Genomic DNA, 144179 nt, shown 5'->3' with positions numbered 1-144179 from the left:
GTGACGGGACGGTGTGGAGGGAGATTCACTCTGTGTCTGACCCCGGGAGTGTGTGATAGGACGGTGAGGGGGGAGATTCACTCTGAGTCTGACTCCGGGGACCCTGTGATGGGACGGTTTGGATGCAGATTCACTCTGTGTCTGACCCCGGGAGTGTGTGATGGGACCGTGAGGAGGGAGATTTTCTCTTTGTCTGACCCCGGGAGTTTGTCATGGAAAGGTGTGGATGCAGATTCTCTCTATGTCTGACCCCTGGAATTTTTGATGGGATGGGGTGGAAGGAGATTCACTCTGTGTCTGACCCCGGGCAATGTGCGATGGGACGGTGTGGATGCAGGTTCACTCAGTGTCTGACCCAGGGCTTTTGTGATGGGACGGTGTGGAGGGAGATTCACTCTGTGTCTGACCACGGGCTTTTGTGATGGGACGGTGAGGAGGGAGATTCACTCTCTGTCTGACACCGGCAATGTGTGATGGGACGGTTTGGATGGAGGTTCACTCAGTGTCTGACCCCGGGAGTTTAAGATCTGACGGTGTGGATGGAGATTCACTCTGTGTATTACCCCGGGAATGTGTGATGGGACGGTTTGGATGGAGATTCACTCTGTGACTGACCCCGGGCTTCTGTGATGGGACAGTGAAGAGGGAGATTCACTCTGTGTCTGACACCGGGATCGTGTGATGTAACGGTTTGGATGGAGGTTCGCTCTGAGTCTGAACCCGGGAGTGTGTGATGGGACGGTGAATAGGTTGATTCACTCTGTGTCTGAAGCCGGGCTTTTGTGATGGGACGGTGAGGAGGGAGATTCACTCTGTGTCTGAACCCGGAAGTTTGTGATGGGACGGTGTGGATGGAGATTCACTCTGTGTCTGACCCCGGGAGTGTTTGATAGGACGGTGAGGAGGGAGATTCACTCTTTGTCTGACCCCGGGAGTTTGTCATGGAAAGGTGTGGATGCAGATTCTCTCTATGTCTGACCCCTGGAATTTTTGAATGGATGGTGTGGAATGAGATTCACTCTGTGTCTGACCCCGGGCAATGTGTGATGGGACTTTTTGGATGCAGGTTCACTTAGTGTCTGACCCAGGGCTTTTGTGACGGGACGGTGTGGAGGGAGATTCACTCTGTGTCTGACCCCGGGCTTTTGTGATGGGACGGTGAGGAGGGTGATTCAATCTCTGTCTGACCCCGGGAACGTGTGATGGGACGGTTGGATTGAGATTTACTCTGTATCTGACCCCGAGAGTGTATGTTGGGACTGTTAGGATGGAGATTCACTCTGTCGCTGAAACCGGGCTTTTGTGATGGGACGGTGAAGAGGGGGATTCACTCTGTATCTGACCCCGGGAACGTGTGATGGAACGGTTTGGATGGTGGTTCACTCTGAGTCTTATCCCGGGAGTGTGTGATGGGACGGTGAAGAGGGAGATTCACTTTGTGTCTGACCCCGGGCATTTGTGATGGGACGGTGAGGAGGGAGATTCACTCTGTGTCTGACCCCGGGAACGTGTGATGGAACGGTTTGGATGGAGGTTCAGTCTGTGTCTGACCGCGGAAGTTTGTGATGGGACGGTGTGGATGGAGATTCACTCTGTGTCTGACCCCGGGTGTGTGTGATAGGACGGTGAGGAGGGAGATTCACTCTGTGTCTGACCCCGGGAGTGTGTGATGGGACGGTGAGGAGGGAGATTCACTCTGTGTCTGACCCCGGGAACGTGTGATGGAACGGTTTGGATTGAGGTTCACTCTGTGTCTGACCCCGGAAGTTTGTGATGGGACGGTGTGGATGGAGATTCACTCTGTGTCTGACCCCGGGAGTGTGTGATAGGACGGTGAGGAGGGAGATTCACTCTGTGTCTAACCCCGGGGACGTGTGATGGGACGGATTGGATGCAGATTCACTCTGTGTCTGACCCCGGGAGTGTGTGATGGGACCGTGAGGAGGGAGATTTACTCTTTGTCTGACTCCGGGAGTTTGTCATGGAAAGGTGTGGATGCAGATTCTCTCTATGTCTGACCCCTGGAATTTTTGAATGGATGGTGTGGAAGGAGATTCACTCTGTGTCTGACCCCGGGCAACGTGTGATGGGACGGTTTGGATGCAGGTTCACTCAGTGTCTGACCCAGGGCTTTTGTGATGGGACGGTGTGGAGGGAGATTCACTCTGTGTCTGACCCCGGGCTTTTGTGATGAGACGGTGTGGAGGGAGATTCACTCTGTGTCTGACCCCGGGCTTTTGTGATGAGACGGTGTGGAGGGAGATTCACTCTCTGTCTGACCCCGGGAACGTGTGATGGGACGGTTTGGATGGAGATTCGCTCTGTGTCAGACCGCGGGAGTGTGTGATGGGACGGTGAGGAGGGAGTTTCACTCTGTTTCACACCCCTGGAGTTTGTGATGGATAGGTGTGGATGCAGATTCACTCTAAGTCTGAACCCGGGAGTGTGTGATGGGACGGTGAAGAGTGAGATTCACTCAGTATCTGACCCAGGGCTTTTGTGATGGGACGGTGTGGAGGGAGATTCACTCTGTGTCTGACCCCGGGCTTTTGTGATGGGACGGTGAGGAGGGAGGTTCACTCAGTGTCTGACCCCGGGAGTTTAAGATGTGACGGTGTGGATGGAGATTCACGCTGTGTATTACCCCGGGAATGTGTGATGGGACGGTCTGGATGTAGATTCACTCTGTGACTGACCCCGGGCTTTTGTGATGGGACGGTGAAGAGGGAGATTCACTCTGTGTCTGACCCCGGGATCGTGTGATGGAACGGTTTGGATGGAGGTTCACTCTGAGTCTGAACCCGGGAGTGTGTGATGGGACGGTGAATAGGGAGATACACTCTGTGTCTGACGCCGGGCTTTTGTGATGGGACGGTGAGGAGGGAGATTCACTCTGTGTCTGACCCCGGAAGTTTGTGATGGGACGGTGTGGATGGAGATTCACTCTGTGTCTGACCCCGGGAATTTGTGATGGGACGGTGAAGAGGGAGATTCACTCTGTGTCTGAGCCCGGGCTTTTGTGATGGGACGGTGAGGAGGGAGATTTACTCTATGTCTGACCCCTGGAATTTGTGATGGGATGGTGTGGAAGGAGATTCACTCTGTTTCTGACCCCGGCAATGTGTGATGGGACGGTTTGGATGGATGTTCACTCAGTGTCTGACCCAGGTCTTTTGTGATGGGACGGTGTGGAGGGAGGTTCACTCAGTGTCTGACCCCTGGAGTTTATGATGTGACGGTGTGGAGGGAGATTCAATCTGTGTCTGACCACGGCAATGTGAGATGGGACGGTTTGGATGGAGATTCTCTCTGTGTCTGACCCCGGGCTTTTGTGATGGGACGGTGAGGAGGGAGATTCAATCTGTTTCTGACCGCGGGAACGTGTGATGGGACGGTTGGATGGAGATTCACTTTGTGTCTGACCCCTGGCTTTTGTGATGGGACGGTGTGGAGGGAGATTCAATCTGTGTCTGACCACGGCAATGTGAGATGGGACGGTTTGGATGGAGATTCACTCTGTGTCTGACCCCGGGCTTTTGTGATGGGACGGTGAGGAGGGAGATTCAATCTGATTCTGACCGCGGGAACGTGTGATGGAACGGTTTGGATGGAGGTTCACTCTGTGTCTGACGCCGGAAGTTTGTGATGGGACGGTGTGGATGGAGATTCACTCTGTGTCTGACCCCGGGAGTGTGTGATAGGACGGTGAGGGGGGAGATTCACTCTGTGTCTGACTCCGGGGACGTGTGATGGGACGGTTTGGATGCAGATTCACTCTGTGTCTGACCCCGGGAGTGTGTGATGGGACCGTGAGGAGGGAGATTTGCTCTTTGTCTGACCCCGGGAGTTTGTCATGGAAAGGTGTGGATGCAGATTCTCTCTATGTCTGAGCCCTGGAATTTTTGATGGGATGGTGTGGAAGGAGATTCACTCTGTGTCTGACCCCGGGCAATGTGCGATGGGACGGTGTGGATGCAGGTTCACTCAGTGTCTGACCCAGGGCTTTTGTGATGGGACGGTGTGGAGGGAGATTCACTCTGTGTCTGACCACGGGCTTTTGTGATGGGACGGTGAGGAGGGAGATTCACTCTCTGTCTGACACCGGCAATGTGTGATGGGACGGTTTGGATGGAGGTTCACTCAGTGTCTGACCCCGGGAGTTTAAGATGTGACGGTGTGGATGGAGATTCACGCTGTGTATTACCTCGGGAATGTGTGATGGGACGGTTTGGATGGAGATTCACTCTGTGACTGACCCCGGGCTTTTGTGATGGGACGGTGAAGAGGGAGATTCACTCTGTGTCTGACCCCGGGATCGTGTGATGGAACGGTTTGGATGGAGGTTCACTCTGAGTCTGAACCCGGGAGTGTGTGATGGGACGGTGAATAGGGAGATACACTCTGTGTCTGACGCCGGGCTTTTGTGATGGGACGGTGAGGAGGGAGATTCACTCTGTGTCTGACCCCGGAAGTTTGTGATGGGACGGTGTGGATGGAGATTCACTCTGTGTCTGACCCCGGGAGTGTGTGATAGGACGGTGAGGAGGGAGATTCACTCTGTGTCTGACCCCGGGAACGTGTGATGGGACGGTTTGGATGCAGATTCACTCTGTGTCTGACCCCGGGAGTGTGTGATGGGACCGTGAGGAGTGAGATTTACTCTTTGTCTGACCCCGTGAGTTTGTCATGGAAAGGTGTGGATGCAGATTCTCTCTATGTCTGACCCCTGGAATTTTTGATGGAACGGTGTGGAAGGAGATTCACTCTGTGTCTGACCCCGGGCAATGAGTGATGGGACTGTCTGGATGCAGGTTCACTCAGTGTCTGACCCAGGTCTTTTGTGATGGGACGGTGTTGAGGGAGATTCACTCTGTGTCAGACACCGGAAGTTTGTGATGGGACGGTGTGGATGGAGATTCACTCTGTGTCTGACCCCGGGAGTGTGTGATGGGACGGTGAGGACGGAGTTTCACTCTGTTTCACACCCCGGGAGTTTGTGATGGATAGGTGTGGATGGAGATTCACTCTCTGTCTGACCCCGGGAATTTGTGATGGGACGGTGAAGAGGGAGATTCACTCTGTGTCTGACCCCGGGCTTTTGTGATGGGACGGTGAGGAGGGAGATTTACTCTATGTCTGACCCCTGGAATTTGTGATGGGATGGTGTGGAAGGAGATTCACTCTGTTTCTGACCCCGGCAATGTGTGATGGGACGGTTTGGATGGAGGTTCACTCAGTGTCTGACCCAGGTCTTTTGTGATGGGACGGTGTTGAGGGAGATTTACTCTGTGTCAGACACCGGAAGTTTGTGATGGGACGGTTTGGATGGAGATTCACTCTGTGGCTGACCCCGGGCTTTTGTGATGGGACGGTGAAGAGGGAGATTCACTCTCTGTCTGACCCCGGGAACGTCTGATGGGACGGTTGGATGGAGATTCTCTCTGTATCTGACACCTGGCTTTTGTGATGGGACGGTGAGGAGGGCGATTCACTCTGTGTCTGACCCCGAGAGTGTATGTTGGGACTGTGAGGATGGAGATTCCCTCTGCGTCTGACCCCGGGACCCTGTGATGGGACGGTTTGGATGGAGATTCACTCTGTGTCTGACGCCGGGAGTGTGTGATGGGACGGTGAGGAGGGAGTTTCACTCTGTTTCACACCCCGGGAGTTTGTGATGTATAGGTGTGGATGCAGATAGACTCTAAGTCTGACCCCGGGTGTGTGTGATGGGACGGTGAATAGGGAGATTCACTCAGTGTCTGACCCAGGGCTTTTGAGATGGGACGGTGTGGAGGGAGATTCACTCTGTGTCTGACCCCGGGCTTTTGTGATGGGACGGTGAGGAGGGAGATTCACTCTCTGTCTGACCCCGGCAATGTGTGATGGGACGGTTTGGATGGAGGTTCACTCAGTGTCTGACCCCGGGAGTTTAAGATCTGACGGTGTGGATGGAGATTCACTCTGTGTATTACCCCGGGAATGTGTGATGGGACGGTTTGGATGGAGATTCACTCTGTGACTGACCCCGGGCTTCTGTGATGGGACAGTGAAGTTGGAGATTCACTCTGTGTCTGACACCGGGATCGTGTGATGGAACGGTTTGGATGGAGGTTCGCTCTGAGTCTGAACCCGGGAGTGTGTGATGGGACGGTGAATAGGGAGATTCACTCTGTGTCTGACGCCGGGCTTTTGTGATGGGACCGTGAGGAGTGAGATTTACTCTTTGTCTGACCCCGGGAGTTTGTCATGGAAAGGTGTGGATGCAGATTCTCTCTATGTCTGAGCCCTGGAATTTTTGATGGGATGGTGTGGAATGAGATTCACTCTGTGTCTGACCCCGGGCAATGTGTGATGGGACTTTTTGGATGCAGGTTCACTTAGTGTCTGACCCAGGGCTTTTGTGACGGGACGGTGTGGAGGGAGATTCACTCTGTGTCTGACCCCGGGAGTGTGTGATAGGACGGTGAGGGGGGAGATTCACTCTGTGTCTGACTCTGGGGACCCTGTGATGGGACGGTTTGGATGCAGATTCACTCTGTGTCTGACCCCGGGAATGTGTGATGGGACCGTGAGGAGGGAGATTTGCTCTTTGTCTGACCCCGGGAGTTTGTCATGGAAAGGTGTGGATGCAGATTCTCTCTATGTCTGACCCCTGGAATTTTTGATGGGATGGTGTGGAAGGAGATTCACTCTGTGTCTGACCCCGGGCAATGTGCGATGGGACGGTGTGGATGCAGGTTCACTCAGTGTCTGACCCAGGGCTTTTGTGATGGGACGGTGTGGAGGGAGATTCACTCTGTGTCTGACCACGGGCTTTTGTGATGGGACGGTGAGGAGGGAGATTCACTCTCTGTCTGACACCGGCAATGTGTGATGGGACGGTTTGGATGGAGGTTCACTCAGTGTCTGACCCCGGGAGTTTAAGATCTGACGGTGTGGATGGAGATTCACTCTGTGTATTACCCCGGGAATGTGTGATGGGACGGTTTGGATGGAGATTCACTCTGTGACTGACCCCGGGCTTCTGTGATGGGACAGTGAAGAGGGAGATTCACTCTGTGTCTGACACCGGGATCGTGTGATGTAACGGTTTGGATGGAGGTTCGCTCTGAGTCTGAACCCGGGAGTGTGTGATGGGACGGTGAATAGGGAGATTCACTCTGTGTCTGACGCCGGGCTTTTTTGATGGGACGGTGAGGAGGGTGATTCAATCTCTGTCTGACCCCGGGAACGTGTGATGGGACGGTTGGATTGAGATTTACTCTGTATCTGACCCCGAGAGTGTATGTTGGGACTGTTAGGATGGAGATTCACTCTGTCGCTGAAACCGGGCTTTTGTGATGGGACGGTGAAGAGGGGGATTCACTCTGTATCTGACCCCGGGAACGTGTGATGGAACGGTTTGGATGGTGGTTCACTCTGAGTCTTATCCCGGGAGTGTGTGATGGGACGGTGAAGAGGGAGATTCACTTTGTGTCTGACCCCGGGCATTTGTGATGGGACGGTGAGCAGGGAGATTCACTCTGTGTCTGACCCCGGGAACGTGTGATGGAACGGTTTGGATGGAGGTTCAGTCTGTGTCTGACCGCGGAAGTTTGTGATGGGACGGTGTGGATGGAGATTCACTCTGTGTCTGACCCCGGGTGTGTGTGATAGGACGGTGAGGAGGGAGATTCACTCTGTGTCTGACCCCGGGAGTGTGTGATGGGACGGTGAGGAGGGAGATTCACTCTGTGTCTGACCCCGGGAACGTGTGATGGAACGGTTTGGATTGAGGTTCACTCTGTGTCTGACCCCGGAAGTTTGTGATGGGACGGTGTGGATGGAGATTCACTCTGTGTATGACCCCGGGAGTGTGTGATAGGACGGTGAGGAGGGAGATTCACTCTGTGTCTGACCCCGGGGACGTGTGATGGGACGGATTGGATGCAGATTCACTCTGTGTCTGACCCCGGGAGTGTGTGATGGGACCGTGAGGAGGGAGATTTACTCTTTGTCTGACTCCGGGAGTTTGTCATGGAAAGGTGTGGATGCAGATTCTCTCTATGTCTGACCCCTGGAATTTTTGAATGGATGGTGTGGAAGGAGATTCACTCTGTGTCTGACCCCGGGCAATGTGTGATGGGACGGTTTGGATGCAGGTTCACTCAGTGTCTGACCCAGGGCTTTTGTGATGGGACGGTGTGGAGGGAGATTCACTCTGTGTCTGACCCCTGGCTTTTGTGATGAGACGGTGTGGAGGGAGATTCACTCTGTGTCTGACCCCGGGCTTTTGTGATGAGACGGTGTGGAGGGAGATTCACTCTCTGTCTGACCCCGGGAACGTGTGATGGGACGGTTTGGATGGAGATTCACTCTGTGTCAGACCGCGGGAGTGTGTGATGGGACGGTGAGGAGGGAGTTTCACTCTGTTTCACACCCCTGGAGTTTGTGATGGATAGGTGTGGATGCAGATTCACTCTAAGTCTGACCCCGGGAGTGTGTGATGGGACGGTGAAGAGTGAGATTCACTCAGTATCTGACCCAGGGCTTTTGTGATGGGACGGTGTGGAGGGTGATTCACTCTGTGTCTGACCCCGGGCTTTTGTGATGGGACGGTTTGGATGGAGGTTCACTCAGTGTCTGACCCAGGTCTTTTGTGATGGGACGGTGTGGAGGGAGGTTCACTCAGTGTCTGACCCCTGGAGTTTATGATGTGACGGTGTGGAGGGAGATTCAATCTGTGTCTGACCACGGCAATGTGAGATGGGACGGTTTGGATGGAGATTCTCTCTGTGTCTGACCCCGGGCTTTTGTGATGGGACGGTGAGGAGGGAGATTCAATCTGTTTCTGACCGCGGGAACGTGTGATGGGACGGTTGGATGGAGATTCACTTTGTGTCTGACCCCTGGCTTTTGTGATGGGACGGTGTGGAGGGAGATTCAATCTGTGTCTGACCACGGCAATGTGAGATGGGACGGTTTGGATGGAGATTCACTCTGTGTCTGACCCCGGGCTTTTGTGATGGGACGGTGAGGAGGGAGATTCAATCTGATTCTGACCGCGGGAACGTGTGATGGAACGGTTTGGATGGAGGTTCACTCTGTGTCTGACCCCGGAAGTTTGTGATGGGACGGTGTGGATGGAGATTCACTCTGTGTCTGACCCCGGGAGTGTGTGATAGGACGGTGAGGGGGGAGATTCACTCTGTGTCTGACTCCGGGGACGTGTGATGGGACGGTTTGGATGCAGATTCACTCTGTGTCTGACCCCGGGAGTGTGTGATGGGACCGTGAGGAGGGAGATTTGCTCTTTGTCTGACCCCGGGAGTTTGTCATGGAAAGGTGTGGATGCAGATTCTCTCTATGTCTGAGCCCTGGAATTTTTGATGGGATGGTGTGGAAGGAGATTCACTCTGTGTCTGACCCCGGGCAATGTGCGATGGGACGGTGTGGATGCAGGTTCACTCAGTGTCTGACCCAGGGCTTTTGTGATGGGACGGTGTGGAGGGAGATTCACTCTGTGTCTGACCACGGGCTTTTGTGATGGGACGGTGAGGAGGGAGATTCACTCTCTGTCTAACACCGGCAATGTGTGATGGGACGGTTTGGATGGAGATTCACTCTGTGACTGACCCCGGGCTTCTGTGATGGGACAGTGAAGTTGGAGATTCACTCTGTGTCTGACACCGGGATCGTGTGATGGAACGGTTTGGATGGAGGTTCGCTCTGAGTCTGAACCCGGGAGTGTGTGATGGGACGGTGAATAGGGAGATTCACTCTGTGTCTGACGCCGGGCTTTTGTGATGGGACCGTGAGGAGTGAGATTTACTCTTTGTCTGACCCCGGGAGTTTGTCATGGAAAGGTGTGGATGCAGATTCTCTCTATGTCTGAGCCCTGGAATTTTTGATGGGATGGTGTGGAATGAGATTCACTCTGTGTCTGACCCCGGGCAATGTGTGATGGGACTTTTTGGATGCAGGTTCACTTAGTGTCTGACCCAGGGCTTTTGTGACGGGACGGTGTGGAGGGAGATTCACTCTGTGTCTGACCCCGGGAGTGTGTGTTAGGACGGTGAGGGGGGAGATTCACTCTGTGTCTGACTCTGGGGACCCTGTGATGGGACGGTTTGGATGCAGATTCACTCTGTGTCTGACCCCGGGAATGTGTGATGGGACCGTGAGGAGGGAGATTTGCTCTTTGTCTGACCCCGGGAGTTTGTCATGGAAAGGTGTGGATGCAGATTCTCTCTATGTCTGACCCCTGGAATTTTTGATGGGATGGTGTGGAAGGAGATTCACTCTGTGTCTGACCCCGGGCAATGTGCGATGGGACGGTGTGGATGCAGGTTCACTCAGTGTCTGACCCAGGGCTTTTGTGATGGGACGGTGTGGAGGGAGATTCACTCTGTGTCTGACCACGGGCTTTTGTGATGGGACGGTGAGGAGGGAGATTCACTCTCTGTCTGACACCGGCAATGTGTGATGGGACGGTTTGGATGGAGGTTCACTCAGTGTCTGACCCCGGGAGTTTAAGATCTGACGGTGTGGATGGAGATTCACTCTGTGTATTACCCCGGGAATGTGTGATGGGACGGTTTGGATGGAGATTCACTCTGTGACTGACCCCGGGCTTCTGTGATGGGACAGTGAAGAGGGAGATTCACTCTGTGTCTGACACCGGGATCGTGTGATGTAACGGTTTGGATGGAGGTTCGCTCTGAGTCTGAACCCGGGAGTGTGTGATGGGACGGTGAATAGGGAGATTCACTCTGTGTCTGACGCCGGGCTTTTTTGATGGGACGGTGAGGAGGGAGATTCACTCTGTGTCTGAACCCGGAAGTTTGTGATGGGACGGTGTGGATGGAGATTCACTCTGTGTCTGACCCCGGGAGTGTGTGATAGGACGGTGAGGAGGGAGATTCACTCTTTGTCTGACCCCGGGAGTTTGTCATGGAAAGGTGTGGATGCAGATTCTCTCTATGTCTGACCCCTGGAATTTTTGAATGGATGGTGTGGAATGAGATTCACTCTGTGTCTGACCCCGGGCAATGTGTGATGGGACTTTTTGGATGCAGGTTCACTTAGTGTCTGACCCAGGGCTTTTGTGACGGGACGGTGTGGAGGGAGATTCACTCTGTGTCTGACCCCGGGCTTTTGTGATGGGACGGTGAGGAGGGTGATTCAATCTCTGTCTGACCCCGGGAACGTGTGATGGGACGGTTGGATTGAGATTTACTCTGTATCTGACCCCGAGAGTGTATGTTGGGACTGTTAGGATGGAGATTCACTCTGTCGCTGAAACCGGGCTTTTGTGATGGGACGGTGAAGAGGGGGATTCACTCTGTATCTGACCCCGGGAACGTGTGATGGAACGGTTTGGATGGTGGTTCACTCTGAGTCTTATCCCGGGAGTGTGTGATGGGACGGTGAAGAGGGAGATTCACTTTGTGTCTGACCCCGGGCATTTGTGATGGGACGGTGAGCAGGGAGATTCACTCTGTGTCTGACCCCGGGAACGTGTGATGGAACGGTTTGGATGGAGGTTCAGTCTGTGTCTGACCGCGGAAGTTTGTGATGGGACGGTGTGGATGGAGATTCACTCTGTGTCTGACCCCGGGTGTGTGTGATAGGACGGTGAGGAGGGAGATTCACTCTGTGTCTGACCCCGGGAGTGTGTGATGGGACGGTGAGGAGGGAGATTCACTCTGTGTCTGACCCCGGGAACGTGTGATGGAACGGTTTGGATTGAGGTTCACTCTGTGTCTGACCCCGGAAGTTTGTGTTGGGACGGTGTGGATGGAGATTCACTCTGTGTCTGACCCCGGGAGTGTGTGATAGGACGGTGAGGAGGGAGATTCACTCTGTGTCTGACCCCGGGGACGTGTGATGGGACGGATTGGATGCAGATTCACTCTGTGTCTGACCCCGGGAGTGTGTGATGGGACGGTGAGGAGGGAGATTTACTCTTTGTCTGACTCCGGGAGTTTGTCATGGAAAGGTGTGGATGCAGATTCTCTCTATGTCTGACCCCTGGAATTTTTGAATGGATGGTGTGGAAGGAGATTCACTCTGTGTCTGACCCCGGGCAATGTGTGATGGGACGGTTTGGATGCAGGTTCACTCAGTGTCTGACCCAGGGCTTTTGTGATGGGACGGTGTGGAGGGAGATTCACTCTGTGTCTGACCCCTGGCTTTTGTGATGAGACGGTGTGGAGGGAGATTCACTCTGTGTCTGACCCCGGGCTTTTGTGATGAGACGGTGTGGAGGGAGATTCACTCTCTGTCTGACCCCGGGAACGTGTGATGGGACGGTTTGGATGGAGATTCACTCTGTGTCAGACCGCGGGAGTGTGTGATGGGACGGTGAGGAGGGAGTTTCACTCTGTTTCACACCCCTGGAGTTTGTGATGGATAGGTGTGGATGCAGATTCACTCTAAGTCTGACCCCGGGAGTGTGTGATGGGACGGTGAAGAGTGAGATTCACTCAGTATCTGACCCAGGGCTTTTGTGATGGGACGGTGTGGAGGGTGATTCACTCTGTGTCTGACCCCGGGCTTTTGTGATGGGACGGTTTGGATGGAGGTTCACTCAGTGTCTGACCCAGGTCTTTTGTGATGGGACGGTGTGGAGGGAGGTTCACTCAGTGTCTGACCCCTGGAGTTTATGATGTGACGGTGTGGAGGGAGATTCAATCTGTGTCTGACCACGGCAATGTGAGATGGGACGGTTTGGATGGAGATTCTCTCTGTGTCTGACCCCGGGCTTTTGTGATGGGACGGTGAGGAGGGAGATTCAATCTGTTTCTGACCGCGGGAACGTGTGATGGGACGGTTGGATGGAGATTCACTTTGTGTCTGACCCCTGGCTTTTGTGATGGGACGGTGTGGAGGGAGATTCAATCTGTGTCTGACCACGGCAATGTGAGATGGGACGGTTTGGATGGAGATTCACTCTGTGTCTGACCCCGGGCTTTTGTGATGGGACGGTGAGGAGGGAGATTCAATCTGATTCTGACCGCGGGAACGTGTGGTGGAACGGTTTGGATGGAGGTTCACTCTGTGTCTGACTCCGGAAGTTTGTGATGGGACGGTGTGGATGGAGATTCACTCTGTGTCTGACCCCGGGAGTGTGTGATAGGACGGTGAGGGGGGAGATTCACTCTGTGTCTGACTCCGGGGACGTGTGATGGGACGGTTTGGATGCAGATTCACTCTGTGTCTGACCCCGGGAGTGTGTGATGGGACCGTGAGGAGGGAGATTTGCTCTTTGTCTGACCCCGGGAGTTTGTCATGGAAAGGTGTGGATGCAGATTCTCTCTATGTCTGAGCCCTGGAATTTTTGATGGGATGGTGTGGAAGGAGATTCACTCTGTGTCTGACCCCGGGCAATGTGCGATGGGACGGTGTGGATGCAGGTTCACTCAGTGTCTGACCCAGGGCTTTTGTGATGGGACGGTGTGGAGGGAGATTCACTCTGTGTCTGACCACGGGCTTTTGTGATGGGACGGTGAGGAGGGAGATTCACTCTCTGTCTGACACCGGCAATGTGTGATGGGACGGTTTGGATGGAGGTTCACTCAGTGTCTGACCCCGGGAGTTTAAGATGTGACGGTGTGGATGGAGATTCACGCTGTGTATTACCTCGGGAATGTGTGATGGGACGGTTTGGATGGAGATTCACTCTGTGACTGACCCCGGGCTTTTGTGATGGGACGGTGAAGAGGGAGATTCACTCTGTGTCTGACCCCGGGATCGTGTGATGGAACGGTTTGGATGGAGGTTCACTCTGAGTCTGAACCCGGGAGTGTGTGATGGGACGGTGAATAGGGAGATACACTCTGTGTCTGACGCCGGGCTTTTGTGATGGGACGGTGAGGAGGGAGATTCACTCTGTGTCTGACCCCGGAAGTTTGTGATGGGACGGTGTGGATGGAGATTCACTCTGTGTCTGACCCCGGGAGTGTGTGATAGGACGGTGAGGAGGGAGATTCACTCTGTGTCTGACCCCGGGAACGTGTGATGGGACGGTTTGGATGCAGATTCACTCTGTGTCTGACCCCGGGAGTGTGTGATGGGACCGTGAGGAGTGAGATTTACTCTTTGTCTGACCCCGTGAGTTTGTCATGGAAAGGTGTGGATGCAGATTCTCTCTATGTCTGACCCCTGGAATTTTTGATGGAACGGTGTGGAAGGAGATTCACTCTGTGTCTGACCCCGGGCAATGAGTGATGGGACTGTCTGGATGCAGGTTCACTCAGTGTCTGACCCAGGTCTTTTGTGATGGGACGGTGTTGAGGGAGATTCACTCTGTGTCAGACACCGGAAGTTTGTGATGGGACGGTGTGGATGGAGATTCACTCTGTGTCTGACCCCGGGAGTGTGTGATGGGACGGTGAGGACGGAGTTTCACTCTGTTTCACACCCCGGGAGTTTGTGATGGATAGGTGTGGATGGAGATTCACTCTCTGTCTGACCCCGGGAATTTGTGATGGGACGGTGAAGAGGGAGATTCACTCTGTGTCTGACCCCGGGCTTTTGTGATGGGACGGTGAGGAGGGAGATTTACTCTATGTCTGACCCCTGGAATTTGTGATGGGATGGTGTGGAAGGAGATTCACTCTGTTTCTGACCCCGGCAATGTGTGATGGGACGGTTTGGATGGAGGTTCACTCAGTGTCTGACCCAGGTCTTTTGTGATGGGACGGTGTTGAGGGAGATTTACTCTGTGTCAGACACCGGAAGTTTGTGATGGGACGGTTTGGATGGAGATTCACTCTGTGGCTGACCCCGGGCTTTTGTGATGGGACGGTGAAGAGGGAGATTCACTCTCTGTCTGACCCCGGGAACGTCTGATGGGACGGTTGGATGGAGATTCTCTCTGTATCTGACACCTGGCTTTTGTGATGGGACGGTGAGGAGGGCGATTCACTCTGTGTCTGACCCCGAGAGTGTATGTTGGGACTGTGAGGATGGAGATTCCCTCTGCGTCTCACCCCGGGACCCTGTGATGGGACGGTTTGGATGGAGATTCACTCTGTGTCTGACGCCGGGAGTGTGTGATGGGACGGTGAGGAGGGAGTTTCACTCTGTTTCACACCCCGGGAGTTTGTGATGTATAGGTGTGGATGCAGATAGACTCTAAGTCTGACCCCGGGTGTGTGTGATGGGACGGTGAATAGGGAGATTCACTCAGTGTCTGACCCAGGGCTTTTGAGATGGGACGGTGTGGAGGGAGATTCACTCTGTGTCTGACCCCGGGCTTTTGTGATGGGACGGTGAGGAGGGAGATTCACTCTCTGTCTGAACCCGGCAATGTGTGATGGGACGGTTTGGATGGAGGTTCACTCAGTGTCTGACCCCGGGAGTTTAAGATCTGACGGTGTGGATGGAGATTCACTCTGTGTATTACCCCGGGAATGTGTGATGGGACGGTTTGGATGGAGATTCACTCTGTGACTGACCCCGGGCTTCTGTGATGGGACAGTGAAGTTGGAGATTCACTCTGTGTCTGACACCGGGATCGTGTGATGGAACGGTTTGGATGGAGGTTCGCTCTGAGTCTGAACCCGGGAGTGTGTGATGGGACGGTGAATAGGGAGATTCACTCTGTGTCTGACGCCGGGCTTTTGTGATGGGACCGTGAGGAGTGAGATTTACTCTTTGTCTGACCCCGGGAGTTTGTCATGGAAAGGTGTGGATGCAGATTCTCTCTATGTCTGAGCCCTGGAATTTTTGATGGGATGGTGTGGAATGAGATTCACTCTGTGTCTGACCCCGGGCAATGTGTGATGGGACTTTTTGGATGCAGGTTCACTTAGTGTCTGACCCAGGGCTTTTGTGACGGGACGGTGTGGAGGGAGATTCACTCTGTGTCTGACCCCGGGAGTGTGTGATAGGACGGTGAGGGGGGAGATTCACTCTGTGTCTGACTCTGGGGACCCTGTGATGGGACGGTTTGGATGCAGATTCACTCTGTGTCTGACCCCGGGAATGTGTGATGGGACCGTGAGGAGGGAGATTTGCTCTTTGTCTGACCCCGGGAGTTTGTCATGGAAAGGTGTGGATGCAGATTCTCTCTATGTCTGACCCCTGGAATTTTTGATGGGATGGTGTGGAAGGAGATTCACTCTGTGTCTGACCCCGGGCAATGTGCGATGGGACGGTGTGGATGCAGGTTCACTCAGTGTCTGACCCAGGGCTTTTGTGATGGGACGGTGTGGAGGGAGATTCACTCTGTGTCTGACCACGGGCTTTTGTGATGGGACGGTGAGGAGGGAGATTCACTCTCTGTCTGACACCGGCAATGTGTGATGGGACGGTTTGGATGGAGGTTCACTCAGTGTCTGACCCCGGGAGTTTAAGATCTGACGGTGTGGATGGAGATTCACTCTGTGTATTACCCCGGGAATGTGTGATGGGACGGTTTGGATGGAGATTCACTCTGTGACTGACCCCGGGCTTCTGTGATGGGACAGTGAAGAGGGAGATTCACTCTGTGTCTGACACCGGGATCGTGTGATGTAACGGTTTGGATGGAGGTTCGCTCTGAGTCTGAACCCGGGAGTGTGTGATGGGACGGTGAATAGGGAGATTCACTCTGTGTCTGACGCCGGGCTTTTTTGATGGGACGGTGAGGAGGGAGATTCACTCTGTGTCTGAACCCGGAAGTTTGTGATGGGACGGTGTGGATGGAGATTCACTCTGTGTCTGACCCCGGGAGTGTGTGATAGGACGGTGAGGAGGGAGATTCACTCTTTGTCTGACCCCGGGAGTTTGTCATGGAAAGGTGTGGATGCAGATTCTCTCTATGTCTGACCCCTGGAATTTTTGAATGGATGGTGTGGAATGAGATTCACTCTGTGTCTGACCCCGGGCAATGTGTGATGGGACTTTTTGGATGCAGGTTCACTTAGTGTCTGACCCAGGGCTTTTGTGACGGGACGGTGTGGAGGGAGATTCACTCTGTGTCTGACCCCGGGCTTTTGTGATGGGACGGTGAGGAGGGTGATTCAATCTCTGTCTGACCCCGGGAACGTGTGATGGGACGGTTGGATTGAGATTTACTCTGTATCTGACCCCGAGAGTGTATGTTGGGACTGTTAGGATGGAGATTCACTCTGTCGCTGAAACCGGGCTTTTGTGATGGGACGGTGAAGAGGGGGATTCACTCTGTATCTGACCCCGGGAACGTGTGATGGAACGGTTTGGATGGTGGTTCAATCTGAGTCTTATCCCGGGAGTGTGTGATGGGACGGTGAAGAGGGAGATTCACTTTGTGTCTGACCCCGGGCATTTGTGATGGGACGGTGAGCAGGGAGATTCACTCTGTGTCTGACCCCGGGAACGTGTGATGGAACGGTTTGGATGGAGGTTCAGTCTGTGTCTGACCGCGGAAGTTTGTGATGGGACGGTGTGGATGGAGATTCACTCTGTGTCTGACCCCGGGTGTGTGTGATAGGACGGTGAGGAGGGAGATTCACTCTGTGTCTGACCCCGGGAGTGTGTGATGGGACGGTGAGGAGGGAGATTCACTCTGTGTCTGACCCCGGGAACGTGTGATGGAACGGTTTGGATTGAGGTTCACTCTGTGTCTGACCCCGGAAGTTTGTGATGGGACGGTGTGGATGGAGATCCACTCTGTGTCTGACCCCGGGAGTGTGTGATAGGACGGTGAGGAGGGAGATTCACTCTGTGTCTGACCCCGGGGACGTGTGATGGGACGGATTGGATGCAGATTCACTCTGTGTCTGACCCCGGGAGTGTGTGATGGGACCGTGAGGAGGGAGATTTACTCTTTGTCTGACTCCGGGAGTTTGTCATGGAAAGGTGTGGATGCAGATTCTCTCTATGTCTGACCCCTGGAATTTTTGAATGGATGGTGTGGAAGGAGATTCACTCTGTGTCTGACCCCGGGCAATGTGTGATGGGACGGTTTGGATGCAGGTTCACTCAGTGTCTGACCCAGGGCTTTTGTGATGGGACGGTGTGGAGGGAGATTCACTCTGTGTCTGACCCCTGGCTTTTGTGATGAGACGGTGTGGAGGGAGATTCACTCTGTGTCTGACCCCGGACTTTTGTGATGAGACGGTGTGGAGGGAGATTCACTCTCTGTCTGACCCCGGGAACGTGTGATGGGACGGTTTGGATGGAGATTCACTCTGTGTCAGACCGCGGGAGTGTGTGATGGGACGGTGAGGAGGGAGTTTCACTCTGTTTCACACCCCTGGAGTTTTGATGGATAGGTGTGGATGCAGATTCACTCTAAGTCTGACCCCGGGAGTGTGTGATGGGACGGTGAAGAGTGAGATTCACTCAGTATCTGACCCAGGGCTTTTGTGATGGGACGGTGTGGAGGGTGATTCACTCTGTGTCTTACCCCGGGCTTTTGTGATGGGACGGTTTGGATGGAGGTTCACTCAGTGTCTGACCCCGGGAGTTTAAGATCTGACGGTGTGGATGGAGATTCACTCTGTGTATTACCCCGGGAATGTGTGATGGGACGGTTTGGATGGAGATTCACTCTGTGACTGACCCCGGGCTTCTGTGATGGGACGGTGAAGCGGGAGATTCACTCTGCGTCTGACACCGGGATCGTGTGATGGAACGGTTTGGATGGAGGTTCGCTCTGAGTCTGAACCCGGGAGTGTGTGATGGGACGGTGAATAGGGAGATTCACTCTGTGTCTGACGCCGGGCTTTTGTGATGGGACGGTGAGGAGGGGGATTCACTCTGTGTCTGACCCCGGAAGTTTGTGATGGGACCGTGTGGATGGAGCTTCACTCTGTGTCTGACCCCGGGAGTTTGTCATGGAAAGGTGTGGATGCAGATTCTCTCTATGTCTGAGCCCTGGAATTTTTGATGGGATGGTGTGGAAGGAGATTCACTCTGTGTCTGACCCCGGGCAATGTGCGATGGGACGGTGTGGATGCAGGTTCACTCAGTGTCTGACCCAGGGCTTTTGTGATGGGACGGTGTGGAGGGAGATTCACTCTGTGTCTGACCACGGGCTTTTGTGATGGGACGGTGAGGAGGGAGATTCACTCTCTGTCTGACACCGGCAATGTGTGATGGGACGGTTTGGATGGAGGTTCACTCAGTGTCTGACCCCGGGAGTTTAAGATGTGACGGTGTGGATGGAGATTCACGCTGTGTATTACCTCGGGAATGTGTGATGGGACGGTTTGGATGGAGATTCACTCTGTGACTGACCCCGGGCTTTTGTGATGGGACGGTGAAGAGGGAGATTCACTCTGTGTCTGACCCCGGGATCGTGTGATGGAACGGTTTGGATGGAGGTTCACACTGAGTCTGAACCCGGGAGTGTGTGATGGGACGGTGAATAGGGAGATACACTCTGTGTCTGACGCCGGGCTTTTGTGATGGGACGGTGAGGAGGGAGATTCACTCTGTGTCTGACCCCGGAAGTTTGTGATGGGACGGTGTGGATGGAGATTCACTCTGTGTCTGACCCCGGGAGTGTGTGATAGGACGGTGAGGAGGGAGATTCACTCTGTGTCTGACCCCGGGAACGTGTGATGGGACGGTTTGGATGCAGATTCACTCTGTGTCTGACACCGGGAGTGTGTGATGGGACCGTGAGGAGTGAGATTTACTCTTTGTCTGACCCCGTGAGTTTGTCATGGAAAGGTGTGGATGCAGATTCTCTCTATGTCTGACCCCTGGAATTTTTGATGGAACGGTGTGGAAGGAGATTCACTCTGTGTCTGACCCCGGGCAATGAGTGATGGGACTGCCTGGATGCAGGTTCACTCAGTGTCTGACCCAGGTCTTTTGTGATGGGACGGTGTTGAGGGAGATTCCCTCTGTGTCAGACACCGGAAGTTTGTGATGGGACGGTGTGGATGGAGATTCACTCTGTGTCTGACCCCGGGAGTGTGTGATGGGACGGTGAGGACGGAGTTTCACTCTGTTTCACACCCCGGGAGTTTGTGATGGATAGGTGTGGATGGAGATTCACTCTCTGTCTGACCCCGGGAATTTGTGATGGGACGGTGAAGAGGGAGATTCACTCTGTGTCTGACCCCGGGCTTTTGTGATGGGACGGGGAGGAGGGAGATTTACTCTATGTCTGACCCCTGGAATTTGTGATGGGATGGTGTGGAAGGAGATTCACTCTGTGTCTGACCACGGGCTTTTGTGATGGGACGGTGAGGAGGGAGATTCACTCTGTGTCTGACCACGGGCTTTTGTGATGGGACGGTGAGGAGGGAGATTCACTCTCTGTCTGACACCGGCAATGTGTGATGGGACGGTTTGGATGGAGGTTCACTCAGTGTCTGACCCCGGGAGTTTAAGATCTGACGGTGTGGATGGAGATTCACTCTGTGTATTACCCCGGGAATGTGTGATGGGACGGTTTGGATGGAGATTCACTCTGTGACTGACCCCGGGCTTCTGTGATGGGACAGTGAAGAGGGAGATTCACTCTGTGTCTGACACCGGGATCGTGTGATGTAATGGTTTGGATGGAGGTTCGCTCTGAGTCTGAACCCGGGAGTGTGTGATGGGACGGTGAATAGGGAGATTCGCTCTGTGTCTGACGCCGGGAGTGTGTGATGGGACGGTGAGGAGGGAGTTTCACTCTGTTTCACACCCCGGGAGTTTGTGATGTATAGGTGTGGATGCAGATAGACTCTAAGTCTGACCCCGGGTGTGTGTGATGGGACGGTGAATAGGGAGATTCACTCAGTGTCTGACCCAGGGCTTTTGAGATGGGACGGTGTGGAGGGAGATTCACTCTGTGTCTGACCCCGGGCTTTTGTGATGGGACGGTGAGGAGGGAGATTCACTCTCTGTCTGACCCCGGCAATGTGTGATGGGACGGTTTGGATGGAGGTTCACTCAGTGTCTGACCCCGGGAGTTTAAGATCTGACGGTGTGGATGGAGATTCACTCTGTGTATTACCCCGGGAATGTGTGATGGGACGGTTTGGATGGAGATTCACTCTGTGACTGACCCCGGGCTTCTGTGATGGGACTGTGAAGTTGGAGATTCACTCTGTGTCTGAACCCGGGCTTTTGTGATGGGACGGTGAGGAGGGAGATTCACTCTGTGTCTGACGCCGGGAGTGTGTGATAGGAAGGTGAGGAGGGAGATTCACTCTTTGTCTGACCCCGGGAGTTTGTCATGGAAAGGTGTGGATGCAGATTCTCTCTATGTCTGAGCCCTGGAATTTTTGATGGGATGGTGTGGAATGAGATTCACTCTGTGTCTGACCCCGGGCAATGTGTGATGGGACTTTTTGGATGCAGGTTCACTTAGTGTCTGACCAAGGGCTTTTGTGACGGGACGGTGTGGAGGGAGATTCACTCTGTGTCTGCCCCCGGGAGTGTGTGATAGGACGGTGAGGGGGGAGATTCACTCTGTGTCTGACTCCGGGGACCCTGTGATGGGACGGTTTGGATGCAGATTCACTCTGTGTCTGACCCCGGGAGTGTGTGATGGGACCGTGAGGAGGGAGATTTGCTCTTTGTCTGACCCCGGGAGTTTGTCATGGAAAGGTGTGGATGCAGATTCTCTCTATGTCTGACCCCTGGAATTTTTGATGGGATGGTGTGGAAGGAGATTCACTCTGTGTCTGACCCCGGGCAATGTGCGATGGGACGGTGTGGATGCAGGTTCACTCAGTGTCTGACCCAGGGCTTTTGTGATGGGACGGTGTGGAGGGAGATTCACTCTGTGTCTGACCACGGGCTTTTGTGATGGGACGGTGAGGAGGGAGATTCACTCTCTGTCTGACACCGGCAATGTGTGATGGGACAGTTTGGATGGAGGTTCACTCAGTGTCTTACCCCGGGAGTTTAAGAAGTGACGGTGTGGATGGAGATTCACGCTGTGTATTACCCCGGGAATGTGTGATGGGACGGTTTGGATGGAGATTCACTCTGTGACTGACCCCGGGCTTTTGTGATGGGACGGTGAAGAGGGAGATTCACTCTGTGTCTGACCCCGGGATCGTGTGATGGAACGGTTTGGATGGAGGTTCACTCTGAGTCTGAACCCGGGAGTGTGTGATGGGACGGTGAATAGGGAGATACACTCTGTGTCTGACGCCGGGCTTTTGTGATGGGACGGTGTGGATGGAGATTCACTCTGTGTCTGATCCCGGGAATTTGTGATGGGACGGTGAAGAGGGAGATTCACTCTGTGTCTGAGCCCGGGCTTTTGTGATGGGACGGTGAGGAGGGAGATTTACTCTATGTCTGACCCCTGGAATTTGTGATGGGATGGTGTGGAAGGAGATTCACTCTGTTTCTGACCCCGGCAATGTGTGATGGGACGGTTTGGATGGATGTTCACTCAGTGTCTGACCCAGGTCTTTTGTGATGGGACGGTGTGGAGGGAGGTTCACTCAGTGTCTGACCCCTGGCTTTTGTGATGGGACGGTGTGGAGGGAGATTCAATCTGTGTCTGACCACGGCAATGTGAGATGGGACGGTTTGGATGGCTATTCACTCTGTGTCTGACCCCGGGCTTTTGTGATGGGACGGTGAGGAGGGAGATTCAATCTGTTTCTGACCGCGGGAACGTGTGATGGAACGGTTTGGATGGAGGTTCACTCTGTGTCTGACCCCGGAAGTTTGTGATGGGACGGTGTGGATGGAGATTCACTCTGTGTCTGACCCCGGGAGTGTGTGATAGGACGGTGAGGGGGGAGATTCACTCTGTGTCTGACTCCGGGGACGTGTGATGGGACGGTTTGGATGCAGATTCACTCTGTGTCTGACCCCGGGAGTGTGTGATGGGACCGTGAGGAGGGAGATTTGCTCTTTGTCTGACCCCGGGAGTTTGTCATGGAAAGGTGTGGATGCAGATTCTCTCTATGTCTGAGCCCTGGAATTTTTGATGGGATGGTGTGGAAGAAGATTCACTCTGTGTCTGACCCCGGGCAATGTGCGATGGGACGGTGTGGATGCAGGTTCACTCAGTGTCTGACCCAGGGCTTTTGTGATGGGACGGTGTGGAGGGAGATTCACTCTGTGTCTGACCACGGCATTTGTGATGGGACGGTGAGGAGGGAGATTCACTCTCGGTCTGACACAGGCAATGTGTGATGGGACGGTTTGGATGGAGGTTCACTCAGTGTCTGACCCCGGGAGTTTAAGATGTGACGGTGTGGATGGAGATTCACGCTGTGTATTACCCCGGGAATGTGTGATGGGACGGTTTGGATGGAGATTCACTCTGTGACTGACCCCGGGCTTTTGTGATGGGACGGTGAAGAGGGAGATTCACTCTGTGTCTGACCCCGGGATCGTGTGATGGAACGGTTTGGATGGAGGTTCACTCTGAGTCTGAAACCGGGAGTGTGTGATGGGACGGTGAATAGGGAGATACACTCTGTGTCTGACGCCGGGCTTTTGTGATGGGACGGTGAGGAGGGAGATTCACTCTGTGTCTGACCCCGGAAGTTTGTGATGGGACGGTGCGGATGGAGATTCACTCTGTGTCTGACCCCGGGAGTGTGTGATAGGACGGTGAGGAGGGAGATTCACTCTGTGTCTGACCCCGGGAACGTGTGATGGGACGGTTTGGATGCAGATTCACTCTGTGTCTGACCCCGGGAGTGTGTGATGGGACCGTGAGGAGTGAGATTTACTCTTTGTCTGACCCCGTGAGTTTGTCATGGAAAGGTGTGGATGCAGATTCTCTCTATGTCTGACCCCTGGAATTTTTGATGGAACGGTGTGGAAGGAGATTCACTCTGTGTCTGACCCCGGGCAATGTGTGATGGGACGGTTTGGATGCAGGTTCACTCAGTGTCTGACCCCGGGAGTTTAAGATCTGACGGTGTGGATGGAGATTCACTCTGTGTATTACCCCGGGAATGTGTGATGGGACGGTTTGGATGCAGATTCACTCTGTGTCTGACCCCAGGAGTGTGTGATGGGACCGTGAGGAGTGAGATTTACTCTTTGTGTGACCCCGGGAGTTTGTCATGGAAAGGTGTGGATGCAGATTCTCTCTATGTCTGAGCCCTGGAATTTTTGATGGGATGGTGTGGAAGGAGATTCACTCTGTGTCTGACCCCGGGCAATGTGTGATGGGACGGTTTGGATGCAGGTTCACTCAGTGTCTGACCCAGGGCTTTTGTGATGGGACGGTGTGGAGGGAGATTCACTCTGTGTCTGACCCCGGGCTTTTGTGATGAGACGGTGTGGAGGGAGATTCACTCTGTGTCTGACCCCGGGCTTTTGTGATGGGACGGTGAGGAGGGAGATTCACTCTCTGTCTGACCCCGGGAACGTGTGATGGGACGGTTGGATGGAGATTCTCTCTGTGTCTGACACCTGGCTTTTGTGATGGGACGGTGAAGAGGGAGATTCACTCTGTGTCTGACCCCGGGAACGTGTGATGTAACGGTTTGGATGGAGGTTCACTCAGTGTCTGACCCAGGTCTTTTGTGATGGGACGGTGTTGAGGGAGATTTACTCTGTGTCAGACATCGGAAGTTTGTGATGGGACGGTTTGGATGGAGATTCACGCTGTGGCTGACCCCGTGCTTTTGTGATGGGACGGTGAAGAGGGAGATTCACTCTGTGTCTGACCCCGGGAACGTGTGATGGAACGGTTTGGATGGTGGTTCACTCTGAGTCTGATCCAGGGAGTGTGTGATGGGACGGTGTTGAGGGAGATTTACTCTGTGTCAGACACCGGAAGTTTGTGATGGGACGGTTTGGATGGAGATTCACTTTGTGTCTGACCCCGGGCTTTTGTGATGGGACGGTGAGGAGGGAGATTCACTCTCTGTCTGACCCCGGGAACGTGTGATGGGACGGTTGGACGGAGATTCTATCTGTGTCTGACACCTGGCTTTTGTGATGGGACGGTGAGGAGGGTGATTCACTCTGTGTCTGACCCCGAGAGTGTATGTTGGGACTGTGAGGATGGAGATTCACTCTGCGTCTGACCCCGGGACCCTGTGATGGGACGGTTTGGATGGAGATTCATTCTGTGTCAGACCCCGGGAGTGTGTGATGGGACGGTGAGGAGGGAGCTTCACTCTGTTTCACACCCCGGGAGTTTGTGATGGATAGGTGTGGATGCAGATTCACTCTAAGTCTGACCCCGGGAGTGTGTGATGGGACGGTAAAGAAGGAGATTCACTCAGTATCTGACCCAGGGCTTTTGTGATGGGACGGTGTGGAGGGAGATTCACTCTGTGTCTGACCCCGGGCTTTTGTGATGGGACGGTGAGGAGGGAGATTCACTCTCTGTCTGACCCCGGCAATGTGTGATGGGACGGTTTGGATGGAGGTTCACTCAGTGTCTGACCCCGGGAGTTTAAGATCTGACGGTGTGGATGGAGATTCACTCTGTGTATTACCCCGGGAATGTGTGATGGGACGGTTTGGATGGAGATTCACTCTGTGACTGACCCCGGGCTTCTGTGATGGGACGGTGAAGAGGGAGATTCACTCTGTGTCTGACACCGGGATCGTGTGATGGAACGGTTTGGATGGAGGTTCGCTCTGAGTCTGAACCCGGGAGTGTGTGATGGGACGGTGAATAGGGAGATTCACTCTGTGTCTGACGCCGGGCTTTTGTGATGGGACGGTGAGGAGGGAGATTCACTCTGTGTCTGACCCCGGAAGTTTGTGATGGGACGGTGTGGATGGAGCTTCACTCTGTGTCTGACCCCGGGAGTGTGTGATAGGACGGTGAGGAGGGAGATTCACTCTGTGTCTGATCCCGGGAACGTGTGATGGGACGGTTTGGATGCAGATTCACTCTGTGTCTGAACCCAGGAGTGTGTGATGGGACCGTGAGGAGTGAGATTTACTCTTTGTCTGACCCCGGGAGTTTGTCATGGAAAGGTGTGGATGCAGATTCTCTCTATGTCTGAGCCCTGGAATTTTTGATGGGATGGTGTGGAAGGAGATTCACTCTGTGTCTGACCCCGGGCAATGTGTGATGGGACTGTTTGGATGCAGGTTCACTTAGTGTCTGACCCAGGGCTTTTGTGACGGGACGGTGTGGACGGAGATTCACTCTGTGTCTGACCCCGGGCTTTTGTGATGGGACGGTGAGGAGGGAGATTCAATCTCTGTCTGACACCGGGAACGTGTGATGGGACGGTTGGATTGAGATTTACTCTGTATCTGACCCCGAGAGTGTATGTTGGGACTGTTAGGATGGAGATTCACTCTGCGTCTGACCCCGGGACCCTGTGATGGGACGGTTTGGATGGAGATTCACTCTGTGTCAGACCCCGGGAGTGTGTGATGGGACGGTGAGGAGGGAGTTTCACTCTGTTTCACACCCCGGGAGTTTGTGATGGATAGGTGTGGATGCAGATGCACTCTGTGTCTGACCCCGGGCTTTTGTGATGAGACGGTGTGGAGGGAGATTCACTCTGTGTCTGACCCCGGGCTTTTGTGATGGGACGGTGAGGAGGGAGATTCACTCTCTGTCTGACCCAGGCAATGTGTGATGGGACGGTTTGGATGGAGGTTCACTCAGTGTCTGACCCCGGGAGTTTAAGATCTGACGGTGTGGATGGAGATACACTCTGTGTATTACCCCGGGAATGTGTGATGGGACGGTTTGGATGGAGATTCACTCTGTGACTGACCCCGGGCTTCTGTGATGGGACGGTGAAGAGGGAGATTCACTCTGTGTCTGACACCGGGATCGTGTGATGGAACGGTTTGGATGGAGGTTCGCTCTGAGTCTGAACCCGGGAGTGTGTGATGGGACGGTGAATAGGGAGATTCACTCTGTGTCTGACGCCGGGCTTTTGTGATGGGACGGTGAGGAGGGAGATTCACTCTGTGTCTGACCCCGGAAGTTTGTGATGGGACGGTGTGGATGGAGATTCACTCTGTGTCTGATCCCGGGAATTTGTGATGGGACGGTGAAGAGGGAGATTCACTCTGTGTCTGAGCCCGGGCTTTTGTGATGGGACGGTGAGGAGGGAGATTTACTCTATGTCTGACCCCTGGAATTTGTGATGGGATGGTGTGGAAGGAGATTCACTCTGTTTCTGACCCCGGCAATGTGTGATGGGACGGTTTGGATGGATGTTCACTCAGTGTCTGACCCAGGTCTTTTGTGATGGGACGGTGTGGAGGGAGGTTCACTCAGTGTCTGACCCCTGGCTTTTGTGATGGGACGGTGTGGAGGGAGATTCAATCTGTGTCTGACCACGGCAATGTGAGATGGGACGGTTTGGATGGAGATTCACTCTGTGTCTGACCCCGGGCTTTTGTGATGGGACGGTGAGGAGGGAGATTCAATCTGTTTCTGACCGCGGGAACGTGTGATGGAACGGTTTGGATGGAGGTTCACTCTGTGTCTGACCCCGGAAGTTTGTGATGGGACGGTGTGGATGGAGATTCACTCTGTGTCTGACCCCGGGAGTGTGTGATAGGACGGTGAGGGGGGAGATTCACTCTGTGTCTGACTCCGGGGACGTGTGATGGGACGGTTTGGATGCAGATTCACTCTGTGTCTGACCCCGGGAGTGTGTGATGGGACCGTGAGGAGGGAGATTTGCTCTTTGTCTGACCCCGGGAGTTTGTCATGGAAAGGTGTGGATGCAGATTCTCTCTATGTCTGAGCCCTGGAATTTTTGATGGGATGGTGTGGAAGAAGATTCACTCTGTGTCTGACCCCGGGCAATGTGCGATGGGACGGTGTGGATGCAGGTTCACTCAGTGTCTGACCCAGGGCTTTTGTGATGGGACGGTGTGGAGGGAGATTCACTCTGTGTCTGACCACGGCATTTGTGATGGGACGGTGAGGAGGGAGATTCACTCTCGGTCTGACACAGGCAATGTGTGATGGGACGGTTTGAATGGAGGTTCACTCAGTGTCTGACCCCGGGAGTTTAAGATGTGACGGTGTGGATGGAGATTCACGCTGTGTATTACCCCGGGAATGTGTGATGGGACGGTTTGGATGGAGATTCACTCTGTGACTGACCCCGGGCTTTTGTGATGGGACGGTGAAGAGGGAGATTCACTCTGTGTCTGACCCCGGGATCGTGTGATGGAACGGTTTGGATGGAGGTTCACTCTGAGTCTGAAACCGGGAGTGTGTGATGGGACGGTGAATAGGGAGATACACTCTGTGTCTGACGCCGGGCTTTTGTGATGGGACGGTGAGGAGGGAGATTCACTCTGTGTCTGACCCCGGAAGTTTGTGATGGGACGGTGCGGATGGAGATTCACTCTGTGTCTGACCCCGGGAGTGTGTGATAGGACGGTGAGGAGGGAGATTCACTCTGTGTCTGACCCCGGGAACGTGTGATGGGACGGTTTGGATGCAGATTCACTCTGTGTCTGACCCCGGGAGTGTGTGATGGGACCGTGAGGAGTGAGATTTACTCTTTGTCTGACCCCGTGAGTTTGTCATGGAAAGGTGTGGATGCAGATTCTCTCTATGTCTGACCCCTGGAATTTTTGATGGAACGGTGTGGAAGGAGATTCACTCTGTGTCTGACCCCGGGCAATGTGTGATGGGATGGTTTGGATGCAGGTTCACTCAGTGTCTGACCCCGGGAGTTTAAGATCTGACGGTGTGGATGGAGATTCACTCTGTGTATTACCCCGGGAATGTGTGATGGGACGGTTTGGATGCAGATTCACTCTGTGTCTGACCCCAGGAGTGTGTGATGGGACCGTGAGGAGTGAGATTTACTCTTTGTGTGACCCCGGGAGTTTGTCATGGAAAGGTGTGGATGCAGATTCTCTCTATGTCTGAGCCCTGGAATTTTTGATGGGATGGTGTGGAAGGAGATTCACTCTGTGTCTGACCCCGGGCAATGTGTGATGGGACGGTTTGGATGCAGGTTCACTCAGTGTCTGACCCAGGGCTTTTGTGATGGGACGGTGTGGAGGGAGATTCACTCTGTGTCTGACCCCGGGCTTTTGTGATGAGACGGTGTGGAGGGAGATTCACTCTGTGTCTGACCCCGGGCTTTTGTGATGGGACGGTGAGGAGGGAGATTCACTCTCTGTCTGACCCCGGGAACGTGTGATGGGACGGTTGGATGGAGATTCTCTCTGTGTCTGACACCTGGCTTTTGTGATGGGACGGTGAAGAGGGAGATTCACTCTGTGTCTGACCCCGGGAACGTGTGATGGAACGGTTTGGATGGAGGTTCATTCAGTGTCTGACCCAGGTCTTTTGTGATGGGACGGTGTTGAGGGAGATTTACTCTGTGTCAGACATCGGAAGTTTGTGATGGGACGGTTTGGATGGAGATTCACGCTGTGGCTGACCCCGTGCTTTTGTGATGGGACGGTGAAGAGGGAGATTCACTCTGTGTCTGACCCCGGGAACGTGTGATGGAACGGTTTGGATGGTGGTTCACTCTGAGTCTGATCCAGGGAGTGTGTGATGGGACGGTGTTGAGGGAGATTTACTCTGTGTCAGACACCGGAAGTTTGTGATGGGACGGTTTGGATGGAGATTCACTTTGTGTCTGACCCCGGGCTTTTGTGATGGGACGGTGAGGAGGGAGATTCACTCTCTGTCTGACCCCGGGAACGTGTGATGGGACGGTTGGACGGAGATTCTATCTGTGTCTGACACCTGGCTTTTGTGATGGGACGGTGAGGAGGGTGATTCACTCTGTGTCTGACCCCGAGAGTGTATGTTGGGACTGTGAGGATGGAGATTCACTCTGCGTCTGACCCCGGGACCCTGTGATGGGACGGTTTGGATGGAGATTCATTCTGTGTCAGACCCCGGGAGTGTGTGATGGGACGGTGAGGAGGGAGCTTCACTCTGTTTCACACCCCGGGAGTTTGTGATGGATAGGTGTGGATGCAGATTCACTCTAAGTCTGACCCCGGGAGTGTGTGATGGGACGGTAAAGAAGGAGATTCACTCAGTATCTGACCCAGGGCTTTTGTGATGGGACGGTGTGGAGGGAGATTCACTCTGTGTCTGACCCCGGGCTTTTGTGATGGGACGGTGAGGAGGGAGATTCACTCTCTGTCTGACCCCGGCAATGTGTGATGGGACGGTTTGGATGGAGGTTCACTCAGTGTCTGACCCCGGGAGTTTAAGATCTGACGGTGTGGATGGAGATTCACTCTGTGTATTACCCCGGGAATGTGTGATGGGACGGTTTGGATGGAGATTCACTCTGTGACTGACCCCGGGCTTCTGTGATGGGACGGTGAAGAGGGAGATTCACTCTGTGTCTGACACCGGGATCGTGTGATGGAACGGTTTGGATGGAGGTTCGCTCTGAGTCTGAACCCGGGAGTGTGTGATGGGACGGTGAATAGGGAGATTCACTCTGTGTCTGACGCCGGGCTTTTGTGATGGGACGGTGAGGAGGGAGATTCACTCTGTGTCTGACCCCGGAGGTTTGTGATGGGACGGTGTGGATGGAGCTTCACTCTGTGTCTGACCCCGGGAGTGTGTGATAGGACGGTGAGGAGGGAGATTCACTCTGTGTCTGACCCCGGGAACGTGTGATGGGACGGTTTGGATGCAGATTCACTCTGTGTCTGAACCCAGGAGTGTGTGATGGGACCGTGAGGAGTGAGATTTACTCTTTGTCTGACCCCGGGAGTTTGTCATGGAAAGGTGTGGATGCAGATTCTCTCTATGTCTGAGCCCTGGAATTTTTGATGGGATGGTGTGGAAGGAGATTCACTCTGTGTCTGACCCCGGGCAATGTGTGATGGGACTGTTTGGATGCAGGTTCACTTAGTGTCTGACCCAGGGCTTTTGTGACGGGACGGTGTGGACGGAGATTCACTCTGTGTCTGACCCCGGGCTTTTGTGATGGGACGGTGAGGAGGGAGATTCAATCTCTGTCTGACACCGGGAACGTGTGATGGGACGGTTGGATTGAGATTTACTCTGTATCTGACCCCGAGAGTGTATGTTGGGACTGTTAGGATGGAGATTCACTCTGCGTCTGACCCCGGGACCCTGTGATGGGACGGTTTGGATGGAGATTCACTCTGTGTCAGACCCCGGGAGTGTGTGATGGGACGGTGAGGAGGGAGTTTCACTCTGTTTCACACCCCGGGAGTTTGTGATGGATAGGTGTGGATGCAGATGCACTCTGTGTCTGACCCCGGGCTTTTGTGATGAGACGGTGTGGAGGGAGATTCACTCTGTGTCTGACCCCGGGCTTTTGTGATGGGACGGTGAGGAGGGAGATTCACTCTCTGTCTGACCCAGGCAATGTGTGATGGGACGGTTTGGATGGAGGTTCACTCAGTGTCTGACCCCGGGAGTTTAAGATCTGACGGTGTGGATGGAGATACACTCTGTGTATTACCCCGGGAATGTGTGATGGGACGGTTTGGATGGAGATTCACTCTGTGACTGACCCCGGGCTTCTGTGATGGGACGGTGAAGAGGGAGATTCACTCTGTGTCTGACACCGGGATCGTGTGATGGAACGGTTTGGATGGAGGTTCGCTCTGAGTCTGAACCCGGGAGTGTGTGATGGGACGGTGAATAGGGAGATTCACTCTGTGTCTGACGCCGGGCTTTTGTGATGGGACGGTGAGGAGGGAGATTCACTCTGTGTCTGACCCCGGAAGTTTGTGATGGGACGGTGAGGAGGGAGATTCACTCTGTGTCTGAACCCGGAAGTTTGTGATGGGACGGTGTGGATGGAGATTCACTCTGTGTCTGACCCCGGGAGTGTGTGATAGGAAGGTGAGGAGGGAGATTCACTCTTTGTCTGACCCCGGGAGTTTGTCATGGAAAGGTGTGGATGCAGATTCTCTCTATGTCTGAGCCCTGGAATTTTTGATGGGATGGTGTGGAATGAGATTCACTCTGTGTCTGACCCCGGGCAATGTGTGATGGGACTTTTTGGATGCAGGTTCACTTAGTGTCTGACCCAGGGCTTTTGTGACGGGACGGTGTGGAGGGAGATTCACTCTGTGTCTGACCCCGGGCTTTTGTGATGGGACGGTGAGGAGGGTGATTCAATCTCTGTCTGACACCGGTAACGTGTGATGGGACGGTTGGATTGAGATTTACTCTGTATCTGACCCCGAGAGTGTATGTTGGGACTGTTAGGATGGAGATTCACTCTGCGTCTGACCCCGGGACCCTGTGATGGGACGGTTTGGATGGAGATTCACTCAGTGTCAGACCCCGGGAGTGTGTGATGGGACGGTGAGGAGGGAGTTTCACTCTGTTTCACACCCCGGGAGTTTGTGATGGATAGGTGTGGATGCAGATGCACTCTGTGTCTGACCCCGGGCTTTTGTGATGAGACGGTGTGGAGGGAGATTCACTCTGTGTCTGACCCCGGGCTTTTGTGATGGGACGGTGAGGAGGGAGATTCACTCTCTGTCTGACCCCGGCAATGTGTGATGGGACGGTTTGGATGGAGGTTCACTCAGTGTCTGACCCCGGGAGTTTAAGATCTGACGGTGTGGATGGAGATACACTCTGTGTATTACCCCGGGAATGTGTGATGGGACGGTTTGGATGGAGATTCACTCTGTGACTGACCCCGGGCTTCTGTGATGGGACGGTGAAGAGGGAGATTCACTCTGTGTCTGACACCGGGATCGTGTGATGGAACGGTTTGGATGGAGGTTCGCTCTGAGTCTGAACCCGGGAGTGTGTGATGGGACGGTGAATAGGGAGATTCACTCTGTGTCTGACGCCGGGCTTTTGTGATGGGACGGTGAGGAGGGAGATTCACTCTGTGTCTGACCCCGGAAGTTTGTGATGGGTCGGTGAGGAGGGAGATTCACTCTGTGTCTGACCCCGGGCAATGTGTGATGGGACTGTTTGGATGCAGGTTCACTTAGTGTCTGACCCAGGGCTTTTGTGACGGGACGGTGTGGACGGAGATTCACTCTGTGTCTGACCCCGGGCTTTTGTGATGGGACGGTGAGGAGGGAGATTCAATCTCTGTCTGACACCGGGAACGTGTGATGGGACGGTTGGATTGAGATTTACTCTGTATCTGACCCCGAGTGTGTATGTTGGGACTGTTAGGATGGAGATTCACTCTGCGTCTGACCCCGGGACCCTGTGATGGGACGGTTTGGATGGAGATTCACTCTGTGTCAGACCCCGGGAGTGTGTGATGGGACGGTGAGGAGGGAGTTTCACTCTGTTTCACACCCCGGGAGTTTGTGATGGATAGGTGTGGATGCAGATGCACTCTGTGTCTGACCCCGGGCTTTTGTGATGAGACGGTGTGGAGGGAGATTCACTCTGTGTCTGACCCCGGGCTTTTGTGATGGGACGGTGAGGAGGGAGATTCACTCTCTGTCTGACCCCGGCAATGTGTGATGGGACGGTTTGGATGGAGGTTCACTCAGTGTCTGACCCCGGGAGTTTAAGATCTGACGGTGTGGATGGAGATACACTCTGTGTATTACCCCGGGAATGTGTGATGGGACGGTTTGGATGGAGATTCACTCTGTGACTGACCCCGGGCTTCTGTGATGGGACGGTGAAGAGGGAGATTCACTCTGTGTCTGACCCCGGGAACGTGTGATGGAACGGTTTGGATGGAGGTTCACTCAGTGTCTGACCCAGGTCTTTTGTGATGGGACGGTGTTGAGGGAGATTTACTCTGTGTCAGACACCGGAAGTTTGTGATGGGACGGTTTGGATGGAGATTCACTCTGTGGCTGACCCCGGGCTTTTGTGATGGGACGGTGAAGAGGGAGATTCACTCTCTGTCTGACCCCGGGAACGTCTGATGGGACGGTTGGATTGAGATTCTCTCTGTATCTGACACCTGGCTTTTGTGATGGGACGGTGAGGAGGGCGATTCACTCTGTGTCTGACCCCGAGAGTGTATGTTGGGACTGTGAGGATGGAGATTCCCTCTGCGTCTGACCCCGGGACCCTGTGATGGGACGGTTTGGATGGAGATTCACTCTGTGTCTGACGCCGGGAGTGTGTGATGGGACGGTGAGGAGGGAGTTTCACTCTGTTTCACACCCCGGGAGTTTGTGATGTATAGGTGTGGATGCAGATAGACTCTAAGTCTGACCCCGGGTGTGTGTGATGGGACGGTGAATAGGGAGATTCACTCAGTGTCTGACCCAGGGCTTTTGAGATGGGACGGTGTGGAGGGAGATTCACTCTGTGTCTGACCCCGGGCTTTTGTGATGGGACGGTGAGGAGGGAGATTCACTCTCTGTCTGACCCCGGCAATGTGTGATGGGACGGTTTGGATGGAGGTTCACTCAGTGTCTGACCCAGGGAGTTTAAGATCTGACGGTGTGGATGGAGATTCACTCTGTGTATTACCCCGGGAATGTGTGATGGGACGGTTTGGATGGAGATTCACTCTGTGACTGACCCCGGGCTTCCGTGATGGGACAGTGAAGTTGGAGATTCACTCTGTGTCTGACACCGGGATCGTGTGATGGAACGGTTTGGATGGAGGTTCGCTCTGAGTCTGAACCCGGGAGTGTGTGATGGGACGGTGAATAGGGAGATTCACTCTGTGTCTGACGCCGGGCTTTTGTGATGGGACGGTGAGGAGGGAGATTCACTCTGTGTCTGAACCCGGACGTTTGTGATGGGACGGTGTGGATGGAGATTCACTCTGTGTCTGACCCCGGGAGTGTGTGATAGGAAGGTGAGGAGGGAGATTCACTCTTTGTCTGACCCCGGGAGTTTGTCATGGAAAGGTGTGGATGCAGATTCTCTCTATGTCTGAGCCCTGGAATTTTTGATGGGATGGTGTGGAATGAGATTCTCTCTGTGTCTGACCCCGGGCAATGTGTGATGGGACTTTTTGGATGCAGGTTCACTCTGTGTCTGACCCCGGGCTTTTGTGATGGGACGGTGAGGAGCGTGATTCAATCTCTGTCTGACCCCGGGAACGTGTGATGGGACGGTTGGATTGAGATTTACTCTGTATCTGACCCCGAGAGTGGATGTTGGGACTGTTAGGATGGAGATTCACTCTGCGTCTGACCCCGGGACCCTGTGATGGGACGGTTTGGATGGAGATTCACTCTGTGTCAGACCCCGGGAGTGTGTGAAGGGACGGTGAGGAGGGAGTTTCACTCTGTTTCACACCCCGGGAGTTTGTGATGGAAAGGTGTGGATGCAGATTCACTCTAAGTCTGACCCCGGGAATTTGTGATGGGACGGTGAAGAGGGAGATTCACTCTGTGTCTGAGCCCGGGCTTTTGTGATGGGACGGTGAGGAGGGAGATTTACCCTATGTCTGACCCCTGGAATTTGTGATGGGATGGTGTGGAAGGAGATTCACTCTGTTTCTGACCCCGGCAATGTGTGATGGGACGGTTTGGATGGAGGTTCACTCTGTGCCTGACCCCTGGAATTTGTGATGGGATGGTGTGGAAGGAGATTCACTCTGTTTCTGACCCCGGCAATGTGTGATGGGACGGTTTGGATGGAGGTTCACTCAGTGTCTGACCCAGGGATTTTGTGATGGGACGGTGTTGAGGGAGATTCACTCTGTGTCAGACACCGGAAGTTTGTGATGGGACGGTGTGGATGGAGATTCACTCTGTGTCTGACCCCGGGAGTGTGTGATGGGACGGTGAGGACGGAGTTTCACTCTGTTTCACACCCCGGGAGATTGTGATGGATAGGTGTGGATGGAGATTCACTCTCTGTCTGACCCCGGGAATTTGTGATGGGACGGTGAAGAGGGAGATTCACTCTGTGTCTGACCCCGGGCTTTTGTGATGGGACGGTGAGGAGGGAGATTTACTCTATGTCTGACCCCTGGAATTTGTGATGGGATGGTGTGGAAGGAGATTCACTCTGTGTCTGACCACGGGCTTTTGTGATGGGACGGTGAGGAGGGAGATTCACTCTGTGTCTGACCACGGGCTTTTGTGATGGGACGGTGAGGAGGGAGATTCACTCTCTGTCTGACACCGGCAATGTGTGATGGGACGGTTTGGATGGAGGTTCACTCAGTGTCTGACCCCGGGAGTTTAAGATCTGACGGTGTGGATGGAGATTCACTCTGTGTATTACCCCGGGAATGTGTGATGGGACGGTTTGGATGGAGATTCACTCTGTGACTGACCCCGGGCTTCTGTGATGGGACAGTGAAGAGGGAGATTCACTCTGTGTCTGACACCGGGATCGTGTGATGTAATGGTTTGGATGGAGATTCGCTCTGAGTCTGAACCCGGGAGTGTGTGATGGGACGGTGAATAGGGAGATTCACTCTGTGTCTGACGCCGGGAGTGTGTGATGGGACGGTGAGGAGGGAGTTTCACTCTGTTTCACACCCCGGGAGTTTGTGATGTATAGGTGTGGATGCAGATAGACTCTAAGTCTGACCCCGGGTGTGTGTGATGGGACGGTGAATAGGGAGATTCACTCAGTGTCTGACCCAGGGCTTTTGAGATGGGACGGTGTGGAGGGAGATTCACTCTGTGTCTGACCCCGGGCTTTTGTGATGGGACGGTGAGGAGGGAGATTCACTCTCTGTCTGACCCCGGCATTGTGTGATGGGACGGTTTGGATGGAGGTTCACTCAGTGTCTGACCCCGGGAGTTTAAGATCTGACGGTGTGGATGGAGATTCACTCTGTGTATTACCCCGGGAATGTGTGATGGGACGGTTTGGATGGAGATTCACTCTGTGACTGACCCCGGGCTTCTGTGATGGGACTGTGAAGTTGGAGATTCACTCTGTGTCTGACACCGGGATCGTGTGATGGAACGGTTTGGATGGAGGTTCGCTCTGAGTCTGAACCCGGGAGTGTGTGATGGGACGGTGAATAGGGAGATTCACTCTGTGTCTGAACCCGGGCTTTTGTGATGGGACGGTGAGGAGGGAGATTCACTCTGTGTCTGACGCCGGGAGTGTGTGATAGGAAGGTGAGGAGGGAGATTCACTCTTTGTCTGACCCCGGGAGTTTGTCATGGAAAGATGTGGATGCAGATTCTCTCTATGTCTGAGCCCTGGAATTTTTGATGGGATGGTGTGGAATGAGATTCACTCTGTGTCTGACCCCGGGCAATGTGTGATTTGACTTTTTGGATGCAGGTTCACTTAGTGTCTGACCCAGGGCTTTTGTGACGGGACGGTGTGGAGGGAGATTCACTCTGTGTCTGCCCCCGGGAGTGTGTGATAGGACGGTGAGGGGGGAGATTAACTCTGTGTCTGACTCCGGGGACCCTGTGATGGGACGGTTTGGATGCAGATTCACTCTGTGTCTGACCCCGGGAGTGTGTGATGGGACCGTGAGGAGGGAGATTTGCTCTTTGTCTGACCCCGGGAGTTTGTCATGGAAAGGTGTGGATGCAGATTCTCTCTATGTCTGACCCCTGGAATTTTTGATGGGATGGTGTGGAAGGAGATTCACTCTGTGTCTGACCCCGGGCAATGTGCGATGGGACGGTGTGGATGCAGGTTCACTCAGTGTCTGACCCAGGGCTTTTGTGATGGGACGGTGAGGAGGGAGATTCACTCTCTGTCTGACACCGGCAATGTGTGATGGGACAGTTTGGATGGAGGTTCACTCAGTGTCTGACCCCGGGAGTTTAAGATGTGACGGTGTGGATGGAGATTCACGCTGTGTATTACCCCGGGAATGTGTGATGGGACGGTTTGGATGGAGATTCACTCTGTGACTGACCCCGGGCTTTTGTGATGGGACGGTGAAGAGGGAGATTCACTCTGTGTCTGACCCCGGGATCGTGTGATGGAACGGTTTGGATGGAGGTTCACTCTGAGTCTGAAACCGGGAGTGTGTGATGGGACGGTGAATAGGGAGATACACTCTGTGTCTGACGCCGGGCTTTTGTGATGGGACGGTGAGGAGGGAGATTCACTCTGTGTCTGACCCCGGAAGTTTGTGATGGGACGGTGCGGATGGAGATTCACTCTGTGTCTGACCCCGGGAGTGTGTGATAGGACGGTGAGGAGGGAGATTCACTCTGTGTCTGACCCCGGGAACGTGTGATGGGACGGTTTGGATGCAGATTCACTCTGTGTCTGACCCCGGGAGTGTGTGATGGGACCGTGAGGAGTGAGATTTACTCTTTGTCTGACCCCGTGAGTTTGTCATGGAAAGGTGTGGATGCAGATTCTCTCTATGTCTGACCCCTGGAATTTTTGATGGAACGGTGTGGAAGGAGATTCACTCTGTGTCTGACCCCGGGCAATGTGTGATGGGACGGTTTGGATGCAGGTTCACTCAGTGTCTGACCCCGGGAGTTTAAGATCTGACGGTGTGGATGGAGATTCACTCTGTGTATTACCCCGGGAATGTGTGATGGGACGGTTTGGATGCAGATTCACTCTGTGTCTGACCCCAGGAGTGTGTGATGGGACCGTGAGGAGTGAGATTTACTCTTTGTGTGACCCCGGGAGTTTGTCATGGAAAGGTGTGGATGCAGATTCTCTCTATGTCTGAGCCCTGGAATTTTTGATGGGATGGTGTGGAAGGAGATTCACTCTGTGTCTGACCCCGGGCAATGTGTGATGGGACGGTGAAGAGGGAGATTCACTCTGTGTCTGAGCCCGGGCTTTTGTGATGGGACGGTGAGGAGGGAGATTTACTCTATGTCTGACCCCTGGAATTTGTGATGGGATGGTGTGGAAGGAGATTCACTCTGTTTCTGACCCCGGCAATGTGTGATGGGACGGTTTGGATGGATGTTCACTCAGTGTCTGACCCAGGTCTTTTGTGATGGGACGGTGTGGAGGGAGGTTCACTCAGTGTCTGACCCCTGGCTTTTGTGATGGGACGGTGTGGAGGGAGATTCAATCTGTGTCTGACCACGGCAATGTGAGATGGGACGGTTTGGATGGAGATTCACTCTGTGTCTGACCCCGGGCTTTTGTGATGGGACGGTGAGGAGGGAGATTCAATCTGTTTCTGACCGCGGGAACGTGTGATGGAACGGTTTGGATGGAGGTTCACTCTGTGTCTGACCCCGGAAGTTTGTGATGGGACGGTGTGGATGGAGATTCACTCTGTGTCTGACCCCGGGAGTGTGTGATAGGACGGTGAGGGGGGAGATTCACACTGTGTCTGACTCCGGGGACGTGTGATGGGACGGTTTGGATGCAGATTCACTCTGTGTCTGACCCCGGGAGTGTGTGATGGGACCGTGAGGAGGGAGATTTGCTCTTTGTCTGACCCCGGGAGTTTGTCATGGAAAGGTGTGGATGCAGATTCTCTCTATGTCTGAGCCCTGGAATTTTTGATGGGATGGTGTGGAAGAAGATTCACTCTGTGTCTGACCCCGGGCAATGTGCGATGGGACGGTGTGGATGCAGGTTCACTCAGTGTCTGACCCAGGGCTTTTGTGATGGGACGGTGTGGAGGGAGATTCACTCTGTGTCTGACCACGGCATTTGTGATGGGACGGTGAGGAGGGAGATTCACTCTCGGTCTGACACAGGCAATGTGTGATGGGACGGTTTGGATGGAGGTTCACTCAGTGTCTGACCCCGGGAGTTTAAGATGTGACGGTGTGGATGGAGATTCACGCTGTGTATTACCCCGGGAATGTGTGATGGGACGGTTTGGATGGAGATTCACTCTGTGACTGACCCCGGGCTTTTGTGATGGGACGGTGAAGAGGGAGATTCACTCTGTGTCTGACCCCGGGATCGTGTGATGGAACGGTTTGGATGGAGGTTCACTCTGAGTCTGAAACCGGGAGTGTGTGATGGGACGGTGAATAGGGAGATACACTCTGTGTCTGACGCCGGGCTTTTGTGATGGGACGGTGAGGAGGGAGATTCACTCTGTGTCTGACCCCGGAAGTTTGTGATGGGACGGTGCGGATGGAGATTCACTCTGTGTCTGACCCCGGGAGTGTGTGATAGGACGGTGAGGAGGGAGATTCACTCTGTGTCTGACCCCGGGAACGTGTGATGGGACGGTTTGGATGCAGATTCACTCTGTGTCTGACCCCGGGAGTGTGTGATGGGACCGTGAGGAGTGAGATTTACTCTTTGTCTGACCCCGTGAGTTTGTCATGGAAAGGTGTGGATGCAGATTCTCTCTATGTCTGACCCCTGGAATTTTTGATGGAACGGTGTGGAAGGAGATTCACTCTGTGTCTGACCCCGGGCAATGTGTGATGGGACGGTTTGGATGCAGGTTCACTCAGTGTCTGACCCCGGGAGTTTAAGATCTGACGGTGTGGATGGAGATTCACTCTGTGTATTACCCCGGGAATGTGTGATGGGACGGTTTGGATGCAGATTCACTCTGTGTCTGACCCCAGGAGTGTGTGATGGGACCGTGAGGAGTGAGATTTACTCTTTGTGTGACCCCGGGAGTTTGTCATGGAAAGGTGTGGATGCAGATTCTCTCTATGTCTGAGCCCTGGAATTTTTGATGGGATGGTGTGGAAGGAGATTCACTCTGTGTCTGACCCCGGGCAATGTGTGATGGGACGGTTTGGATGCAGGTTCACTCAGTGTCTGACCCAGGGCTTTTGTGATGGGACGGTGTGGAGGGAGATTCACTCTGTGTCTGACCCCGGGCTTTTGTGATGAGACGGTGTGGAGGGAGATTCACTCTGTGTCTGACCCCGGGCTTTTGTGATGGGACGGTGAGGAGGGAGATTCACTCTCTGTCTGACCCCGGGAACGTGTGATGGGACGGTTGGATGGAGATTCTCTCTGTGTCTGACACCTGGCTTTTGTGATGGGACGGTGAAGAGGGAGATTCACTCTGTGTCTGACCCCGGGAACGTGTGATGGAACGGTTTGGATGGAGGTTCACTCAGTGTCTGACCCAGGTCTTTTGTGATGGGACGGTGTTGAGGGAGATTTACTCTGTGTCAGACATCGGCAGTTTGTGATGGGACGGTTTGGATGGAGATTCACGCTGTGGCTGACCCCGTGCTTTTGTGATGGGACGGTGAAGAGGGAGATTCACTCTGTGTCTGACCCCGGGAACGTGTGATGGAACGGTTTGGATGGTGGTTCACTCTGAGTCTGATCCAGGGAGTGTGTGATGGGACGGTGTTGAGGGAGATTTACTCTGTGTCAGACACCGGAAGTTTGTGATGGGACGGTTTGGATGGAGATTCACTTTGTGTCTGACCCCGGGCTTTTGTGATGGGACGGTGAGGAGGGAGATTCACTCTCTGTCTGACCCCGGGAACGTGTGATGGGACGGTTGGACGGAGATTCTATCTGTGTCTGACACCTGGCTTTTGTGATGGGACGGTGAGGAGGGTGATTCACTCTGTGTCTGACCCCGAGAGTGTATGTTGGGACTGTGAGGATGGAGATTCACTCTGCGTCTGACCCCGGGACCCTGTGATGGGACGGTTTGGATGGAGATTCATTCTGTGTCAGACCTTGGGAGTGTGTGATGGGACGGTGAGGAGGGAGCTTCACACTGTTTCACACCCCGGGAGTTTGTGATGGATAGGTGTGGATGCAGATTCACTCTAAGTCTGACCCCGGGAGTGTGTGATGGGACGGTAAAGAAGGAGATTCACTCAGTATCTGACCCAGGGCTTTTGTGATGGGACGGTGTGGAGGGAGATTCACTCTGTGTCTGACCCCGGGCTTTTGTGATGGGACGGTGAGGAGGGAGATTCACTCTCTGTCTGACCCCGGCAATGTGTGATGGGACGGTTTGGATGGAGGTTCACTCAGTGTCTGACCCCGGGAGTTTAAGATCTGACGGTGTGGATGGAGATTCACTCTGTGTATTACCCCGGGAATGTGTGATGGGACGGTTTGGATGGAGATTCACTCTGTGACTGACCCCGGGCTTCTGTGATGGGACGGTGAAGAGGGAGATTCACTCTGTGTCTGACACCGGGATCGTGTGATGGAACGGTTTGGATGGAGGTTCGCTCTGAGTCTGAACCCGGGAGTGTGTGATGGGACGGTGAATAGGGAGATTCACTCTGTGTCTGACGCCGGGCTTTTGTGATGGGACGGTGAGGAGGGAGATTCACTCTGTGTCTGACCCCGGAAGTTTGTGATGGGACGGTGTGGATGGAGCTTCACTCTGTGTCTGACCCCGGGAGTGTGTGATAGGACGGTGAGGAGGGAGATTCACTCTGTGTCTGACCCCGGGAACGTGTGATGGGACGGTTTGGATGCAGATTCACTCTGTGTCTGAACCCAGGAGTGTGTGATGGGACCGTGAGGAGTGAGATTTACTCTTTGTCTGACCCCGGGAGTTTGTCATGGAAAGGTGTGGATGCAGATTCTCTCTATGTCTGAGCCCTGGAATTTTTGATGGGATGGTGTGGAAGGAGATTCACTCTGTGTCTGACCCCGGGCAATGTGTGATGGGACTGTTTGGATGCAGGTTCACTTAGTGTCTGACCCAGGGCTTTTGTGACGGGACGGTGTGGACGGAGATTCACTCTGTGTCTGACCCCGGGCTTTTGTGATGGGACGGTGAGGAGGGAGATTCAATCTCTGTCTGACACCGGGAACGTGTGATGGGACGGTTGGATTGAGATTTACTCTGTATCTGACCCCGAGAGTGTATGTTGGGACTGTTAGGATGGAGATTCACTCTGCGTCTGACCCCGGGACCCTGTGATGGGACGGTTTGGATGGAGATTCACTCTGTGTCAGACCCCGGGAGTGTGTGATGGGACGGTGAGGAGGGAGTTTCACTCTGTTTCACACCCCGGGAGTTTGTGATGGATAGGTGTGGATGCAGATGCACTCTGTGTCTGACCCCGGGCTTTTGTGATGAGACGGTGTGGAGGGAGATTCACTCTGTGTCTGACCCCGGGCTTTTGTGATGGGACGGTGAGGAGGGAGATTCACTCTCTGTCTGACCCAGGCAATGTGTGATGGGACGGTTTGGATGGAGGTTCACTCAGTGTCTGACCCCGGGAGTTTAAGATCTGACGGTGTGGATGGAGATACACTCTGTGTATTACCCCGGGAATGTGTGATGGGACGGTTTGGATGGAGATTCACTCTGTGACTGACCCCGGGCTTCTGTGATGGGACGGTGAAGAGGGAGATTCACTCTGTGTCTGACACCGGGATCGTGTGATGGAACGGTTTGGATGGAGGTTCGCTCTGAGTCTGAACCCGGGAGTGTGTGATGGGACGGTGAATAGGGAGATTCACTCTGTGTCTGACGCCGGGCTTTTGTGATGGGACGGTGCGGAGGGAGATTCACTCTGTGTCTGACCCCGGAAGTTTGTGATGGGACGGTGAGGAGGGAGATTCACTCTGTGTCTGAACCCGGAAGTTTGTGATGGGACGGTGTGGATGGAGATTCACTCTGTGTCTGACCCCGGGAGTGTGTGATAGGAAGGTGAGGAGGGAGATTCACTCTTTGTCTGACCCCGGGAGTTTGTCATGGAAAGGTGTGGATGCAGATTCTCTCTATGTCTGAGCCCTGGAATTTTTGATGGGATGGTGTGGAATGAGATTCACTCTGTGTCTGACCCCGGGCAATGTGTGATGGGACTTTTTGGATGCAGGTTCACTTAGTGTCTGACCCAGGGCTTTTGTGACGGGACGGTGTGGAGGGAGATTCACTCTGTGTCTGACCCCGGGCTTTTGTGATGGGACGGTGAGGAGGGTGATTCAATCTCTGTCTGACACCGGGAACGTGTGATGGGACGGTTGGATTGAGATTTACTCTGTATCTGACCCCGAGAGTGTATGTTGGGACTATTAGGATGGAGATTCACTCTGCGTCTGACCCCGGGACCCTGTGATGGGACGGTTTGGATGGAGATTCACTCTGTGTCAGACCCCGGGAGTGTGTGATGGGACGGTGAGGAGGGAGTTTCACTCTGTTTCACACCCCGGGAGTTTGTGATGGATAGGTGTGGATGCAGATGCACTCTGTGTCTGACCCCGGGCTTTTGTGATGAGACGGTGTGGAGGGAGATTCACTCTGTGTCTGACCCCGGGCTTTTGTGATGGGACGGTGAGGAGGGAGATTCACTCTCTGTCTGACCCCGGCAATGTGTGATGGGACGGTTTGGATGGAGGTTCACTCAGTGTCTGACCCCGGGAGTTTAAGATCTGACGGTGTGGATGGAGATACACTCTGTGTATTACCCCGGGAATGTGTGATGGGACGGTTTGGATGGAGATTCACTCTGTGACTGACCCCGGGCTTCTGTGATGGGACGGTGAATAGGGAGATTCACTCTGTGTCTGACACCGGGATCGTGTGATGGAACGGTTTGGATGGAGGTTCGCTCTGAGTCTGAACCCGGGAGTGTGTGATGGGACGGTGAATAGGGAGATTCACTCTGTGTCTGACGCCGGGCTTTTGTGATGGGACGGTGAGGAGGGAGATTCACTCTGTGTCTGACCCCGGAAGTTTGTGATGGGACGGTGAGGAGGGAGATTCACTCTGTGTCTGACCCCGGGCAATGTGTGATGGGACTGTTTGGATGCAGGTTCACTTAGTGTCTGACCCAGGGCTTTTGTGACGGGACGGTGTGGACGGAGATTCACTCTGTGTCTGACCCCGGGCTTTTGTGATGGGACGGTGAGGAGGGAGATTCAATCTCTGTCTGACACCGGGAACGTGTGATGGGACGGTTGGATTGAGATTTACTCTGTATCTGACCCCGAGTGTGTATGTTGGGACTGTTAGGATGGAGATTCACTCTGCGTCTGACCCCGGGACCCTGTGATGGGACGGTTTGGATGGAGATTCACTCTGTGTCAGACCCCGGGAGTGTGTGATGGGACGGTGAGGAGGGAGTTTCACTCTGTTTCACACCCCGGGAGTTTGTGATGGATAGGTGTGGATGCAGATGCACTCTGTGTCTGACCCCGGGCTTTTGTGATGAGACGGTGTGGAGGGAGATTCACTCTGTGTCTGACCCCGGGCTTTTGTGATGGGACGGTGAGGAGGGAGATTCACTCTCTGTCTGACCCCGGCAATGTGTGATGGGACGGTTTGGATGGAGGTTCACTCAGTGTCTGACCCCGGGAGTTTAAGATCTGACGGTGTGGATGGAGATACACTCTGTGTATTACCCCGGGAATGTGTGATGGGACGGTTTGGATGGAGATTCACTCTGTGACTGACCCCGGGCTTCTGTGATGGGACGGTGAAGAGGGAGATTCACTCTGTGTCTGACCCCGGGAACGTGTGATGGAACGGTTTGGATGGAGGTTCACTCAGTGTCTGACCCAGGTCTTTTGTGATGGGACGGTGTTGAGGGAGATTTACTCTGTGTCAGACACCGGAAGTTTGTGATGGGACGGTTTGGATGGAGATTCACTCTGTGGCTGACCCCGGGCTTTTGTGATGGGACGGTGAAGAGGGAGATTCACTCTCTGTCTGACCCCGGGAACGTCTGATGGGACGGTTGGATTGAGATTCTCTCTGTATCTGACACCTGGCTTTTGTGATGGGACGGTGAGGAGGGCGATTCACTCTGTGTCTGACCCCGAGAGTGTATGTTGGGACTGTGAGGATGGAGATTCCCTCTGCGTCTGACCCCGGGACCCTGTGATGGGACGGTTTGGATGGAGATTCACTCTGTGTCTGACGCCGGGAGTGTGTGATGGGACGGTGAGGAGGGAGTTTCACTCTGTTTCACACCCCGGGAGTTTGTGATGTATAGGTGTGGATGCAGATAGACTCTAAGTCTGACCCCGGGTGTGTGTGATGGGACGGTGAATAGGGAGATTCACTCAGTGTCTGACCCAGGGCTTTTGAGATGGGACGGTGTGGAGGGAGATTCACTCTGTGTCTGACCCCGGGCTTTTGTGATGGGACGGTGAGGAGGGAGATTCACTCTCTGTCTGACCCCGGCAATGTGTGATGGGACGGTTTGGATGGAGGTTCACTCAGTGTCTGACCCAGGGAGTTTAAGATCTGACGGTGTGGATGGAGATTCACTCTGTGTATTACCCCGGGAATGTGTGATGGGACGGTTTGGATGGAGATTCACTCTGTGACTGACCCCGGGCTTCCGTGATGGGACAGTGAAGTTGGAGATTCACTCTGTGTCTGACACCGGGATCGTGTGATGGAACGGTTTGGATGGAGGTTCGCTCTGAGTCTGAACCCGGGAGTGTGTGATGGGACGGTGAATAGGGAGATTCACTCTGTGTCTGACGCCGGGCTTTTGTGATGGGACGGTGAGGAGGGAGATTCACTCTGTGTCTGAACCCGGACGTTTGTGATGGGACGGTGTGGATGGAGATTCACTCTGTGTCTGACCCCGGGAGTGTGTGATAGGAAGGTGAGGAGGGAGATTCACTCTTTGTCTGACCCCGGGAGTTTGTCATGGAAAGGTGTGGATGCAGATTCTCTCTATGTCTGAGCCCTGGAATTTTTGATGGGATGGTGTGGAATGAGATTCACTCTGTGTCTGACCCCGGGCAATGTGTGATGGGACTTTTTGGATGCAGGTTCACTTAGTGTCTGACCCAGGGCTTTTGTGACGGGACGGTGTGGAGGGAGATTCACTCTGTGTCTGACCCCGGGCTTTTGTGATGGGACGGTGAGGAGCGTGATTCAATCTCTGTCTGACCCCGGGAACGTGTGATGGGACGGTTGGATTGAGATTTACTCTGTATCTGACCCCGAGAGTGGATGTTGGGACTGTTAGGATGGAGATTCACTCTGCGTCTGACCCCGGGACCCTGTGCTGGGACGGTTTGGATGGAGATTCACTCTGTGTCAGACCCCGGGAGTGTGTGAAGGGACGGTGAGGAGGGAGTTTCACTCTGTTTCACACCCCGGGAGTTTGTGATGGAAAGGTGTGGATGCAGATTCACTCTAAGTCTGACCCCGGGAATTTGTGATGGGACGGTGAAGAGGGAGATTCACTCTGTGTCTGAGCCCGGGCTTTTGTGATGGGACGGTGAGGAGGGAGATTTACCCTATGTCTGACCCCTGGAATTTGTGATGGGATGGTGTGGAAGGAGATTCACTCTGTTTCTGACCCCGGCAATGTGTGATGGGACGGTTTGGATGGAGGTTCACTCTGTGCCTGACCCCTGGAATTTGTGATGGGATGGTGTGGAAGGAGATTCACTCTGTTTCTGACCCCGGCAATGTGTGATGGGACGGTTTGGATGGATGTTCACTCAGTGTCTGACCCAGGTCTTTTGTGATGGGACGGTGTGGAAGGAGATTCACTCTGTGTCAGACACCGGGAGTTTGTGATGGGACGGTGTGGATGGAGATTCACTCTGTGTCTGACCCCGGGAAAGTGTGATGGGACGGTTTGGATGGAGATTCACTCTGTGGCTGAAACCGGGCTTTTGTGATGGGACGGTGAAGAGGGAGATTCACTCTGTGTCTGACCCCGGGACCGTGTGATGGAACGGTTTGGATGGTGGTTCACTCTGAGTCTGATCCCGGGAGTGTGTGATGGGACGGTGAAGAGGGAGATTCACTTTGTGTCTGACCCCGGGCATTTGTGATGGGACGGTGAGGAGGGAGATTCACTCTGTGTCTGACCCCGGGAACGTGTGATGGAACGGTTTGGATGGAGGTTCACTCTGTGTCTGACCGCGGAAGTTTGTGATGGGACGGTGTGGATGGAGATTCACTCTGAGTCTGACCCCGGGTGTGTGTGATAGGACGGTGAGGAGGGAGATTCACTCTGTGTCTGACCCCGGGAGTGTGTGATGGGACGGTGAGGAGGGAGATTCACTCTGTGTCTGACCCCGGGAATGTGTGATGGAACGGTTTGGATTGAGGTTCACTCTGTGTCTGACCCCGGAAGTTTGTGATGGGACGGTGTGGATGGAGATTCACTCTGTGTCTGACCCCGGGAGTGTGTGATAGGACGGTGAGGAGGGAGATTCACTCTGTGTCTGACCCCGGGGACGTGTGATGGGGCGGATTGGATGCAGATTCACTCTGTGTCTGACCCCGGGAGTGTGTGATGGGACCGTGAGGAGGGAGATTAACTCTTTGTCTGACCACGGGAGTTTGTCATGGAAAGGTGTGGATGCAGATTCTCTCTATGTCTGACCCCTGGAATTTTTGAATGGATTGTGTGGAAGGAGATTCACTCTGTGTCTGACCCCGGGCTATGTGTGATGGGACGGTTTGGATGCAGGTTCACTCAGTGTCTGACCCAGGGCTTTTGAGATGGGACGGTGTGGAGGGAGATTCACTCTGTGTCTGACCCCGGGCTTTTGTGATGAGACGGTGTGGAGGGAGATTCACTCTGTGTCTGACCCCGGGCTTTTGTGATGGGACGGTGAGGAGGGAGATTCACTCTGTGTCTGACCCCGGGAACGTGTGATGGAACGGTTTGGATGGAGGTTCACTCAGTGTCTGACCCAGGTCTTTTGTGATGGGACGGTGTTGAGGGAGATTTACTCTGTGTCAGACATCGGAAGTTTGTGATGGGACGGTTTGGATGGAGATTCACGCTGTGGCTGACCCCGGGCTTTTGTGATGGGACGGTGAAGAGGGAGATTCACTGTGTATCTGACCCCGGGAACGTGTGATGGAACGGTTTGGATGGTGGTTCACTCTGAGTCTGATCCATTGAGGTGTGATGGGACGGTGTTGAGGGAGATTTACTCTGTGTCAGACACCGGAAGTTTGTGATGGGACGGTTTGGATGGAGATTCACTTTGTGTCTGACCCCGGGCTTTTGTGATGGGACGGTGAGGAGGGAGATTCACTCTCTGTCTGACCCCGGGAACGTGTGATGGGACGGTTGGACGGAGATTCTCTCTGTGTCTGACACCTGGCTTTTGTGATGGGACGGTGAGGAGGGCGATTCACTCTGTGTCTGACCCCGAGAGTGTATGTTGGGACTGTGAGGATGGAGAATCACTCTGCGTCTGACCCCGGGACCCTGTGATGGGACGGTTTGGATGGAGTTTCACTCTGTGTCTGACCCCTGGAATTTGTGATGGGATGGTGTGGAAGGAGATTCACTCTGTTTCTGACCCCGGCAATGTGTGATGGGCCGGTTTGGATGGATGTTCACTCAGTGTCTGACCCAGGTCTTTTGTGATGGGACGGTGTGGAAGGAGATTCACTCTGTGTCAGACACCGAGAGTTTGTGATGGGACGGTGTGGATGGAGATTCACTCTGTGTCTGACCCCGGGAAAGTGTGATGGGACGGTTTGGATGGAGATTCACTCTGTGGCTGAAACCGGGCTTTTGTGATGGGACGGTGAAGATGGAGATTCACTCTGTGTCTGACCCCGGGAACGTGTGATGGAACGGTTTGGATGGTGGTTCACTCTGAGTCTGATCCCGGGAGTGTGTGATGGGACGGTGAAGAGGGAGATTCACTTTGTGTCTGACCCCGGGCATTTGTGATGGGACGGAGAGGAGGGAGATTCACTCTGTGTCTGACCCCGGGAACGTGTGATGGAACGGTTTGGATGGAGGTTCACTCTGTGTCTGACCGCGGAAGTTTGTGATGGGACGGTGTGGATGGAGATTCACTCTGTGTCTGACCCCGGGTGTGTGTGATAGGACGGTGAGGAGGGAGATTCACTCTGTGTCTGACCCCGGGAGTGTGTGATGGGACGGTGAGGAGGGAGATTCACTCTGTGTCTGACCCCGGGAACGTGTGATGGGACGGTTGGACGGAGATTCTCTCTGTGTCTGACACCTGGCTTTTGTGATGGGACGGTGAGGAGGGCGATTCACTCTGTGTCTGACCCCGAGAGTGTATGTTGGGACTGTGAGGATGGAGATTCACTCTGCGTCTGACCCCGGGACCCTGTGATGGGACGGTTTGGATGGAGGTTCACTCTGTGTCTGACCCCTGGAATTTGTGATGGGATGGTGTGGAAGGAGATTCACTCTGTTTCTGACCCCGGCAATGTGTGATGGGACGGTTTGGATGGATGTTCACTCAGTGTCTGACCCAGGTCTTTTGTGATGGGACGGTGTGGAAGGAGATTCACTCTGTGTCAGACACCGGGAGTTTGTGATGAGACGGTGTGGATAGAGATTCACTCTGTGTCTGACCCCGGGACCCTGTGATGGGACGGTTGGACGGAGATTCACTCTGTGGCTGAAACCGGGCTTTTGTGATGGGACGGTGAAGAGGGAGATTCACTCTGTGTCTGACCCCGGGAACGTGTGATGGAACGGTTTGGATGGTGGTTCACTCTGAGTCTGATCCCGGGAGTGTGTGATGGGACGGTGAAGAGGGAGATTCACTTTGTGTCTGACCCCGGGCATTTGTGATGGGACGGTGTGGAAGGAGATTTACTCTGTGTCAGACACCGGGAGTTTGTGATGGGACGGTGTGGATGGAGATTCACTCTGTGTCTGACCCCGGGAAAGTGTGATGGGACGGTTTGGATGGAGATTCACTCTGTGGCTGAAACCGCGCTTTTGTGATGGGACGGTGAAGAGGGAGATTCACTCTGTGTCTGACCCCGGGAACGTGTGATGGAACGGTTTGGATGGTGGTTCACTCTGAGTCTGATCCCGGGAGTGTGTGATGGGACGGTGAAGAGGGAGATTCACTTTGTGTCTGACCCCGGGCATTTGTGATGGGACGGTGAGGAGGGAGATTCACTCTGTGTCTGACCCCGGGAACGTGTGATGGAACGGTTTGGATGGAGGTTCACTCTGTGTCTGACCGCGGAAGTTTGTGATGGGACGGTGTGGATGGAGATTCACTCTGTGTCTGACCCCGGGTGTGTGTGATAGGACGGTGAGGAGGGAGATTCACTCTGTGTCTGACCCCGGGAGTGTGTGATGGGACGGTGAGGAGGGAGATTCACTCTGTGTCTGACCCCGGGAACGTGTGATGGAACGGTTTGGATTGAGGTTCACTCTGTGTCTGACCCCGGAAGTTTGTGATGGGACGGTGTGGATGGAGATTCACTCTGTGTCTGACCCCGGGGACGTGTGATGGGTCGGATTGGATGCAGATTCACTCTGTGTCTGACCCCGGGAGTGTGTGATGGGACCGTGAGGAGGGAGATTTACTCTTTGTCTGACCACGGGAGTTTGTCATGGAAAGGTGTGGATGCAGATTCTCTCTATGTCTGACCCCTGGAATTTTTGAATGGATGGTGTGGAAGGAGATTCACTCTGTGTCTGACCCCGGGCAATGTGTGATGGGACGGTTTGGATGCAGGTTCACTCAGTGTCTGACCCAGGGCTTTTGTGATGGGACGGTGTGGAGGGAGATTCACTCTGTGTCTGACCCCGGGAGTTTGTGATTGGACGGTGTGGATGGAGATTCACTCTGTGTCTGACCCCGGGAAAGTGTGATGGGACGGTTTGGATGGAGATTCACTCTGTGGCTGAAACCGGGCTTTTGTGATGGGACGGTGAAGAGGGAGATTCACTCTGTGTCTGACCCCGGGAACGTGTGATGGAACGGTTTGGATGGTGGTTCACTCTGACTCTGATCCCGGGAGTGTGTGATGGGACGGTGAAGAGGGAGATTCACTTTGTGTCTGACCCCGGGCATTTGTGATGGGACGGTGAGGAGGGAGATTCACTCTGTGTCTGACCCCGGGAACGTGTGGTGGAACGGTTTGGATGGAGGTTCACTCTGTGTCTGACCGCGGAAGTTTGTGATGGGACGGTGTGGATGGAGATTCACTCTGTGTCTGACCCCGGGTGTGTGTGATAGGACGGTGAGGAGGGAGATTCACTCTGTGTCTGACCCCGGGAGTGTGTGATGGGACGGTGAGGAGGGAGATTCACTCTGTGTCTGACCCCGGGAACGTGTGATGGAACGGTTTGGATTGAGGTTCACTCTGTGTCTGACCCCGGAAGTTTGTGATGGGACGGTGTGGATGGAGATTCACTCTGTGTCTGACCCCGGGAGTGTGTGATAGGACGGTGAGGAGGGAGATTCACTCTGTGTCTGTCCCCGGGGACGTGTGATGGGACGGATTGGATGCAGATTCACTCTGTGTCTGACCCCGGGAGTGTGTGATGGGACCGTGAGGAGGGAGATTTACTCTTTGTCTGACCACGGGAGTTTGTCATGGAAAGGTGTGGATGCAGATTCTCTCTAAGTCTGACCCCTGGAATTTTTGAATGGATGGTGTGGAAGGAGATTCACTCTGTGTCTGACACCGGGCAATGTGTGATGGGACGGTTTGGATGCAGGTTCACTCAGTGTCTGACCCAGGGCTTTTGTGATGGGACGGTGTGGAGGGAGATTCACTCTGTGTCTGACCCCGGGCTTTTGTGATGAGACGGTGTGGAGGGAGATTCACTCTGTGTCTGACCCCGGGCTTTTGTGATGGGACGGTGAGGAGGGAGATTCACTCTCTGTCTGACCCCGGGAACGTGTGATGGGACGGTTGGATGGAGATTCACTCTGTGTCTGACCCCGGGCTTTTGTGATGGGACGGTGAGGAGGGAGATTCACTCTGTGTCTGACCCCGGGAGTGTGTGATGGGACGGTGAGGAGGGAGATTCACTCTGTGTCTGACCCCGGGAACGTGTGATGGAACGGTTTGGATTGAGGTTCACTCTGTGTCTGACCCCGGAAGTTTGTGATGGGACGGTGTGGATGGAGATTCACTCTGTGTCTGACCCCGGGGACGTGTGATGGGACGGATTGGATGCAGATTCACTCTGTGTCTGACCCCGGGAGTGTGTGATGGCACCGTGAGGAGGGAGATTTACTCTTTGTCTGACCACGGGAGTTTGTCATGGAAAGGTGTGGATGCAGATTCTCTCTATGTCTGACCCCTGGAATTTTTGAATGGATGGTGTGGAAGGAGATTCACTCTGTGTCTGACCCCGGGCAATGTGTGATGGGACGGTTTGGATGCAGGTTCACTCAGTGTCTGACCCAGGGCTTTTGTGATGGGACGGTGTGGAGGGAGATTCACTCTGTGTCTGACCCCGGGAGTTTGTGATTGGACGGTGTGGATGGAGATTCACTCTGTGTCTGACCCCGGGAAAGTGTGATGGGACGGTTTGGATGGAGATTCACTCTGTGGCTGAAACCGGGCTTTTGTGATGGGACGGTGAAGAGGGAGATTCACTCTGTGTCTGACCCCGGGAACGTGTGATGGAACGGTTTGGATGGTGGTTCACTCTGAGTCTGATCCCGGGAGTGTGTGATGGGACGGTGAAGAGGGAGATTCACTTTGTGTCTGACCCCGGGCATTTGTGATGGGACGGTGAGGAGGGAGATTCACTCTGTGTCTGACCCCGGGAACGTGTGGTGGAACGGTTTGGATGGAGGTTCACTCTGTGTCTGACCGCGGAAGTTTGTGATGGGACTGTGTGGATGGAGATTCACTCTGTGTCTGACCCCGGGTGTGTGTGATAGGACGGTGAGGAGGGAGATTCACTCTGTGTCTGACCCCGGGAGTGTGTGATGGGACGGTGAGGAGGGAGATTCACTCTGTGTCTGACCCCGGGAACGTATGATGGAACGGTTTGGATTGAGGTTCACTCTGTGTCTGACCCCGGAAGTTTGTGATGGGACGGTGTGGATGGAGATTCACTCTGTGTCTGACCCCGGGAGTGTGTGATAGGACGGTGAGGAGGGAGATTCACTCTGTGTCTGTCCCCGGGGACGTGTGATGGGACGGATTGGATGCAGATTCACTCTGTGTCTGACCCCGGGAGTGTGTGATGGGACCGTGAGGAGGGAGATTTACTCTTTGTCTGACCACGGGAGTTTGTCATGGAAAGGTGTGGATGCAGATTCTCTCTATGTCTGACCCCTGGAATTTTTGAATGGATGGTGTGGAAGGAGATTCACTCTGTGTCTGACCCCGGGCAATGTGTGATGGGACGGTTTGGATGCAGGTTCACTCAGTGTCTGACCCAGGGCTTTTGTGATGGGACGGTGTGGAGGGAGATTCACTCTGTGTCTGACCCCGGGCTTTTGTGATGAGACGGTGTGGAGGGAGATTCACTCTGTGTCTGACCCCGGGCTTTTGTGATGGGACGGTGAGGAGGGAGATTCACTCTCTGTCTGACCCCGGGATCGTGTGATGGGACGGTTGGATGGAGATTCTCTCTGTGTCTGACACCTGGCTTTTGTGATGGGACGGTGAAGAGGGAGATTCACTCTGTGTCTGACCCCGGGAACGTGTGATGGAACGGTTTGGATGGAGGTTCACTCAGTGTCTGACCCAGGTCTTTTGTGATGGGACGGTGTTGAGGGAGATTTACTCTGTGTCAGACATCGGAAGTTTGTGATGGGACGGTTTGGATGGAGATTCACGCTGTGGCTGACCCCGGGCTTTGGTGATGGGACGGTGAAGAGGGAGATTCACTGTGTGTCTGACCCCGGGAACGTGTGATGGAACGGTTTGGATGGTGGTTCACTCTGAGTCTGATCCAGGGAGTGTGTGATGGGACGGTGTTGAGGGAGATTTACTCTGTGTCAGACACCGGAAGTTTGTGATGGGACGGTTTGGATGGAGATTCACTTTGTGTCTGACCCCGGGCTTTTGTGATGGGACGGTGAGGAGGGAGATTCACTCTCTGTCTGACCCCGGGAACGTGTGATGGGACGGTTGGACGGAGATTCTCTCTGTGTCTGACACCTGGCTTTTGTGATGGGACGGTGAGCAGGGCGATTCACTCTGTGTCTGACCCCGAGAGTGTATGTTGGGACTGTGAGGATGGAGATTCACTCTGCGTCTGACCCCGGGACCCTGTGATGGGACGGTTTGGATGGAGTTTCACTCTGTGTCTGACCCCTGGAATTTGTCATGGGATGGTGTGGAAGGAGATTCACTCTGTTTCTGACCCCGGCAATGTGTGATGGGACGGTTTGGATGGATGTTCACTCAGTGTCTGACCCAGGTCTTTTGTGATGGGACGGTGTGGAAGGAGATTCACTCTGTGTCAGACACCGGGAGTTTGTGATGGGACGGTGTGGATGGAGATTCACTCTATGTCTGACCCCGGGAAAGTGTGATGGGACGGTTTGGATGGAGATTCACTCTGTGGCTGAAACCGGGCTTTTGTGATGGGACGGTGAAGAGGGAGACCCATCTGACCGCGGAAGTTTGTGATGGGACGGTGTGGATGGAGATTCACTCTGTGTCTGACCCCGGGTGTGTGTGATAGGACGGTGAGGAGGGAGATTCTCTCTGTGTCTGACCCCGGGAGTGTGTGATGGGACGGTGAGGAGGGAGATTCACTCTGTGTCTGACCCCGGGAACGTATGATGGAACGGTTTGGATTGGTTCACTCTGTGTCTGACCCCGGAAGTTTGTGATGGGACGGTTGGATGGGTATTCTCTCTGTGTCTGACACCTGGCTTTTGTGATGGGACGGTGAAGAGGGAGATTCACTGTGTGTCTGACCCCGGGAACGTGTGATGGAACGGTTTGGATGGTGGTTCACTCTGAGTCTGATCCAGGGAGTGTGTGATGGGACGGTGTTGAGGGAGATTTACTCTGTGTCAGACACCGGAAGTTTGTGATGGGACGGTTTGAATGGAGATTCACTCTGTGTCTGACCCCGGGAACGTGTGATGGGACGGTTTGGATGGAGGTTCACTCTGTGTCTGACCGCGGAAGTTTGTGATGGGACGGTGTGGATGGAGATTCACTCTGTGTCTGACCCCGGGTGTGTGTGATGGGATGGTGTGGAAGGAGATTCACTCTCTTTCTGACCCCGGCAATGTGTGATGGGACGGTGTGGAAGGAGATTCACTCTGTGTCAGACACCGGGAGTTTGTGATGGGACGGTGTGGATGGAGATTCACTCTGTGTCTGACCCCGGGAAAGTGTGATGGGACGGTTTGGGTGGAGATTCACTCTGTGGCTGAAACCGGGCTTTTGTGATGGGACGGTGAAGAGGGAGATTCACTCTGTGTCTGACCCCGGCAATGTGTGATGGGACGGTTTGGATGGTGGTTCACTCTGAGTCTGATCCCGGGAGTGTGTGATGGGACGGTGAAGAGGGAGATTCACTTTGTGTCTGACCCCGGGCATTTGTGATGGGACGGTGAGGAGGGAGATTCACTCTGTGTCTGACCCCGGGACCGTGTGATGGGACGGTTTGGATGGAGGTTCACTCTGTGTCTGACCGCGGAAGTTTGTGATGGGACGGTGTGGATGGAGATTCACTCTGTGTCTGACCCAGGGTGTGTGTGATAGGACGGTGAGGAGGGAGATTCACTCTGTGTCTGACCCCGGGAGTGTGTGATGGGACGGTGAGGAGGGAGATTCACTCTGCGTCTGACCCCGGGAACGTGTGATGGAACGGTTTGGATTGAGGTTCACTCTGTGTCTGACCCCGGAAGTTTGTGATGGGACGGTGTGGATGGAGATTCACTCTGTGTCTGACCCCGGGAGTGTGTGATAGGACGGTGAGGAGGGAGATTCACTCTGTGTCTGACCCCGGGGACGTGTGATGGGACGGATTGGATGCAGATTCACTCTGTGTCTGACCCCGGGAGTGTGTGATGGGACCGTGAGGAGGGAGATTAACTCTTTGTCTGACCACGGGAGTTTGTCATGGAAAGGTGTGGATGCAGATTCTCTCTATGTCTGACCCCTGGAATTTGTGATGGGATGGTGTGGAAGGAGATTCACTCTGTTTCTGACCCCGGCAATGTGTGATGGGACGGTTTGGATGGATGTTCACTCAGTGTCTGACCCAGGTCTTTTGTGATGGGACGGTGTGGAAGGAGATTCACTCTGTGTCAGACACCGGGAGTTTGTGATGGGACGGTGTGGATGGAGATTCACTCTGTGTCTGACCCCGGGAAAGTGTGATGGGACGGTTTGGATGGAGATTCACTCTGTGGCTGAAACCGGGCTTTTGTGATGGGACGGTGAAGAGGGAGACCCATCTGACCGCGGAAGTTTGTGATGGGACGGTGTGGATGGAGATTCACTCTGTGTCTGACCCCGGGTGTGTGTGATAGGACGGTGAGGAGGGAGATTCTCTCTGTGTCTGACCCCGGGAGTGTGTGATGGGACGGTGAGGAGGGAGATTCACTCTGTGTCTGACCCCGGGAACGTATGATGGAACGGTTTGGATTGAGGTTCACTCTGTGTCTGACCCCGGAAGTTTGTGATGGGACGGTTGGATGGAGATTCTCTCTGTGTCTGACACCTGGCTTTTGTGATGGGACGGTGAAGAGGGAGATTCACTGTGTGTCTGACCCCGGGAACGTGTGATGGAACGGTTTGGATGGTGGTTCACTCTGAGTCTGATCCAGGGAGTGTGTGATGGGACGGTGTTGAGGGAGATTTACTCTGTGTCAGACACCGGATGTTTGTGATGGGACGGTTTGAATGGAGATTCACTCTGTGTCTGACCCCGGGAACGTGTGATGGGACGGTTTGGATGGAGGTTCACTCTGTGTCTGACCGCGGAAGTTTGTGATGGGACGGTGTGGATGGAGATTCACTCTGTGTCTGACCCCGGGTGTGTGTGATGGGATGGTGTGGAAGGAGATTCACTCTCTTTCTGACCCCGGCAATGTGTGATGGGACGGTGTGGAAGGAGATTCACTCTGTGTCAGACACCGGGAGTTTGTGATGGGACGGTGTGGATGGAGATTCACTCTGTGTCTGACCCCGGGAAAGTGTGATGGGACGGTTTGGGTGGAGATTCACTCTGTGGCTGAAACCGGGCTTTTGTGATGGGACGGTGAAGAGGGAGATTCACTCTGTGTCTGACCCCGGCAATGTGTGATGGGACGGTTTGGATGGTGGTTCACTCTGAGTCTGATCCCGGGAGTGTGTGATGGGACGGTGAAGAGGGAGATTCACTTTGTGTCTGACCCCGGGCATTTGTGATGGGACGGTGAGGAGGGAGATTCACTCTGTGTCTGACCCCGGGAACGTGTGATGGGACGGTTTGGATGGAGGTTCACTCTGTGTCTGACCGCGGAAGTTTGTGATGGGACGGTGAGGAGGGAGATTCACTCTGCGTCTGACCCCGGGAACGTGTGATGGAACGGTTTGGATTGAGGTTCACTCTGTGTCTGACCCCGGGAAAGTGTGATGGGACGGTTTGGGTGGAGATTCACTCTGTGGCTGAAACCGGGCTTTTGTGATGGGACGGTGAAGAGGGAGATTCACTCTGTGTCTGACCCCGGCAATGTGTGATGGGACGGTTTGGATGGTGGTTCACTCTGAGTCTGATCCCGGGAGTGTGTGATGGGACGGTGAAGAGGGAGATTCACTTTGTGTCTGACCCCGGGCATTTGTGATGGGACGGTGAGGAGGGAGATTCACTCTGTGTCTGACCCCGGGAACGTGTGATGGGACGGTTTGGATGGAGGTTCACTCTGTGTCTGACCCCGGGAGTGTGTGATGGGACGGTGAGGAGGGAGATTCACTCTGCGTCTGACCCCGGGAACGTGTGATGGAACGGTTTGGATTGAGGTTCACTCTGTGTCTGACCCCGGAAGTTTGTGATGGGACGGTGTGGATGGAGATTCACTCTGTGTCTGACCCCGGGAGTGTGTGATAGGACGGTGAGGAGGGAGATTCACTCTGTGTCTGACCCCGGGGACGTGTGATGGGACGGATTGGATGCAGATTCACTCTGTGTCTGACCCCGGGAGTGTGTGATGGGACCGTGAGGAGGGAGATTTACTCTTTGTCTTGTTACGTACCCGTGACACGTGACAGTGGTACCCTTGTCACGTGACTGGGGTTGAAGTTATACTGGACATGAGGTAATGGTGGAGTGATGTCATTTTCCCGCCAGTAGAGGTCATGTGACAGGTTTTTTCTACAGGGTATAAAAGGAAGACCCACCCTGTCAGGTGGGGCAGTTCGTGGCTGGATTTGTCAAGATGACTTCATATCACTGTGTGATTTAATGTGATGACGCAGTTTAGTTAAAAATGAAGTTTTATATAATGCCTAAAGTTTAAAAGGTCAGAGCCAACGGTTTCTTTGCTAATGGAGAGTGAAGTTTGGAGATCAAGAAAAATCGATTTTCGATGGATTGACTTCGACCTTGTGTGATCCTCATTCGGAAGGATTTCGTTGACTATTCTCGCTGTTGACCCCTGGGATGACCAGAAAGGGTTTGAGAATAGTGTGGAAGAGAGGTCAGTCACTTCAAATTGTTATATTTAATAAAATTCGACGTGGGAGTTCGACGCTGGGAATCGAAGGACATCGACGTGGAAGAGAATTTACATCGCTTTAAAAAGTCTCTCCTTTTAAAAGTACCGTGAGCTTTTGAACTGTCGGCATATCGTTCTTTGAACTGTTTTCATTCGGCAATTCGCTTTGGAGAACTGTTTTTTTCAATACTACTTTAAAGACTGTTTGAGACTGCAAAGCTATTAAGAACTGTCTGACCAGCTGCCAGCAGCTGAGCTCGGACCATTGTTTGGGTTTGTTTACATTTGAAGGGGGTTTGTTATCAGTGTTTAATAAACGTGTTATTCGTTATAAAACCCCTTGCCTAACTCATCTATATTATTGTTGCCCGAATACGTAACATAATTATGGGGGCTACGTTCGGAATTGAATTATTTGATTTTAAAAAGTTTTTTGAATTTTGAATCGGTGTTTTGGTAACGGGGATTGCTCGATTTTTTTTTGTTTGATTGGCTTGTGAGTGGTATTCGGCAACGATGAATATTGATGAGTTTCTGGATTCGCCAGTCGCGGATTTGTTAGCGAAGGCGAAAAAAACTGAAGTCTCTGAACTTGCTAATCGGTTGCATCTTAAAGGGATCTTGCCAACTACGTCAAAAGCTGTAATACAGAGAAAGATCGCATCACATTTTGTGGCTTCGGGTCATTTTGAAGAATCGATTTTAGAATCGTTTCCAATAAGTAATCTGGAGATGCAGTTGCAAATTGAACAAATGATGTTAGAAAGGTGTAAATTGGAAGCTGAACAAAAGCAGAGAGATTTTGAATATGCAATGGCTAAATTAAGGTCTGTAGAACAGTCTGCTGGTTCTAAAAAACCGTTTGTTGCTAGCCAAGAAATTAAATTGGTCCCTCCATTTAGTGAAACAGAAGTGGAGAGATATTTTCAACATTTTGAAACTATTGCTCGGATGTCAGAGTGGCCGAAAGATAAATGGTCAGTGTTATTACAGAGTGTAATCAAAGGCAAGGCACGAGACGTTTACACAGCTTTAACTGCTGCGCAAGCATTAGATTATGATATTGTGAAAGAAAATATTCTCAAATCGTATGAATTGGTCCCAGAAGCGTACAGGGAAAGATTCAGGAGTTTGAAAAAGTCTGTGGAAAAGACTTATGTGGAATTTGCCTATGATAAAGCTATGTGTTTTGAGAGATGGGTTTCTTCTAAAAATGTAGATGAGGACTATGAGACATTGAGAGAGCTGATTTTGATGGAGGAATTTAAAAGAAGCATTCCTGTTGAAGTAAGGACCTACTTAAATGAGAGGGATACTGAGAAATTGCAGGACTGTGCTAGATTAGCTGATGAGTATGTTTTAATCCATAAGAATAAATTTCCTCAGGGTAGAATTTTTAAGAGGAAAAATAATATGGAGACTCCAGGTAAATCAGAAATTAAATTAGAGGTTAATGAGAGAGGTAAGGAGGAAGGAAAACCTGTGAAGGAAAGACAGTTTGGTCTTATTTGTAACTATTGTAAGAAGCCTGGCCATGTAATAGCTAACTGTTTCAAATTGAAAAAGAAAGAGAAGGAAGCAGTTCCGGATGCTTGTGTGCAACATATTGAAGCACCTGTAAAGTTACAGGGTTTGGTAAACACAAATGAGGATTTGTTAGAGTCTGACAAAGTTAGAAAGGGATATGATCATTTTATAACTGAAGGGTTTGTATCCTTGAAAGAAGGATCTACTCTGGTGCCAATAAAAATTCTTAGGGATACTGGAGCTTCTCAATCACTGATGTTAGATAGTGTGTTGAAGTTTAATGAAGAGAGTGATACTGGTGAGGTAAATTACATAAGAGGTGTTGGAAGTGATTTTATGCCTGTACGTTTGCATGAAGTAAATTTAAAGTCAGGGTTAGTTACAGGATTTGTTAAGGTAGGATTACAGCATAGCTTACCTGTGAAGGGTATTTCTTTATTGTTAGGTAATGACTTGGCAGGTGGACAAGTTTTTCCTGAAGTGCATTTGACAATGGAATCAGAGGAACCAGAGGTGAATTCTAACACAGATTTTTCTTGTGTTGTGACTAGAGCTATGGCTAAAAAAATTGATGTGCAGAATGAGGTTGTTACTCATGACTGTTCAACTCAGGATTTGAGTTTTGAGGATGTGTCAGAAACTTTCTTACCTTCGTTGTTTGAACAAGGTTCTGGGAGTAAGTCTGACTATGAAGATTTATCTCTGTCTCGGAAGGAGATGATAGCAGAGCAGAATAGAGATCCTGAGATTGTAAAATTAAGGGAAAAAGCTTTACTAGGTAGTGAAATTGAGAAGGTGTCAGTAGGATATTATTTGGAAAAAGGAGTGTTGATGAGGAAGTGGAGGTCGCCTACAATTCCTGCAAGTGAGGAATGGAATGTTGTTTACCAGGTGGTTGTTCCTAAAGTTTATCGGAATGAGATTTTGACTTTAGCTCATAGTGTGCCTTTAGGTGGACATCAAGGGGTAAGGAAAACTGTGGACAAGATTTTAAAACATTTTTACTGGCCTGGTTTAAGAAAAGATGTGGCGATGTTTTGTAAGACGTGCCATACTTGTCAAATTGTGGGTAAACCAAATCAGGTTACACCAGTAGCTCCATTACAACCTATTCCAGCATTCGGTGAACCGTTTTCTAAAGTTATTGTAGATTGTGTTGGTCCATTACCAAAGACAAAAACTGGTTATCAGTATTTGTTGACTATCATGTGTACTTCGTCTAGGTTTCCAGAGGCAGTACCACTTAGGAATATAAAAGCTAAAACTGTGACGAAGGCTCTTATAAAATTCTTTACTTATTTTGGATTGCCTAAGGAAATACAAACTGATCAAGGTAGTAATTTTATGTCTGGATTGTTTCAACAGATAGTTTATAAATTGGGAGCTAAGCAAATTACTTCGTCTGCATACCATCCAGAATCGCAAGGTGCTTTGGAGAGGTTTCATTCTACTCTCAAGAATATGATTAGGACATATTGTGTGGAGAATGAAAGTGACTGGGATGAGAGTATAAACTTACTTTTATTTGCAGTAAGGGAATCGGTACAGGAATCTTTAGGTTTTAGTCCATTTGAACTTGTGTTTGGACATAGAGTTAGAGGACCTTTAGCTTTATTGAAGGAACAGTGGATTAGTAAGGAAGTGCATACTAATTTGTTGGACTATGTTTTGAAATTTAAGGACAGGTTACATAGAGCTTGTAGCTTAGCCAAGGAAAATTTAAAGTTGGCTCAGGAGAAAATGAAAACTTGGTATGATAAGGAAGCTAGGATGAGGATGTTTAAGCCTGGAGATAAGGTGTTGGTTTTTTTCCCAGTGCAGACAAATCCTTTACAAGCTAGATTTCATGGACCTTATGAAATTGTGTCTAGAATTAATGATGTGGATTATGTAATAAAAACTCCGGATCGTAGAAGGTCAACACAACTTTGCCACATAAATATGATTAAACCATATTTTGAGAAACAATTTGATGCTGTGACTGTTGTGGTTAGTGAGAATGAGTTGGATTTAACTGGGAACATGATAGATGTTTCATCTGACTTTCATTCTAAATCTAACATTGTTTCTGTTAGGTTACCTAATTCGACTATTTTGGAAAATATTGATGAGAAATTAGCACATTTACAGCTAGAGCAGAAACAACAGATGAAGGAATTGATTTTTAAGTATAAGGATTTGTTTCCAGATGTTCCGAGAAGGACTACTATAGCTTCACATGATGTAGATGTTGGAGATGCCAAACCTATTAAACAACATCCATATAGAATGAACATGGAAAAATGTGAACTTGCTGAGAAAGAAATTGAATACATGTTAGAGAATGATATTATTAGACATTCTAACTCGAATTGGAGTTCGCCATGTGTAATGGTGCCAAAACCTGATGGTAGTATTAGGTTTTGTACGGACTATAGGAAGGTGAATGCTGTAACGAAAACAGATGCATATCCAATTCCTAGAGTAGATGATTGTGTAGATAAAGTTGGGAAAGCAAAGTTCCTTACAAAGATTGATTTATTGAAAGGGTATTGGTGTGTTCCACTAACGGACAGAGGTAGAGAGATTTCTGCATTTGTAACTCCGTCTGGGTTATATGAGTATAATGTTCTTCCATTTGGGATGAAGAATGCGCCAGGTACTTTTCAGAGGATGATTAATTCTGTGATTCAGGGATTGAAAGATACTGATGCTTATATTGATGATTTAGTGACAGGAAATGATACTTGGGAAGCACACATTATTGCGGTGGAGAAATTGTTTGAAAAGCTTTCAAGAGCTAACTTGACTATTAATTTAGCCAAGAGTGAATTTGGACATGCTACTGTGACTTCCCTTGGTTATGTTGTAGGTCAAGGTAAGGTAGCTCCTGTTCAGGCAAAAGTTCAGGCAATTTTAGAAATTCCCACTCCAACGGGGAAAAAAACTCTCAGAAGGTTTTTGGGAATGGTAGGATATTATCGAAAAGTTTGTAAGAATTTTGCTAATGTTGCCCTTCCATTAACTAACCTTCTGCAGAAGAATGTAAAGTTTGTATGGACAGTGTTTTGTCAGGAAGCATTTGAAAAATTGAAAACAATGATATGTGAACAACCTGTGCTTAAAGCACCTGACTTTGAAAAACCTTTTTCATTAGCTGTAGATGCTAGTGATGAAGCTGCGGGAGCAGTATTGATGCAAAGGAATGAGGGTGATGAGGTTGATCATCCAGTAGCTTACTTTTCTATGAAATTTAATAAGCATCAAAGAAACTATTCAACAATAGAGAAAGAATTGTTATCTCTTGTTTTGGCTTTGGAATATTTTGAGGTATATGTTGGTACAACTCAAAAACCACTTATTGTTTACACTGATCATAATCCGTTAGTTTTTCTGAGTAAGATGAAAAACAAAAACAGAAGATTGTTAAATTGGAGTTTGATGTTACAAGAGTACAATATTGTGATAACTCATATTAAAGGTAAAGATAATGTGGTTGCTGATTGTCTATCTCGATGTTGAAGGTACAATGTTTTTTTTGGAGTGGTTTTTTTTATTGTAACACTCCTACTGTATTGTATATTGTGTATGTTATATGATTTATACATTTGTTTTTTTTTCTTGTAAGTAATTGTTAAAAATTTTTGTTCTTGACAGACCAAAAATGTTTTTTTTTGGAGGGAGGTGTTACGTACCCGTGACACGTGACAGTGGTACCCTTGTCACGTGACTGGGGTTGAAGTTATACTGGACATGAGGTAATGGTGGAGTGATGTCATTTTCCCGCCAGTAGAGGTCATGTGACAGGTTTTTTCTACAGGGTATAAAAGGAAGACCCACCCTGTCAGGTGGGGCAGTTCGTGGCTGGATTTGCCAAGATGACTTCATATCACTGTGTGATTTAATGTGATGACGCAGTTTAGTTAAAAATGAAGTTTTATATAATGCCTAAAGTTTAAAAGGTCAGAGCCAACGGTTTCTTTGCTAATGGAGAGTGAAGTTTGGAGATCAAGAAAAATCGATTTTCGATGGATTGACTTCGACCTTGTGTGATCCTCATTCGGAAGGATTTCGTTGACTATTCTCGCTGTTGACCCCTGGGATGACCAGAAAGGGTTTGAGAATAGTGTGGAAGAGAGGTCAGTCACTTCAAGTTGTTATATTTAATAAAATTCGACGTGGGAGTTCGACGCTGGGAATCGAAGGACATCGACGTGGAAGAGAATTTACATCGCTTTAAAAAGTCTCTCATTTTAAAAGTACCGTGAGCTTTTGAACTGTCGGCATATCGTTCTTTGAACTGTTTTCATTCGGCAATTCGCTTTGGAGAACTGTTTTTTTCAATACTACTTTAAAGACTGTTTGAGACTGCAAAGCTATTAAGAACTGTCTGACCAGCTGCCAGCAGCTGAGCTCGGACCATTGTTTGGGTTTGTTTACATTTGAAGGGGGTTTGTTATCAGTGTTTAATAAACGTGTTATTCGTTATAAAACCCCTTGCCTAACTCATCTATATTATTGTTGCCCGAATACGTAACAGTCTGACCACGGGAGTTTGTCATGGAAAGGTGTGGATGCAGATTCTCTCTATGTCTGACCCCTGGAATTTTTGAATGGATGGTGTGGAAGGAGATTCACTCTGTGTCTGACCCCGGGCAATGTGTGATGGGACGGTTTGGATGCAGGTTCACTCAGTGTTTGACCCAGGGCTTTTGTGATGGGACGGTGTGGAGGGAGATTCACTCTGTGTCTGACCCCGGGCTTTTGTGATGGGACGGTGTGGAGGGAGATTCACTCTCTGTCTGACCCCGGGCTTTTGTGATGAGACGGTGTGGAGGGAGATTCACTCTCTGTCTGACCCCGGGAACGTGTGATGGGACGGTTGGATGGAGATTCTCTCTGTGTCTGACACCTGGCTTTTGTGATGGGACGGTGAAGAGGGAGATTCACTCTGTGTCTGACCCCGGGAACGTGTGATGGAACGGTTTGGATGGAGGTTCACTCAGTGTCTGACCCAGGTCTTTTGTGATGGGACGGTGTTGAGGGAGATTTACTCTGTGTCAGACATCGGAAGTTTGTGATGGGACGGTTTGGATGGAGATTCACGCTGTGGCTGACCCCGGGCTTTTGTGATGGGACGGTGAAGAGGGAGATTCACTGTGTGTCTGACCCCGGGAACGTGTGATGGAACGGTTTGGATGGTGGTTCACTCTGAGTCTGATCCAGGGAGTGTGTGATGGGACGGTGTTGAGGGAGATTTACTCTGTGTCAGACACCGGAAGTTTGTGATGGGACGGTTTGGATGGAGATTCACTTTGTGTCTGACCCCGGGCTTTTGTGATGGGACGGTGAGGAGGGAGATTCACTCTCTGTCTGACCCCGGGAACGTGTGATGGGACGGTTGGACGGAGATTCTCTCTGTGTCTGACACCTGGCTTTTGTGATGGGACGGTGAGGAGGGCGATTCACTCTGTGTCTGACCACGAGAGTGTATGTTGGGACTGTGAGGATGGAGATTCACTCTGCGTCTGACCCCGGGACCCTGTGATGGGACGGTTTGGATGGAGATTCACTCTGTGTCAGACCCCGGGAGTGTGTGAAGGGACGGTGAGGAGGGAGTTTCACTCTGTTTCACACCCCGGGAGTTTGTGATGGATAGGTGTGGATGCAGATTCACTCTAAGTCTGACCCCGGGAGTGTGTGATGGGACGGTAAAGAAGGAGATTCACTCAGTATCTGACCCAGGGCTTTTGTGATGGGACGGTGTGGAGGGAGATTCACTCTGTGTCTGACCCCGGGCTTTTGTGATGGGACGGTGTGGAAGGAGATTTACTCTGTGTCAGACACCGGGAGTTTGTGATGGGACGGTGTGGATGGAGATTCACTCTGTGTCTGACCCCGGGAAAGTGTGATGGGACGGTTTGGATGGAGATTCACTCTGTGGCTGAAACCGCGCTTTTGTGATGGGACGGTGAAGAGGGAGATTCACTCTGTGTCTGACCCCGGGAACGTGTGATGGAACGGTTTGGATGGTGGTTCACTCTGAGTCTGATCCCGGGAGTGTGTGATGGGACGGTGAAGAGGGAGATTCACTTTGTGTCTGACCCCGGGCATTTGTGATGGGACGGTGAGGAGGGAGATTCACTCTGTGTCTGACCCCGGGAACGTGTGATGGAACGGTTTGGATGGAGGTTCACTCTGTGTCTGACCGCGGAAGTTTGTGATGGGACGGTGTGGATGGAGATTCACTCTGTGTCTGACCCCGGGTGTGTGTGATAGGACGGTGAGGAGGGAGATTCACTCTGTGTCTGACCCCGGGAGTGTGTGATGGGACGGTGAGGAGGGAGATTCACTCTGTGTCTGACCCCGGGAACGTGTGATGGAACGGTTTGGATTGAGGTTCACTCTGTGTCTGACCCCGGAAGTTTGTGATGGGACGGTGTGGATGGAGATTCACTCTGTGTCTGACCCCGGGGACGTGTGATGGGTCGGATTGGATGCAGATTCACTCTGTGTCTGACCCCGGGAGTGTGTGATGGGACCGTGAGGAGGGAGATTTACTCTTTGTCTGACCACGGGAGTTTGTCATGGAAAGGTGTGGATGCAGATTCTCTCTATGTCTGACCCCTGGAATTTTTGAATGGATGGTGTGGAAGGAGATTCACTCTGTGTCTGACCCCGGGCAATGTGTGATGGGACGGTTTGGATGCAGGTTCACTCAGTGTCTGACCCAGGGCTTTTGTGATGGGACGGTGTGGAGGGAGATTCACTCTGTGTCTGACCCAGGGAGTTTGTGATTGGACGGTGTGGATGGAGATTCACTCTGTGTCTGACCCCGGGAAAGTGTGATGGGACGGTTTGGATGGAGATTCACTCTGTGGCTGAAACCGGGCTTTTGTGATGGGACGGTGAAGAGGGAGATTCACTCTGTGTCTGACCCCGGGAACGTGTGATGGAACGGTTTGGATGGTGGTTCACTCTGAGTCTGATCCCGGGAGTGTGTGATGGGACGGTGAAGAGGGAGATTCACTTTGTGTCTGACCCCGGGCATTTGTGATGGGACGGTGAGGAGGGAGATTCACTCTGTGTCTGACCCCGGGAACGTGTGGTGGAACGGTTTGGATGGAGGTTCACTCTGTGTCTGACCGCGGAAGTTTGTGATGGGACGGTGTGGATGGAGATTCACTCTGTGTCTGACCCCGGGTGTGTGTGATAGGACGGTGAGGAGGGAGATTCACTCTGTGTCTGACCCCGGGAGTGTGTGATGGGACGGTGAGGAGGGAGATTCACTCTGTGTCTGACCCCGGGAACGTGTGATGGAACGGTTTGGATTGAGGTTCACTCTGTGTCTGACCCCGGAAGTTTGTGATGGGACGGTGTGGATGGAGATTCACTCTGTGTCTGACCCCGGGAGTGTGTGATAGGACGGTGAGGAGGGAGATTCACTCTGTGTCTGTCCCCGGGGACGTGTGATGGGACGGATTGGATGCAGATTCACTCTGTGTCTGACCCCGGGAGTGTGTGATGGGACCGTGAGGAGGGAGATTTACTCTTTGTCTGACCACGGGAGTTTGTCATGGAAAGGTGTGGATGCAGATTCTCTCTATGTCTGACCCCTGGAATTTTTGAATGGATGGTGTGGAAGGAGATTCACTCTGTGTCTGACCCCGGGCAATGTGTGATGGGACGGTTTGGATGCAGGTTCACTCAGTGTCTGACCCAGGGCTTTTGTGATGGGACGGTGTGGAGGGAGATTCACTCTGTGTCTGACCCCGGGCTTTTGTGATGAGACGGTGTGGAGGGAGATTCACTCTGTGTCTGACCCCGGGCTTTTGTGATGGGACGGTGAGGAGGGAGATTCACTCTCTGTCTGACCCCGGGAACGTGTGATGGGACGGTTGGATGGAGATTCACTCTGTGTCTGACCCCGGGCTTTTGTGATGGGACGGTGAGGAGGGAGATTCACTCTGTGTCTGACCCCGGGAGTGTGTGATGGGACGGTGAGGAGGGAGATTCACTCTGTGTCTGACCCCGGGAACGTGTGATGGAACGGTTTGGATTGAGGTTCACTCTGTGTCTGACCCCGGAAGTTTGTGATGGGACGGTGTGGATGGAGATTCACTCTGTGTCTGACCCCGGGGACGTGTGATGGGACGGATTGGATGCAGATTCACTCTGTGTCTGACCCCGGGAGTGTGTGATGGGACCGTGAGGAGGGAGATTTACTCTTTGTCTGACCACGGGAGTTTGTCATGGAAAGGTGTGGATGCAGATTCTCTCTATGTCTGACCCCTGGAATTTTTGAATGGATGGTGTGGAAGGAGATTCACTCTGTGTCTGACCCCGGGCAATGTGTGATGGGACGGTTTGGATGCAGGTTCACTCAGTGTCTGACCCAGGGCTTTTGTGATGGGACGGTGTGGAGGGAGATTCACTCTGTGTCTGACCCCGGGAGTTTGTGATTGGACGGTGTGGATGGAGATTCACTCTGTGTCTGTCCCCGGGAAAGTGTGATGGGACGGTTTGGATGGAGATTCACTCTGTGGCTGAAACCGGGCTTTTGTGATGGGACGGTGAAGAGGGAGATTCACTCTGTGTCTGACCCCGGGAACGTGTGATGGAACGGTTTGGATGGTGGTTCACTCTGAGTCTGATCCCGGGAGTGTGTGATGGGACGGTGAAGAGGGAGATTCACTTTGTGTCTGACCCCGGGCATTTGTGATGGGACGGTGAGGAGGGAGATTCACTCTGTGTCTGACCCCGGGAACGTGTGGTGGAACGGTTTGGATGGAGGTTCACTCTGTGTCTGACCGCGGAAGTTTGTGATGGGACGGTGTGGATGGAGATTCACTCTGTGTCTGACCCCGGGTGTGTGTGATAGGACGGTGAGGAGGGAGATTCACTCTGTGTCTGACCCCGGGAGTGTGTGATGGGACGGTGAGGAGGGAGATTCACTCTGTGTCTGACCCCGGGAACGTATGATGGAACGGTTTGGATTGAGGTTCACTCCGTGTCTGACCCCGGAAGTTTGTGATGGGACGGTGTGGATGGAGATTCACTCTGTGTGTGACCCCGGGAGTGTGTGATAGGACGGTGAGGAGGGAGATTCACTCTGTGTCTGTCCCCGGGGACGTGTGATGGGACGGATTGGATGCAGATTCACTCTGTGTCTGACCCCGGGAGTGTGTGATGGGACCGTGAGGAGGGAGATTTACTCTTTGTCTGACCACGGGAGTTTGTCATGGAAAGGTGTGGATGCAGATTCTCTCTATGTCTGACCCCTGGAATTTTTGAATGGATGGTGTGGAAGGAGATTCACTCTGTGTCTGACCCCGGGCAATGTGTGATGGGACGGTTTGGATGCAGGTTCACTCAGTGTCTGACCCAGGGCTTTTGTGATGGGACGGTGTGGAGGGAGATTCACTCTGTGTCTGACCCCGGGCTTTTGTGATGAGACGGTGTGGAGGGAGATTCACTCTGTGTCTGACCCCGGGCTTTTGTGATGGGACGGTGAGGAGGGAGATTCACTCTCTGTCTGACCCCGGGATCGTGTGATGGGACGGTTGGATGGAGATTCTCTCTGTGTCTGACACCTGGCTTTTGTGATGGGACGGTGAAGAGGGAGATTCACTCTGTGTCTGACCCCGGGAACGTGTGATGGAACGGTTTGGATGGAGGTTCACTCAGTGTCTGACCCAGGTCTTTTGTGATGGGACGGTGTTGAGGGAGATTTACTCTGTGTCAGACATCGGAAGTTTGTGATGGGACGGTTTGGATGGAGATTCACGCTGTGGCTGACCCCGGGCTTTGGTGATGGGACGGTGAAGAGGGAGATTCACTGTGTGTCTGACCCCGGGAACGTGTGATGGAACGGTTTGGATGGTGGTTCACTCTGAGTCTGATCCAGGGAGTGTGTGATGGGACGGTGTTGAGGGAGATTTACTCTGTGTCAGACACCGGAAGTTTGTGATGGGACGGTTTGGATGGAGATTCACTTTGTGTCTGACCCCGGGCTTTTGTGATGGGACGGTGAGGAGGGAGATTCACTCTCTGTCTGACCCCGGGAACGTGTGATGGGACGGTTGGACGGAGATTCTCTCTGTGTCTGACACCTGGCTTTTGTGATGGGACGGTGAGCAGGGCGATTCACTCTGTGTCTGACCCCGAGAGTGTATGTTGGGACTGTGAGGATGGAGATTCACTCTGCGTCTGACCCCGGGACCCTGTGATGGGACGGTTTGGATGGAGTTTCACTCTGTGTCTGACCCCTGGAATTTGTGATGGGATGGTGTGGAAGGAGATTCACTCTGTTTCTGACCCCGGCAATGTGTGATGGGACGGTTTGGATGGATGTTCACTCAGTGTCTGACCCAGGTCTTTTGTGATGGGACGGTGTGGAAGGAGATTCACTCTGTGTCAGACACCGGGAGTTTGTGATGGGACGGTGTGGATGGAGATTCACTCTATGTCTGACCCCGGGAAAGTGTGATGGGACGGTTTGGATGGAGATTCACTCTGTGGCTGAAACCGGGCTTTTGTGATGGGACGGTGAAGAGGGAGACCCATCTGACCGCGGAAGTTTGTGATGGGACGGTGTGGATGGAGATTCACTCTGTGTCTGACCCCGGGTGTGTGTGATAGGACGGTGAGGAGGGAGATTCTCTCTGTGTCTGACCCCGGGAGTGTGTGATGGGACGGTGAGGAGGGAGATTCACTCTGTGTCTGACCCCGGGAACGTATGATGGAACGGTTTGGATTGGTTCACTCTGTGTCTGACCCCGGAAGTTTGTGATGGGACGGTTGGATGGGTATTCTCTCTGTGTCTGACACCTGGCTTTTGTGATGGGACGGTGAAGAGGGAGATTCACTGTGTGTCTGACCCCGGGAACGTGTGATGGAACGGTTTGGATGGTGGTTCACTCTGAGTCTGATCCAGGGAGTGTGTGATGGGACGGTGTTGAGGGAGATTTACTCTGTGTCAGACACAGGAAGTTTGTGATGGGACGGTTTGAATGGAGATTCACTCTGTGTCTGACCCCGGGAACGTGTGATGGGACGGTTTGGATGGAGGTTCACTCTGTGTCTGACCGCGGAAGTTTGTGATGGGACGGTGTGGATGGAGATTCACTCTGTGTCTGACCCCGGGTGTGTGTGATGGGATGGTGTGGAAGGAGATTCACTCTCTTTCTGACCCCGGCAATGTGTGATGGGACGGTGTGGAAGGAGATTCACTCTGTGTCAGACACCGGGAGTTTGTGATGGGACGGTGTGGATGGAGATTCACTCTGTGTCTGACCCCGGGAAAGTGTGATGGGACGGTTTGGGTGGAGATTCACTCTGTGGCTGAAACCGGGCTTTTGTGATGGGACGGTGAAGAGGGAGATTCACTCTGTGTCTGACCCCGGCAATGTGTGATGGGACGGTTTGGATGGTGGTTCACTCTGAGTCTGATCCCGGGAGTGTGTGATGGGACGGTGAAGAGGGAGATTCACTTTGTGTCTGACCCCGGGCATTTGTGATGGGACGGTGAGGAGGGAGATTCACTCTGTGTCTGACCCCGGGACCGTGTGATGGGACGGTTTGGATGGAGGTTCACTCTGTGTCTGACCGCGGAAGTTTGTGATGGGACGGTGTGGATGGAGATTCACTCTGTGTCTGACCCAGGGTGTGTGTGATAGGACGGTGAGGAGGGAGATTCACTCTGTGTCTGACCCCGGGAGTGTGTGATGGGACGGTGAGGAGGGAGATTCACTCTGCGTCTGACCCCGGGAACGTGTGATGGAACGGTTTGGATTGAGGTTCACTCTGTGTCTGACCCCGGAAGTTTGTGATGGGACGGTGTGGATGGAGATTCACTCTGTGTCTGACCCCGGGAGTGTGTGATAGGACGGTGAGGAGGGAGATTCACTCTGTGTCTGACCCCGGGGACGTGTGATGGGACGGATTGGATGCAGATTCACTCTGTGTCTGACCCCGGGAGTGTGTGATGGGACCGTGAGGAGGGAGATTAACTCTTTGTCTGACCACGGGAGTTTGTCATGGAAAGGTGTGGATGCAGATTCTCTCTATGTCTGACCCCTGGAATTTGTGATGGGATGGTGTGGAAGGAGATTCACTCTGTTTCTGACCCCGGCAATGTGTGATGGGACGGTTTGGATGGATGTTCACTCAGTGTCTGACCCAGGTCTTTGTGATGGGACGGTGTGGAAGGAGATTCACTCTGTGTCAGACACCGGGAGTTTGTGATGGGACGGTGTGGATGGAGATTCACTCTGTGTCTGACCCCGGGAAAGTGTGATGGGACGGTTTGGATGGAGATTCACTCTGTGGCTGAAACCGGGCTTTTGTGATGGGACGGTGAAGAGGGAGACCCATCTGACCGCGGAAGTTTGTGATGGGACGGTGTGGATGGAGATTCACTCTGTGTCTGACCCCGGGTGTGTGTGATAGGACGGTGAGGAGGGAGATTCTCTCTGTGTCTGACCCCGGGAGTGTGTGATGGGACGGTGAGGAGGGAGATTCACTCTGTGTCTGACCCCGGGAACGTATGATGGAACGGTTTGGATTGAGGTTCACTCTGTGTCTGACCCCGGAAGTTTGTGATGGGACGGTTGGATGGAGATTCTCTCTGTGTCTGACACCTGGCTTTTGTGATGGGACGGTGAAGAGGGAGATTCACTGTGTGTCTGACCCCGGGAACGTGTGATGGAACGGTTTGGATGGTGGTTCACTCTGAGTCTGATCCAGGGAGTGTGTGATGGGACGGTGTTGAGGGAGATTTACTCTGTGTCAGACACCGGAAGTTTGTGATGGGACGGTTTGAATGGAGATTCACTCTGTGTCTGACCCCGGGAACGTGTGATGGGACGGTTTGGATGGAGGTTCACTCTGTGTCTGACCGCGGAAGTTTGTGATGGGACGGTGTGGATGGAGATTCACTCTGTGTCTGACCCCGGGTGTGTGTGATGGGATGGTGTGGAAGGAGATTCACTCTCTTTCTGACCCCGGCAATGTGTGATGGGACGGTGTGGAAGGAGATTCACTCTGTGTCAGACACCGGGAGTTTGTGATGGGACGGTGTGGATGGAGATTCACTCTGTGTCTGACCCCGGGAAAGTGTGATGGGACGGTTTGGGTGGAGATTCACTCTGTGGCTGAAACCGGGCTTTTGTGATGGGACGGTGAAGAGGGAGATTCACTCTGTGTCTGACCCCGGCAATGTGTGATGGGACGGTTTGGATGGTGGTTCACTCTGAGTCTGATCCCGGGAGTGTGTGATGGGACGGTGAAGAGGGAGATTCACTTTGTGTCTGACCCCGGGCATTTGTGATGGGACGGTGAGGAGGGAGATTCACTCTGTGTCTGACCCCGGGAACGTGTGATGGGACGGTTTGGATGTAGGTTCACTCTGTGTCTGACCGCGGAAGTTTGTGATGGGACGGTGAGGAGGGAGATTCACTCTGCGTCTGACCCCGGGAACGTGTGATGGAACGGTTTGGATTGAGGTTCACTCTGTGTCTGACCCCGGGAAAGTGTGATGGGACGGTTTGGGTGGAGATTCACTCTGTGGCTGAAACCGGGCTTTTGTGATGGGACGGTGAAGAGGGAGATTCACTCTGTGTCTGACCCCGGCAATGTGTGATGGGACGGTTTGGATGGTGGTTCACTCTGAGTCTGATCCCGGGAGTGTGTGATGGGACGGTGAAGAGGGAGATTCACTTTGTGTCTGACCCCGGGCATTTGTGATGGGACGGTGAGGAGGGAGATTCACTCTGTGTCTGACCCCGGGAACGTGTGATGGGACGGTTTGGATGGAGGTTCACTCTGTGTCTGACCCCGGGAGTGTGTGATGGGACGGTGAGGAGGGAGATTCACTCTGCGTCTGACCCCGGGAACGTGTGATGGAACGGTTTGGATTGAGGTTCACTCTGTGTCTGACCCCGGAAGTTTGTGATGGGACGGTGTGGATGGAGATTCACTCTGTGTCTGACCCCGGGAGTGTGTGATAGGACGGTGAGGAGGGAGATTCACTCTGTGTCTGACCCCGGGGACGTGTGATGGGACGGATTGGATGCAGATTCACTCTGTGTCTGACCCCGGGAGTGTGTGATGGGACCGTGAGGAGGGAGATTTACTCTTTGTCTTGTTACGTACCCGTGACACGTGACAGTGGTACCCTTGTCACGTGACTGGGGTTGAAGTTATACTGGACATGAGGTAATGGTGGAGTGATGTCATTTTCCCGCCAGTAGAGGTCATGTGACAGGTTTTTTCTACAGGGTATAAAAGGAAGACCCACCCTGTCAGGTGGGGCAGTTCGTGGCTGGATTTGTCAAGATGACTTCATATCACTGTGTGATTTAATGTGATGACGCAGTTTAGTTAAAAATGAAGTTTTATATAATGCCTAAAGTTTAAAAGGTCAGAGCCAACGGTTTCTTTGCTAATGGAGAGTGAAGTTTGGAGATCAAGAAAAATCGATTTTCGATGGATTGACTTCGACCTTGTGTGATCCTCATTCGGAAGGATTTCGTTGACTATTCTCGCTGTTGACCCCTGGGATGACCAGAAAGGGTTTGAGAATAGTGTGGAAGAGAGGTCAGTCACTTCAAATTGTTATATTTAATAAAATTCGACGTGGGAGTTCGACGCTGGGAATCGAAGGACATCGACGTGGAAGAGAATTTACATCGCTTTAAAAAGTCTCTCCTTTTAAAAGTACCGTGAGCTTTTGAACTGTCGGCATATCGTTCTTTGAACTGTTTTCATTCGGCAATTCGCTTTGGAGAACTGTTTTTTTCAATACTACTTTAAAGACTGTTTGAGACTGCAAAGCTATTAAGAACTGTCTGACCAGCTGCCAGCAGCTGAGCTCGGACCATTGTTTGGGTTTGTTTACATTTGAAGGGGGTTTGTTATCAGTGTTTAATAAACGTGTTATTCGTTATAAAACCCCTTGCCTAACTCATCTATATTATTGTTGCCCGAATACGTAACATAATTATGGGGGCTACGTTCGGAATTGAATTATTTGATTTTAAAAAGTTTTTTGAATTTTGAATCGGTGTTTTGGTAACGGGGATTGCTCGATTTTTTTTTGTTTGATTGGCTTGTGAGTGGTATTCGGCAACGATGAATATTGATGAGTTTCTGGATTCGCCAGTCGCGGATTTGTTAGCGAAGGCGAAAAAAACTGAAGTCTCTGAACTTGCTAATCGGTTGCATCTTAAAGGGATCTTGCCAACTACGTCAAAAGCTGTAATACAGAGAAAGATCGCATCACATTTTGTGGCTTCGGGTCATTTTGAAGAATCGATTTTAGAATCGTTTCCAATAAGTAATCTGGAGATGCAGTTGCAAATTGAACAAATGATGTTAGAAAGGTGTAAATTGGAAGCTGAACAAAAGCAGAGAGATTTTGAATATGCAATGGCTAAATTAAGGTCTGTAGAACAGTCTGCTGGTTCTAAAAAACCGTTTGTTGCTAGCCAAGAAATTAAATTGGTCCCTCCATTTAGTGAAACAGAAGTGGAGAGATATTTTCAACATTTTGAAACTATTGCTCGGATGTCAGAGTGGCCGAAAGATAAATGGTCAGTGTTATTACAGAGTGTAATCAAAGGCAAGGCACGAGACGTTTACACAGCTTTAACTGCTGCGCAAGCATTAGATTATGATATTGTGAAAGAAAATATTCTCAAATCGTATGAATTGGTCCCAGAAGCGTACAGGGAAAGATTCAGGAGTTTGAAAAAGTCTGTGGAAAAGACTTATGTGGAATTTGCCTATGATAAAGCTATGTGTTTTGAGAGATGGGTTTCTTCTAAAAATGTAGATGAGGACTATGAGACATTGAGAGAGCTGATTTTGATGGAGGAATTTAAAAGAAGCATTCCTGTTGAAGTAAGGACCTACTTAAATGAGAGGGATACTGAGAAATTGCAGGACTGTGCTAGATTAGCTGATGAGTATGTTTTAATCCATAAGAATAAATTTCCTCAGGGTAGAATTTTTAAGAGGAAAAATAATATGGAGACTCCAGGTAAATCAGAAATTAAATTAGAGGTTAATGAGAGAGGTAAGGAGGAAGGAAAACCTGTGAAGGAAAGACAGTTTGGTCTTATTTGTAACTATTGTAAGAAGCCTGGCCATGTAATAGCTAACTGTTTCAAATTGAAAAAGAAAGAGAAGGAAGCAGTTCCGGATGCTTGTGTGCAACATATTGAAGCACCTGTAAAGTTACAGGGTTTGGTAAACACAAATGAGGATTTGTTAGAGTCTGACAAAGTTAGAAAGGGATATGATCATTTTATAACTGAAGGGTTTGTATCCTTGAAAGAAGGATCTACTCTGGTGCCAATAAAAATTCTTAGGGATACTGGAGCTTCTCAATCACTGATGTTAGATAGTGTGTTGAAGTTTAATGAAGAGAGTGATACTGGTGAGGTAAATTACATAAGAGGTGTTGGAAGTGATTTTATGCCTGTACGTTTGCATGAAGTAAATTTAAAGTCAGGGTTAGTTACAGGATTTGTTAAGGTAGGATTACAGCATAGCTTACCTGTGAAGGGTATTTCTTTATTGTTAGGTAATGACTTGGCAGGTGGACAAGTTTTTCCTGAAGTGCATTTGACAATGGAATCAGAGGAACCAGAGGTGAATTCTAACACAGATTTTTCTTGTGTTGTGACTAGAGCTATGGCTAAAAAAATTGATGTGCAGAATGAGGTTGTTACTCATGACTGTTCAACTCAGGATTTGAGTTTTGAGGATGTGTCAGAAACTTTCTTACCTTCGTTGTTTGAACAAGGTTCTGGGAGTAAGTCTGACTATGAAGATTTATCTCTGTCTCGGAAGGAGATGATAGCAGAGCAGAATAGAGATCCTGAGATTGTAAAATTAAGGGAAAAAGCTTTACTAGGTAGTGAAATTGAGAAGGTGTCAGTAGGATATTATTTGGAAAAAGGAGTGTTGATGAGGAAGTGGAGGTCGCCTACAATTCCTGCAAGTGAGGAATGGAATGTTGTTTACCAGGTGGTTGTTCCTAAAGTTTATCGGAATGAGATTTTGACTTTAGCTCATAGTGTGCCTTTAGGTGGACATCAAGGGGTAAGGAAAACTGTGGACAAGATTTTAAAACATTTTTACTGGCCTGGTTTAAGAAAAGATGTGGCGATGTTTTGTAAGACGTGCCATACTTGTCAAATTGTGGGTAAACCAAATCAGGTTACACCAGTAGCTCCATTACAACCTATTCCAGCATTCGGTGAACCGTTTTCTAAAGTTATTGTAGATTGTGTTGGTCCATTACCAAAGACAAAAACTGGTTATCAGTATTTGTTGACTATCATGTGTACTTCGTCTAGGTTTCCAGAGGCAGTACCACTTAGGAATATAAAAGCTAAAACTGTGACGAAGGCTCTTATAAAATTCTTTACTTATTTTGGATTGCCTAAGGAAATACAAACTGATCAAGGTAGTAATTTTATGTCTGGATTGTTTCAACAGATAGTTTATAAATTGGGAGCTAAGCAAATTACTTCGTCTGCATACCATCCAGAATCGCAAGGTGCTTTGGAGAGGTTTCATTCTACTCTCAAGAATATGATTAGGACATATTGTGTGGAGAATGAAAGTGACTGGGATGAGAGTATAAACTTACTTTTATTTGCAGTAAGGGAATCGGTACAGGAATCTTTAGGTTTTAGTCCATTTGAACTTGTGTTTGGACATAGAGTTAGAGGACCTTTAGCTTTATTGAAGGAACAGTGGATTAGTAAGGAAGTGCATACTAATTTGTTGGACTATGTTTTGAAATTTAAGGACAGGTTACATAGAGCTTGTAGCTTAGCCAAGGAAAATTTAAAGTTGGCTCAGGAGAAAATGAAAACTTGGTATGATAAGGAAGCTAGGATGAGGATGTTTAAGCCTGGAGATAAGGTGTTGGTTTTTTTCCCAGTGCAGACAAATCCTTTACAAGCTAGATTTCATGGACCTTATGAAATTGTGTCTAGAATTAATGATGTGGATTATGTAATAAAAACTCCGGATCGTAGAAGGTCAACACAACTTTGCCACATAAATATGATTAAACCATATTTTGAGAAACAATTTGATGCTGTGACTGTTGTGGTTAGTGAGAATGAGTTGGATTTAACTGGGAACATGATAGATGTTTCATCTGACTTTCATTCTAAATCTAACATTGTTTCTGTTAGGTTACCTAATTCGACTATTTTGGAAAATATTGATGAGAAATTAGCACATTTACAGCTAGAGCAGAAACAACAGATGAAGGAATTGATTTTTAAGTATAAGGATTTGTTTCCAGATGTTCCGAGAAGGACTACTATAGCTTCACATGATGTAGATGTTGGAGATGCCAAACCTATTAAACAACATCCATATAGAATGAACATGGAAAAATGTGAACTTGCTGAGAAAGAAATTGAATACATGTTAGAGAATGATATTATTAGACATTCTAACTCGAATTGGAGTTCGCCATGTGTAATGGTGCCAAAACCTGATGGTAGTATTAGGTTTTGTACGGACTATAGGAAGGTGAATGCTGTAACGAAAACAGATGCATATCCAATTCCTAGAGTAGATGATTGTGTAGATAAAGTTGGGAAAGCAAAGTTCCTTACAAAGATTGATTTATTGAAAGGGTATTGGTGTGTTCCACTAACGGACAGAGGTAGAGAGATTTCTGCATTTGTAACTCCGTCTGGGTTATATGAGTATAATGTTCTTCCATTTGGGATGAAGAATGCGCCAGGTACTTTTCAGAGGATGATTAATTCTGTGATTCAGGGATTGAAAGATACTGATGCTTATATTGATGATTTAGTGACAGGAAATGATACTTGGGAAGCACACATTATTGCGGTGGAGAAATTGTTTGAAAAGCTTTCAAGAGCTAACTTGACTATTAATTTAGCCAAGAGTGAATTTGGACATGCTACTGTGACTTCCCTTGGTTATGTTGTAGGTCAAGGTAAGGTAGCTCCTGTTCAGGCAAAAGTTCAGGCAATTTTAGAAATTCCCACTCCAACGGGGAAAAAAACTCTCAGAAGGTTTTTGGGAATGGTAGGATATTATCGAAAAGTTTGTAAGAATTTTGCTAATGTTGCCCTTCCATTAACTAACCTTCTGCAGAAGAATGTAAAGTTTGTATGGACAGTGTTTTGTCAGGAAGCATTTGAAAAATTGAAAACAATGATATGTGAACAACCTGTGCTTAAAGCACCTGACTTTGAAAAACCTTTTTCATTAGCTGTAGATGCTAGTGATGAAGCTGCGGGAGCAGTATTGATGCAAAGGAATGAGGGTGATGAGGTTGATCATCCAGTAGCTTACTTTTCTATGAAATTTAATAAGCATCAAAGAAACTATTCAACAATAGAGAAAGAATTGTTATCTCTTGTTTTGGCTTTGGAATATTTTGAGGTATATGTTGGTACAACTCAAAAACCACTTATTGTTTACACTGATCATAATCCGTTAGTTTTTCTGAGTAAGATGAAAAACAAAAACAGAAGATTGTTAAATTGGAGTTTGATGTTACAAGAGTACAATATTGTGATAACTCATATTAAAGGTAAAGATAATGTGGTTGCTGATTGTCTATCTCGATGTTGAAGGTACAATGTTTTTTTTGGAGTGGTTTTTTTATTGTAACACTCCTACTGTATTGTATATTGTGTATGTTATATGATTTATACATTTGTTTTTTTTTCTTGTAAGTAATTGTTAAAAATTTTTGTTCTTGACAGACCAAAAATGTTTTTTTTTGGAGGGAGGTGTTACGTACCCGTGACACGTGACAGTGGTACCCTTGTCACGTGACTGGGGTTGAAGTTATACTGGACATGAGGTAATGGTGGAGTGATGTCATTTTCTCGCCAGTAGAGGTCATGTGACAGGTTTTTTCTACAGGGTATAAAAGGAAGACCCACCCTGTCAGGTGGGGCAGTTCGTGGCTGGATTTGCCAAGATGACTTCATATCACTGTGTGATTTAATGTGATGACGCAGTTTAGTTAAAAATGAAGTTTTATATAATGCCTAAAGTTTAAAAGGTCAGAGCCAACGGTTTCTTTGCTAATGGAGAGTGAAGTTTGGAGATCAAGAAAAATCGATTTTCGATGGATTGACTTCGACCTTGTGTGATCCTCATTCGGAAGGATTTCGTTGACTATTCTCGCTGTTGACCCCTGGGATGACCAGAAAGGGTTTGAGAATAGTGTGGAAGAGAGGTCAGTCACTTCAAGTTGTTATATTTAATAAAATTCGACGTGGGAGTTCGACGCTGGGAATCGAAGGACATCGACGTGGAAGAGAATTTACATCGCTTTAAAAAGTCTCTCCTTTTAAAAGTACCGTGAGCTTTTGAACTGTCGGCATATCGTTCTTTGAACTGTTTTCATTCGGCAATTCGCTTTGGAGAACTGTTTTTTTCAATACTACTTTAAAGACTGTTTGAGACTGCAAAGCTATTAAGAACTGTCTGACCAGCTGCCAGCAGCTGAGCTCGGACCATTGTTTGGGTTTGTTTACATTTGAAGGGGGTTTGTTATCAGTGTTTAATAAACGTGTTATTCGTTATAAAACCCCTTGCCTAACTCATCTATATTATTGTTGCCCGAATACGTAACAGTCTGACCACGGGAGTTTGTCATGGAAAGGTGTGGATGCAGATTCTCTCTATGTCTGACCCCTGGAATTTTTGAATGGATGGTGTGGAAGGAGATTCACTCTGTGTCTGACCCCGGGCAATGTGTGATGGGACGGTTTGGATGCAGGTTCACTCAGTGTTTGACCCAGGGCTTTTGTGATGGGACGGTGTGGAGGGAGATTCACTCTGTGTCTGACCCCGGGCTTTTGTGATGGGACGGTGTGGAGGGAGATTCACTCTCTGTCTGACCCCGGGCTTTTGTGATGAGACGGTGTGGAGGGAGATTCACTCTCTGTCTGACCCCGGGAACGTGTGATGGGACGGTTGGATGGAGATTCTCTCTGTGTCTGACACCTGGCTTTTGTGATGGGACGGTGAAGAGGGAGATTCACTCTGTGTCTGACCCCGGGAACGTGTGATGGAACGGTTTGGATGGAGGTTCACTCAGTGTCTGACCCAGGTCTTTTGTGATGGGACGGTGTTGAGGGAGATTTACTCTGTGTCAGACATCGGAAGTTTGTGATGGGACGGTTTGGATGGAGATTCACGCTGTGGCTGACCCCGGGCTTTTGTGATGGGACGGTGAAGAGGGAGATTCACTGTGTGTCTGACCCCGGGAACGTGTGATGGAACGGTTTGGATGGTGGTTCACTCTGAGTCTGATCCAGGGAGTGTGTGATGGGACGGTGTTGAGGGAGATTTACTCTGTGTCAGACACCGGAAGTTTGTGATGGGACGGTTTGGATGGAGATTCACTTTGTGTCTGACCCCGGGCTTTTGTGATGGGACGGTGAGGAGGGAGATTCACTCTCTGTCTGACCCCGGGAACGTGTGATGGGACGGTTGGACGGAGATTCTCTCTGTGTCTGACACCTGGCTTTTGTGATGGGACGGTGAGGAGGGCGATTCACTCTGTGTCTGACCACGAGAGTGTATGTTGGGACTGTGAGGATGGAGATTCACTCTGCGTCTGACCCCGGGACCCTGTGATGGGACGGTTTGGATGGAGATTCACTCTGTGTCAGACCCCGGGAGTGTGTGAAGGGACGGTGAGGAGGGAGTTTCACTCTGTTTCACACCCCGGGAGTTTGTGATGGATAGGTGTGGATGCAGATTCACTCTAAGTCTGACCCCGGGAGTGTGTGATGGGACGGTAAAGAAGGAGATTCACTCAGTATCCGACCCAGGGCTTTTGTGATGGGACGGTTGGATGGAGATTCTCTCTGTGTCTGACACCTGGCTTTTGTGATGGGACGGTGAAGAGGGAGATTCACTCTGTGTCTGACCCCGGGAACGTGTGATGGAACGGTTTGGATGGAGGTTCACTCAGTGTCTGACCCAGGTCTTTTGTGATGGGACGGTGTTGAGGGAGATTTACTCTGTGTCAGACATCGGAAGTTTGTGATGGGACGGTTTGGATGGAGATTCACGCTGTGGCTGACCCCGGGCTTTTGTGATGGGACGGTGAAGAGGGAGATTCACTGTGTGTCTGACCCCGGGAACGTGTGATGGAACGGTTTGGATGGTGGTTCACTCTGAGTCTGATCCAGGGAGTGTGTGATGGGACGGTGTTGAGGGAGATTTACTCTGTGTCAGACACCGGAAGTTTGTGATGGGACGGTTTGGATGGAGATTCACTTTGTGTCTGACCCCGGGCTTTTGTGATGGGACGGTGAGGAGGGAGATTCACTCTCTGTCTGACCCCGGGAACGTGTGATGGGACGGTTGGACGGAGATTCTCTCTGTGTCTGACACCTGGCTTTTGTGATGGGACGGTGAGGAGGGCGATTCACTCTGTGTCTGACCACGAGAGTGTATGTTGGGACTGTGAGGATGGAGATTCACTCTGCGTCTGACCCCGGGACCCTGTGATGGGACGGTTTGGATGGAGATTCACTCTGTGTCAGACCCCGGGAGTGTGTGAAGGGACGGTGAGGAGGGAGTTTCACTCTGTTTCACACCCCGGGATTTTGTGATGGATAGGTGTGGATGCAGATTCACTCTAAGTCTGACCCCGGGAGTGTGTGATGGGACGGTAAAGAAGGAGATTCACTCAGTATCTGACCCAGGGCTTTTGTGATGGGACGGTGTGGAGGGAGATTCACTCTGTGTCTGACCCCGGGCTTTTGTGATGGGACGGTGAGGAGGGAGATTCACTCTCTGTCTGACCCCGGCAATGTGTGATGGGACGGTTTGGATGGAGATTCACTCTGTGACTGACACCGGGATCGTGTGATGGAACGGTTTGGATGGAGGTTCGCTCTGAGTCTGAACCCGGGAGTGTGTGATGGGACGGTGAATAGGGAGATTCACTCTGTGTCTGACGCCGGGCTTTTGTGATGGGACGGTGAGGAGGGAGATTCACTCTGTGTCTGACCCCAGGAGTGTGTGATGGGACCGTGAGGAGTGAGATTTACTCTTTGTCTGACCCCGGGAGTTTGTCATGGAAAGGTGTGGATGCAGATTCTATCTATGTCTGAGCCCTGGAATTTTTGATGGGATGGTGTGGAAGGAGATTCACTCTGTGTCTGACCCCGGGCAATGTGTGATGGGACTGTTTGGATGCAGGTTCACTTAGTGTCTGACCCAGGGCTTTTGTGACGGGACGGTGTGGACGGAGATTCACTCTGTGTCTGACCCCGGGCTTTTGTGATGGGACGGTGAGGAGGGAGATTCAATCTCTGTCTGACACCGGGAACGTGTGATGGGACGGTTGGATTGAGATTTACTCTGTATCTGACCCCGAGAGTGTATGTTGGGACTGTTAGGATGGAGATTCACTCTGCGTCTGACCCCGGGACCCTGTGATGGGACGGTTTGGATGGAGATTCACTCTGTGTCAGACCCCGGGAGTGTGTGATGGGACGGTGAGGAGGGAGTTTCACTCTGTTTCACACCCCGGGAGTTTGTGATGGATAGGTGTGGATGCAGATTCACTCTGTGTCTGACCCCGGGCTTTTGTGATGAGACGGTGTGGAGGGAGATTCACTCTGTGTCTGACCCCGGGCTTTTGTGATGGGACGGTGAGGAGGGAGATTCACTCTCTGTCTGACCCCGGCAATGTGTGATGGGACGGTTTGGATGGAGGTTCACTCAGTGTCTGACCCCGGGAGTTTAGGATCTGACGGTGTGGATGGAGATTCACTCTGTGTATTACCCCGGGAATGTGTGATGGGACGGTTTGGATGGAGATTCACTCTGTGACTGACCCCGGGCTTCTGTGATGGGACGGTGAAGAGGGAGATTCACTCTGTGTCTGACACCGGGATCGTGTGATGGAACGGTTTGGATGGAGGTTCGCTCTGAGTCTGAACCCGGGAGTGTGTGATGGGACGGTGAATAGGGAGATTCACTCTGTGTCTGACGCCGGGCTTTTGTGATGGGACGGTGAGGAGGGAGATTCACTCTGTGTCTGACCCCGGAAGTTTGTGATGGGACGGTGATTAGGGAGATTCACTCTGTGTCTGAACCCGGAAGTTTGTGATGGGACGGTGTGGATGGAGATTCACTCTGTGTCTGACCCCGGGAGTGTGTGATAGGAAGGTGAGGAGGGAGATTCACTCTTTGTCTGACCCCGGGAGTTTGTCATGGAAAGGTGTGGATGCAGATTCTCTCTATGTCTGAGCCCTGGAATTTTTGATGGGATGGTGTGGAAGGAGATTCACTCTGTGTCTGACCCCGGGCTTTTGTGATGGGATGGTGTGGAAGGAGATTCACTCTGTGTCTGACCCCGGGCAATGTGTGATGGGACTTTTTGGATGCATGTTCACTTAGTGTCTGACCCAGGGCTTTTGTGACGGGAGGGTGTGGAGGGAGATTCACTCTGTGTCTGACCCCGGGCTTTTGTGATGGGACGGTGAGGAGGGTGATTCAATCTCTGTCTGACCCCGGGAACGTGTGATGGGACGGTTGGATTGAGATTTACTCTGTATCTGACCCCGAGAGTGTATGTTGGGACTGTTAGGATGGAGATTCACTCTGCGTCTGACCCCGGGACCCTGTGATGGGACGGTTTGATGGAGATTCACTCTGTGTCAGACCCCGGGAGTGTGTGAAGGGACGGTGAGGAGGGAGTTTCACTCTGTTTAACACCCCGGGAGTTTGTGATGGATAGGTGTGGATGCAGATTCACTCTAAGTCTGACCCCGGGAATTTGTGATGGGACGGTGAAGAGGGAGATTCACTCTGTGTCTGAGCCCGGGCTTTTGTGATGGGACGGTGAGGAGGGAGATTTACTCTATGTCTGACCCCTGGAATTTGTGATGGGATGGTGTGGAAGGAGATTCACTCTGTTTCTGACCCCGGCAATGTGAGATGGGACGGTTTGGATGGAGGTTCACTCTGTGTCTGACCCCTGGAATTTGTGATGGGATGGTGTGGAAGGAGATTCACTCTGTTTCTGACCCCGGCAATGTGTGATGGGACGGTTTGGATGGATGTTCACTCTGTGTCTGACCCCGGGAAAGTGTGATGGGACGGTTTGGATGGAGATTCACTCTGTGGCTGAAACCGGGCTTTTGTGATGGGACGGTGAAGAGGGAGATTCACTCTGTGTCTGACCCCGGGAACGTGTGATGGAACGGTTTGGATGGTGGTTCACTCTGAGTCTGATCCCGGGAGTGTGTGATGGGACGGTGAAGAGGGAGATTCACTTTGTGTCTGACCCCGGGCATTTGTGATGGGACGGTGAGGAGGGAGATTCACTCTGTGTCTGACCCCGGGAGTGTGTGATGGGACGGTGAGGAGGGAGATTCACTCTGTGTCTGACCCCGGGAACGTGTGATGGAACGGTTTGGATTGAGGTTCACTCTGTGTCTGACCCCGGAAGTTTGCGATGGGACGGTGTGGATGGAGATTCACTCTGTGTCTGACCCCGGGAGTGTGTGATAGGACGGTGAGGAGGGAGATTCACTCTGTGTCTGACCCCGGGAGTGTGTGATGGGACCGTGAGGAGGGAGATTTACTCTTTGTCTGACCACGGGAGTTTGTCATGGAAAGGTGTGGATGCAGATTCTCTCTATGTCTGACCCCTTGAATTTTTGAATGGATGGTGTGGAAGGAGATTCACTCTGTGTCTGACCCCGGGCAATGTGTGATGGGACGGTTTGGATGCAGGTTCACTCAGTGTCTGACCAAGGGCTTTTGTGATGGGACGGTGTGGAGGGAGATTCACTCTGTGTCTGACCCCGGGCTTTTGTGATGAGACGGTGTGGAGTGAGATTCACTCTGTGTCTGACCCCGGGCTTTTGTGATGGGACGGTGAGGAGGGAGATTCTCTCTCTGTCTGACCCCGGGAACGTGTGATGGGACGGTTGGATGGAGATTCTCTCTGTGTCTGACACCTGGCTTTTGTGATGGGACGGTGAAGAGGGAGATTCACTCTGTGTCTGACCCCGGGAACGTGTGATGGAACGGTTTGGATGGAGGTTCACTCAGTGTCTGACCCAGGTCTTTTGTGATGGGACGGTGTTGAGGGAGATTTACTCTGTTTCAGACATCGGAAGTTTGTGATGGGACGGTTTGGATGGAGATTCACGCTGTGGCTGACCCCGGGCTTTTGTGATGGGACGGTGAAGAGGGAGATTCACTCTGTGTCTGACCCCGGGAACGTGTGATGGAACGGTTTGGATGGTGGTTCACTCTGAGTCTGATCCAGGGAGTGTGTGATGGGACGGTGTTGAGGGAGATTTACTCTGTGTCAGACACCGGAAGTTTGTGATGGGACGGTTTGGATGGAGATTCACTTTGTGTCTGACCCCGGGCTTTTGTGATGGGACGGTGAGGAGGGAGTTTCACTCTGTTTAACACCCCGGGAGTTTGTGATGGATAGGTGTGGATGCAGATTCACTCTAAGTCTGACCCCGGGAATTTGTGATGGGACGGTGAAGAGGGAGATTCACTCTGTGTCTGAGCCCGGGCTTTTGTGATGGGACGGTGAGGAGGGAGATTTACTCTATGTCTGACCCCTGGAATTTGTGATGGGATGGTGTGGAAGGAGATTCACTCTGTTTCTGACCCCGGCAATGTGAGATGGGACGGTTTGGATGGAGGTTCACTCTGTGTCTGACCCCTGGAATTTGTGATGGGATGGTGTGGAAGGAGATTCACTCTGTTTCTGACCCCGGCAATGTGTGATGGGACGGTTTGGATGGATGTTCACTCTGTGTCTGACCCCGGGAAAGTGTGATGGGACGGTTTGGATGGAGATTCACTCTGTGGCTGAAACCGGGCTTTTGTGATGGGACGGTGAAGAGGGAGATTCACTCTGTGTCTGACCCCGGGAACGTGTGATGGAACGGTTTGGATGGTGGTTCACTCTGAGTCTGATCCCGGGAGTGTGTGATGGGACGGTGAAGAGGGAGATTCACTTTGTGTCTGACCCCGGGCATTTGTGATGGGACGGTGAGGAGGGAGATTCACTCTGTGTCTGACCCCGGGAACGTGTGATGGAACGGTTTGGATGGAGGTTCACTCTGTGTCTGACCGCGGAAGTTTGTGATGGGACGGTGTGGATGGAGATTCACTCTGTGTCTGACCCCGGGTGTGTGTGATAGGACGGTGAGGAGGGAAATTCACTCTGTGTCTGACCCCGGGAGTGTGTGATGGGACGGTGAGGAGGGAGATTCACTCTGTGTCTGACCCCGGGAACGTGTGATGGAACGGTTTGGATTGAGGTTCACTCTGTGTCTGACCCCGGAAGTTTGCGATGGGACGGTGTGGATGGAGATTCACTCTGTGTCTGACCCCGGGAGTGTGTGATAGGACGGTGAGGAGGGAGATTCACTCTGTGTCTGACCCCGGGAGTGTGTGATGGGACCGTGAGGAGGGAGATTTACTCTTTGTCTGACCACGGGAGTTTGTCATGGAAAGGTGTGGATGCAGATTCTCTCTATGTCTGACCCCTTGAATTTTTGAATGGATGGTGTGGAAGGAGATTCACTCTGTGTCTGACCCCGGGCAATGTGTGATGGGACGGTTTGGATGCAGGTTCACTCAGTGTCTGACCCAGGGCTTTTGTGATGGGACGGTGTGGAGGGAGATTCACTCTGTGTCTGACCCCGGGCTTTTGTGATGAGACGGTGTGGAGTGAGATTCACTCTGTGTCTGACCCCGGGCTTTTGTGATGGGACGGTGAGGAGGGAGATTCTCTCTCTGTCTGACCCCGGGAACGTGTGATGGGACGGTTGGATGGAGATTCTCTCTGTGTCTGACACCTGGCTTTTGTGATGGGACGGTGAAGAGGGAGATTCACTCTGTGTCTGACCCCGGGAACGTGTGATGGAACGGTTTGGATGGAGGTTCACTCAGTGTCTGACCCAGGTCTTTTGTGATGGGACGGTGTTGAGGGAGATTTACTCTGTTTCAGACATCGGAAGTTTGTGATGGGACGGTTTGGATGGAGATTCACTTTGTGTCTGACCCCGGGCTTTTGTGATGGGACGGTGAGGAGGGAGATTCACTCTCTGTCTGACCCCGGGAACGTGTGATGGGACGGTTGGACGGAGATTCTCTCTGTGTCTGAGACCTGGCTTTTGTGATGGGACGGTGAGGAGGGCGATTCACTCTGTGTCTGACCCCGAGAGTGTATGTTGGGACTGTGAGGATGGAGATTCACTCTGCGTCTGACCCCGGGACCCTGTGATGGGACGGTTTGGATGGAGATTCACTCTGTGTCAGACCCCGGGAGTGTGTGATGGAACGGTGAGGAGGGAGTTTCACTCTGTTTCACACCCCGGGAGTTTGTGATGGATAGGTGTGGATGCAGATTCACTCTATGTCTGACCCCGGGAGTGTGTGATGGGACGGTGAAGAAGGAGATTCACTCAGTATCTGACCCAGGGCTTTTGTGATGGGACGGTGAGGAGGGAGTTTCACTCTGTTTCACACCCCGGGAGTTTGTGATGGATAGGTGTGGATGCAGATTCACTCTAAGTCTGACCCCGGGAGTGTGTGATGGGACGGTAAAGAAGGAGATTCACTCAGTATCTGACCCAGGGCTTTTGTGATGGGACGGTGTGGAGGGAGATTCACTCTGTGTCTGACCCCGGGCTTTTGTGATGGGACGGTGAGGAGGGAGATTCACTCTCTGTCTGACCCCGGCAATGTGTGATGGGACGGTTTGGATGGAGATTCACTCTGTGACTGACCCCGGGCTTCTGTGATGGGACGGTGAAGAGGGAGATTCACTCTGTGTCTGACACCGGGATCGTGTGATGGAACGGCTTGGATGGAGGTTCGCTCTGAGTCTGAACCCGGGAGTGTGTGATGGGACGGTGAATAGGGAGATTCACTCTGTGTCTGACGCCGGGCTTTTGTGATGGGACCGTGAGGAGTGAGATTTACTCTTTGTCTGACCCCGGGAGTTTGTCATGGAAAGGTGTGGATGCAGATTCTCTCTATGTCTGAGCCCTGGAATTTTTGATGGGATGGTGTGGAAGGAGATTCACTCTGTGTCTGACCCCGGGCAATGTGTGATGGGACTGTTTGGATGCAGGTTCACTTAGTGTCTGACCCAGGGCTTTTGTGACGGGACGGTGTGGACGGAGATTCACTCTGTGTCTGACCCCGGGCTTTTGTGATGGGACGGTGAGGAGGGAGATTCAATCTCTGTCTGACACCGGGAACGTGTGATTGGACGGTTGGATTGAGATTTACTCTGTATCTGACCCCGAGAGTGTATGTTGGGACTGTTAGGATGGAGATTCACTCTGCGTCTGACCCCGGGACCCTGTGATGGGACGGTTTGGATGGAGATTCACTCTGTGTCAGACCCCGGGAGTGTGTGATGGGACGGTGAGGAGGGAGTTTCACTCTGTTTCACACCCCGGGAGTTTGTGATGGATAGGTGTGGATGCAGATTCACTCTGTGGCTGACCCCGGGCTTTTGTGATGAGACGGTGTGGAGGGAGATTCACTCTGTGTCTGACCCCGGGCTTTTGTGATTTGACGGTGAGGAGGGAGATTCACTCTCTGTCTGACCCCGGCAATGTGTGATGGGACGGTTTGGATGGAGGTTCACTCAGTGTCTGACCCCGGGAGTTTAAGATCTGACGGTGTGGATGGAGATTCACTCTGTGTATTACCCCGGGAATGTGTGATGGGACGGTTTGGATGGAGATTCACTCTGTGACTGACCCCGGGCTTCTGTGATGGGACGGTGAAGAGGGAGATTCACTCTGTGTCTGACACCGGGATCGTGTGATGGAACGGTTTGGATGGAGGTTCGCTCTGAGTCTGAACCCGGGAGTGTGTGATGGGACGGTGAATAGGGAGATTCACTCTGTGTCTGACGCCGGGCTTTTGTGATGGGACGGTGAGGAGGGAGATTCACTCTGTGTCTGACCCCGGAAGTTTGTGATGGGACGGTGATTAGGGAGATTCACTCTGTGTCTGAACCCGGAAGTTTGTGATGGGACGGTGTGGATGGAGATTCAATCTGTGTCTGGCCCCGGGAGTGTGTGATAGGAAGGTGAGGAGGGAGATTCACTCTTTGTCTGACCCCGGGAGTTTGTCATGGAAAGGTGTGGATGCAGATTCTCTCTATGTCTGAGCCCTGGAATTTTTGATGGGATGGTGTGGAAGGAGATTCACTCTGTGTCTGACCCCGGGCTTTTGTGATGGGATGGTGTGGAAGGAGATTCACTCTGTGTCTGACCCCGGGCAATGTGTGATGGGACTTTTTGGATGCATGTTCACTTAGTGTCTGACCCAGGGCTTTTGTGACGGGAGGGTGTGGAGGGAGATTCACTCTGTGTCTGACCCCGGGCTTTTGTGATGGGACGGTGAGGAGGGTGATTCAATCTCTGTCTGACCCCGGGAACGTGTGATGGGACGGTTGGATTGAGATTTACTCTGTATCTGACCCCGAGAGTGTATGTTGGGACTGTTAGGATGGAGATTCACTCTGCGTCTGACCCCGGGACCCTGTGATGGGACGGTTTGGATGGAGATTCACTCTGTGTCAGACCCCGGGAGTGTGTGAAGGGACGGTGAGGAGGGAGTTTCACTCTGTTTAACACCCCGGGAGTTTGTGATGGATAGGTGTGGATGCAGATTCACTCTAAGTCTGACCCCGGGAATTTGTGATGGGACGTTGAAGAGGGAGATTCACTCTGTGTCTGAGCCCGGGCTTTTGTGATGGGACGGTGAGGAGGGAGATTTACTCTATGTCTGACCCCTGGAATTTGTGATGGGATGGTGTGGAAGGAGATTCACTCTGTTTCTGTCCCCGGCAATGTGAGATGGGACGGTTTGGATGGAGGTTCACTCTGTGTCTGACCCCTGGAATTTGTGATGGGATGGTGTGGAAGGAGATTCACTCTGTTTCTGACCCCGGCAATGTGTGATGGGACGGTTTGGATGGATGTTCACTCTGTGTCTGACCCCGGGAAAGTGTGATGGGACGGTTTGGATGGAGATTCACTCTGTGGCTGAAACCGGGCTTTTGTGATGGGACGGTGAAGAGGGAGATTCACTCTGTGTCTGACCCCGGGACCGTGTGATGGAACGGTTTGGATGGTGGTTCACTCTGAGTCTGATGCCGGGAGCGTGTGATGGGACGGTGAAGAGGGAGATTCACTTTGTGTCTGACCCCGGGCATTTGTGATGGGACGGTGAGGAGGGAGATTCACTCTGTGTCTGACCCCGGGAACGTGTGATGGAACGGTTTGGATGGAGGTTCACTCTGTGTCTGACCGCGGAAGTTTGTGATGGGACGGTGTGGATGGAGATTCACTCTGTGTCTGACCCCGGGTGTGTGTGATAGGACGGTGAGGAGGGAAATTCACTCTGTGTCTGACCACGGGAGTTTGTCATGGAAAGGTGTGGATGCAGATTCTCTCTATGTCTGACCCCTTGAATTTTTGAATGGATGGTGTGGAAGGAGATTCACTCTGTGTCTGACCCCGGGCAATGTGTGATGGGACGGTTTGGATGCAGGTTCACTCAGTGTCTGACCCAGGGCTTTTGTGATGGGACGGTGTGGAGGGAGATTCACTCTGTGTCTGACCCCGGGCTTTTGTGATGAGACGGTGTGGAGTGAGATTCACTCTGTGTCTGACCCCGGGCTTTTGTGATGGGACGGTGAGGAGGGAGATTCTCTCTCTGTCTGACCCCGGGAACGTGTGATGGGACGGTTGGATGGAGATTCTCTCTGTGTCTGACACCTGGCTTTTGTGATGGGACGGTGAAGAGGGAGATTCACTCTGTGTCTGACCCCGGGAACGTGTGATGGAACGGTTTGGATGGAGGTTCACTCAGTGTCTGACCCAGGTCTTTTGTGATGGGACGGTGTTGAGGGAGATTTACTCTGTTTCAGACATCGGAAGTTTGTGATGGGACGGTTTGGATGGAGATTCACTTTGTGTCTGACCCCGGGCTTTTGTGATGGGACGGTGAGGAGGGAGATTCACTCTCTGTCTGACCCCGGGAACGTGTGATGGGACGGTTGGACGGAGATTCTCTCTGTGTCTGAGACCTGGCTTTTGTGATGGGACGGTGAGGAGGGCGATTCACTCTGTGTCTGACCCCGAGAGTGTATGTTGGGACTGTGAGGATGGAGATTCACTCTGCGTCTGACCCCGGGACCCTGTGATGGGACGGTTTGGATGGAGATTCACTCTGTGTCAGACCCCGGGAGTGTGTGATGGAACGGTGAGGAGGGAGTTTCACTCTGTTTCACACCCCGGGAGTTTGTGATGGATAGGTGTGGATGCAGATTCACTCTATGTCTGACCCCGGGAGTGTGTGATGGGACGGTGAAGAAGGAGATTCACTCAGTATCTGACCCAGGGCTTTTGTGATGGGACGGTGAGGAGGGAGTTTCACTCTGTTTCACACCCCGGGAGTTTGTGATGGATAGGTGTGGATGCAGATTCACTCTAAGTCTGACCCCGGGAGTGTGTGATGGGACGGTAAAGAAGGAGATTCACTCAGTATCTGACCCAGGGCTTTTGTGATGGGACGGTGTGGAGGGAGATTCACTCTGTGTCTGACCCCGGGCTTTTGTGATGGGACGGTGAGGAGGGAGATTCACTCTCTGTCTGACCCCGGCAATGTGTGATGGGACGGTTTGGATGGAGATTCACTCTGTGACTGACCCCGGGCTTCTGTGATGGGACGGTGAAGAGGGAGATTCACTCTGTGTCTGACACCGGGATCGTGTGATGGAACGGCTTGGATGGAGGTTCGCTCTGAGTCTGAACCCGGGAGTGTGTGATGGGACGGTGAATAGGGAGATTCACTCTGTGTCTGACGCCGGGCTTTTGTGATGGGACCGTGAGGAGTGAGATTTACTCTTTGTCTGACCCCGGGAGTTTGTCATGGAAAGGTGTGGATGCAGATTCTCTCTATGTCTGAGCCCTGGAATTTTTGATGGGATGGTGTGGAAGGAGATTCACTCTGTGTCTGACCCCGGGCAATGTGTGATGGGACTGTTTGGATGCAGGTTCACTTAGTGTCTGACCCAGGGCTTTTGTGACGGGACGGTGTGGACGGAGATTCACTCTGTGTCTGACCCCGGGCTTTTGTGATGGGACGGTGAGGAGGGAGATTCAATCTCTGTCTGACACCGGGAACGTGTGATTGGACGGTTGGATTGAGATTTACTCTGTATCTGACCCCGAGAGTGTATGTTGGGACTGTTAGGATGGAGATTCACTCTGCGTCTGACCCCGGGACCCTGTGATGGGACGGTTTGGATGGAGATTCACTCTGTGTCAGACCCCGGGAGTGTGTGATGGGACGGTGAGGAGGGAGTTTCACTCTGTTTCACACCCCGGGAGTTTGTGATGGATAGGTGTGGATGCAGATTCACTCTGTGGCTGACCCCGGGCTTTTGTGATGAGACGGTGTGGAGGGAGATTCACTCTGTGTCTGACCCCGGGCTTTTGTGATTTGACGGTGAGGAGGGAGATTCACTCTCTGTCTGACCCCGGCAATGTGTGATGGGACGGTTTGGATGGAGGTTCACTCAGTGTCTGACCCCGGGAGTTTAAGATCTGACGGTGTGGATGGAGATTCACTCTGTGTATTACCCCGGGAATGTGTGATGGGACGGTTTGGATGGAGATTCACTCTGTGACTGACCCCGGGCTTCTGTGATGGGACGGTGAAGAGGGAGATTCACTCTGTGTCTGACACCGGGATCGTGTGATGGAACGGTTTGGATGGAGGTTCGCTCTGAGTCTGAACCCGGGAGTGTGTGATGGGACGGTGAATAGGGAGATTCACTCTGTGTCTGACGCCGGGCTTTTGTGATGGGACGGTGAGGAGGGAGATTCACTCTGTGTCTGACCCCGGAAGTTTGTGATGGGACGGTGATTAGGGAGATTCACTCTGTGTCTGAACCCGGAAGTTTGTGATGGGACGGTGTGGATGGAGATTCAATCTGTGTCTGGCCCCGGGAGTGTGTGATAGGAAGGTGAGGAGGGAGATTCACTCTTTGTCTGACCCCGGGAGTTTGTCATGGAAAGGTGTGGATGCAGATTCTCTCTATGTCTGAGCCCTGGAATTTTTGATGGGATGGTGTGGAAGGAGATTCACTCTGTGTCTGACCCCGGGCTTTTGTGATGGGATGGTGTGGAAGGAGATTCACTCTGTGTCTGACCCCGGGCAATGTGTGATGGGACTTTTTGGATGCATGTTCACTTAGTGTCTGACCCAGGGCTTTTGTGACGGGAGGGTGTGGAGGGAGATTCACTCTGTGTCTGACCCCGGGCTTTTGTGATGGGACGGTGAGGAGGGTGATTCAATCTCTGTCTGACCCCGGGAACGTGTGATGGGACGGTTGGATTGAGATTTACTCTGTATCTGACCCCGAGAGTGTATGTTGGGACTGTTAGGATGGAGATTCACTCTGCGTCTGACCCCGGGACCCTGTGATGGGACGGTTTGGATGGAGATTCACTCTGTGTCAGACCCCGGGAGTGTGTGAAGGGACGGTGAGGAGGGAGTTTCACTCTGTTTAACACCCCGGGAGTTTGTGATGGATAGGTGTGGATGCAGATTCACTCTAAGTCTGACCCCGGGAATTTGTGATGGGACGTTGAAGAGGGAGATTCACTCTGTGTCTGAGCCCGGGCTTTTGTGATGGGACGGTGAGGAGGGAGATTTACTCTATGTCTGACCCCTGGAATTTGTGATGGGATGGTGTGGAAGGAGATTCACTCTGTTTCTGTCCCCGGCAATGTGAGATGGGACGGTTTGGATGGAGGTTCACTCTGTGTCTGACCCCTGGAATTTGTGATGGGATGGTGTGGAAGGAGATTCACTCTGTTTCTGACCCCGGCAATGTGTGATGGGACGGTTTGGATGGATGTTCACTCTGTGTCTGACCCCGGGAAAGTGTGATGGGACGGTTTGGATGGAGATTCACTCTGTGGCTGAAACCGGGCTTTTGTGATGGGACGGTGAAGAGGGAGATTCACTCTGTGTCTGACCCCGGGACCGTGTGATGGAACGGTTTGGATGGTGGTTCACTCTGAGTCTGATGCCGGGAGTGTGTGATGGGACGGTGAAGAGGGAGATTCACTTTGTGTCTGACCCCGGGCATTTGTGATGGGACGGTGAGGAGGGAGATTCACTCTGTGTCTGACCCCGGGAACGTGTGATGGAACGGTTTGGATGGAGGTTCACTCTGTGTCTGACCGCGGAAGTTTGTGATGGGACGGTGTGGATGGAGATTCACTCTGTGTCTGACCCCGGGTGTGTGTGATAGGACGGTGAGGAGGGAAATTCACTCTGTGTCTGACCCCGGGAGTGTGTGATGGGACGGTGAGGAGGGAGATTCACTCTGTGTCTGACCCCGGGAACGTGTGATGGAACGGTTTGGATTGAGGTTCACTCTGTGTCTGACCCCGGAAGTTTGCGATGGGACGGTGTGGATGGAGATTCACTCTGTGTCTGACCCCGGGAGTGTGTGATAGGACGGTGAGGAGGGAGATTCACTCTGTGTCTGACCCCGGGAGTGTGTGATGGGACCGTGAGGAGGGAGATTTACTCTTTGTCTGACCACGGGAGTTTGTCATGGAAAGGTGTGGATGCAGATTCTCTCTATGTCTGACCCCTTGAATTTTTGAATGGATGGTGTGGAAGGAGATTCACTCTGTGTCTGACCCCGGGCAATGTGTGATGGGACGGTTTGGATGCAGGTTCACTCAGTGTCTGACCCAGGGCTTTTGTGATGGGACGGTGTGGAGGGAGATTCACTCTGTGTCTGACCCCGGGCTTTTGTGATGAGACGGTGTGGAGTGAGATTCACTCTGTGTCTGACCCCGGGCTTTTGTGATGGGACGGTGAGGAGGGAGATTCTCTCTCTGTCTGACCCCGGGAACGTGTGATGGGACGGTTGGATGGAGATTCTCTCTGTGTCTGACACCTGGCTTTTGTGATGGGACGGTGAAGAGGGAGATTCACTCTGTGTCTGACCCCGGGAACGTGTGATGGAACGGTTTGGATGGAGGTTCACTCAGTGTCTGACCCAGGTCTTTTGTGATGGGACGGTGTTGAGGGAGATTTACTCTGTTTCAGACATCGGAAGTTTGTGATGGGACGGTTTGGATGGAGATTCACGCTGTGGCTGACCCCGGGCTTTTGTGATGGGACGGTGAAGAGGGAGATTCACTCTGTGTCTGACCCCGGGAACGTGTGATGGAACGGTTTGGATGGTGGTTCACTCTGAGTCTGATCCAGGGAGTGTGTGATGGGACGGTGTTGAGGGAGATTTACTCTGTGTCAGACACCGGAAGTTTGTGATGGGACGGTTTGGATGGAGATTCACTTTGTGTCTGACCCCGGGCTTTTGTGATGGGACGGTGAGGAGGGAGATTCACTCTCTGTCTGACCCCGGGAACGTGTGATGGGACGGTTGGACGGAGATTCTCTCTGTGTCTGAGACCTGGCTTTTGTGATGGGACGGTGAGGAGGGCGATTCACTCTGTGTCTGACCCCGAGAGTGTATGTTGGGACTGTGAGGATGGAGATTCACTCTGCGTCTGACCCCGGGACCCTGTGATGGGACGGTTTGGATGGAGATTCACTCTGTGTCAGACCCCGGGAGTGTGTGATGGAACGGTGAGGAGGGAGTTTCACTCTGTTTCACACCCCGGGAGTTTGTGATGGATAGTTGTGGATGCAGATTCACTCTAAGTCTCACCCCGGGAGTGTGTGATGGGACGGTTTGGATGGAGTTTCACTCTGTGTCTGACCCCGGCAATGTGTGATGGGACGGTTTGGAAGGATGTTCACTCAGTGTCTGACCCAGGTCTTTTGTGATGGGACTGTGTGGAAGGAGATTCACTCTGTGTCAGACACCGGGAGTTTGTGATGGGACGGTGTGGATGGAGATTCACTCTGTGTCTGACCCCGGGAAAGTGTGATGGGACGGTTTGGATGGAGATTCACTCTGTGGCTGAAACCGGGCTTTTGTGATGGGACGGTGAAGAGGGAGATTCACTCTGTGTCTGACCCCGGGAACGTGTGATGGAACGGTTTGGATGGTGGTTCACTCTGAGTCTGATCCCGGGAGTGTGTGATGGGACGGTGAAGAGGGAGATTCACTTTGTGTCTGACCCCGGGCATTTGTGATGGGACGGTGAGGAGGGAGATTCACTCTGTGTCTGACCCCGGGAACGTGTGATGGAACGGTTTGGATGGAGGTTCACTCTGTGTCTGACCGCGGAAGTTTGTGATGGGACGGTGTGGATGGAGATTCACTCTGTGTCTGACCCCGGGTGTGTGTGATAGGACGGTGAGGAGGGAGATTCACTCTGTGTCTGACCCCGGGAGTGTGTGATGGGACGGTGAGGAGGGAGATTCACTCTGTGTCTGACACCGGGAACCTGTGATGGAACGGTTTGGATTGAGGTTCACTCTGTGTCTGACCCCGGAAGTTTGTGATGGGACGGTTGGATGGAGATTCTCTCTGTGTCTGACACCTGGCTTTTGTGATGGGACGGTGAAGAGGGAGATTCACTGTGTGTCTGACCCCGGGAACGTGTGATGGAACGGTTTGGATGGTGGTTCACTCTGAGTCTGATCCAGGGAGTGTGTGATGGGACGGTGTTGAGGGAGATTTACTCTGTGTCAGACACCGGAAGTTTGTGATGGGACGGTTTGAATGGAGATTCACTTTGTGTCTGACCCCGGGCTTTTGTGATGGGACGGTGAGGAGGGAGATTCACTCTCTGTCTGACCCCGGGAACGTGTGATGGGACGGTTGGACGGAGATTCTCTCTGTGTCTGACACCTGGCTTTTGTGATGGGACGGTGAGGAGGGCGATTCACTCTGTATCTGACCCCGAGAGTGTATGTTGGGACTGTGAGGATGGAGATTCACTCTGCGTCTGACCCCGGGACCCTGTGATGGGACGGTTTGGATGGAGGTTCACTCTGTGTCTGACCCAGGTCTTTTGTGATGGGACGGTGTGGATGGAGATTCACTCTGTGTCTGACCCCGGTAAAGTGTGATGGGACGGTTTGGATGGAGATTCACTCTGTGGCTGAAACCGGGCTTTTGTGATGGGACGGTGAAGAGGGAGATTCACTCTGTGTCTGACCCCGGGAACGTGTGATGGAACGGTTTGGATGGTGGTTCACTCTGAGTCTGATCCCGGGAGTGTGTGATGGGACGGTGAAGAGGGAGATTCACTTTGTGTCTGACCCCGGGCATTTGTGATGGGACGGTGAGGAGGGAGATTCACTCTGTGTCTGACCCCGGGAACGTGTGATGGGACGGTTTGGATGGAGGTTCACTCTGTGTCTGACCGCGGAAGTTTGTGATGGGACGGTGTGGATGGAGATTCACTCTGTGTCTGACCCCGGGTGTGTGTGATAGGACGGTGAGGAGGGAGATTCACTCTGTGTCTGACCCCGGGAGTGTGTGATGGGACGGTGAGGAGGGAGATTCACTCTGCGTCTGACCCCGGGAACGTGTGATGGAACGGTTTGGATTGAGGTTCACTCTGTGTCTGACCCCGGAAGTTTGTGATGGGACGGTGTGGATGGAGATTCACTCTGTGTCTGACCCCGGGAGTGTGTGATAGGACGGTGAGGAGGGAGATTCACTCTGTGTCTGACCCCGGGGACGTGTGATGGGACGGATTGGATGCAGATTCACTCTGTGTCTGACCCCGGGAGTGTGTGATGGGACCGTGAGCAGGGAGATTTACTCTTTGTCTGACCACGGGAGTTTGTCATGGAAAGGTGTGGATGCAGATTCTCTCTATGTCTGACCCCTGGAATTTTTGAATGGATGGTGTGGAAGGAGATTCACTCTGTGTCTGACCCCGGGCAATGTGTGATGGGACGGTTTGGATGCAGGTTCACTCAGTGTCTGACCCAGGGCTTTTGTGATGTGACGGTGTGGAGGGAGATTCACTCTGTGTCTGACCCCGGGCTTTTGTGATGAGACGGTGTGGAGGGAGATTCACTCTGTGTCTGACCCCGGGCTTTTGTGATGGGACGGTGAGGAGGGAGATTCACTCTCTGTCTGACCCCGGGAACGTGTGATGGGACGGTTGGATGGAGATTCTCTCTGTGTCTGACACCTGGCTTTTGTGATGGGACGGTGAAGAGGGAGATTCACTCTGTGTCTGACCCCGGGAACGTGTGATGGAACGGTTTGGATGGAGGTTCACTCAATGTCTGACCCAGGTCTTTTGTGATGGGACGGTGTTGAGGGAGATTTACTCTGTGTCAGACATCGGAAGTTTGTGATGGGACGGTTTGGATGGAGATTCACGCTGTGGCTGACCCCGGGCTTTTGTGATGGGACGGTGAAGAGGGAGATTCACTGTGTGTCTGACCCCGGGAACGTGTGATGGAACGGTTTGGATGGTGGTTCACTCTGAGTCTGATCCAGGGAGTGTGTGATGGGACGGTGTTGAGGGAGATTTACTCTGTGTCAGACACCGGAAGTTTGTGATGGGACGGTTTGGATGGAGATTCAATTTGTGTCTGACCCCGGGCTTTTGTGATGGGACGGTGAGGAGGGAGATTCACTCTCTGTCTGACCCCGGGAACGTGTGATGGGACGGTTGGACGGAGATTCTCTCTGTGTCTGACACCTGGCTTTTGTGATGGGACGGTGAGGAGGGCGATTCACTCTGTGTCTGACCCCGAGAGTGTATGTTGGGACTGTGAGGATGGAGATTCACTCTGCGTCTGACCCCGGGACCCTGTGATGGGACGGTTTGGATGGAGATTCACTCTGTGTCAGACCCCGGGAGTGTGTGATGGGACGGTGAGGAGGGAGTTTCACTCTGTTTCACACCCCGGGAGTTTGTGATGGATAGGTGTGGATGCAGATTCACTCTAAGTCTGACCCCGGGAGTGTGTGATGGGACGGTAAAGAAGGAAATTCACTCAGTATCTGACCCAGGGCTTTTGTGATGGGACGGTGTGGAGGGAGATTCAATCTGTGTCTGACCCCGGGCTTTTGTGATGGGACGGTGAGGAGGGAGATTCACTCTCTGTCTGACCCCGGCAATGTGTGATGGGACGGTTTGGATGGAGGTTCACTCAGTGGCTGACCCCGGGAGTTTAAGATCTGACGGTGTGGATGGAGATTCACTCTGTGTATTACCCCGGGAATGTGTGATGGGACGGTTTGGATGGAGATTCACTCTGTGACTGACCCCGGGTTTCTGTGATGGGACGGTGAAGAGGGAGCTTCACTCTGTGTCTGACACCGGGATCGTGTGATGGAACGGTTTGGATGGAGGTTCGCTCTGAGTCTGAACCCGGGAGTGTGTGATGGGACGGTGAATAGGGAGATTCACTCTGTGTCTGACGCCGGGCTTTTGTGATGGGACGGTGAGGAGGGAGATTCACTCTGTGTCTGACCCCAGGAGTGTGTGATGGGACCGTGAGGAGTGAGATTTACTCTTTGTCTGACTCCGGGAGTTTGTCATGGAAAGGTGTGGATGCAGATTCTTTCTATGTCTGAGCCCTGGAATTTTTGATGGGATGGTGTGGAAGGAGATTCACTCTGTGTCTGACCCCGGGCAATGTGTGATGGGACTGTTTGGATGCAGGTTCACTTAGTGTCTGACCCAGGGCTTTTGTGACGGGACGGTGTGGACGGAGATTCACTCTGTGTCTGACCCCGGGCTTTTGTGCTGGGACGGTGAGGAGGGAGATTCAATCTCTGTCTGACACCGGGAACGTGTGATGGGGCGGTTGGATTGAGATTTACTCTGTATCTGACCCCGAGAGTGTATGTTGGGACTGTTAGGATGGAGATTCACTCTGCGTCTGACCCCGGGACCCTGTGATGGGACGGTTTGGATGGAGATTCACTCTGTGTCAGACCCCGGGAGTGTGTGATGGGACGGTGAGGAGGGAGTTTCACTCTGTTTCACACCCCGGGAGTTTGTGATGGATAGGTGTGGATGCAGATTCACTCTGTGTCTGACCCCGGGCTTTTGTGATTAGACAGTGTGGAGGGAGATTCACTCTGTGTCTGACCCCGGGCTTTTGTGATGGGACGGTGAGGAGGGAGATTCACTCTCTGTCTGACCCCGGCAATGTGTGATGGGACGGTTTGGATGGAGGTTCACTCAGTGTCTGACCCCGGGAGTTTAAGATCTGACGGTGTGGATGGAGATTCACTCTGTGTATTACCCCGGGAATGTGTGATGGGACGGTTTGGATGGAGATTCACTCTGTTACTGACCCCGGGCTTCTGTGATGGGACGGTGAAGAGGGAGATTCACTCTGTGTCTGACACCGGGATCGTGTGATGGAACGGTTTGGATGGAGGTTCGCTCTGAGTCTGAACCCGGGAGTGTGTGATGGGACGGTGAATAGGGAGATTCACTCTGTGTCTGACGCCGGGCTTTTGTGATGGGACGGTGAGGAGGGAGATTCACTCTGTTTAACACCCCGGGAGTTTGTGATGGATAGGTGTGGATGCAGATTCACTCTAAGTCTGACCCCGGGAATTTGTGATGGGACGGTGAAGAGGGAGATTCACTCTGTGTCTGAGCCCGGGCTTTTGTGATGGGACGGTGAGGAGGGAGATTTACTCTATGTCTGACCCCTGGAATTTGTGATGGGATGGTGTGGAAGGAGATTCACTCTGTTTCTGACCCCGGCAATGTATGATGGGACGGTTTGGATGGAGGTTCACTCTGTGTCTGACCCCTGGAATTTGTGATGGGATGGTGTGGAAGGAGATTCACTCTGTTTCTGACCCCGGCAATGTGTGATGGGACGGTTTGTATGATGTTCACTCAGTGTCTGACCCAGGTCTTTTGTGATGGGACGGTGTGGAAGGAGATTCACTCTGTGTCAGACACCGGGAGTTTGTGATGGGACGGTGTGGATGGAGATTCACTCTGTGTCTGACCCCGGGAACGTGTGATGGAACGGTTTGGATGGTGGTTCACTCTGAGTCTGATCCCGGGAGTGTGTGATGGGACGGTGAAGAGGGAGATTCACTTTCTGTCTGACCCCGGGCATTTGTGATGGGACGGTGAGGAGGGAGATTCACTCTGTGTCTGACCCCGGGAACGTGTGATGGAACGGTTTGGATGGAGGTTCACTCTGTGTCTGACCGCGGAAGTTTGTGATGGGACGGTGTGGATGGAGATTCACTCTGTGTCTGACCCCGGGTGTGTGTGATAGGACGGTGAGGAGGGAAATTCACTCTGTGTCTGACCCCGGGAACGTGTGATGGAACGGTTTGGATGGTGGTTCACCCTGAGTCTGATCCAGGGAGTGTGTGATGGGACGGTGTTGAGGGAGATTTACTCTGTGTCAGACACCGGAAGTTTGTGATGGGACGGTTTGGATGGAGATTCAATTTGTGTCTGACCCCGGGCTTTTGTGATGGGACGGTGAGGAGGGAGATTCACTCTCTGTCTGACCCCGGGAACGTGTGATGGGACGGTTGGACGGAGATTCTCTCTGTGTCTGACACCTGGCTTTTGTGATGGGACGGTGAGGAGGGCGATTCACTCTGTGTCTGACCCCGAGAGTGTATGTTGGGACTGTGAGGATGGAGATTCACTCTGCGTCTGACCCCGGCACCCTGTGATGGGACGGTTTGGATGGAGATTCACTCTGTGTCAGACCCCGGGAGTGTGTGATGGGACGGTGAGGAGGGAGTTTCACTCTGTTTCACACCCCGGGAGTTTGTGATGGATAGGTGTGGATGCAGATTCACTCTAAGTCTGACCCCGGGAGTGTGTGATGGGACGGTAAAGAAGGAAATTCACTCAGTATCTGACCCAGGGCTTTTGTGATGGGACGGTGTGGAGGGAGATTCACTCTGTGTCTGACCCCGGGCTTTTGTGATGGGACGGTGAGGAGGGAGATTCACTCTCTGTCTGACCCCGGCAATGTGTGATGGGACGGTTTGGATGGAGGTTCACTCAGTGTCTGACCCCGGGAGTTTAAGATCTGACGGTGTGGATGGAGATTCACTCTGTGTATTACCCCGGGAATGTGTGATGGGACGGTTTGGATGGAGATTCACTCTGTGACTGACCCCGGGCTTCTGTGATGGGACGGTGAAGAGGGAGATTCACTCTGTGTCTGACACCGGGATCGTGTGATGGAACGGTTTGGATGGAGGTTCGCTCTGAGTCTGAACCCGGGAGTGTGTGATGGGACGGTGAATAGGGAGATTCACTCTGTGTCTGACGCCGGGCTTTTGTGATGGGACGGTGAGGAGGGAGATTCACTCTGTTTAACACCCCGGGAGTTTGTGATGGATAGGTGTGGATGCAGATTCACTCTAAGTCTGACCCCGGGAATTTGTGATGGGACGGTGAAGAGGGAGATTCACTCTGTGTCTGAGCCCGGGCTTTTGTGATGGGACGGTGAGGAGGGAGATTTACTCTATGTCTGACCCCTGGAATTTGTGATGGGATGGTGTGGAAGGAGATTCACTCTGTTTCTGACCCCGGCAATGTGTGATGGGACGGTTTGGATGGAGGTTCACTCTGTGTCTGACCCCTGGAATTTGTGATGGGATGGTGTGGAAGGAGATTCACTCTGTTTCTGACCCCGGCAATGTGTGATGGGACGGTTTGTATGATGTTCACTCAGTGTCTGACCCAGGTCTTTTGTGATGGGACGGTGTGGAAGGAGATTCACTCTGTGTCAGACACCGGGAGTTTGTGATGGGACGGTGTGGATGGAGATTCACTCTGTGTCTGACCCCGGGAACGTGTGATGGAACGGTTTGGATGGTGGTTCACTCTGAGTCTGATCCCGGGAGTGTGTGATGGGACGGTGAAGAGGGAGATTCACTTTCTGTCTGACCCCGGGCATTTGTGATGGGACGGTGAGGAGGGAGATTCACTCTGTGTCTGACCCCGGGAACGTGTGATGGAACGGTTTGAATGGAGGTTCACTCTGTGTCTGACCGCGGAAGTTTGTGATGGGACGGTGTGGATGGAGATTCACTCTGTGTCTGACCCCGGGTGTGTGTGATAGGACGGTGAGGAGGGAAATTCACTCTGTGTCTGACCCCGGGAGTGTGTGATGGGACGGTGAGGAGGGAGATTCACTCTGTGTCTGACCCCGGGAACGTGTGATGGAACGGTTTGGATTGAGGTTCACTCTGTGTCTGACCCCGGAAGTTTGTGATGGGACGGTGTGGATGGAGATTCACTCTGTGTCTGACCCCGGGAGTGTGTGATAGGACGGTGAGGAGGGAGATTCACTCTGTGTCTGACCCCGGGGACGTGTGATGGGACCGTGAGGAGGGAGATTTACTCTTTGTCTGACCACGGGAGTTTGTCATGGAAAGGTGAGGATGCAGATTCTCTCTATGTCTGACCCCTTGAATTTTTGAATGGATGGTGTGGAAGGAGATTCACTCTGTGTCTGACCCCGGGCAATGTGTGATGGGACGGTTTGGATGCAGGTTCACTCAGTGTCTGACCCAGGGCTTTTGTGATGGGACGGTGTGGAGGGAGATTCACTCTGTGTCTGACCCCGGGCTTTTGTGATGAGACGGTGTGGAGTGAGATTCACTCTGTGTCTGACCCCGGGCTTTTGTGATGGGACGGTGAGGAGGGAGATTCTCTCTCTGTCTGACCCCGGGAACGTGTGATGGGACGGTTGGATGGAGATTCTCTCTGTGTCTGACACCTGGCTTTTGTGATGGGACGGTGAAGAGGGAGATTCACTCTGTGTCTGACCCCGGGAACGTGTGATGGAACGGTTTGGATGGAGGTTCACTCAGTGTCTGACCCAGGTCTTTTCTGATGGGACGGTGTTGAGGGAGATTTACTCTGTTTCAGACATCGGAAGTTTGTGATGGGACGGTTTGGATGGAGATTCAATTTGTGTCTGACCCCGGGCTTTTGTGATGGGACGGTGAGGAGGGAGATTCACTCTCTGTCTGACCCCGGGAACGTGTGATGGGACGGTTGGACGGAGATTCTCTCTGTGTCTGACACCTGGCTTTTGTGATGGGACGGTGAGGAGGGCGATTCACTCTGTGTCTGACCCCGAGAGTGTATGTTGGGACTGTGAGGATGGAGATTCACTCTGCGTCTGACCCCGGCACCCTGTGATGGGACGGTTTGGATGGAGATTCACTCTGTGTCAGACCCCGGGAGTGTGTGATGGGACGGTGAGGAGGGAGTTTCACTCTGTTTCACACCCCGGGAGTTTGTGATGGATAGGTGTGGATGCAGATTCACTCTAAGTCTGACCCCGGGAGTGTGTGATGGGACGGTAAAGAAGGAAATTCACTCAGTATCTGACCCAGGGCTTTTGTGATGGGACGGTGTGGAGGGAGATTCACTCTGTGTCTGACCCCGGGCTTTTGTGATGGGACGGTGAGGAGGGAGATTCACTCTCTGTCTGACCCCGGCAATGTGTGATGGGACGGTTTGGATGGAGGTTCACTCAGTGTCTGACCCCGGGAGTTTAAGATCTGACGGTGTGGATGGAGATTCACTCTGTGTATTACCCCGGGAATGTGTGATGGGACGGTTTGGATGGAGATTCACTCTGTGACTGACCCCGGGCTTCTGTGATGGGACGGTGAAGAGGGAGATTCACTCTGTGTCTGACACCGGGATCGTGTGATGGAACGGTTTGGATGGAGGTTCGCTCTGAGTCTGAACCCGGGAGTGTGTGATGGGACGGTGAATAGGGAGATTCACTCTGTGTCTGACGCCGGGCTTTTGTGATGGGATGGTGAGGAGGGAGATACACTCTGTGTCTGACCCCAGGAGTGTGTGATGGGACCGTGAGGCGTGAGATTTACTCTTTGTCTGACTCCGGGAGTTTGTCATGGAAAGGTGTGGATGCAGATTCTTTCTATGTCTGAGCCCTGGAATTTTTGATGGGATGGTGTGGAAGGAGATTCACTCTGTGTCTGACCCCGGGCAATGTGTGATGGGACTGTTTGGATGCAGGTTCACTTAGTGTCTGACCCAGGGCTTTTGTGACGGGACGGTGTGGACGGAGATTCACTCTGTGTCTGACCCCGGGCTTTTGTGATGGGACGGTGAGGAGGGAGATTCAATCTCTGTCTGACACCGGGAACGTGTGATGGGACGGTTGGATTGAGATTTACTCTGTATCTGACCCCGAGAGTGTATGTTGGGACTGTTAGGATGGAGATTCACTCTGCGTCTGACCCCGGGACCCTGTGATGGGACGGTTTGGATGGAGATTCACTCTGTGTCAGACCCCGGGAGTGTGTGATGGGACGGTGAGGAGGGAGTTTCACTCTGTTTCACACCCCGGGAGTTTGTGATGGATAGGTGTGGATGCAGATTCACTCTGTGTCTGACCCCGGGCTTTTGGGATGAGACAGTGTGGAGGGAGATTCACTCTGTGTCTGACCCCGGGCTTTTGTGATGGGACAGTGAGGAGGGAGATTCACTCTCTGTCTGACCCCGGAAATGTGTGATGGGACGGTTTGGATGGAGGTTCACTCAGTGTCTGACCCCGGGAGTTTAAGATCTGACGGTGTGGATGGAGATTCACTCTGTGTATTACCCCGGGAATGTGTGATGGGACGGTTTGGATGGAGATTCACTCTGTGACTGACCCCGGGCTTCTGTGATGGGACGGTGAAGAGGGAGATTCACTCTGTGTCTGACACCGGGATCGTGTGATGGAACGGTTTGGATGGAGGTTCGCTCTGAGTCTGAACCCGGGAGTGTGTGATGGGACGGTGAATAGGGAGATTCACTCTGTGTCTGACGCCGGGCTTTTGTGATGGGACGGTGAGGAGGGAGATTCACTCTGTTTAACACCCCGGGAGTTTGTGATGGATAGGTGTGGATGCAGATTCACTCTAAGTCTGACCCCGGGAATTTGTGATGGGACGGTGAAGAGGGAGATTCACTCTGTGTCTGAGCCCGGGCTTTTGTGATGGGACGGTGAGGAGGGAGATTTACTCTATGTCTGACCCCTGGAATTTGTGATGGGATGGTGTGGAAGGAGATTCACTCTGTTTCTGACCCCGGCAATGTGTGATGGGACGGTTTGGATGGAGGTTCACTCTGTGTCTGACCCCTGGAATTTGTGATGGGATGGTGTGGAAGGAGATTCACTCTGTTTCTGACCCCGGCAATGTGTGATGGGACGGTTTGTATGATGTTCACTCAGTGTCTGACCCAGGTCTTTTGTGATGGGACGGTGTGGAAGGAGATTCACTCTGTGTCAGACACCGGGAGTTTGTGATGGGACGGTGTGGATGGAGATTCACTCTGTGTCTGACCCCGGGAACGTGTGATGGAACGGTTTGGATGGTGGTTCACTCTGAGTCTGATCCCGGGAGTGTGTGATGGGACGGTGAAGAGGGAGATTCACTTTCTGTCTGACCCCGGGCATTTGTGATGGGACGGTGAGGAGGGAGATTCACTCTGTGTCTGACCCCGGGAACGTGTGATGGAACGGTTTGGATGGAGGTTCACTCTGTGTCTGACCGCGGAAGTTTGTGATGGGACGGTGTGGATGGAGATTCACTCTGTGTCTGACCCCGGGTGTGTGTGATAGGACGGTGAGGAGGGAAATTCACTCTGTGTCTGACCCCGGGAGTGTGTGATGGGACGGTGAGGAGGGAGATTCACTCTGTGTCTGACCCCGGGAACGTGTGATGGAACGGTTTGGATTGAGGTTCACTCTGTGTCTGACCCCGGAAGTTTGTGATGGGACTGTGTGGATGGAGATTCACTCGGTGTCTGACCCCGGGAGTGTGTGATAGGACGGTGAGGAGGGAGATTCACTCTGTGTCTGACCCCGGGGACGTGTGATGGGACCGTGAGGAGGGAGATTTACTCTTTGTCTGACCACGGGAGTTTGTCATGGAAAGGTGAGGATGCAGATTCTCTCTATGTCTGACCCCTTGAATTTTTGAATGGATGGTGTGGAAGGAGATTCACTCTGTGTCTGACCCCGGGCAATGTGTGATGGGACGGTTTGGATGCAGGTTCACTCAGTGTCTGACCCAGGGCTTTTGTGATGGGACGGTGTGGAGGGAGATTCTCTCTCTGTCTGACCCCGGGAACGTGTGATGGGACGGTTGGATGGAGATTCTCTCTGTGTCTGACACCTGGCTTTTGTGATGGGACGGTGAAGAGGGAGATTCACTCTGTGTCTGACCCCGGGAACGTGTGATGGAACGGTTTGGATGGAGGTTCACTCAGTGTCTGACCCAGGTCTTTTGTGATGGGACGGTGTTGAGGGAGATTTACTCTGTTTCAGACATCGGAAGTTTGTGATGGGACGGTTTGGATGGAGATTCACGCTGTGGCTGACCCCGGGCTTTTGTGATGGGACGGTGAAGAGGGAGATTCACTCTGTGTCTGACCCCGGGTACGTGTGATGGAACGGTTTGGATGGTGGTTCACTCTGAGTCTGATCCAGGGAGTGTGTGATGGGACGGTTTTGAGGGAGATTTACTCTGTGTCAGACACCGCAAGTTTGTGATGGGACGGTTTGGATGGAGATTCACTTTGTGTCTGACCCCGGGCTTTTGTGATGGGACGGTGAGGAGGGAGATTCACTCTCTGTCTGACCCCGGGAACGTGTGATGGGACGGTTGGACGGAGATTCTCCCTGTGTCTGAGACCTGGCTTTTGTGATGGGACGGTGAGGAGGGCGATTCACTCTGTGTCTGACCCGAGAGTGTATGTTGGGACTGTGAGGATGGAGATTCACTCTGCGTCTGACCCCGGGATCCTGTGATGGGACGGTTTGGATGGAGATTCACTCTGTGTCAGACCCCGGGAGTGTGTGATGGAACGGTGAGGAGGGAGTTTCACTCTGTTTCACACCCCGGGAGTTTGTGATGGATAGGTGTGGATGCAGATTCACTCTAAGTCTGACCCCGGGAGTGTGTGATGGGACGGTGAAGAAGGAGATCCACTCAGTATCTGACCCAGGGCTTTTGTGATGGGACGGTGTGGAGGGAGATTCACTCTGTGTCTGACCCCGGGCTTTTGTGATGGGACGGTGAGGAGGGAGATTCACTCTCTGTCTGACCCCGGCAATGTGTGATGGGACGGTTTGGATGGAGGTTCACTCAGTGTCAGACCCCGGGAGTTTAAGATCTGACGGTGTGGAAGGAGATTCACTCTGTGTATTACCCCGGGAATGTGTGATGGGACGGTTTGGATGGAGATTCACTCTGTGACTGACCCCGGGCTTCTGTGATGGGACGGTGAAGAGGGAGATTCACTCTGTGCCTAACACCGGGATCGTGTGATGGAACGGTTTGGATGGAGGTTCGCTCTGAGTCTGAACCCGGGAGTGTGTGATGGGACGGTGAATAGGGAGATTCACTCTGTTTCTGACGCCGGGCTTTTGTGATGGGACGGTGAGGAGGGAGATTCACTCTGTGTCTGACCCCGGAAGTTTGTGATGGGACGGTGTGGATGGAGCTTCACTCTGTGTCTGACCCCGGCAGTGTGTGATTGGACGGTGAGGAGGGAGATTCACTCTGTGTCTGACCCCGGGAACGTGTGATGGGACGGTTTGGATGCAGATTCACTCTGTGTCTGACCCCAGGAGTGTGTGATGGGACCGTGAGGAGTGGGATTTACTCTTTGTCTGACCCCGGGAGTTTGTCATTGAAAGGTGTGGATGCAGATTCTCTCTATGTCTGAGCCCTGGAATTTTTGATGGGATGGTGTGGAAGGAGATTCACTCTGTGTCTGACCCCGGGCAATGTGTGATGGGACTGTTTGGATGCAGGTTCACTTAGTGTCTGACCCAGGGCTTTTGTGACGGGACGGTGTGGACGGAGATTCACTCTGTGTCTGACCCCGGGCTTTTGTGATGGGACGGTGAGGAGGGAGATTCAATCTCTGTCTGACACCGGGAACGTGTGATGGGACGGTTGGATTGAGATTTACTCTGTATCTGACCCCGAGAGTGTATGTTGGGACTGTTAGGATGGAGATTCACTCTGCGTCTGACCCCGGGACCCTGTGATGGGACGGTTTGGATGGAGATTCACTCTGTGTCAGACCCCGGGAGTGTGTGATGGGACGGTGAGGAGGGAGCTTCACTCTGTTTCACACCCCGGGAGTTTGTGATGGATAGGTGTGGATGCAGATTCACTCTGTGTCTGACCCCGGGCTTTTGTGATGAGACGGTGTGGAGGGAGAATCACTCTGTGTCTGACCCCGGGCTTTTGTGATGGGACGGTGAGGAGGGAGCTTCACTCTGTGTCTGAACCCGGGAGTTTGTGATAGGACGGTGAGGAGGGAGATTCACTCAGTGTCTGACCCCGGGAACGTGTGATGGGACGGTTTGGATGCAGATTCACTCTGTGTCTGACCCCAGGAGTGTGTGATGGGACCGTGAGGAGTGAGATTTACTCTTTGTGTGACCCCGGGAGTTTGTCATGGAAAGGTGTGGATGCAGATTCTCTCTATGTCTGAGCCCTGGAATTTTTGATGGGATGGTGTGGAAGGAGATTCACTCTGTGTCTGACCCCGGGCAATGTGTGATGGGACGGTTTGGATGCAGGTTCACTCAGTGTCTGACCCAGGGCTTTTGTGATGGGACGGTGTGGAGGGAGATTCACTCTGTGTCTGACCCCGGGCTTTTGTGATGGGACGGTTTGGATGCAGGTTCACTCAGTGTCTGACCCAGGGCTTTTGTGATGGGACGGTGTGGAGGGAGATTCACTCTGTGTCTGACCCCGGGCTTTTGTGATGAGACGGTGTGGAGGGAGATTCACTCTGTGTCTGACCCCGGGCTTTTGTGATGGGACGGTGAGGAGGGAGATTCACTCTCTGTCTGACCCCGGGAACGTGTGATGGGACGGTTGGATGGAGATTCTCTCTGTGTCTGACACCTGGCTTTTGTGATGGGACGGTGAAGAGGGAGATTCACTCTGTGTCTGACCCCGGGAACGTGTGATGGAACGGTTTGGATGGAGGTTCACTCAGTGTCTGACCCAGGTCTTTTGTGATGGGACGGTGTTGAGGGAGATTTACTCTGTGTCAGACATCGGAAGTTTGTGATGGGACGGTTTGGATGGAGATTCACGCTGTGGCTGACCCCGTGCTTTTGTGATGGGACGGTGAAGAGGGAGATTCACTCTGTGTCTGACCCCGGGAACGTGTGATGGAACGGTTTGGATGGTGGTTCACTCTGAGTCTGATCCAGGGAGTGTGTGATGGGACGGTGTTGAGGGAGATTTACTCTGTGTCAGACACCGGAAGTTTGTGATGGGACGGTTTGGATGGAGATTCACTTTGTGTCTGACCCCGGGCTTTTGTGATGGGACGGTGAGGAGGGAGATTCACTCTCTGTCTGACCCCGGGAACGTGTGATGGGACGGTTGGACGGAGATTCTATCTGTGTCTGACACCTGGCTTTTGTGATGGGACGGTGAGGAGGGTGATTCACTCTGTGTCTGACCCCGAGAGTGTATGTTGGGACTGTGAGGATGGAGATTCACTCTGCGTCTGACCCCGGGACCCTGTGATGGGACGGTTTGGATGGAGATTCACTCTGTGTCAGACCCCGGGAGTGTGTGATGGGACGGTGAGGAGGGAGCTTCACTCTGTTTCACACCCCGGGAGTTTGTGATGGATAGGTGTGGATGCAGATTCACTCTAAGTCTGACCCCGGGAGTGTGTGATGGGACGGTAAAGAAGGAGATTCACTCAGTATCTGACCCAGGGCTTTTGTGATGGGACGGTGTGGAGGGAGATTCACTCTGTGTCTGACCCCGGGCTTTTGTGATGGGACGGTGAGGAGGGAGATTCACTCTCTGTCTGACCCCGGCAATGTGTGATGGGACGGTTTGGATGGAGGTTCACTCAGTGTCTGACCCCGGGAGTTTAAGATCTGACGGTGTGGATGGAGATTCACTCTGTGTATTACCCCGGGAATGTGTGATGGGACGGTTTGGATGCAGATTCACTCTGTGTCTGACCCCAGGAGTGTGTGATGGGACCGTGAGGAGTGAGACTTACTCTTTGTGTGACCCCGGGAGTTTGTCATGGAAAGGTGTGGATGCAGATTCTCTCTATGTCTGAGCCCTGGAATTTTTGATGGGATGGTGTGGAAGGAGATTCACTCTGTGTCTGACCCCGGGCAATGTGTGATGGGACGGTTTGGATGCAGGTTCACTCAGTGTCTGACCCAGGGCTTTTGTGATGGGACGGTGTGGAGGGAGATTCACTCTGTGTCTGACCCCGGGCTTTTGTGATGAGACGGTGTGGAGGGAGATTCACTCTGTGTCTGACCCCGGGCTTTTGTGATGGGACGGTGAGGAGGGAGATTCACTCTCTGTCTGACCCCGGGAACGTGTGATGGGACGGTTGGATGGAGATTCTCTCTGTGTCTGACACCTGGCTTTTGTGATGGGACGGTGAAGAGGGAGATTCACTCTGTGTCTGACCCCGGGAACGTGTGATGGAACGGTTTGGATGGAGGTTCACTCAGTGTCTGACCCAGGTCTTTTGTGATGGGACGGTGTTGAGGGAGATTTACTCTGTGTCAGACATCGGAAGTTTGTGATGGGACGGTTTGGATGGAGATTCACGCTGTGGCTGACCCCGTGCTTTTGTGATGGGACGGTGAAGAGGGAGATTCACTCTGTGTCTGACCCCGGGAACGTGTGATGGAACGGTTTGGATGGTGGTTCACTCTGAGTCTGATCCAGGGAGTGTGTGATGGGACGGTGTTGAGGGAGATTTACTCTGTGTCAGACACCGGAAGTTTGTGATGGGACGGTTTGGATGGAGATTCACTTTGTGTCTGACCCCGGGCTTTTGTGATGGGACGGTGAGGAGGGAGATTCACTCTCTGTCTGACCCCGGGAACGTGTGATGGGACGGTTGGACGGAGATTCTATCTGTGTCTGACACCTGGCTTTTGTGATGGGACGGTGAGGAGGGTGATTCACTCTGTGTCTGACCCCGAGAGTGTATGTTGGGACTGTGAGGATGGAGATTCACTCTGCGTCTGACCCCGGGACCCTGTGATGGGACGGTTTGGATGGAGATTCACTCTGTGTCAGACCCCGGGAGTGTGTGATGGGACGGTGAGGAGGGAGCTTCACTCTGTTTCACACCCCGGGAGTTTGTGATGGATAGGTGTGGATGCAGATTCACTCTAAGTCTGACCCCGGGAGTGTGTGATGGGACGGTAAAGAAGGAGATTCACTCAGTATCTGACCCAGGGCTTTTGTGATGGGACGGTGTGGAGGGAGATTCACTCTGTGTCTGACCCCGGGCTTTTGTGATGGGACGGTGAGGAGGGAGATTCACTCTCTGTCTGACCCCGGCAATGTGTGATGGGACGGTTTGGATGGAGGTTCACTCAGTGTCTGACCCCGGGAGTATAAGATCTGACGGTGTGGATGGAGATTCACTCTGTGTATTACCCCGGGAATGTGTGATGGGACGGTTTGGATGCAGATTCACTCTGTGTCTGACCCCAGGAGTGTGTGATGGGACCGTGAGGAGTGAGACTTACTCTTTGTGTGACCCCGGGAGTTTGTCATGGAAAGGTGTGGATGCAGATTCTCTCTATGTCTGAGCCCTGGAATTTTTGATGGGATGGTGTGGAAGGAGATTCACTCTGTGTCTGACCCCGGGCAATGTGTGATGGGACGGTTTGGATGCAGGTTCACTCAGTGTCTGACCCAGGGCTTTTGTGATGGGACGGTGTGGAGGGAGATTCACTCTGTGTCTGACCCCGGGCTTTTGTGATGAGACGGTGTGGAGGGAGATTCACTCTGTGTCTGACCCCGGGCTTTTGTGATGGGACGGTGAGGAGGGAGATTCACTCTCTGTCTGACCCCGGGAACGTGTGATGGGACGGTTGGATGGAGATTCTCTCTGTGTCTGACACCTGGCTTTTGTGATGGGACGGTGAAGAGGGAGATTCACTCTGTGTCTGACCCCGGGAACGTGTGATGGAACGGTTTGGATGGAGGTTCACTCAGTGTCTGACCCAGGTCTTTTGTGATGGGACGGTGTTGAGGGAGATTTACTCTGTGTCAGACATCGGAAGTTTGTGATGGGACGGTTTGGATGGAGATTCACGCTGTGGCTGACCCCGTGCTTTTGTGATGGGACGGTGAAGAGGGAGATTCACTCTGTGTCTGACCCCGGGAACGTGTGATGGAACGGTTTGGATGGTGGTTCACTCTGAGTCTGATCCAGGGAGTGTGTGATGGGACGGTGTTGAGGGAGATTTACTCTGTGTCAGACACCGGAAGTTTGTGATGGGACGGTTTGGATGGAGATTCACTTTGTGTCTGACCCCGGGCTTTTGTGATGGGACGGTGAGGAGGGAGATTCACTCTCTGTCTGACCCCGGGAACGTGTGATGGGACGGTTGGACGGAGATTCTATCTGTGTCTGACACCTGGCTTTTGTGATGGGACTGTGAGGAGGGTGATTCACTCTGTGTCTGACCCCGAGAGTGTATGTTGGGACTGTGAGGATGGAGATTCACTCTGCGTCTGACCCCGGGACCCTGTGATGGGACGGTTTGGATGGAGATTCATTCTGTGTCAGACCCCGGGAGTGTGTGATGGGACGGTGAGGAGGGAGCTTCACTCTGTTTCACACCCCGGGAGTTTGTGATGGATAGGTGTGGATGCAGATTCACTCTAAGTCTGACCCCGGGAGTGTGTGATGGGACGGTAAAGAAGGAGATTCACTCAGTATCTGACCCAGGGCTTTTGTGATGGGACGGTGTGGAGGGAGATTCACTCTGTGTCTGACCCCGGGCTTTTGTGATGGGACGGTGAGGAGGGAGATTCACTCTCTGTCTGACCCCGGCAATGTGTGATGGGACGGTTTGGATGGAGGTTCACTCAGTGTCTGACCCCGGGAGTTTAAGATCTGACGGTGTGGATGGAGATTCACTCTGTGTATTACCCCGGGAATGTGTGATGGGACGGTTTGGATGGAGATTCACTCTGTGACTGACCCCGGGCTTCTGTGATGGGACGGTGAAGAGGGAGATTCACTCTGTGTCTGACACCGGGATCGTGTGATGGAACGGTTTGGATGGAGGTTCGCTCTGAGTCTGAACCCGGGAGTGTGTGATGGGACGGTGAATAGGGAGATTCACTCTGTGTCTGACGCCGGGCTTTTGTGATGGGACGGTGAGGAGGGAGATTCACTCTGCGTCTGACCCCGGAAGTTTGTGATGGGACGGTGTGGATGGAGCTTCACTCTGTGTCTGACCCCGGGAGTGTGTGATAGGACGGTGAGGAGGGAGATTCACTCTGTGTCTGACCCCGGGAACGTGTGATGGGACGGTTTGGATGCAGATTCACTCTGTGTCTGAACCCAGGAGTGTGTGATGGGACCGTGAGGAGTGAGATTTACTCTTTGTCTGACCCCGGGAGTTTGTCATGGAAAGGTGTGGATGCAGATTCTCTCTATGTCTGAGCCCTGGAATTTTTGATGGGATGGTGTGGAAGGAGATTCACTCTGTGTCTGACCCCGGGCAATGTGTGATGGGACTGTTTGGATGCAGGTTCACTTAGTGTCTGACCCAGGGCTTTTGTGACGGGACGGTGTGGACGGAGATTCACTCTGTGTCTGACCCCGGGCTTTTGTGATGGGACGGTGAGGAGGGAGATTCAATCTCTGTCTGACACCGGGAACGTGTGATGGGACGGTTGGATTGAGATTTACTCTGTATCTGACCCCGAGAGTGTATGTTGGGACTGTTAGGATGGAGATTCACTCTGCGTCTGACCCCGGGACCCTGTGATGGGACGGTTTGGATGGAGATTCACTCTGTGTCAGACACCGGGAGTGTGTGATGGGACGGTGAGGAGGGAGTTTCACTCTGTTTCACACCCCGGGAGTTTGTGATGGATAGGTGTGGATGCAGATGCACTCTGTGTCTGACCCCGGGCTTTTGTGATGAGACGGTGTGGAGGGAGATTCACTCTGTGTCTGACCCCGGGCTTTTGTGATGGGACGGTGAGGAGGGAGATTCACTCTCTGTCTGACCCCGGCAATGTGTGATGGGACGGTTTGGATGGAGGTTCACTCAGTGTCTGACCCCGGGAGTTTAAGATCTGACGGTGTGGATGGAGATACACTCTGTGTATTACCCCGGGAATGTGTGATGGGACGGTTTGGATGGAGATTCACTCTGTGACTGACCCCGGGCTTCTGTGATGGGACGGTGAAGAGGGAGATTCACTCTGTGTCTGACACCGGGATCGTGTGATGGAACGGTTTGGATGGAGGTTCGCTCTGAGTCTGAACCCGGGAGTGTGTGATGGGACGGTGAATAGGGAGATTCACTCTGTGTCTGACGCCGGGCTTTTGTGATGGGACGGTGAGGAGGGAGATTCACTCTGTGTCTGACCCCGGAAGTTTGTGATGGGACGGTGAGGAGGGAGATTCACTCTGTGTCTGAACCCGGAAGTTTGTGATGGGACGGTGTGGATGGAGATTCACTCTGTGTCTGACCCCGGGAGTGTGTGATAGGAAGGTGAGGAGGGAGATTCACTCTTTGTCTGACCCCGGGAGTTTGTCATGGAAAGGTGTGGATGCAGATTCTCTCTATGTCTGAGCCCTGGAATTTTTGATGGGATGGTGTGGAATGAGATTCACTCTGTGTCTGACCCCGGGCAATGTGTGATGGGACTTTTTGGATGCAGGTTCACTTAGTGTCTGACCCAGGGCTTTTGTGACGGGACGGTGTGGAGGGAGATTCACTCTGTGTCTGACCCCGGGCTTTTGTGATGGGACGGTGAGGAGGGTGATTCAATCTCTGTCTGACCCCGGGAACGTGTGATGGGACGGTTGGATTGAGATTTACTCTGTATCTGACCCCGAGAGTGTATGTTGGGACTGTTAGGATGGAGATTCACTCTGCGTCTGACCCCGGGACCCTGTGATGGGACGGTTTGGATGGAGATTCACTCTGTGTCAGACCCCGGGAGTGTGTGAAGGGACGGTGAGGAGGGAGTTTCACTCTGTTTAACACCCCGGGAGTTTGTGATGGATAGGTGTGGATGCAGATTCACTCTAAGTCTGACCCCGGGAGTGTGTGATGGGACGGTAAAGAAGGAGATTCACTCAGTATCTGACCCAGGGCTTTTGTGATGGGACGGTGTGGAGGGAGATTCACTCTGTGTCTGACCCCGGGCTTTTGTGATGGGACGGTGAGGAGGGAGATTCACTCTCTGTCTGACCCCGGCAATGTGTGATGGGACGGTTTGGATGGAGGTTCACTCAGTGTCTGACCCCGGGAGTTTAAGATCTGACGGTGTGGATGGAGATACACTCTGTGTATTACCCCGGGAATGTGTGATGGGACGGTTTGGATGGAGATTCACTCTGTGACTGACCCCGGGCTTCTGTGATGGGACGGTGAAGAGGGAGATTCACTCTGTGTCTGACACCGGGATCGTGTGATGGAACGGTTTGGATGGAGGTTCGCTCTGAGTCTGAACCCGGGAGTGTGTGATGGGACGGTGAATAGGGAGATTCACTCTGTGTCTGACGCCGGGCTTTTGTGATGGGACGGTGAGGAGGGAGATTCACTCTGTGTCTGACCCCGGAAGTTTGTGATGGGACGGTGAGGAGGGAGATTCACTCTGTGTCTGAACCCGGAAGTTTGTGATGGGACGGTGTGGATGGAGATTCACTCTGTGTCTGACCCCGGGAGTGTGTGATAGGAAGGTGAGGAGGGAGATTCACTCTTTGTCTGACCCCGGGAGTTTGTCATGGAAAGGTGTGGATGCAGATTCTCTCTATGTCTGAGCCCTGGAATTTTTGATGGGATGGTGTGGAATGAGATTCACTCTGTGTCTGACCCCGGGCAATGTGTGATGGGACTTTTTGGATGCAGGTTCACTTAGTGTCTGACCCAGGGCTTTTGTGACGGGACGGTGTGGAGGGAGATTCACTCTGTGTCTGACCCCGGGCTTTTGTGATGGGACGGTGAGGAGGGTGATTCAATCTCTGTCTGACCCCGGGAACGTGTGATGGGACGGTTGGATTGAGATTTACTCTGTATCTGACCCCGAGAGTGTATGTTGGGACTGTTAGGATGGAGATTCACTCTGCGTCTGACCCCGGGACCGTGTGATGGGACGGTTTGGATGGAGATTCACTCTGTGTCAGACCCCGGGAGTGTGTGAAGGGACGGTGAGGAGGGAGTTTCACTCTGTTTAACACCCCGGGAGTTTGTGATGGATAGGTGTGGATGCAGATTCACTCTAAGTCTGACCCCGGGAGTGTGTGATGGGACGGTAAAGAAGGAGATTCACTCAGTATCTGACCCAGGGCTTTTGTGATGGGACGGTGTGGAGGGAGATTCACTCTGTGTCTGACTCCGGGCTTTTGTGATGGGACGGTGAGGAGGGAGATTCACTCTCTGTCTGACCCCGGCAATGTGTGATGGGACGGTTTGGATGGAGGTTCACTCAGTGTCTGACCCCGGGAGTTTAAGATCTGACGGTGTGGATGGAGATTCACTCTGTGTATTACCCCGGGAATGTGTGATGGGACGGTTTGGATGGAGATTCACTCTGTGACTGACCCCGGGCTTCTGTGATGGGACGGTGAAGAGGGAGATTCACTCTGTGTCTGACACCGGGATCGTGTGATGGAACGGTTTGGATGGAGGTTCGCTCTGAGTCTGAACCCGGGAGTGTGTGATGGGACGGTGAATAGGGAGATTCACTCTGTGTCTGACGCCGGGCTTTTGTGATGGGACGGTGAGGAGGGAGATTCACTCTGTGTCTGACCCCGGAAGTTTGTGATGGGACGGACTGGATGCAGATTCACTCTGTGTCTGACCCCGGGAGTCTGTGATGGGACCGTGAGGAGGGAGATTTACTCTTTGTCTGACCACGGGAGTTTGTCATGGAAAGGTGTGGATGCAGATTCTCTCTATGTCTGACCCCTGGAATTTTTGAATGGATGGTGTGGAAGGAGATTCACTCTGTGTCTGACCCCGGGCAATGTGTGATGGGACGGTTTGGATGCAGGTTCACTCAGTGTCTGACCCAGGGCTTTTGTGATGGGACGGTGTGGAGGGAGATTCACTCTGTGTCTGACCCCGGGCTTTTGTGATGAGACGGTGTGGAGGGAGATTCACTCTGTGTCTGACCCCGGGCTTTTGTGATGGGACGGTGAGGAGGGAGATTCACTCTCTGTTTGACCCCGGGAACGTGTGATGCGACGGTTGGATGGAGATTCTCTCTGTGTCTGACACCTGGCTTTTGTGATGGGACGGTGAAGAGGGAGATTCACTCTGTGTCTGACCCCGGGAACGTGTGATGGAACGGTTTGGATGGAGGTTCACTCAGTGTCTGACCCAGGTCTTTTGTGATGGGACGGTGTTGAGGGAGATTTACTCTGTGTCAGACATCGGAAGTTTGTGATGGGACGGTTTGGATGGAGATTCACGCTGTGGCTGACCCCGTGCTTTTGTGATGGGACGGTGAAGAGGGAGATTCACTCTGTGTCTGACCCCGGGAACGTGTGATGGAACGGTTTGGATGGTGGTTCACTCTGAGTCTGATCCAGGGAGTGTGTGATGGGACGGTGTTGAGGGAGATTTACTCTGTGTCAGACACCGGAAGTTTGTGATGGGACGGTTTGGATGGAGATTCACTTTGTGTCTGACCCCGGGCTTTTGTGATGGGACGGTGAGGAGGGAGATTCACTCTCTGTCTGACCCCGGGAACGTGTGATGGGACGGTTGGACGGAGATTCTATCTGTGTCTGACACCTGGCTTTTGTGATGGGACGGTGAGGAGGGTGATTCACTCTGTGTCTGACCCCGAGAGTGTATGTTGGGACTGTGAGGATGGAGATTCACTCTGCGTCTGACCCCGGGACCCTGTGATGGGACGGTTTGGATGGAGATTCATTCTGTGTCAGACCCCGGGAGTGTGTGATGGGACGGTGAGGAGGGAGCTTCACTCTGTTTCACACCCCGGGAGTTTGTGATGGATAGGTGTGGATGCAGATTCACTCTAAGTCTGACCCCGGGAGTGTGTGATGGGACGGTAAAGAAGGAGATTCACTCAGTATCTGACCCAGGGCTTTTGTGATGGGACGGTGTGGAGGGAGATTCACTCTGTGTCTGACCCCGGGCTTTTGTGATGGGACGGTGAGGAGGGAGATTCACTCTCTGTCTGACCCCGGCAATGTGTGATGGGACGGTTTGGATGGAGGTTCACTCAGTGTCTGACCCCGGGAGTTTAAGATCTGACGGTGTGGATGGAGATTCACTCTGTGTATTACCCCGGGAATGTGTGATGGGACGGTTTGGATGGAGATTCACTCTGTGACTGACCCCGGGCTTCTGTGATGGGACGGTGAAGAGGGAGATTCACTCTGTGTCTGACACCGGGATCGTGTGATGGAACGGTTTGGATGGAGGTTCGCTCTGAGTCTGAACCCGGGAGTGTGTGATGGGACGGTGAATAGGGAGATTCACTCTGTGTCTGACGCCGGGCTTTTGTGATGGGACGGTGAGGAGGGAGATTCACTCTGCGTCTGACCCCGGAAGTTTGTGATGGGACGGTGTGGATGGAGCTTCACTCTGTGTCTGACCCCGGGAGTGTGTGATAGGACGGTGAGGAGGGAGATTCACTCTGTGTCTGACCCCGGGAACGTGTGATGGGACGGTTTGGATGCAGATTCACTCTGTGTCTGAACCCAGGAGTGTGTGATGGGACCGTGAGGAGTGAGATTTACTCTTTGTCTGACCCCGGGAGTTTGTCATGGAAAGGTGTGGATGCAGATTCTCTCTATGTCTGAGCCCTGGAATTTTTGATGGGATGGTGTGGAAGGAGATTCACTCTGTGTCTGACCCCGGGCAATGTGTGATGGGACTGTTTGGATGCAGGTTCACTTAGTGTCTGACCCAGGGCTTTTGTGACGGGACGGTGTGGACGGAGATTCACTCTGTGTCTGACCCCGGGCTTTTGTGATGGGACGGTGAGGAGGGAGATTCAATCTCTGTCTGACACCGGGAACGTGTGATGGGACGGTTGGATTGAGATTTACTCTGTATCTGACCCCGAGAGTGTATGTTGGGACTGTTAGGATGGAGATTCACTCTGCGTCTGACCCCGGGACCCTGTGATGGGACGGTTTGGATGGAGATTCACTCTGTGTCAGACACCGGGAGTGTGTGATGGGACGGTGAGGAGGGAGTTTCACTCTGTTTCACACCCCGGGAGTTTGTGATGGATAGGTGTGGATGCAGATGCACTCTGTGTCTGACCCCGGGCTTTTGTGATGAGACGGTGTGGAGGGAGATTCACTCTGTGTCTGACCCCGGGCTTTTGTGATGGGACGGTGAGGAGGGAGATTCACTCTCTGTCTGACCCCGGCAATGTGTGATGGGACGGTTTGGATGGAGGTTCACTCAGTGTCTGACCCCGGGAGTTTAAGATCTGACGGTGTGGATGGAGATACACTCTGTGTATTACCCCGCGAATGTGTGATGGGACGGTTTGGATGGAGATTCACTCTGTGACTGACCCCGGGCTTCTGTGATGGGACGGTGAAGAGGGAGATTCACTCTGTGTCTGACACCGGGATCGTGTGATGGAACGGTTTGGATGGAGGTTCGCTCTGAGTCTGAACCCGGGAGTGTGTGATGGGACGGTGAATAGGGAGATTCACTCTGTGTCTGACGCCGGGCTTTTGTGATGGGACGGTGAGGAGGGAGATTCACTCTGTGTCTGACCCCGGAAGTTTGTGATGGGACGGTGAGGAGGGAGATTCACTCTGTGTCTGAACCCGGAAGTTTGTGATGGGACGGTGTGGATGGAGATTCACTCTGTGTCTGACCCCGGGAGTGTGTGATAGGAAGGTGAGGAGGGAGATTCACTCTTTGTCTGACCCCGGGAGTTTGTCATGGAAAGGTGTGGATGCAGATTCTCTCTATGTCTGAGCCCTGGAATTTTTGATGGGATGGTGTGGAATGAGATTCACTCTGTGTCTGACCCCGGGCAATGTGTGATGGGACTTTTTGGATGCAGGTTCACTTAGTGTCTGACCCAGGGCTTTTGTGACGGGACGGTGTGGAGGGAGATTCACTCTGTGTCTGACCCCGGGCTTTTGTGATGGGACGGTGAGGAGGGTGATTCAATCTCTGTCTGACCCCGGGAACGTGTGATGGGACGGTTGGATTGAGATTTACTCTGTATCTGACCCCGAGAGTGTATGTTGGGACTGTTAGGATGGAGATTCACTCTGCGTCTGACCCCGGGACCCTGTGATGGGACGGTTTGGATGGAGATTCACTCTGTGTCAGACCCCGGGAGTGTGTGAAGGGACGGTGAGGAGGGAGTTTCACTCTGTTTAACACCCCGGGAGTTTGTGATGGATAGGTGTGGATGCAGATTCACTCTAAGTCTGACCCCGGGAGTGTGTGATGGGACGGTAAAGAAGGAGATTCACTCAGTATCTGACCCAGGGCTTTTGTGATGGGACGGTGTGGAGGGAGATTCACTCTGTGTCTGACCCCGGGCTTTTGTGATGGGACGGTGAGGAGGGAGATTCACTCTCTGTCTGACCCCGGCAATGTGTGATGGGACGGTTTGGATGGAGGTTCACTCAGTGTCTGACCCCGGGAGTTTAAGATCTGACGGTGTGGATGGAGATACACTCTGTGTATTACCCCGGGAATGTGTGATGGGACGGTTTGGATGGAGATTCACTCTGTGACTGACCCCGGGCTTCTGTGATGGGACGGTGAAGAGGGAGATTCACTCTGTGTCTGACACCGGGATCGTGTGATGGAACGGTTTGGATGGAGGTTCGCTCTGAGTCTGAACCCGGGAGTGTGTGATGGGACGGTGAATAGGGAGATTCACTCTGTGTCTGACGCCGGGCTTTTGTGATGGGACGGTGAGGAGGGAGATTCACTCTGTGTCTGACCCCGGAAGTTTGTGATGGGACGGTGAGGAGGGAGATTCACTCTGTGTCTGAACCCGGAAGTTTGTGATGGGACGGTGTGGATGGAGATTCACTCTGTGTCTGACCCCGGGAGTGTGTGATAGGAAGGTGAGGAGGGAGATTCACTCTTTGTCTGACCCCGGGAGTTTGTCATGGAAAGGTGTGGATGCAGATTCTCTCTATGTCTGAGCCCTGGAATTTTTGATGGGATGGTGTGGAATGAGATTCACTCTGTGTCTGACCCCGGGCAATGTGTGATGGGACTTTTTGGATGCAGGTTCACTTAGTGTCTGACCCAGGGCTTTTGTGACGGGACGGTGTGGAGGGAGATTCACTCTGTGTCTGACCCCGGGCTTTTGTGATGGGACGGTGAGGAGGGTGATTCAATCTCTGTCTGACCCCGGGAACGTGTGATGGGACGGTTGGATTGAGATTTACTCTGTATCTGACCCCGAGAGTGTATGTTGGGACTGTTAGGATGGAGATTCACTCTGCGTCTGACCCCGGGACCGTGTGATGGGACGGTTTGGATGGAGATTCACTCTGTGTCAGACCCCGGGAGTGTGTGAAGGGACGGTGAGGAGGGAGTTTCACTCTGTTTAACACCCCGGGAGTTTGTGATGGATAGGTGTGGATGCAGATTCACTCTAAGTCTGACCCCGGGAGTGTGTGATGGGACGGTAAAGAAGGAGATTCACTCAGTATCTGACCCAGGGCTTTTGTGATGGGACGGTGTGGAGGGAGATTCACTCTGTGTCTGACCCCGGGCTTTTGTGATGGGACGGTGAGGAGGGAGATTCACTCTCTGTCTGACCCCGGCAATGTGTGATGGGACGGTTTGGATGGAGGTTCACTCAGTGTCTGACCCCGGGAGTTTAAGATCTGACGGTGTGGATGGAGATTCACTCTGTGTATTACCCCGGGAATGTGTGATGGGACGGTTTGGATGGAGATTCACTCTGTGACTGACCCCGGGCTTCTGTGATGGGACGGTGAAGAGGGAGATTCACTCTGTGTCTGACACCGGGATCGTGTGATGGAACGGTTTGGATGGAGGTTCGCTCTGAGTCTGAACCCGGGAGTGTGTGATGGGACGGTGAATAGGGAGATTCACTCTGTGTCTGACGCCGGGCTTTTGTGATGGGACGGTGAGGAGGGAGATTCACTCTGTGTCTGACCCCGGAAGTTTGTGATGGGACGGTGTGGATGGAGCTTCACTCTGTGTCTGACCCCGGGAGTGTGTGATAGGACGGTGAGGAGGGAGATTCACTCTGTGTCTGACCCCGGGAACGTGTGATGGGACGGTTTGGATGCAGATTCACTCTGTGTCTGAACCCAGGAGTGTGTGATGGGACCGTGAGGAGTGAGATTTACTCTTTGTCTGACCCCGGGAGTTTGTCATGGAAAGGTGTGGATGCAGATTCTCTCTATGACTGAGCCCTGGAATTTTTGATGGGATGGTGTGGAAGGAGATTCACTCTGTGTCTGACCCCGGGCAATGTGTGATGGGACTGTTTGGATGCAGGTTCACTTAGTGTCTGACCCAGGGCTTTTGTGACGGGACGGTGTGGACGGAGATTCACTCTGTGTCTGACCCCGGGCTTTTGTGATGGGACGGTGAGGAGGGAGATTCAATCTCTGTCTGACACCGGGAACGTGTGATGGGACGGTTGGATTGAGATTTACTCTGTATCTGACCCCGAGAGTGTATGTTGGGACTGTTAGGATGGAGATTCACTCTGCGTCTGACCCCGGGACCCTGTGATGGGACGGTTTGGATGGAGATTCACTCTGTGTCAGACCCCGGGAGTGTGTGATGGGACGGTGAGGAGGGAGTTTCACTCTGTTTCACACCCCGGGAGTTTGTGATGGATAGGTGTGGATGCAGATTCACTCTGTGACTGACCCCGGGCTTTTGTGATGAGACGGTGTGGAGGGAGATTCACTCTGTGTCTGACCCCGGGCTTTTGTGATGGGACGGTGAGGAGGGAGATTCACTCTCTGTCTGACCCCGGCAATGTGTGATGGGACGGTTTGGATGGAGGTTCACTCAGTGTCTGACCCCGGGAATTTGTGATGGGACGGTGAAGAGGGAGATTCACTCTGTGTCTGAGCCCGGGCTTTTGTGATGGGACGGTGAGGAGGGAGATTTACTCTATGTCTGACCCCTGGAATTTGTGATGGGATGGTGTGGAAGGAGATTCACTCTGTTTCTGACCCCGGCAATGTGTGATGGGACGGTTTGGATGGAGGTTCACTCTGTGTCTGACCCCTGGAATTTGTGATGGGATGGTGTGGAAGGAGATTCACTCTGTTTCTGACCCCGGCAATGTGTGATGGGACGGTTTGGATGGAGGTTCACTCTGTGTCTGACCCCTGGAATTTGTGATGGGATGGTGTGGAAGGAGATTCACTCTGTTTCTGACCCCGGCAATGTGTGATGGGACGGTTTGGATGGATGTTCACTCAGTGTCTGACCCAGGTCTTTTGTGATGGGACGGTGTGGAAGGAGATTCACTCTGTGACAGACACCGGGAATTTGTGATGGGACGGTGTGGATGGAGATTCACTCTGTGTCTGACCCCGGGGAAGTGTGATGGGACGGTTTGGATGGAGATTCACTCTGTGGCTGAAACCGGGCTTTTGTGATGGGACGGTGAAGTGGGAGATTCACTCTGTGTCTGACCCCGGGAATGTGTGATGGAACGGTTTGGATGGTGGTTCACTCTGAGTCTGATCCCGGGAGAGTGTGATGGGACGGTGAAGAGGGAGATTCACTTTGTGTCTGACCCCGGGCATTTGTGATGGGACGGTGAGGAGGGAGATTCACTCTGTGTCTGACCCCGGGAACGTGTGATGGAACTGTTTGGATGGAGGTTCACTCTGTGTCTGACCGCGGAAGTTTGTGATGGGACGGTGTGGATGGAGATTCACTCTGTGTCTGACCCCGGGTGTGTGTGATAGGACGGTGAGGAGGGAAATTCACTCTGTGTCTGACCCCGGGAGTGTGTGATGGGACGGTGAGGAGGGAGATTCACTCTGTGTCTGACCCCGGGAACGTGTGATGGAACGGTTTGGATTGAGGTTCACTCTGTGTCTGACCCCGGAAGTTTGTGATGGGACGGTGAGGAGGGAGATTCACTCTGTGTCTGACCCCGGGGACGTGTGATGGGACGGATTGGATGCAGATTCACTCTGTGTCTGACCCCGGGAGTGTGTGATGGGACCGTGAGGAGGGAGATTTACTCTTTGTCTGACCCAGGGCTTTTGTGATGGGACGGTGTGGAGGGAGATTCACTCTGTGTCTGACCCCGGGCTTTTGTGATGGGACGGTGAGGAGGGAGATTCACTCTCTGTCTGACCCCGGCAATGTGTGATGGGACGGTTTGGATGGAGGTTCACTCAGTGTCTGACCCCGGGAGTTTAAGATCTGACGGTGTGGATGGAGATTCACTCTGTGTATTACCCCGGGAATGTGTGATGGGACGGTTTGGATGGAGATTCACTCTGTGACTGACCCCGGGCTTCTGTGATGGGACGGTGAAGAGGGAGATTCACTCTGTGTCTGACACCGGGATCGTGTGATGGAACGGTTTGGATGGAGGTTCGCTCTGAGTCTGAACCCGGGAGTGTGTGATGGGACGGTGAATAGGGAGATTCACTCTGTGTCTGACGCCGGGCTTTTGTGATGGGACGGTGAGGAGGGAGATTCACTCTGTGTCTGACCCCGGAAGTTTGTGATGGGACGGTGTGGATGGAGCTTCACTCTGTGTCTGACCCCGGGAGTGTGTGATAGGACGGTGAGGAGGTAGATTCACTCTGTGCCTGACCCCGGGAACGTGTGATGGGACGGTTTGGATGCAGATTCACTCTGTGTCTGAACCCAGGAGTGTGTGATGGGACCGCGAGGAGTGAGATTTACTCTTTGTCTGACCCCGGGAGTTTGTCATGGAAAGGTGTGGATGCAGATTCTCTCTATGTCTGAGCCCTGGAATTTTTGATGGGATGGTGTGGAAGGAGATTCACTCTGTGTCTGACCCCGGGCAATGTGTGATGGGACTGTTTGGATGCAGGTTCACTTAGTGTCTGACCCAGGGCTTTTGTGACGGGACGGTGTGGACGGAGATTCACTCTGTGTCTGACCCCGGGCTTTTGTGATGGGACGGTGAGGAGGGAGATTCAATCTCTGTCTGACCCCGGGACCGTGTGATGGGACGGTTTGGATGGAGATTCACTCTGTGTCAGACCCCGGGAGTGTGTGAAGGGACGGTGAGGAGGGAGTTTCACTCTGTTTAACACCCCGGGAGTTTGTGATGGATAGGTGTGGATGCAGATTCACTCTAAGTCTGACCCCGGGAGTGTGTGATGGGACGGTAAAGAAGGAGATTCACTCAGTATCTGACCCAGGGCTTTTGTGATGGGACGGTGTGGAGGGAGATTCACTCTGTGTCTGACTCCGGGCTTTTGTGATGGGACGGTGAGGAGGGAGAATCACTCTCTGTCTGACCCCGGCAATGTGTGATGGGACGGTTTGGATGGAGGTTCACTCAGTGTCTGACCCCGGGAGTGTGTGATAGGACGGTGAGGAGGTAGATTCACTCTGTGCCTGACCCCGGGAACGTGTGATGGGACGGTTTGGATGCAGATTCACTCTGTGTCTGAACCCAGGAGTGTGTGATGGGACCGCGAGGAGTGAGATTTACTCTTTGTCTGACCCCGGGAGTTTGTCATGGAAAGGTGTGGATGCAGATTCTCTCTATGTCTGAGCCCTGGAATTTTTGATGGGATGGTGTGGAAGGAGATTCACTCTGTGTCTGACCCCGGGCAATGTGTGATGGGACTGTTTGGATGCAGGTTCACTTAGTGTCTGACCCAGGGCTTTTGTGACGGGACGGTGTGGACGGAGATTCACTCTGTGTCTGACCCCGGGCTTTTGTGATGGGACGGTGAGGAGGGAGATTCAATCTCTGTCTGACACCGGGAACGTGTGATGGGACGGTTGGATTGAGATTTACTCTGTATCTGAACCCGAGAGTGTATGTTGGGACTGTTAGGATGGAGATTCACTCTGCGTCTGACCCCGGGACTCTGTGATGGGACGGTTTGGATGGAGATTCACTCTGTGTCAGACCCCGGGAGTGTGTGATGGGACGGTGAGGAGGGAGTTTCACTCTGTTTCACACCCCGGGAGTTTGTGATGGATAGGTGTGGATGCAGATTCACTCTGTGTCTGACCCCGGGCTTTTGTGATGAGACGGTGTGGAGGGAGATTCACTCTGTGTCTGACCCCGGCAATGTGTGATGGGACGGTTTGGATGGAGGTTCACTCAGTGTCTGACCCCGGGAGTTTAAGATCTGACGGTGTGGATGGAGATTCACTCTGTGTATTACCCCGGGAATGTGTGATGGGACGGTTTGGATGGAGATTCACTCTGTGACTGACCCCGGGCTTCTGTGATGGGACGGTGAAGAGGGAGATTCACTCTGTGTCTGACACCGGGATCGTGTGATGGAACGGTTTGGATGGAGGTTCGCTCTGAGTCTGAACCCGGGAGTATGTGATGGGACGGTGAATAGGGAGATTCACTCTGTGTCTGAACCCGGAAGTTTGTGATGGGACGGTGTGGATGGAGATTCACTCTGTGTCTGACCCCGGGAGTGTGTGATAGGAAGGTGAGGAGGGAGATTCACTCTTTGTCTGACCCCGGGAGTTGTCATGGAAAGGTGTGGATGCAGATTCTCTCTATGTCTGAGCCCTGGAATTTTTGATGGGATGGTGTGGAATGAGATTCACTCTGTGTCTGACCCCGGGCAATGTGTGATGGGACTTTTTGGATGCAGGTTCACTTAGTGTCTGACCCAGGGCTTTTGTGACGGGACGGTGTGGAGGGAGATTCACTCTGTGTCTGACCCCGGGCTTTTGTGATGGGACGGTGAGGAGGGTGATTCAATCTCTGCCTGACCCCGGGAACGTGTGATGGGACGGTTGGATTGAGATTTACTCTGTATCTGACCCCGAGAGTGTATGTTGGGACTGTTAGGATGGAGATTCACTCTGCGTCTGACCCCGGGACCCTGTGATGGGACGGTTTGGATGGAGATTCACTCTGTGTCAGACCCCGGGAGTGTGTGAAGGGACGGTGAGGAGTGAGTTTCACTCTGTTTAACACCCCGGGAGTTTGTGATGGATAGGTGTGGATGCAGATTCACTCTAAGTCTGACCCCGGGAATTTGTGATGGGACGGTGAAGAGGGAGATTCACTCGGTGTCTGAGCCCGGGCTTTTGTGATGGGACGGTGAGGCGGGAGATTTACTCTATGTCTGACCCCTGGAATTTGTGATGGGATGGTGTGGAAGGAGATTCACTCTGTTTCTGACCCCGGCAATGTGTGATGGGACGGTTTGGATGGAGGTTCACTCTGTGTCGGACCCCTGGAATTTGTGATGGGATGGTGTGGAAGGAGATTCACTCTGTTTCTGACCCCGGCAATGTGTGATGGGACGGTTTGGATGGATGTTCACTCAGTGTCTGACCCAGGTCTTTTGTGATGGGACGGTGAAGAGGGAGATTCACTCTGTGTCTGACACCGGGATCGTGTGATGGAACGGTTTGGATGGAGGTTCGCTCTGAGTCTGAACCCGGGAGTGTGTGATGGGACGGTGAATAGGGAGATTCACTCTGTGTCTGACGCCGGGCTTTTGTGATGGGACGGTGAGGAGGGAGATTCACTCTGCGTCTGACCCCGGAAGTTTGTGATGGGACGGTGTGGATGGAGCTTCACTCTGTGTCTGACCCCGGGAGTGTGTGATAGGACGGTGAGGAGGGAGATTCACTCTGTGTCTGACCCCGGGAACGTGTGATGGGACGGTTTGGATGCAGATTCACTCTGTGTCTGAACCCAGGAGTGTGTGATGGGACCGTGAGGAGTGAGATTTACTCTTTGTCTGACCCCGGGAGTTTGTCATGGAAAGGTGTGGATGCAGATTCTCTCTATGTCTGAGCCCTGGAATTTTTGATGGGATGGTGTGGAAGGAGATTCACTCTGTGTCTGACCCCGGGCAATGTGTGATGGGACTGTTTGGATGCAGGTTCACTTAGTGTCTGACCCAGGGCTTTTGTGACGGGACGGTGTGGACGGAGATTCACTCTGTGTCTGACCCCGGGCTTTTGTGATGGGACGGTGAGGAGGGAGATTCAATCTCTGTCTGACACCGGGAACGTGTGATGGGACGGTTGGATTGAGATTTACTCTGTATCTGACCCCGAGAGTGTATGTTGGGACTGTTAGGATGGAGATTCACTCTGCGTCTGACCCCGGGACCCTGTGATGGGACGGTTTGGATGGAGATTCACTCTGTGTCAGACACCGGGAGTGTGTGATGGGACGGTGAGGAGGGAGTTTCACTCTGTTTCACACCCCGGGAGTTTGTGATGGATAGGTGTGGATGCAGATGCACTCTGTGTCTGACCCCGGGCTTTTGTGATGAGACGGTGTGGAGGGAGATTCACTCTGTGTCTGACCCCGGGCTTTTGTGATGGGACGGTGAGGAGGGAGATTCACTCTCTGTCTGACCCCGGCAATGTGTGATGGGACGGTTTGGATGGAGGTTCACTCAGTGTCTGACCCCGGGAGTTTAAGATCTGACGGTGTGGATGGAGATACACTCTGTGTATTACCCCGGGAATGTGTGATGGGACGGTTTGGATGGAGATTCACTCTGTGACTGACCCCGGGCTTCTGTGATGGGACGGTGAAGAGGGAGATTCACTCTGTGTCTGACACCGGGATCGTGTGATGGAACGGTTTGGATGGAGGTTCGCTCTGAGTCTGAACCCGGGAGTGTGTGATGGGACGGTGAATAGGGAGATTCACTCTGTGTCTGACGCCGGGCTTTTGTGATGGGACGGTGAGGAGGGAGATTCACTCTGTGTCTGACCCCGGAAGTTTGTGATGGGACGGTGAGGAGGGAGATTCACTCTGTGTCTGAACCCGGAAGTTTGTGATGGGACGGTGTGGATGGAGATTCACTCTGTGTCTGACCCCGGGAGTGTGTGATAGGAAGGTGAGGAGGGAGATTCACTCTTTGTCTGACCCCGGGAGTTTGTCATGGAAAGGTGTGGATGCAGATTCTCTCTATGTCTGAGCCCTGGAATTTTTGATGGGATGGTGTGGAATGAGATTCACTCTGTGTCTGACCCCGGGCAATGTGTGATGGGACTTTTTGGATGCAGGTTCACTTAGTGTCTGACCCAGGGCTTTTGTGACGGGACGGTGTGGAGGGAGATTCACTCTGTGTCTGACCCCGGGCTTTTGTGATGGGACGGTGAGGAGGGTGATTCAATCTCTGTCTGACCCCGGGAACGTGTGATGGGACGGTTGGATTGAGATTTACTCTGTATCTGACCCCGAGAGTGTATGTTGGGACTGTTAGGATGGAGATTCAATCTCTGTCTGACCCCGGCAATGTGTGATGGGACGGTTTGGATGGAGGTTCACTCAGTGTCTGACCCCGGGAGTGTGTGATAGGACGGTGAGGAGGTAGATTCACTCTGTGCCTGACCCCGGGAACGTGTGATGGGACGGTTTGGATGCAGATTCACTCTGTGTCTGAACCCAGGAGTGTGTGATGGGACCGCGAGGAGTGAGATTTACTCTTTGTCTGACCCCGGGAGTTTGTCATGGAAAGGTGTGGATGCAGATTCTCTCTATGTCTGAGCCCTGGAATTTTTGATGGGATGGTGTGGAAGGAGATTCACTCTGTGTCTGACCCCGGGCAATGTGTGATGGGACTGTTTGGATGCAGGTTCACTTAGTGTCTGACCCAGGGCTTTTGTGACGGGACGGTGTGGACGGAGATTCACTCTGTGTCTGACCCCGGGCTTTTGTGATGGGACGGTGAGGAGGGAGATTCAATCTCTGTCTGACACCGGGAACGTGTGATGGGACGGTTGGATTGAGATTTACTCTGTATCTGAACCCGAGAGTGTATGTTGGGACTGTTAGGATGGAGATTCACTCTGCGTCTGACCCCGGGACTCTGTGATGGGACGGTTTGGATGGAGATTCACTCTGTGTCAGACCCCGGGAGTGTGTGATGGGACGGTGAGGAGGGAGTTTCACTCTGTTTCACACCCCGGGAGTTTGTGATGGATAGGTGTGGATGCAGATTCACTCTGTGTCTGACCCCGGGCTTTTGTGATGAGACGGTGTGGAGGGAGATTCACTCTGTGTCTGACCCCGGCAATGTGTGATGGGACGGTTTGGATGGAGGTTCACTCAGTGTCTGACCCCGGGAGTTTAAGATCTGACGGTGTGGATGGAGATTCACTCTGTGTATTACCCCGGGAATGTGTGATGGGACGGTTTGGATGGAGATTCACTCTGTGACTGACCCCGGGCTTCTGTGATGGGACGGTGAAGAGGGAGATTCACTCTGTGTCTGACACCGGGATCGTGTGATGGAACGGTTTGGATGGAGGTTCGCTCTGAGTCTGAACCCGGGAGTATGTGATGGGACGGTGAATAGGGAGATTCACTCTGTGTCTGAACCCGGAAGTTTGTGATGGGACGGTGTGGATGGAGATTCACTCTGTGTCTGACCCCGGGAGTGTGTGATAGGAAGGTGAGGAGGGAGATTCACTCTTTGTCTGACCCCGGGAGTTGTCATGGAAAGGTGTGGATGCAGATTCTCTCTATGTCTGAGCCCTGGAATTTTTGATGGGATGGTGTGGAATGAGATTCACTCTGTGTCTGACCCCGGGCAATGTGTGATGGGACTTTTTGGATGCAGGTTCACTTAGTGTCTGACCCAGGGCTTTTGTGACGGGACGGTGTGGAGGGAGATTCACTCTGTGTCTGACCCCGGGCTTTTGTGATGGGACGGTGAGGAGGGTGATTCAATCTCTGCCTGACCCCGGGAACGTGTGATGGGACGGTTGGATTGAGATTTACTCTGTATCTGACCCCGAGAGTGTATGTTGGGACTGTTAGGATGGAGATTCACTCTGCGTCTGACCCCGGGACTCTGTGATGGGACGGTTTGGATGGAGATTCACTCTGTGTCAGACCCCGGGAGTGTGTGATGGGACGGTGAGGAGGGAGATTCACTCTGTGTCTGACCCCGGGCTTTTGTGATGGGACGGTGAGGAGGGAGATTCAATCTCTGTCTGACACCGGGAACGTGTGATGGGACGGTGAAGAGGGAGATTCACTCTGTGTCTGACACCGAGAGTGTATGTTGGGACTGTTAGGATGGAGATTCACTCTGCGTCTGACCCCGGGACCCTGTGATGGGACGGTTTGGATGGAGATTCACTCTGTGTCAGACCCCGGGAGTGTGTGAAGGGACGGTGAGGAGTGAGTTTCACTCTGTTTAACACCCCGGGAGTTTGTGATGGATAGGTGTGGATGCAGATTCACTCTAAGTCTGACCCCGGGAATTTGTGATGGGACGGTGAAGAGGGAGATTCACTCGGTGTCTGAGCCCGGGCTTTTGTGATGGGACGGTGAGGCGGGAGATTTACTCTATGTCTGACCCCTGGAATTTGTGATGGGATGGTGTGGAAGGAGATTCACTCTGTTTCTGACCCCGGCAATGTGTGATGGGACGGTTTGGATGGAGGTTCACTCTGTGTCGGACCCCTGGAATTTGTGATGGGATGGTGTGGAAGGAGATTCACTCTGTTTCTGACCCCGGCAATGTGTGATGGGACGGTTTGGATGGATGTTCACTCAGTGTCTGACCCAGGTCTTTTGTGATGGGACGGTGAAGAGGGAGATTCACTCTGTGTCTGACACCGGGATCGTGTGATGGAACGGTTTGGATGGAGGTTCGCTCTGAGTCTGAACCCGGGAGTGTGTGATGGGACGGTGAATAGGGAGATTCACTCTGTGTCTGACGCCGGGCTTTTGTGATGGGACGGTGAGGAGGGAGATTCACTCTGCGTCTGACCCCGGAAGTTTGTGATGGGACGGTGTGGATGGAGCTTCACTCTGTGTCTGACCCCGGGAGTGTGTGATAGGACGGTGAGGAGGGAGATTCACTCTGTGTCTGACCCCGGGAACGTGTGATGGGACGGTTTGGATGCAGATTCACTCTGTGTCTGAACCCAGGAGTGTGTGATGGGACCGTGAGGAGTGAGATTTACTCTTTGTCTGACCCCGGGAGTTTGTCATGGAAAGGTGTGGATGCAGATTCTCTCTATGTCTGAGCCCTGGAATTTTTGATGGGATGGTGTGGAAGGAGATTCACTCTGTGTCTGACCCCGGGCAATGTGTGATGGGACTGTTTGGATGCAGGTTCACTTAGTGTCTGACCCAGGGCTTTTGTGACGGGACGGTGTGGACGGAGATTCACTCTGTGTCTGACCCCGGGCTTTTGTGATGGGACGGTGAGGAGGGAGATTCAATCTCTGTCTGACACCGGGAACGTGTGATGGGACGGTTGGATTGAGATTTACTCTGTATCTGACCCCGAGAGTGTATGTTGGGACTGTTAGGATGGAGATTCACTCTGCGTCTGACCCCGGGACCCTGTGATGGGACGGTTTGGATGGAGATTCACTCTGTGTCAGACACCGGGAGTGTGTGATGGGACGGTGAGGAGGGAGTTTCACTCTGTTTCACACCCCGGGAGTTTGTGATGGATAGGTGTGGATGCAGATGCACTCTGTGTCTGACCCCGGGCTTTTGTGATGAGACGGTGTGGAGGGAGATTCACTCTGTGTCTGACCCCGGGCTTTTGTGATGGGACGGTGAGGAGGGAGATTCACTCTCTGTCTGACCCCGGCAATGTGTGATGGGACGGTTTGGATGGAGGTTCACTCAGTGTCTGACCCCGGGAGTTTAAGATCTGACGGTGTGGATGGAGATACACTCTGTGTATTACCCCGGGAAAGTGTGATGGGACGGTTTGGATGGAGATTCACTCTGTGACTGACCCCGGGCTTCTGTGATGGGACGGTGAAGAGGGAGATTCACTCTGTGTCTGACACCGGGATCGTGTGATGGAACGGTTTGGATGGAGGTTCGCTCTGAGTCTGAACCCGGGAGTGTGTGATGGGACGGTGAATAGGGAGATTCACTCTGTGTCTGACGCCGGGCTTTTGTGATGGGACGGTGAGGAGGGAGATTCACTCTGTGTCTGACCCCGGAAGTTTGTGATGGGACGGTGAGGAGGGAGATTCACTCTGTGTCTGAACCCGGAAGTTTGTGATGGGACGGTGTGGATGGAGATTCACTCTGTGTCTGACCCCGGGAGTGTGTGATAGGAAGGTGAGGAGGGAGATTCACTCTTTGTCTGACCCCGGGAGTTTGTCATGGAAAGGTGTGGATGCAGATTCTCTCTATGTCTGAGCCCTGGAATTTTTGATGGGATGGTGTGGAATGAGATTCACTCTGTGTCTGACCCCGGGCAATGTGTGATGGGACTTTTTGGATGCAGGTTCACTTAGTGTCTGACCCAGGGCTTTTGTGACGGGACGGTGTGGAGGGAGATTCACTCTGTGTCTGACCCCGGGCTTTTGTGATGGGACGGTGAGGAGGGTGATTCAATCTCTGTCTGACCCCGGGAACGTGTGATGGGACGGTTGGATTGAGATTTACTCTGTATCTGACCCCGAGAGTGTATGTTGGGACTGTTAGGATGGAGATTCACTCTGCGTCTGACCCCGGGACCCTGTGATGGGACGGTTTGGATGGAGATTCACTCTGTGTCAGACCCCGGGAGTGTGTGAAGGGACGGTGAGGAGGGAGTTTCACTCTGTTTAACACCCCGGGAGTTTGTGATGGATAGGTGTGGATGCAGATTCACTCTAAGTCTGACCCCGGGAGTGTGTGATGGGACGGTAAAGAAGGAGATTCACTCAGTATCTGACCCAGGGCTTTTGTGATGGGACGGTGTGGAGGGAGATTCACTCTGTGTCTGACCCCGGGCTTTTGTGATGGGACGGTGAGGAGGGAGATTCACTCTCTGTCTGACCCCGGCAATGTGTGATGGGACGGTTTGGATGGAGGTTCACTCAGTGTCTGACCCCGGGAGTTTAAGATCTGACGGTGTGGATGGAGATACACTCTGTGTATTACCCCGGGAATGTGTGATGGGACGGTTTGGATGGAGATTCACTCTGTGACTGACCCCGGGCTTCTGTGATGGGACGGTGAAGAGGGAGATTCACTCTGTGTCTGACACCGGGATCGTGTGATGGAACGGTTTGGATGGAGGTTCGCTCTGAGTCTGAACCCGGGAGTGTGTGATGGGACGGTGAATAGGGAGATTCACTCTGTGTCTGACGCCGGGCTTTTGTGATGGGACGGTGAGGAGGGAGATTCACTCTGTGTCTGACCCCGGAAGTTTGTGATGGGACGGTGAGGAGGGAGATTCACTCTGTGTCTGAACCCGGAAGTTTGTGATGGGACGGTGTGGATGGAGATTCACTCTGTGTCTGACCCCGGGAGTGTGTGATAGGAAGGTGAGGAGGGAGATTCACTCTTTGTCTGACCCCGGGAGTTTGTCATGGAAAGGTGTGGATGCAGATTCTCTCTATGTCTGAGCCCTGGAATTTTTGATGGGATGGTGTGGAATGAGATTCACTCTGTGTCTGACCCCGGGCAATGTGTGATGGGACTTTTTGGATGCAGGTTCACTTAGTGTCTGACCCAGGGCTTTTGTGACGGGACGGTGTGGAGGGAGATTCACTCTGTGTCTGACCCCGGGCTTTTGTGATGGGACGGTGAGGAGGGTGATTCAATCTCTGTCTGACCCCGGGAACGTGTGATGGGACGGTTGGATTGAGATTTACTCTGTATCTGACCCCGAGAGTGTATGTTGGGACTGTTAGGATGGAGATTCACTCTGCGTCTGACCCCGGGACCGTGTGATGGGACGGTTTGGATGGAGATTCACTCTGTGTCAGACCCCGGGAGTGTGTGAAGGGACGGTGAGGAGGGAGTTTCACTCTGTTTAACACCCCGGGAGTTTGTGATGGATAGGTGTGGATGCAGATTCACTCTAAGTCTGACCCCGGGAGTGTGTGATGGGACGGTAAAGAAGGAGATTCACTCAGTATCTGACCCAGGGCTTTTGTGATGGGACGGTGTGGAGGGAGATTCACTCTGTGTCTGACCCCGGGCTTTTGTGATGGGACGGTGAGGAGGGAGATTCACTCTCTGTCTGACCCCGGCAATGTGTGATGGGACGGTTTGGATGGAGGTTCACTCAGTGTCTGACCCCGGGAGTTTAAGATCTGACGGTGTGGATGGAGATTCACTCTGTGTATTACCCCGGGAATGTGTGATGGGACGGTTTGGATGGAGATTCACTCTGTGACTGACCCCGGGCTTCTGTGATGGGACGGTGAAGAGGGAGATTCACTCTGTGTCTGACACCGGGATCGTGTGATGGAACGGTTTGGATGGAGGTTCGCTCTGAGTCTGAACCCGGGAGTGTGTGATGGGACGGTGAATAGGGAGATTCACTCTGTGTCTGACGCCGGGCTTTTGTGATGGGACGGTGAGGAGGGAGATTCACTCTGTGTCTGACCCCGGAAGTTTGTGATGGGACGGTGTGGATGAAGCTTCACTCTGTGTCTGACCCCGGGAGTGTGTGATAGGACGGTGAGGAGGGAGATTCACTCTGTGTCTGACCCCGGGAACGTGTGATGGGACGGTTTGGATGCAGATTCACTCTGTGTCTGAACCCAGGAGTGTGTGATGGGACCGTGAGGAGTGAGATTTACTCTTTGTCTGACCCCGGGAGTTTGTCATGGAAAGGTGTGGATGCAGATTCTCTCTATGACTGAGCCCTGGAATTTTTGATGGGATGGTGTGGAAGGAGATTCACTCTGTGTCTGACCCCGGGCAATGTGTGATGGGACTGTTTGGATGCAGGTTCACTTAGTGTCTGACCCAGGGCTTTTGTGACGGGACGGTGTGGACGGAGATTCACTCTGTGTCTGACCCCGGGCTTTTGTGATGGGACGGTGAGGAGGGAGATTCAATCTCTGTCTGACACCGGGAACGTGTGATGGGACGGTTGGATTGAGATTTACTCTGTATCTGACCCCGAGAGTGTATGTTGGGACTGTTAGGATGGAGATTCACTCTGCGTCTGACCCCGGGACCCTGTGATGGGACGGTTTGGATGGAGATTCACTCTGTGTCAGACCCCGGGAGTGTGTGATGGGACGGTGAGGAGGGAGTTTCACTCTGTTTCACACCCCGGGAGTTTGTGATGGATAGGTGTGGATGCAGATTCACTCTGTGACTGACCCCGGGCTTTTGTGATGAGACGGTGTGGAGGGAGATTCACTCTGTGTCTGACCCCGGGCTTTTGTGATGGGACGGTGAGGAGGGAGATTCACTCTCTGTCTGACCCCGGCAATGTGTGATGGGACGGTTTGGATGGAGGTTCACTCAGTGTCTGACCCCGGGAATTTGTGATGGGACGGTGAAGAGGGAGATTCACTCTGTGTCTGAGCCCGGGCTTTTGTGATGGGACGGTGAGGAGGGAGATTTACTCTATGTCTGACCCCTGGAATTTGTGATGGGATGGTGTGGAAGGAGATTCACTCTGTTTCTGACCCCGGCAATGTGTGATGGGACGGTTTGGATGGAGGTTCACTCTGTGTCTGACCCCTGGAATTTGTGATGGGATGGTGTGGAAGGAGATTCACTCTGTTTCTGACCCCGGCAATGTGTGATGGGACGGTTTGGATGGAGGTTCACTCTGTGTCTGACCCCTGGAATTTGTGATGGGATGGTGTGGAAGGAGATTCACTCTGTTTCTGACCCCGGCAATGTGTGATGGGACGGTTTGGATGGATGTTCACTCAGTGTCTGACCCAGGTCTTTTGTGATGGGACGGTGTGGAAGGAGATTCACTCTGTGACAGACACCGGGAATTTGTGATGGGACGGTGTGGATGGAGATTCACTCTGTGTCTGACCCCGGGGAAGTGTGATGGGACGGTTTGGATGGAGATTCACTCTGTGGCTGAAACCGGGCTTTTGTGATGGGACGGTGAAGTGGGAGATTCACTCTGTGTCTGACCCCGGGAAAGTGTGATGGAACGGTTTGGATGGTGGTTCACTCTGAGTCTGATCCCGGGAGAGTGTGATGGGACGGTGAAGAGGGAGATTCACTTTGTGTCTGACCCCGGGCATTTGTGATGGGACGGTGAGGAGGGAGATTCACTCTGTGTCTGACCCCGGGAACGTGTGATGGAACTGTTTGGATGGAGGTTCACTCTGTGTCTGACCGCGGAAGTTTGTGATGGGACGGTGTGGATGGAGATTCACTCTGTGTCTGACCCCGGGTGTGTGTGATAGGACGGTGAGGAGGGAAATTCACTCTGTGTCTGACCCCGGGAGTGTGTGATGGGACGGTGAGGAGGGAGATTCACTCTGTGTCTGACCCCGGGAACGTGTGATGGAACGGTTTGGATTGAGGTTCACTCTGTGTCTGACCCCGGAAGTTTGTGATGGGACGGTGAGGAGGGAGATTCACTCTGTGTCTGACCCCGGGGACGTGTGATGGGACGGATTGGATGCAGATTCACTCTGTGTCTGACCCCGGGAGTGTGTGATGGGACCGTGAGGAGGGAGATTTACTCTTTGTCTGACCCAGGGCTTTTGTGATGGGACGGTGTGGAGGGAGATTCACTCTGTGTCTGACCCCGGGCTTTTGTGATGGGACGGTGAGGAGGGAGATTCACTCTCTGTCTGACCCCGGCAATGTGTGATGGGACGGTTTGGATGGAGGTTCACTCAGTGTCTGACCCCGGGAGTTTAAGATCTGACGGTGTGGATGGAGATTCACTCTGTGTATTACCCCGGGAATGTGTGATGGGACGGTTTGGATGGAGATTCACTCTGTGACTGACCCCGGGCTTCTGTGATGGGACGGTGAAGAGGGAGATTCACTCTGTGTCTGACACCGGGATCGTGTGATGGAACGGTTTGGATGGAGGTTCGCTCTGAGTCTGAACCCGGGAGTGTGTGATGGGACGGTGAATAGGGAGATTCACTCTGTGTCTGACGCCGGGCTTTTGTGATGGGACGGTGAGGAGGGAGATTCACTCTGTGTCTGACCCCGGAAGTTTGTGATGGGACGGTGTGGATGGAGCTTCACTCTGTGTCTGACCCCGGGAGTGTGTGATAGGACGGTGAGGAGGTAGATTCACTCTGTGCCTGACCCCGGGAACGTGTGATGGGACGGTTTGGATGCAGATTCACTCTGTGTCTGAACCCAGGAGTGTGTGATGGGACCGCGAGGAGTGAGATTTACTCTTTGTCTGACCCCGGGAGTTTGTCATGGAAAGGTGTGGATGCAGATTCTCTCTATGTCTGAGCCCTGGAATTTTTGATGGGATGGTGTGGAAGGAGATTCACTCTGTGTCTGACCCCGGGCAATGTGTGATGGGACTGTTTGGATGCAGGTTCACTTAGTGTCTGACCCAGGGCTTTTGTGACGGGACGGTGTGGACGGAGATTCACTCTGTGTCTGACCCCGGGCTTTTGTGATGGGACGGTGAGGAGGGAGATTCAATCTCTGTCTGACACCGGGAACGTGTGTTGGGACGGTTGGATTGAGATTTACTCTGTATCTGAACCCGAGAGTGTATGTTGGGACTGTTAGGATGGAGATTCACTCTGCGTCTGACCCCGGGACTCTGTGATGGGACGGTTTGGATGGAGATTCACTCTGTGTCAGACCCCGGGAGTGTGTGATGGGACGGTGAGGAGGGAGTTTCACTCTGTTTCACACCCCGGGAGTTTGTGATGGATAGGTGTGGATGCAGATTCACTCTGTGTCTGACCCCGGGCTTTTGTGATGAGACGGTGTGGAGGGAGATTCACTCTGTGTCTGACCCCGGCAATGTGTGATGGGACGGTTTGGATGGAGGTTCACTCAGTGTCTGACCCCGGGAGTTTAAGATCTGACGGTGTGGATGGAGATTCACTCTGTGTATTACCCCGGGAATGTGTGATGGGACGGTTTGGATGGAGATTCACTCTGTGACTGACCCCGGGCTTCTGTGATGGGACGGTGAAGAGGGAGATTCACTCTGTGTCTGACACCGGGATCGTGTGATGGAACGGTTTGGATGGAGGTTCGCTCTGAGTCTGAACCCGGGAGTATGTGATGGGACGGTGAATAGGGAGATTCACTCTGTGTCTGAACCCGGAAGTTTGTGATGGGACGGTGTGGATGGAGATTCACTCTGTGTCTGACCCCGGGAGTGTGTGATAGGAAGGTGAGGAGGGAGATTCACTCTTTGTCTGACCCCGGGAGTTGTCATGGAAAGGTGTGGATGCAGATTCTCTCTATGTCTGAGCCCTGGAATTTTTGATGGGATGGTGTGGAATGAGATTCACTCTGTGTCTGACCCCGGGCAATGTGTGATGGGACTTTTTGGATGCAGGTTCACTTAGTGTCTGACCCAGGGCTTTTGTGACGGGACGGTGTGGAGGGAGATTCACTCTGTGTCTGACCCCGGGCTTTTGTGATGGGACGGTGAGGAGGGTGATTCAATCTCTGCCTGACCCCGGGAACGTGTGATGGGACGGTTGGATTGAGATTTACTCTGTATCTGACCCCGAGAGTGTATGTTGGGACTGTTAGGATGGAGATTCACTCTGCGTCTGACCCCGGGACCCTGTGATGGGACGGTTTGGATGGAGATTCACTCTGTGTCAGACCCCGGGAGTGTGTGAAGGGACGGTGAGGAGTGAGTTTCACTCTGTTTAACACCCCGGGAGTTTGTGATGGATAGGTGTGGATGCAGATTCACTCTAAGTCTGACCCCGGGAATTTGTGATGGGACGGTGAAGAGGGAGATTCACTCGGTGTCTGAGCCCGGGCTTTTGTGATGGGACGGTGAGGCGGGAGATTTACTCTATGTCTGACCCCTGGAATTTGTGATGGGATGGTGTGGAAGGAGATTCACTCTGTTTCTGACCCCGGCAATGTGTGATGGGACGGTTTGGATGGAGGTTCACTCTGTGTCGGACCCCTGGAATTTGTGATGGGATGGTGTGGAAGGAGATTCACTCTGTTTCTGACCCCGGCAATGTGTGATGGGACGGTTTGGATGGATGTTCACTCAGTGTCTGACCCAGGTCTTTTGTGATGGGACGGTGTGGAAGGAGATTCACTCTGTGTCAGACACAGGGAGTTTGTGATGGGACGGTGTGGATGGAGATTCACTCTGTGTCTGACCCCGGGAAAGTGTGATGGGACGGTTTGGATGGAGATTCACTCTGTGGCTGAAACCGGGCTTTTGTGATGGGACGGTGAAGTGGGAGATTCACTCTGTGTCTGACCCCGGGAACGTGTGATGGAACGGTTTGGATGGTGGTTCACTCTGAGTCTGATCCCGGGAGAGTGTGATGGGACGGTGAAGAGGGAGATTCACTTTGTGTCTGACCCCGGGCATTTGTGATGGGACGGTGAGGAGGGAGATTCACTCTGTGTCTGACCCCGGGAACGTGTGATGGAACGGTTTGGATGGAGGTTCACTCTGTGTCTGTCCGCGGAAGTTTGTGATGGGACGGTGTGGATGGAGATTCACTCTGTGTCTGACCCCGGGTGTGTGTGATAGGACGGTGAGGAGGGAAATTCACTCTGTGTCTGACCCCGGGAGTGTGTGACGGGACGGTGAGGAGGGAGATTCACTCTGTGTCTGACCCCGGGAACGTGTGATGGAACGGTTTGGATTGAGGTTCACTCTGTGTCTGACCCCGGAAGTTTGTGATGGGACGGTGATGAGGGAGATTCACTCTGTGTCTGACCCCGGGGACGTGTGATGGGACGGATTGGATGCAGATTCACTCTGTGTCTGACCCCGGGAGTGTGTGATGGGACCGTGAGGAGGGAGATTTACTCTTTGTCTGACCACGGGAGTTTGTCATGGAAAGGTGTGGATGCAGATTCTCTCTATGTCTGACCCCTGGAATTTTTGAATGGATGGTGTGGAAGGAGATTCACTCTGTGTCTGACCCCGGGCAATGTGTGATGGGACGGTTTGGATGCAGGTTCACTCAGTGTCTGACCCAGGGCTTTTGTGATGGGACGGTGTGGAGGGAGATTCACTCTGTGTCTGACCCCGGGCTTTTGTGATGAGACGTTGTGGAGGGAGATTCACTCTGTGTCTGACCCCGGGCTTTTGTGATGGGACGGTGAGGAGGGAGATTCACTCTCTGTCTGACCCCGGGAACGTGTGATGGGACGGTTGGATGGAGATTCTCTCTGTGTCTGACACCTGGCTTTTGTGATGGGACGGTGAAGAGGGAGATTCACTCTGTGTCTGACCCCGGGAACGTGTGATGGAACGGTTTGGATGGAGGTTCACTCAGTGTCTGACCCAGGTCTTTTGTGATGGGACGGTGTTGAGGGAGATTTACTCTGTGTCAGACATCGGAAGTTTGTGATGGGACGGTTTGGATGGAGATTCACGCTGTGGCTGACCCCGGGCTTTTGTGATGGGACGGTGAAGAGGGAGATTCACTCTGTGTCTGACCCCGGGAACGTGTGATGGAACGGTTTGGATGGTGGTTCACTCTGAGTCTGATCCAGGGATTGTGTGATGGGACGGTGTTGAGGGAGATTTACTCTGTGTCAGACACCGCAAGTTTGTGATGGGACGGTTTGGATGGAGATTCACTTTGTGTCTGACCCCGGGCTTTTGTGATGGGACGGTGAGGAGGGAGATTCACTCTCTGTCTGACCCCGGGAACGTGTGATGGGACGGTTGGACGGAGATTCTCCCTGTGT

The sequence above is a fragment of the Hemitrygon akajei genome, unplaced genomic scaffold (assembly GCF_048418815.1).
Source record: "Hemitrygon akajei unplaced genomic scaffold, sHemAka1.3 Scf000074, whole genome shotgun sequence".
NCBI lineage: Eukaryota > Metazoa > Chordata > Chondrichthyes > Myliobatiformes > Dasyatidae > Hemitrygon > Hemitrygon akajei.
The sequence above is the reverse complement of the archived record's forward strand: the minus strand, read 5'-3'. Positions refer to the sequence as shown.